Here is a 144,179-nt window from a genome sequence, read left to right on the forward strand (position 1 = left end):
TTGTATAAAGCACATCCATACATTCCCTGCCCCAATCATTCTCAAGGCATTTGCTCTCCACTTAAGCCCCTTGCATCAGGTCCTCTTTTTTTTCCCCCCTCCCTCCCCATTCCCCCCTCCCTCATATGCCCTTGGTAATTTATACATCGTTATTTTGTCATATCTTGTCCTATCCGGAGTCTCCCTTCCCCCCTTCTCTGCTGTCCCTCTCCCAGGGAAGAGGTCACATGTGGATCCTTGTAATCAGTTCCCCCTTTCCAACCCACTCACCCTCCACTCTCCCAGCATCGTCCCTCACACCCTTGGTCCTGAAGGTATCATCCACCCTGGATTCCCTGTACCTCCAACCCTCATATGTACCAGTGTACAGCCTCTGTCCTATCCAGCCCTGCAAGGTAGAATTCGGATCATGGTAGTTGGGGGGAGGAAGCATCCAGGATCTGGGGGAAAGCTGTGTTCTTCATCGATACTACCTCACACCCTAATTAACCCATCTCCTCTCCTAAACCCCTCTATGAGGGGATCTCCATTGGCCGACACTTGGGCCTTGGGTCTCCACTCTGCACTTCCCCCTTCATTTAATATGATATATATACATATATATACATACATATATACATATACACATATATACACATACATACACACACTTATATCTTTTTTGTTTTTTTTTGCATGATACCTTATACCTGGTCCCTTGGGCACCTCGTGATCGCACTGGCCGGTGTGCTTCTTCCATGTGGGCTTATTTGCTTCTGAGCTAGATGGCCGCTTGTTCACCTTCAAGCCTTTAAGACCCCAGACACTATCTCTTTTGATAGCCGGGCACCATCAGCTTTCTTCACCACATTTGCTTATGCACCCATTTGTCTTCAGCGATCCTATCATGGAGGTGTGCAGTCAATGATATGATTTTTTGTTCTTTGATGCCTGGTAACTGATCCCTTTGGGACCACTCGATCACACAGGCTGGTGTGTTCTTCCATGTGGACTTTGTTGCTTCTGAGCTAGATGGCTGCTTGTTTATCTTCAAGCCTTTAAGACCCCAGTCACTATCTCTTTGGATAGCCGGGCACCATCAGCTTTCTTCACCACATTTACTTGTTCACCCACTTTGGCTCCAGCCGTTGTGGGGAGGGCACATTTTTAAAGAAATACTGAGTATGGATTTTCACAATCAGAAAATAATAGACATGCTCAAAAATCATTAAGAACCAAAGAAAAGCAAAAACATGAAAACATCTTTGTACATCTCTACACAAGGAGATCTAGTTAACAGAATTATTATACAAATATATACATCAAACACTAAAGCTAGTGATGAATAAAATGAAGAATTTTATCAACTTCTTTACTCTGTAATTTATTGAACATGTAAATAAGATACATTGATAATTGTTAGCCATTAGAAAGAGAAAGTTGGAAAAAATGAGGAAGCGAGAGTAGTTAGAAAATGTGGCTGTGGTGATAAAGACAAACCTGGAGATCAGATGATGGCAATTTGCAAGGTTCATGATTTCTTCATCTCCAATATCTTTTGTCAACGACATAACCAGTGATCGTATGACCGGGCTTCTCCAGATGCAATGCACAGAAATAAATCTTACTACTCTGGATGCAGTACATGGGTACCAATGGACTCATCTGTGAGAAGAGAAAATGAAGAGCTCCAAAGCAGCACCCACAGCTAGGTCAAGGGCTGCTTGTGGAACTGACCGTCAACGTGCGAGTCCAGGTTGAAGCTGAAGAAGATTAAAGAATGAGAGCCAACATAAGGCTTTGAGTCTTTTCAACCTGAGATTGAGACCACCTGAAGAACTCATGTTACTCAGGGAACACTAATGGCAGGAGATCTGAACTGTGGTGTGGTAAACTGAGGGAACACATGAGTATGCAATGCAGATAAATCCTCCACACTCGTAATTACAGGTCTGGAAAGCCAACTCCAGTTTGCAAAGACCCTGACTGTTCTGAGATATAAATCATTCTTAATACACACGGTCATGGCTGAACACAGTCCCTCCAGTAACCCGCCATAATGGAATTGTCATGAAGAGCCTCCTGTAAAAGCTGAATTATTTCTGAGGCTGACTGATCACCATGCCTGGCGGTTATCTGCAGGTGACAGCAATCAGGTTCCATATGCCAACCGACCATAAAACATACCCATCGCTTTCCGGACACCTGTTGCTGATATAAATCATAGATTGCTCCCCTGGGGAATGCTCAGGGGCCCCTGAGGTCAACTAGCACTAGGACAAGACAATGGCTCATTTCATTGCCTGCTTATTATGTTATCCGCTTATGCTTACCCAATGGCTATATAATCTGATTTCTGTGGGCAGTGTACGCCTTTTGCTAGATCTGGAAGCCCCATTATACATACCCGTTGAAAAAAGGGTAATGTAACTAAGATGAATTGCTTACACCCTGGTGGGGACTGAGCATGACCGTAGGACAGGAGGGAAGTCAAGGGAAAAAGAGTAAAGAGCTTGGAGGCAAAGGGCATTTATAGAGGTCTAGATAAATACATGTACATATGCAAATATATTTATACATGAGGATGGGGAAATAGATTTATGTGCCTATATTTATAGGGTTAGTATTAAGGTAGCAGAAGGACATTGGGCCTCCACTCAAGTACTCCCTCAATGCAAGAATTCTTTCTTCTATTAAATTGGCATTCTATGATGCTCACCTTCGTGACACAACCGCTGAAGCCAAAGTGTGAACAAACAAATGTGATGAAGAAAGCTGATGGCGCCCGCCTATCAAAAGGGATAGTGCCTGGGGTCTTAAAGGCTTGAAGGTAAACAAGCAGTCATCTAGCTCAGAAGCAACAAAGCCCACATGGAAGAAGCACAGCAGCCTGTGCGATCACAAGGTGTCAAGGCATCAGGTATCATCAGAACAAAATATCTTACCACAGTCAATGAGCAGGGGAGTGCAGAGTGGAGATACAAAGCCCATTTGTAGTCCACTGGACAACCCCTTACAGAAGGGTCCTGGGGAGGCGACAATACAGTCAGGGTGTGATGTAGTAGTGATGAAAAATACCACTTTCCTTTAGTTCCTAAGTGCTTCCTCCCCCACTTCCCACTGTCATGATCCGAATCTTGTCTTGCAAGTCTGGCTAGACCAGAAGATGTACGCTGGTACAGATGGGAACTGGAAACACAGGGAAGCCAGGGTAGATGATCCCTTCAGGACTAGTGATGTGAGTGGCAATACTGGGAGGGTCGAGGGAGGGTGGGTTGGAAAGAGGGAACCAATTTCAAGGATCTACATGTGACCTCCTCCCTGGGATACATACAACAGGAAAGTGGGTGAAGGCGCACATGGGACAGAGAAAGACTTGACAAAATAATAATTTATAAATTATCAAGGGTTATGAGGGAGAGGGTGTGGGGAGGGAGGGTAAAAATGAGGAGCTGATGCCAGGGGCTTGGTGGAGAGCAAATGTTTTTAGAATGATGAGGGCAACGAATGTACAAATGTGCTTTACACAACTGATGTATATATGGATTGTGATAGGGGTTGTATGAGCCCCTAATAAAATGATTAAAAAAATAAAGTCCCTAAGCAAAATAAAAAATAATAAAGTCCCTAAGCAAAATAAAAAGAAAAGAAAAATACATTCATTCTCTTGGTCCCGACATAGAAACAAGGAGCCCTGCTATGTCTCTGTCTGGCTTTATTATTTTCCACCATCACAATGTTGCTTCAAGTGTTGGTGACCCTGTACCCTGACACGGTAGTTTGATACCAAGAACAATATATGTGAAGAAACAAAATGTTATTAAAAAGATAAGCATGCCTTTCACTGCATGTGAAGCTGGAGCACGAACATAGGTACAGATAAGAGCTCAGGACACATAGAATCCGGGACAGATAAACCCCTCAGGAACAAAAATGGGAGTAGTGATACCAGGAGGGGAGAGGGAAGGTGGGAAGAGGAGGAAGGAAGAAACTGTGTAAGAAGGGAGACAGCAGTCAGTGTAAGATAAGAAAATAATGATAACTTATAATTTATCGAGGGGATACGCGGGTAGGCGGGGAGGGGAAAAAAGGAGTTGATACCAAGGACTCAAATAGAAAGTAAATGTTTAGAAAATAATGATGGCAACATATGTAAAAATATGTTTGATACGATTGATGTATGGATTGTTATAAGATCTGTAAGAGCCCCAAATAAAATGATCTTTCAAAAAAAAAAGAACAGAAAAGAGAAGAACAAGGTGGATGTCAGAAGAGCTTTTATAACTTACTCTTAAACTTAATTTGATAAGGCAAAATGGAAGAAATGATGACGTAAAAAGCTGAACAGAAATTTTCAAAGGGCAACTTTAGAAGGAAAAGTCAAAAACTATAATAGAATGTGCAAACACCTAGAGATATGAAGAGCTCAGCATATACTCAGCATAGCTTAAACTGGGAAAATCGAAGAAAAAAATTCATCTAGAGCTGCAATATTAAAAAATTCTAAGGGAAAACGATGGAATGATGTCAGAAACACCAAAAGAAAATGAAAAGCACACACAGAGTGAATGCGCCCAAACTGGTGGCTATGGAAGCCTGTCGGGGGTAAGCGTATGACTGAGACCGGTGGTGCCAAAGGAAGAAGCCAGGCTGCACTGGAGGCACGAGCTCTGAAAGAAAACTCCGGGAACGATAGAACGCCAGCTGAAATGGTTCCACGGCTGAGGTAGCACTGGGCGCACGCACTCACCGGGGACAAGTCAACTGGGATATTTGTACCAACTCCAAAGAAAAGGAAGCAAGAGAATGCAGAAATCATTGAGCTTTATCATTCATATCACACGCAAGGAAGTATTTTCGGTCGATCAGTCAACAAGTCTTGCACAAACATATCCACTGGAAGCTGAGAAAACGTCAGGACCGTTTCAGAAGGGGCCATTGCGACAAGGGTTATCAGTGCTGAAGTCAGATGGAGCTTGGCAGCTGGTGGTTTTGAACTACTGATCTTTCTAGTATCATCGAAGCAATGAACCGCTCAGCTACCAGGGCTCTAATATAAGAATATAATACAACATTGCAGATATAGGCTTGATTTAGAGTGCAAAAAATATATACTGAGGCACAAAACAGGGTAAAGAAGAAATAGCATAGATCACATTTTATTTTATGAAATGTACTACTATTATCACACGTCAACCACCACCTTGCCTCACCCTCAGGAAAAGGAATGGAAGAAAGCAGCCCATCCCGTAAGCACTCTACACGCAGGCCCTTCTCATGGCTGTGGAGCCTTTGGTGACTCATAGCGACCCCTGTGGGTGTCCGAGATCGTTACTTTTCACAGGAGTAGAAAGCCCCGTCTTTTTTTCCTGCAGAACTGCTGGTGGTTTCGAACGGCAACCGTGCGGACTGCAAACCATCCACCCAACGGCTCACCACGGGGCTCTTAATAGGCCCTTCCTTGTCTAAAATGAGCGGGCATCAAATGACCTACCTTGTAGTCAAATAACAGATCTCTCTTGCATCAAGCTCAGGCACCATGCCCACTATTATTTCACACTGTGTCAAAGATCATGGACAGTGTGAGAACATGTGCTAGAACAATACAACGTAGAGACACTGGAGAGGAAGAAAAGGCTTGTCATTTTATTAATCTTAGTTTCAATGTAGAAAATCTAAAGGGAACTATTAAAATCAATATATTAATGCAGCAAGTTTTTAGATAGTAGAAGAAAAACATGTTATATTTCTACAAAATACCTACAAATGATATTCACTTGCCAATTCTCCTAAAATACTCTAAAAGCTCAAGGTAGTCTAAATCAAAACCCAAGCATATTTTTGACAGCATAAGCTGATGTTAAAATACATGTAGAAATTAAAAAAATTAAACAGGTGCAGTTGTAAAAGGAAAATATAGAGGGCTGAAATATTAGTAGTAATATGTATTGTGACTTTCCAAAGCTAAGGAAAATATCACATGAGTTATATAAAATGACTAAAACAGGCTATTGTATACAGACAAAGTTGATGAGAGCTTAGCACATTATGGAGGAAGCAGGACGAGAAGGTGAATGTTAATATTCTAACAAAGTTAACTGACAAAAAATGGAAAGGATACTAATGATACTTGGACAATACGATGAATGCAATAATTTCATTAGGTTGTATGTGAGAAGGCTGAAATGGAAAATATGTATCATACTATATAGATGTATACAACATATAATAAAAGTTACAATAAGTCATTCAGAATGATATTATAAATGACTTTTTTCTCAATAAATGGTGATGAAGCAACCTGGATAACTTAAACAATAATGTTGCCCCTTTACTTAATATCATATATACACATACATGCAAATTCCAGGTGTTTTATCAATCCAAATGCAAAGTAAAAATTATAACCATTCAGAAGACAAAAAGTTAGAAATATTTGTAACCTTGAGATATCACGAAGCAAAACTTTCCTGCCAACATACAAAAAGTGATAACATTTCCAAAAAAAGAGAGGAAATATTCTACATTAAAATTAAGCGATAAACAGCCAAGTAAGTAGAGATAGTAGTTAAATAGGTAGGCAAAGGATAATAATGTGTATGAAGAAATCTATTTACTTCTACATAACAAATATAACTAAAAAGAAGATGACCCAATAATTAAATTGTACCAAAGTCACTTATAAAAGTGACTACCGGAGTGAAAAATAAAAATGCAAATTCAGAAAAAAGTAAATTCTTGTAATGCTGCTATGGGTTTTGAGTTAGTTCTGAGTCACAGAAACCCGCTGCTCAATCTACTAAATGTTCTTCAGTTTTGCAGCCTGTTCACTATCGTTTGCTCTCTGTATGTGATCACATCGGTGCACCCGCTGTGTCCATCTATTTTATTCAGGGTTCTATTGTTGTTGTTGTTGTTGTTAACACTCCCTCTAGTTTATCGATCATGAGGTCCTTCTCCAGAGATTTACCTTCTTGGTACCAAGAAACAAACCAAGTCACTGTTGTGGAGTCAATTCTTACCCAATTGCTATCTCCTAATACCATCTCCAAAGTAATTGAGACAAAACTTCATCATCCTTGCTTCTAAGGAACATTCTTTCTCTAAGTCTCCAGCTAAGATTTTTTGTTCTTCTGGCAGTCCATGTTACATTCAGTATTGTTCACCAACCTTCCTATTTGAATTTAAGCTTCAGTAGTTACTCTTCATTCCTGGAATTCCCTATTGTTCATTTCCTACTGCTCAATTTTCAGCGAAACAAAAGACCGCTTCATAGGAACTCCGGTGACGCTGTCTGGTAGGCATTAGATTGTTAACTACACAGTGTGTAGTTCAAATCTACCATCCTGATCCACAGGAGAAAGATAAATCTATCTACTCGAGTAGAGATTTCAAACCTCAAAACCTATATAAGGTCAATATGAGTGAAAATCTTCTTGATAGCAATGAGTTTTAGGGATCCTTGCCATTGAATTAATAACAAATCTTGGCAGCCCCAGGACAGGGATCCTGTGTATTTCCAAGACTATAACTGCTTATGGGAATGAAAAAGAAAGAAAGAGATAAAGAGAGCCGTCTTTCTCCCAAGGAACTGTTGATGGTTTCCAACTGCTGACCTTCCTTATGGCAAGTCAATGAGCATATCCCAGGCCATAAGCACATCCCAATGAGCACATCCCATGCTCTAGACTACAGGCTGCATCTGACCTCCTCTGGCCAAACAAGGGAGACAGAGAATCCATCTCCACACCAGCCCAACACCAATTGCTACAAGGCAGAGTGGAGACATGCTTCCACCCTCTATCCTTCTTTCTCCATATTTTAATAGACCCAGTTCCTCTCATAACAATATGCTTCTCTGCTGGATTCAATTATCTATTGAAATGATCACACAAAACTCATAGATAAGATTCACTAGTATGGGAGTTAGTTGGGGAAATTAATGGTTTACTACAAGTCAGGATCAGAAAACATTAAGGGCGCTGTCATCGGTCCACAGCATCCCCTTTGCTTGCAGCCAAGTCTCTCTCTTTGACCTCCAGACTCTCAACTACCCAGTCCCTTGGCTTCTGCCTCCATGGGCCCCAAAACCTGCCCACTGCTCTGTCCTGCAGCCTGGGCCCTAGTCCTTAGCTCTGCCTTACAGTCTCCTTTTAGTCTGACATCTCAAGTCGCTCAACTGGTGGATCTTCTTTCTCGGGGATCCCGAGTATTTTTCTGATTCTGTTTGTACACAGGGGAATAGTAACTAAAATGGACAAGTCCCTGCGGTTCATGTTTCACCCCAGTAACAGGGCCCTATCCAATTACTTGGTGGCATTTACAGAGACATCCATTGCAGAGCATATTAATAAACTTCTCATCCAAGAGGGAGCAAAGGAAGTAGGAAAGTTCACAAATCTTAAGAGTAATACATCATTTGAAATCAAAGGGCAACCTTTACCAGAGAACAAAGTCTAGAGGTTTGGGCAATCAAGATTGGCAATAGGGAACACAGGGATGAAATAGTGCAACTGCTGTTGCATGAGGGAATTGTAATGAGTAAAATGAAAAAATATATTTATGAATTATGGAATGTACAACTGATGATGTAGTTAAAAAGGTGAGGAAGAAATCATCAATTCTTCTCAGGGCTTCATTCTTCATTGTGCAGCTCTGCACGCATGTGAGATGACGGAAAGAAACATGACTTCGACCAGGCACACTTTACCCTTCACAGTGTTCTCTGCTTCCTCAGACTTCAGGGAGCGTCTCTGTAGCAGCTTTGTCCAGTGAAATATATTATTGGATTACTGATTGCTGTTCCCATACATGTTGATTGTGGAGCCACATAAAATAAAATCTTCCAAAACTACATTTCCTATGCTTGTCACGAGGTTGCTTAGTGGTGAGGTTGTAAATTTTTGTCTTCTCATGTTGCACTGTCGTCCACAAAGGAAAAGTTTATTCACAGCGGGGAAACCATTAAAGTGAGGTCCTCCTCGGGTCACACCTGTTTGGCTAAACCATATTTCAGCAGAGAGCATCAAGCTTTGGCCAGAGGGGGAATGAACTGGAGCACGCACATCTACTTTTTAAATCCTTCATACAACTATTGGAAAATTTTTTATTAGAACTGAATAGAGAAAAAACATGTTACTCCTAATTATGCCATGTGAAAGTTATCAATTCAGGATAAATTTACATTTCACGTTCACAAGATGCAAACAATTGTTCAGGATAGAGTAATCATCACAAAATATAAAACACTCCAAATTCACTGAGATTAGAAAGGGTAGCTGGTTATGTAATTTTATGATAGACTATTACTCACCACAGATATTCACATGATTGTCGCTTTTGGAGACAAACAAAATTAATGAAAATACATAGAAGATGGATTTCTGGCATGTAGATATTTTTTCTTTATCACTTTGTGATTCAGAGGATGTTTACATCAGTGTAACTATTTAGAAAAATTTAACAAACTATGTTTCATAATTTTGACATGGATGTTACAAAAAGTGTTCAATTAACATGAGGTTAACTGTAAAAATGATTGTAAGATATGATAAAATAATAATAATTTATAAATTATCCAGCATTCAGAGGGGAAGGGGGAGTGAGGAGGGAGGTGGAAAATGAGGAGCTGATACCAAGGGCTCAATTAGAAAGTGGGTGTTTTTAGAATGATGACGGCAACATACTTACGAATGTGCTTGACACAATGGATGTATGTATGGATTGTAGTAAGAGTGGTATGAGCCCCAAATAAAATGATTTTTAAAATGGACTTCCTTGGGTCATACATTCAAAGCTCTAACCATTTAAATGCAGCATACATTTGCATTCACTAAAATTTCTATAAGTCCTTATATTGTCCAGATTTTATGAGCCTCTCTCTTTTTTTAATTAGAAGCTAATGGAACTGGGGGCTTTTACAGCTCTTATGACAATTCATGTATCAATTGTATCAAGCATATTTGTACATATGTTGCCATAATTTTCTAAGCATTTTCTTTCTATTTGAGCCCTTGGTATCACCTCCTATTTTTCTCCTCCCTTTACCCCCACCCTTGTGTCCCTTTGATAAATTATGACTTATTATTATTTTCATATTTTACACAAACTGCTGTCTTCCCCCATGGTTTTGGGTCAATCATTGCAATCGGTTCTGGTTCCCCGTCCTCCCCTCCTTTCCCCACATTCTCCTGGTATCACTACTCCCAGAGCCTCTCTTAAAAATGATTTTAGCGTGAATCTGAATAAATTTTTGGTATGACTGATATTAATTTAGGTATTTTTTGCTAAAGTGGTATTAGATTATATGAAAATGTTAGCTCTGAATTATATATATTTGAAAATGTATTAAATTTCATTTACCTATTTGGATAAGTACTTAATTAGTATATTAAAAGAAAATTACATTCTGGATTACAGATTGAGGAGGAAGAATATGTAATTTTCACTTTCATGTGTCTGCATGTATTCTGTTAGATTTTTTTATGCTGAAGCAGGGAAGTAATTTTCCATTCTAATGAAATAATAGTCCTTACACTCTATGAGAATTATATCAAAATATATGTGTAATTTCAAGTAAATTCAGAAATCTTAAGGTCATTTAGAAAGAAATCTACCTCATTGGTTGAAAAAAGGCTGATTGATAATTTTGAAAGTATTCAGAATACATGTATATATTTTAGCATGCTGGAAAAAAGAGTGATAGTCTCAGGTTTTATTCCATAAAGTTTAGAAGATATATTTTACAGTAAAAGAAAATTAAATCAGAAGAATCTGATCCTTTTAAATATGGAAAATGAAGATCAAGCTAAGAGGTTGGAGATAGACAGCCTGAAAGCAGAGTCAGAGAAAAGAGGCCCAGTGGGAAGCATTGGGAATGGCAAGATGTCTGACCTAGGACAATCTTCATCAGCGCAGGACAATTTCAATCTTAGACCTGCAGGCAACAGACCCCTAGGCTGGTTTTAAACTCCAAATCTGCAAAGCCAAGACTTCTTAGACCCGGTGCATGCTTCCCTGCTTTTGTCAGACCCGGCCTTGGGGAGAGCATGAACAAGTTTATTTATGACTGGACCTGAGAAACCGAAGGTGACCTGGAACTGGTCCATGCATGATTAGTAGGTATAGACAGGCCAAGTATCCCGCACCTACCAAGTCATTAGAGAGTTCACTCAGGGGCAACCCACTCACGTCTCCACTCGCTGTGTCAGTTGGCTTTTTTTTCTTTTGCAAATAAACTCTGCTTTCTTCTTGCCATTTGTGGTACCTACATCCGTTCTTTGGTTCATGAGACCAAGACCTTTCAGTTTTGCATGAAAATCTTACAGACAACTTGATCTCTGGATTTTTAAAGCGTGGATAAATTGCCGTTGCTGTGCCATCGAGGCAGTTCTAAGGCACGTCAACTTGGTCCAACACAGCAAACCACGGCCTGGTCCTGTACCCTCCTCGCAATTGCTCTTATGTCTGAGTACACCGCATAGTCACAGTGCCGCTCCATCTCACCAATGGGCTTCCTATATTTTGCTACTCCTCTGCTGTACTGCATATGATGTCCTTTTCCAGGGACTGGTCTCTTCTGACAACACTTCCAAAGTACAAGGGATGACGTTTTGGCATCCTTTCCTCAGAAGGATTCTGGCTATCCTTTATTGTCATTGTCGTTGTGGGAGTTTCTATTTCTTTGGAAATGCACGTTTACCGTCAATACAAAGGCCAAGAAACTACACAACATCATTCACAAGAATTTTTTCAACCGTTTTCCTTTTGAATGGTTCACAAATATTTCTTACATCATCCAACAAAGAAATGATATATATTTATTTCAATTTGCACACAATTTGGTATATGTATAAATATATACCAAATTTAACTAGCCGGCACCATATCCTGTTGACAGTCTAAGTCTATAAGGGAGAAATTATCTAATAAAAATAATTAGAATTAATTCACATCTCACTCCATCCCAAAGCACAGGATTATTTGGATTAATTATTCTATCAAATCAGACTTATGGGATACATGCTCTTCTTTCATCACTACTTAATTTGTTTTGCTGTTTTCTCACTTGGGTTCTTTGTCATTACTAAGAAAACTTTCCACAACAAATACTCCCCCCACCCCAAGACTTCTTATAAGCATGCATATATGTGGTGGAATTTCTTCCCAAACAATGGTTTTCAAACCATCAAGTCACCACCATTGAATTTGCCGAGATCTTTTGCCTATATCTTAGAAAAGATGCACTTATAGCCAATACAGGAGCTGAAAATGAAACCTAGCGTTTACTTTCTGGGTGAGTTGGGGATTAGCTATTTGATAAATGACTATTTAAAAATGATCACCAAAAGCAAGTTCACTACATTTATTTTAAAAAATAAAACCTTTCTTACAAAAACATTACAATGTGCACACAGCTCTGAATTGAATGTCAGCAGCATGTGAACTACAGTTAGTGTTATTTTTCTTCCCCGTTTCATTGCATGTGCGTGCACGCACACACACACACACACACACACACACACCCCACCTCCAAAGGTTATGGTCACTAAAAAAGCCAGGTAGTCACAATCATTAATGGGGGGATTTGTTTTAAACTACCAACAATGAACAAAACATAAAATTCACTTACTCCACAGCTGTTCTCAAAATGTCAATGTTCATTTTTATATCCCCTTCTCTCCCACCCTGCTTGTACTGCCAAAACTTTATATCTGGTGACAGCAAAGCTTTCTCTACTCCCTGAATGCAAAGCACCTGTATAGCAGGAAAAGAGTTAGTATTTTAAACGGAAGCAGATTTTTTTTAAAAGAAAAGTAAAGGTACTTTCCCAGTTCTTCACTAGTCTTAAAAACCTTTCCAGAATATCAATTCACACCATTCTGCAGCACATACTGTACATTCTGTCTCTGGTCAATTTTGAAATGAAATGTAATCAAAACTCCTGAGTCATGATGCTTTTGTTTAATCATTGACCAACTTTGCCAATAATAAAACCTCAGAAAAACAAACGCATTGTCATTGAATCACTTCTGACTTGTAAATCTTGGGAATAGTTAATGAATACCATAGGTTGAAAAAGAACACCAAATAATGTACAACCCTCTGCATAGAAATAATCATATCCTAGCTACCCTGTCATGGATACGCTGCCTGCCACTCTGATGGGCTTTATATATCTATCACAGATTCAAGTTTCTTCAACACAGAAGCCAACCATTCCATCATAACCGTCTCCAGGTTACCATCCTCAGTCATGAGCCATTAGACCTCCATCTCTAGGTGGTGAAGGAGGAGAAAGAGGGAGTTTCTAAACTTGGATACCAGCTCAGCCACCATACTCAGGAGGAGCTGGAGAAAGTCCCCCATGAGTGGAGGCACGGGAAGTCAACCCCGACTTGGAGGCATTCTGTCAAAACCACCGGTCCTCACTGTAAGGGAACCCCACATGGTGATCATCCAATATCATTGTCAAATGACCATCGTCCTAGGTTCCAGCACCCATTTTGAGATGATAGGACTGCATGTCCTTTGAAGAGTTACTAAGTTATAAGTTCCAGGATGATCTTTATGCATTCTACCAACCTCTCAGGATTTCCTCCAATGTGGATGAAATGCAGGTACAATGAGGGCAGCATTCCTGGGAAAGCTTTATAATTTTCTGATTGTTCTCACAAAGTTCTTTGACTGTAACATCTTTGACCCCCCCCATCAGTCCTCTTGAATCAACAGTCTCAACTTGCAAAGTCGCTTCCTTTATAGTGTTGGTAATTTAAACGAACCATGGCACCAGATGCAGCAGGAGCTGACTAACTGCAGTGGGGGATGCCAACTCCTAGCCCACTCCTAAAATATGGATGATTGTCTTCAGAATTTCTCCAATTGTCTCAATAGCAGCACTGAACAGACACTCCATATGCACTCAAGGCCACGGCTGCTTGGGACTGAAGCGCTGGCATTGTAATTGTACAAAAGCCTTAGCAGTCTCCCACCCTTTCCCCGGCACCATTCCAGGATCTGTGCTCTGAAGCAGAAGGCTCAGTTCAAACATCTCATCAGTGCTCCTCGATCTTTCTAACACATTTTCCTCTACCCTGCCCTCTTTGGGGCTCTTAACAAATTCACCAGGGGTTTCTGTGTTGGAGAAGGTTTCTTCGGGCTCTTCAGTTTCCGTTTTCTTGTATTAAAATGGGCATAGAAATCCGTCATCATAAATCTTTGCAGAGCAGAACTGAAGTGCTCTGGCCAGAACCAACAACTGACACCCCAGTGCTACAGCACCCACTGGAGGCCATCCTCTCTTCTCCATCTGTCGCCTCAGCCAGTCCTCTGTTGTACTTCTTCAAAGACAGAATTGTCCATGTTTCCCAGGTTTAAGAGAGTTATCACTGTTCTTTGTGGATGTACAAAATTCTATAGGATGAATGTACCAGAGATTGTTTATTGATTCCTCTACAGTTGAGGATATTGTTTTTTACCCCATGTTTTTTTTCTTTTATAGAAATTGCTGTATGTTTGTTCGTGTTATGCTCTTAATTTCTTTAGGGTCTATATTCAGTAGCGAGAGTACAGGATCATAAAGTAATTGGTTTTACTTTTGTTTAGGGAAGATCCATACTGATTTCCACAATAGTTGTAAAATTCTACAGTACCTTCAGCAATGTGAAAACTTTCCATTCTCTCCACATCCTCCCCAGTGTTTTTTATTTTCTGTTTTATTGAATTTTGCCAAAAATATTGGTGTGAGGTAATATCTCATCAACGTAGTTTGTGTTTCTCTTGTTGCTAAAGATTGCATATATATACTTGCCTGGCAGGGGAGACACCATGAACAGGAAGGTGGTTTCTCAGACAGAGGCTCATCCATTGCACTGAGGATGTACTGACCCCTGCGATTTCCCCAAATGCGGGAAACTCGACTGCATGATTTGTGGTAGTGGGGGACTGCGTTCGCGTTCTCCTCTGTCTATTAAAAAAGAAAAAGAAAAATTTCAAATATTTCTTAATGTGGTTTTGGCCTCCTTTTTAGCAAGCCTCCAGTAAATTCCCTATTAATGTCTTATGTCTATGTTTAGGTTTGATGATTTGTGTTTTTCTTGTTAAGATTTAGTAGTTCTCTATAGATTTTAGACATTAGCCCTTTATCAGTATTATTACTTTTTTTAATCTCTAAGTTTTGGTGAGAGGGGGATTAAGAGCACCTTCTTTAGTTTGGGAGAGTTTCCAAGACAGATTGGAGCAGAGAATGGGGCAATTGTTCTTAAGTCTGAGCCCATTTTTGCAGCCACTGTGAAAATCCATCTTATTGAAGGCCTTCCTCATTTTTGCTGCTTCTCCAATTTTCCGAGCGTGTTATCTTTCTCCCAGGACTGGTCTCTCCGAATACTATGTCCAAAATATATAATCATTGATTTACCCAGTAACACCACTAACTGTTCCCTTTGAGCAAGTTCCTAAACAAAATTATGGCCTTGCAATATGATAGAGATCCATGCATAAATGAAAAAATGAAAATCTCTCTGGCTTCTAACATAACAGAGAAGAATTACAACATTATAGCACTATGACTGATGTAGTTTTCTAATCTAATTTAACCCATATTTAAATTACATTAAAATCTATATTTTATTTTAAACTTGATAAATATTTTAAATATATATTTTCAGCACACACACACACACCAGGTTAGGCTTTGATAATGTTCATGGAAAAATTCCTTATAATCTTTTTCAGCCCTCTTCTGTGTGTGCGTGGATGTATGTATTGCAATATATATACATTACTATGTGTGCATGTGTATATAAAATCTAAATCCTAGAGGTGAATAAAATATATTAATTTATAAAATTATATCTCAACAAATAATTAATATTTATCAATTAAGTACAGTATTATTTTTCAAAATAAGAAAAGTATAAGGAAGTATTAAAGAATCCCAAGAGATTATTGATTACATATAAAAGAACTTTCTGTGCATATATAATCTTACTCTAAATTATATTACATAGCATAAAAATGTTAAATACACTGCCTCTTGATCCAAACCATGATTTCCAAAATGTAATTATGTTTTAAGTATATATATGTGATGTCATATATGCTGAAATAAGGAAAAATGTGTGAACACTTTAATGTAAGTTTTAAAACATACATATGATTTTACATTTTCAACAACAATGGCAAAGGATATTTTTCATGAGGTTTACAAATAAGGAGAAGATTGCTATGCAGGAATGCAGAAAGATGTTCTAGTACATTTGGTCTTTTGATTGAGGATAAAGAACCTGCATATACAGAGACTGTAATAATTAATCCACTAAACCCAAATCAGAAAAAAAAGTAAAAACAGAGTATTCATGTCATAGAGTTGATTCTGACTCATCTCAAGCCTAGAGCTACTACAACAGCTCCTTAGGGCCTTTGATAGCCTTCAGACCTTGAAATGTTAAGGGGGAATGCATTCTCCTTGTTCCCCTGAATCTCCTGGTGAGCGTTGTTCTTGACCTTGTAGGTAGCAATCCCACTTTTAACGCGCTGTGCCATGAGAGATGCTCTTAACTGTTGCTCTCCTGGACTGTCTAGGAGGTTCACACTCAGAAACCCGCTGTCCGACAGAGGGATTTACATCCTGGCTCTGTACTATCTTTAGAATTGTTATCTATTGGAACCAATTGTTGCAGTGGCTGGGCCGACTTCTTTTATTTTGTCTTAATTAGTTTACTTCCCCTCTATTTTACAAAGCACGATGTCCTTTCTGATAGCATGTCCAATGCAGTCCTCCATACCCTCACGACCATTGAGTAGGTCCTGATGCACACTGACCTTATAGGACACGGTAGAACTGCCCCTGTGAGTTGATGAGAAGGTAGCACCTCTTTATGGGAGTAGAAAGTCCCTTCTTTCTCCCATAGAACAGCTGATCATTTCTAACACTGACCTTGCAATTAGCAGCCCAATATGTAATCACTATGTCAGCAGGACTCTAATGCAATGTGACATTTGATTCCTCAACTGCTGATATGTATCTGCCACGTGTCTGTCCATAGTCATACTGTGGTGACGTGGGGTTGCTGCAATGTTGGAAAATATGTTACTGGTACTTGAAAAGCCAGCAGGGTCAACCAAAGTAAAGAGATTCCAGTAGAACTTCCAGATTTAGAAGACAATAAAGAAGGACTCAATTCCCCACTTTGGAGGAAAGAGTCTCTGAAAATCAGATGCATAGTTTCCAAACATGTCAGATGCTGATTGTGTAAAATATGGGGAAAAGTACATTGTCAGAGATAGTACCGGCGGATGAATCTCCCAGACTGAGGGAACTCAAAATATGACTGAAGAGGAGCTTATTTCTTTGAGGGCAGGTGGCATGGATCCAGTAAAGTTTGTGGGAGCGGTCATCAAGATCTTCATTTGCTGATAGGGTACGGCTTAAGGAAAAATAGCTGCAAAAGTGTTCCAACGATCAGAAATTGGAATATGTGAAGTATGAAGCTAAGAAAATTAGAAGTGCTCAAAAATGAAGTGGAACAAATATAGATTGATAGTACATGTCAAAAAGGACATTGCACAATTAATCATGAAGTACAATGTTGTCTGTTATAGAAATATATCTATCTGTCCTGAAATCTAATTAGTACAACTATTTTTTTCAGTTTATGCATCAATAACAAAGCTATTGTTCTTGTTGGGTGCCAAAAAACCAAGGACTTCCATGGGAAACATTGATCAAACAAGCTATCAAGATGCATTGGTTATTGGAATGTAAAAGTTGGAAACAACGAGGAAAGAATAGAAGTCAGAAAAACAGGTTTATTGATAGACACCAAGCTGGAGGTCAGATGACAAGATGCAGGTTTGCTACACCAATGCCTTCTTTTAGCAAATACCTTTTTTTGATGACACAAACAAGGACTATACACATGAAGTTCTCCAGCGAGAGTAAACAGAAATCCAAAAGCCTCCATCTCTGGGAAGAGAGGCCGGAGAAGGAAAAAATTAGCAGCTAAAATCAGACCAGTGGTTCAGTGTAGAACAGACCATCAAATGCTCACATGGAAGGTCAGGATTAATCTGAAGAAAATGAAAACTCATCCATGCTAGCCAAAATACGACAGAGTCTATTTTCCTGGAATGTCAAGAGTGTATCAAGAACATCTTTGACACATGAATCAAGAATCAAAACCAAAACCAGGAATCAAGAATCGATGGAATGTCAACTGGAATTCTACAACAAGTTAATGAAGCGTTGGCCCCACTTACTCATCTATGCCAAGAAATTTGGACTACAGCTATTTGTCCAAGTGACTGAAAGAATTCCATACTTGTACCCATTCCAAAGAAAGGTAAACTAACAGAATGCTCAAATGATTGTACAATATCACTAATATCACCTGCCAGTAAAATTTTGATGAATAACATCCAACAATGGTTGCAGCAGTATGTTGACAGGGAGCTGCCTGAAGTTCAGGCTGGATTCAAAAGAGCATGTGGAACAAGATAAATCGCTGCTGGTGTCAGATAGTTCAAAGCAGAGATTACCAGAACATGTTTCCTGTTGTTTTTTGTTTGTTTGTTTCTATACCAAGGCATTCAACTATGGCTAATATCAAACTATGGATAGCCTCGAGAAAATGGGAATTCCAGCAGACTTCATTGTGGCCATGAGGAGCTGGTACATAGATCAAGAGGCAGTTGGGTGAAATAAGCAAAGGGAATACTGTATGGGTTAGCACAGAAAAGGTGTGGGATACGGCTGTATCCTCCCACTATACTCCATCTTTATACTGAGAAAACAATTAGGGACGCTGGTTTACATGAAGAAGAATGTGGCCTCGGGCTTGGAGTGAGGTGATTTCCCACCGTCAACATGCAGGCATCATCATATTGCCTGCTGACAGCCAGGAGGTCTTGAAGCACTTCCTGATGAAGGGAGAATCCTGATCAATTGAGAATAGGTTGACGTTATCAAGGGTTTCCACAGTCAATGCTTACAGAAACAGCAATCAAAATATCAAAAGATGAGTTATGTTAGATAAATCTGTAACACAAGAACTCTTTAGAGACGTATAGCATGGATGTCACTCCGAGGACTAAGGTACACCCAGTCCAAGGCGTGATATTTTGACTTAGTTCATATGAATGTGAAAATTGGTCAATGAATAAAGATAGAGGAATCAATGCATTTTATTGTGGTCCTGGAGAAGGACGCATTGAAAGTAACCATGGACTGCTTAATGGACAAATCAATCTGTCCTGAAAAAAGTTCGACCATGGTGTAGTACATACTTCAGACATATCTTCAAGAGAGACTCGACCCTGCAGAAATACATACTTTTAGGTAGAGTAAAGGTAGAGAGAAGCCGAGGAAGGCCCTCGAGGAGAGAGATTGACATCCTTCAGGGTTGCAACAATGTGCCCAGTCAGAGGAACAATGGTGAGGGTGGTGTTGGAGCTGGCAGTGTGTCACTTCGTTATGCATATGGTTATAACCTACCTATGGGGCTTGGGGGAGGGGGCACCTGACAGCAACAACAGCAACAACACCTGCATATTAATTGTTGATCCAAGTACAATGAAATACTTGACAACTTCAATCTATTCTCTGCTTAGCAGATATTATCTATTGGCACACATGGGAGGGTTTCCTTTCCTTTACATTGATTTGTGATTCCTACTGAAAGCTGAAGTCTTTCATCTTTATCAGAAAGTGCTTCACGTCTTCCTCAGTTTGAACACGCAAGATTGTGCTAGCTGAGCATCAGAGGCTTTTAATGAGACTTCTTCTCATCCTAAGATTTCATTCTTCCAATCCTGACCTGGTATTCTTTTTGCTCAAGATACAGATTGAATAAATATGGTAGAGGATATAACCACCCACTTCAGCCCAATGCTTAGTATATCAATCTGCATGAGTTCTATTTCATTTTTGATGTCTTAAATTTTTTTCCTAGGACTATATTCATACATTCTACATTTCAGACACTAGTGATTATTTGTAGCTTTATCTTTTCATTTTGTGTCATGCCCCATCAACAAAGGCACGTCACATTGATTCTATTCTGAGGAGACAGTGCTTCCTGAATCTTATTTTGGGTGCTTTGACACCGTGGGAACTCATCCTTCAGTACTATACTCAACACTGTTTCCCTGCTCTAGAAGAGGTTTACAGTGGCAAATACTTCAAAATCGAAGAGCCCGTTCCTTCTTCTTTGTCTGTTCTTAATCTACAAGTTCTGTTGAAACCTCTGCACCTGGGTGATTCTGTGAGTATTTGAACTTCTGGGTAGTCCACTTCCAGCGTCAGAAACCACAGTGAGGGCAATTAAAAAAAAAAAAAAAGCCAAAACTGACAGACAAAGGTGGGAAAGGGCATTGGGTCTTATCAAAGTTAGAAGATGATGAAAATTGAGAATTTGGAGTTAAAGATTAAGGAATAATAAAATTGATTTTATGGAGATAGAAATAGATAATAGTATTCAATGATGAGTAGAATCATTGTCATTGAATTGTACAATAAAATTATGAAAATGGCAATTTAATCTTATATATACATTGAAAAATTAAATTAATTTTTCTAAGTGCCTTCTATTCAAATGAAGATAAATACCTGGCGATTTCATGTACTAGGTCCAATTTAAGAATTCGAAATTATTAAAAGTAGCACAATTTACAGGTACAATACATGCAGAAATAATATTAATGCAACATCTTCATAAATGAAACTGATATGTAGCTGTCAAACCTAAATTTCAGATTCCTTCTGAATTTCGTGAAGAGTTACAGATGAGTAAATGTCCTATACAATATAATTATTTACATGTGCTAATCTGAACAAAATTCAGGCTGCGATCATTAAAAATACAATTAATGGAAGGGATTTTCTCTGAAACTTATATTTCACACTCTCTTTGTATTCTCCACTGAATTTCAAGAATTGAGTCCAGATTTTAGTACCAATAAAGTAACTAACAATAAGGATTTTAGGAACTCCGTTTTAGAGGACTACTCTAAAATGTTGTGGTTCAATTCTAATTATACAAAGTATACTCTAAAATGATGTGGCTTAATTGTAATTAAGTTGTAAATATATATATGGCTGTTTATCCTATTAGAAAAGAAGTGAGAGGAAGAAGAAAATCTGAAAAGCGACCTCACTGACTTCCGGAAAGATGGCACTGATGTAGGGTTGACCGCATCAAGAGCTCACTGTGCGATAAGCAGATTCATGGGTGAGAAAATCAAGTTGGGGAACTGGGACGTGAAATGGAACTTTGTAGCGCCAGAGGGCTCCCTTTGGAGTCTCCCCACACAGAGGGCAATCTTGCTCCTCAAACCCTTTCTCACATCACCTGCCGGCAACTTGCCTCCCTTGTCCACAGGGAGGCAACTCCCTGTCTCTTCCTACCCCCCAGCCCCTTTGCCCCGTTCAGTAGATTAATCAATCAAGTTGCAGCTTGAGGATCTCTTTTGGAGGTGCTATGGAGATAAATAGCTCACTGGAGAAGGGACACACAGAGACTTTTTGTGAGACATTCCTGTTGACAAGCAACATGGAGCTTCCGTGATAGATCCAGAGTCCTGGAGCTGGAGGAGCTAGGTGGAGACCCGCACCAGCAGAGAGAAGCTTCCTCATCACTGGATCCACAAGACTCTCACCTACTGGCCTGTGATCTTCGTGCATTCAGCTTCATTGCATGGCTGCATGAGTCTAAAGAGAAATTTATGGACTCATGCCGACATATGGGGTAATATCGGACTTATGGACTTGAGCTAGACTGGGCTGGAATATTTTCTTAATGTATATTTCTTCTTTGATATAACGTTATCTCTTACACACATATCAGTGTCTGTGGATTTGTTTCTCTAGTCTTTCTGGACGAACACAGAAACATTTAGACAATTCACAAAAACAAAGTCAGCATTGCAAACAATACTTTCCAGTTCTTTATGGACACAAACCCAACAACTGCAGCACACAGACATAAGACCACCACAGGGTGTGACACCACCCAGGAACCAACACACTGAAAACAGGACCCAAAGCAATACAGATCCAACAGAGATACAAAGACAAGAATGCATGCCTAACACACACAAACCACACTATAAGTGAGGAAGAAAAGAAAATATCAAGCACAAATAGCATGAGATGACAGAAACAAAATGACATTTAATTGCACTGATTGTTAGCAGTTTATATGCACATATTAAAAGACAATGATAGCTGACTGAACCAGACAACAGAATCCATCAACCTGCTGCCTTCAGAAAACATATCTCAAACTCACAATCAAAAATAGACTGAGAGTCAAAAGATGGTCAATAATGTATCAAGCTAATGGCTACCAAATAAAAAATAAAAACAAAACAAAAACAGCAGGGGTTGCAATACTAATCTCTGACAAAACAGATATCAAGGTACATCACCTAATGAGAGATAAGAATGGGCACTCCATTATGCTCAAGGAGTCAGCAGACCAAATACCCATAAACATAATAAAACTGTGTCCAGCAAAAGACCCTCAAAATATATCAACCCAAACCTCAAAGATATGAAGAAATAAATCACTGGATCAACGCTTGTACTACATGATTTCAATGCATCACTCACAAAGAAACTCAGAAAAAGAAATTGAAGAGCTGAGCAACCCAATTGAACAACTCGACTGAATAGACATTTTCAGAGCTCGGGAGCCAACAAAAAAATGCACATTATTCTCCAATGCACACAGTTCATAATAAAAAATAGACCACATGCTGGAACACAAGACAAGCTTGAGAAAATTCAAACACAAAGAAGTTATTCAAACAACTTTCTCTGACCACAGAGCCATAAAGCTGGAAATCAAGAATAGAAAGAACAGAAATGCAACAAATACAAACACTTTGAGACTCCATAACTCTGTCAAAAAGGAATAATGGTGTTAGCCGAAATTATAGAGGAAATTAAGAAGTTCCTAGAAACCAATGAAAATAATGCAGCATACCAAAACCTAAGGGATGTGGCATAGGCGGTTAGCAGAGATCACTTTGTTGCAATAAATGGACACAAGAAACAAAAGAAAAACATATGGTCCGCACCTTAACTCAACACCTCCATCAGCTAGAGCAGACTCAACAGCATAATCCTTCAAACGAAGTACTAGGAAGACTGTATTCTAACAAATTCAATAATTTTGACAGCATGGACAAATACCTGGAAAATCACTCTCTCCCCAAGTTAACACACATTGACACGAAGAAATTGAACAGACCCATAGTAAAGGGAGAAACAGACAAGGCCACCAGGAAGTTTCCAACAAAAAACAGGCCAGAGTTCAGATGACTTCAGAGGGGAATTCTACCAAACATTCACAGAACTGAACACCAATCCTACACATACTCTTCCAGATCACTGAAAGGAATAGCACACTCCCAAACGCATTCTATGAAGCCAGCATAATCCTGAGACAAAATTAAGACAAAGATCCACAAGGATAGAGAATTATGGACCAATAGCTCTCAGGAACATAGATGCAAAAATTCTCAAGACTATTTAGACCAATAGACTCCAACAACAGATCAATAATAATAATAAGATGCCATGGCCAAGTGGGATTCATACCAGGGATGCAGAGATGGTTCAACATTCAAAGAACACTTGATGTCATATGCCCAGTCTACAAGAAAAAGGACAAAAACCATGTGATCATATTAACTGATGCTGAAAAGCATCCAACACCCTTTCCTAGTAGAGACTCTCAAGAAGATGACATTAGAAGGGGATAACCTAAATACAATAAAAGTCACATGTGAAAAACCAATAGCCAATATTACACTTACTGGAGAAAAGTTGAAATTATTTTCACTGAATAAGGGAAGCAACAAGGATGCCACTTTTCCCTACTTATATCAACGTTGTGCTGGAAATCCACTCAACATCATAAGACAATGGAGAGATATCAAAGGTGTACAACTGGGTAAAGAAGAAGTGAACCTTGCACTATTTGCAGATGATATGTGTACACCTAGGAATAACCCTAACTAAAAAAACCAAAAAACCTGTACAAAGAAAACTACAGAATATTACTAAAAGAAATCAAAAGGGATCCACACAAGTGGATGACTATTCCATGTCCGTTGATCAGAAGACTCGATATTGTGAAAATGTTAATACTACAACAAGAAATCTACAAATTCCATGCAATCCCGATCCAACTTCCAGCATCATTCTTCAAAGAAATAAAAAACCTGATTACCAGCTTCATATGGAAGAGGAATAATCCCAGGGTAGGCAAAGAACTCCTCAAGAAGAAGATAAAGTAGGTGGTCTTGCACTACCTGTCCTCAAAACCTGTTATACAGCCACGGTTGTCAAAACAACCTGGTGTTGGTGTAATGGTAGACTCTTGGAAAAATAGATCAGGACAGAAATCCCAGAAATCAAAAAACCTGCATACAGACAATTGATTTTTGACAAAAACCAAACCAAACAAACAAAACACCATTAATTGGGAAGCAGATGCCCTCTTCAATAAACAGTGCTGGAAAAATTGAATCTCCCCCTGCAGAAGAATGAATACTTCACCCCATGGTCAAAAACAAACACAAGTGGATGAAAGACTTCACTGCAAAACCCAAAGCTATCTGAACCCTCAATGAGAAAATTGGAACAAAGTGAGGAGTTATAGTGCAGGGAATACACCCTTCAGAAGCAGTATCAACAGGAAGGGTTCCCTAAAGGGGTGGGAATAGAGGTGGGAAGGGGGAATGGGAACGGATAGCATTGATCACTGCATCACTCCACTCAATGGGAGCTAGCAACAGAATTGTATGTGAATGGATATATTGGATGTGTAAGACATGGCAGACTGAAAAAAAGGGGGTCTTAGGGGGTATGGTAGAAGAGGGAGGTGATAAAAGGGAGCAGATATCAAGGAGTTCAAGAAGAAAGAATATATTTTGTAACTTATTGTGGTAGCAATTGTATAACACTGCTTGATGTAATTGAACTATGGAGTGTTATGATATCTATAAGAGAACCCAATAAAACAATTAAAATATAAATAAGAAAATAAATAACAAAGGAAACATTCTGTGGAAGATAAAATAAGGACCTATTATAAATAAAACAGTTGTGTACATCAAATACTTTATTAAACAAGTAAAAAGAGAGCCTACTGACTCAGAAAACATATTTAGTAATGACATAACAGAAAAAGAACTAATATCTAAAATCTACAGTATTTTACAAGCTTACAGCAACAACACAAAATCTAATAGCCCTCTTAGATCGTGGGCAAAAGGCCTGAACAAGATGCTTCACAGAGGATGACATTTGAAGGGCTTACAAGCACATGAGGAAATGCTCCAGGTCATGAGCCATGGGAAAGGCAAGTCAAAACAGCCACCTAACACCCATAACTGTAGCCCAATTTAAAAAGCAAAACAACCAAATGAAATGGAGGACAGCAAATATTGAAGAAAGTATAGTGGGAGAGGAACCCTTATCCCCAGACTTTTAATGACCTACAGCCACTGTAGAAGGCAGTATGGAGATACCTAACACATGACAATTTAACCCCCATATGGACCCAGCAATACCATTACTGGCCATATACCCAAAGAAATAAGAGACAAATCACAAACAGGCATTTGCTCCCCCATGTACATCCCAGCACAATTCACAGTAGCTATAAGCTGGAAACAGCCTACATTCCCATCAATAGAAAAGCTGATTTAAAAAAACTCTAGTACATACACACAGTGGAATACTACACATCCCTACAAAAACAGCAATGAAGCCATCAAACACCTTCAGCCATGAAGGGACCCGGAAGACATTATTTTGACTGAAGTTAGTCAAGCTCAACAGGACAAATACTGAATGAATCCACTGCACTAGCAGCAAGCAAAAGAAGATGTACAAGCTCAGGCTTGTGGGTCATCCAGTCTTCTGACCAGGGATGAGACAGCCCGGTGAAGAGCTAGACCGGTGCCAGTGAACCATGCATCATCCGCTCCTGGTCAGCATATTACTGGGATGGAAGGCGCCTCAGGACAGCTGGGATCTAATGGTCAGGGGAGGGAAGGGCAAAGATGCTGAGTGGTAGGGGTGCTGAGTGGTAGCTATGTGGATCAGGGGGGAGGGCCTTGGAGAGGGTGACTGCCCTGTGAGAGGGTTTAGGCCTACTGATTGGAGGGGAGAGGGAAATGTCTTCTTTGGGGGAAAGCTGCTGCATAGCTGTTGAGGGGAAGGGAGAGAGATTTGTCCTCCAAGTGGGAGAGAGATTTGTCTTCCAAGTGGTAGAATATGAAGAGGCTCTTGGGAACATTAGGTGGGGAGGGTCTTCATTGGCATGCATAGGGTGGCAAATGGTGGGCATAATTGACCTAGGATGTCTAGGGGCGCACCTGGAACCCAGTCCAGGTTCTGTGTCACATTGGGACCCTGAATCCTGCATCCGCAGGGTGCATTGTATGCCCCCAAAGTTACAACAGGGAGACCCATATGGGAACTCCACTAGGTGAAGTGGACTCTACTTCACTCACTTGTAACATGAGGACTTAAACCAGGAAATACATGACGTCCGAGGAAGCAGAAGACAGCTGTATCACAAGCAGTGTACTGTTCTCTGGCGGACAAACAAGGTCTTTCTACATCAATGCGCTGGAGGCTGTATTAAGATATGTATAGCTCTGGAAATCCTGTGACAGTCATTCTGTTATATGTTGCCTGGGCTTTTTCATACTCACTGCTCTCAGAGGTGCGTTGACCTTAGACGTCACCCTCTTGAAGTTGTGTTATTTGTTTCTCTCTTTATCGTAAGTAAACCCGGGGATGTTGAGTCTACAGGGAAAGAAAATATGACAACAGTTTCAGGGCAAGGGGGGATGGAGAGGGTGGGGGGAGATAACAGGAAGAAAAGCATGCTTGAGACTGATTATGGAAGCAATTGTACAATTTTTGACATGATTGAACTATGGAATGATACAACATATGTACTAACTCTCTAGTTGCAAAAAATAATAATAATAAAAGCATCGATCCAGGAATGGGTTTGGAGTTTTCACTACATCCTAGCTCCAACTTCTGAAGAACTAGTTCTTATATTATGGCCTTAGTTGCTATTCACCCTCAGGAAGGGAACACCGAAGATACGGGTGTTGTCTCAAAATGTGGCACATAATTTAGATGGTGCCCCTCAATCAAATAAAATATCATTCGGGGTCTTAAAGGCCTGTCTCCAAAGAAGCTGCCCTCTAAGTGAGATGTCAACTATGTGCACGTGGAAGAAGCACACCAACATCAGGAATCAAAGGAGTGGAATTCATATCATCTGAAGTTGAAAGCGAGACCAGTAGGAGGATCTAAATCGTGAGCATCTGGTTTGCAAAAGGCGGTGGATGACAATCGGAGCCCAAGATGCATTTGTGGAACTCCATGGGGGATACGCCTCTGGAGAACTCCCCCTATCTAAAACTGAGGGAGGGAGGACAGTGGTCACTAAACAGCGTGCTTGGGAGAGAGCAGGATAGAAGGTCAAAGGCACAAATCTGACCTGAGCAGTTAAACCTTTGTCAGTACATCCCCCTATGATGTGCCTGGACCTGATCTGGATCCCACAGTGTCCTGTATGCTTGGTTTTTATGGCTTTCTTCGTTTGTGGCTTGTTCACAGCAGAGCATATCTAGAGGTGTTGCGTCAGTAGAGGTCACCCTCATTTCGCTGTGTTATATGATTTTCTGGATTTCCATATATGAATCCTAGCATGGACGAACCTAGAGGCACAGCGAGCAGAGTAAGAGATTGGTGCGGGGAGCGGTACCATGGTGGAGTTGGGGTAAAAAGTGGACGATGTCAAGGAGTGCTTGGAGAAAACTGATATTTAGAAACTGTGGTAGTAATTTTAGATTCTACTTGACATGATTAAAATATGGAATGATATGTCATATGTATTAATTGCCATCTAAGAATTATACAAACAATATCTTTCTAACAATCCCCCCAAAAGTGTACCCGACTATTGAAATTTTGATAAATATGTATGCACAGATCAGCAATAATTACTCAAAGATAAAACATGTCCTTGCCAGAACCTAGCCCTATAATATATATATATTTTAAAAGTCAAAAGAATGTATCTAAGCAGAGAAACTTTAAAAACTTAGTTTTGAATAAGCAAGCTTTTAATTATTTAAATAAGTATCAATTGAAATAGCCTAAATAATGGCTCTTAATGTTTTCTGAAATTAGTTATGCATTAGAAGATTTAATCAATTACTCCATGATAAATTGCAAAGGTAAATAATTTTTGTATAGACATCTTTGAAATATTTCATTTTCTGACTGCAACCTACAGAATGACTTTTCCTATATTGCTTTGTTTTGTCTTTGGCTACCAGACAAAATTTCTAATTTCCTACGGACATTTTGAAGTAGTGATTTAAGAATGAAAATAGCATAATTTCTATTAAGAGATTTTCCCCAAATTATAATTCCTGCTCAGTAACATTTTCTTCAAGGTTGCGGGAATACTATAATTGCTTATTTTGGAATGGAATTATTATACACTAATCACAGTGCATGGACTTTTACCATGGGGCGATTCCTGCTGCTTTGCCATTAGCTCTGTGTGTGATTTGGACAAGTGGCTGCAAAGCTCACAGACCATTCACCAGGGAGAATATAACAGCTCCTTGGGAGCCAATTAGCTGAGCTCTCACGGCCAATTTCAGCAATTTTTAGTTTGTGGATTACAACTTAGAAAGCTGTAATTGTGACAAACACAGGCAAGTTGACATGCTAAAAAATACTGCCTGCTTTGCTAATACAAATTACTTCCCATTCATGTTTGTTCATCATTGTACTAAAAATAATTGCTTAGAATGGTCTATGATTCTCACATTGCTGGAGTATGGGTTCTAAAACAAATAATAACTGACATTTTTTACTTTAAGAAAGATTATTAATTTCGATGGAAAATAAGAGAGAAAAGAAAGATACTACATGTTTTTTTTACAAATTAATATTGAAAAGGATCTTTAAGAACTGAAATCAGAGCAAAACATCATCACCCAACATACGTTATAATCCGTTTTATGTCTTTTGCTCTATTTTGTGGCTTTAGTATAGAATGGCTATATTGCACAACTTGATGGTAATTCAGTGTAAATGTAGAACCATATTTTACATAGTCAGATAGCTTGGCTGTTTTGACAAAGTAATAAATATATAATTCATCATGTATAATAATGAATATATATTGTATGTATACTTATATAGATGTATATGATATTTTTCTTAAAGAAATGAGCAAAATAGACCTCAGATTTTAGAAACTTTATTATGACTATTTCATTTTCTTTTGATTATGAGTGCAATACAAATGTCAAAACTTACTTAAAAATTATTATTAAAAATTCCACATGTTCATTCAATAAAAATAAAACAGTTCTAATTACAACAAATGTTAAATTTATAATAGTTATGAATCAATATTATATGTGTTATTGTATTTATAAAATTCTATTTGAAGTAATAAATAAATAAATGATTTGATATTTTGCCTAAATATACATCACAGGGTAGCTGACACTGTAGAATCTGTGGACTCTTCTTCTTAGATAATTAACAAAAGCCTCTATTGACTCCTCTTATTGTTGGTGAACAATTCTGATTCTTGGCAACTCCATTTATATCAGAACAGTGTTATGCTCCATAAGGCTTAGAATGGCTGACTTTTGGGAGGAAATCAAAAGACCTTTCTTCTGAAGTGCATCCAGGTGGGCTCAAATCTCCAATCTTTGATGAAGCAGCTTGTCTGTCAACAATTAGTACCAGGGGAATTCACTCTACTCCCAAACCAAATTCACTGCCATAGAGTCAATTTGTACTCCTTGCTGAGTAAAATATTTCATTTATGGCTCATAAACGTCACAGCTGAGTGAAGAATAATCAAATATGTGTTTCCCATGTACTCAAACAATTGCTACAGGTAATCAAGGATGTCAATGTGTTTAGGTAAGGATACAAATGTGAGATATATTAAAATGTGTATGTATTGTCATGATTATTTTAAATAATAAATAAGTCAAAAAATATATATTTATAGGTAAGGTCTAGTATATTGATTTATGTGTGCTTGCATGTGTGTGTTTGTGTGTAGAATTCTTTTGAAAATCAATGTATAGTTTTAATATGGTTTCATCTTATGGGTTATGATAATAATTTTTTAAAGAAAATTTAAGAAAATGAATACCAGAATAATGACAAGTAGATGGAATTTAAAGATGTTCCCCGTGTCAAACCTTTGCAAGATGCCATACTTCTCCATTTTTCCTGATGTAACTACCACTTCGGATGGGTTCTGAAATCTCTAGGAACAGCTCATAAAATTCTTGAAGCTCTACAGGAGTCCTCAAACTACGGCCCGTGCCCACTCGTGGCAAGCTTAGGACATTTATCTGGCCCGCCAGGTGTTTTTGCCCCATTTGTTTTTTTACTTCAAAATAAGATGTGTGCAGTGTGCATAGGAATTTGTTCATAGTTGTTTTTGTTTTGTTTTTTTAAAAAACTATAGTCCAGTCCTCCAATGGGTCTGAGGGACAGTGAACTGGTCCCCTGTTGAAAAAGTTTGAGAGTCTCAGGTGATCAAAGCTGTTGTTCAGCCAGGTCTCTGGAGGAGTCTTCTTATTCCCAATGCTGCAGATGCTTTCGAAACCTGGGTAGACAATAGAGCACAACTCAAGTCTGAGTACCGGAAGTCAGGTCGAGATAGATCAAAGGGAAGGTGCAGAACCTGAGACCAAATGTGCGAAAGCCAAAGCATGCTTTCTTCTACCATGGCTCAGTAGGGACAAAAAGGTCATAACGGAGAACACTTTATATCAAGAAAAGTACTTTTAAACAAAAGGATGAAACAAAGAAAGAAACTAAAGTTGACCGATGGCTACCATGGGTGAAGGAAGGGTTTTTGCTTAGGAAGCATTGAGTTTATGTTAATAGTCATGGCATATTTTGGAAAATGATATGAGTAATGGTTATATAATCAATTGCCCTGTAACATACATTTAGAAGATGTTGAACTGGAGGATGTTTTGTTGAGTACACTTTCCCACAGGTAAGAACAAATAGTAATATGTACACCGAGAATGAGCACAAGGAAGAAGAAAATATGCTAAAATTGACTGTGATAATGACTGTACAACTCTCCTCGATAGGACTGAACTATTGAACAGTATGATATGTGCCGGAAGTGTGACTGAAACTGTTAACAGAGAGAGAGAGAGAGATGGCAGTGAAGGTGGAGTGTTTGTTTTGTATTTTCAGTAGATAATGTTGCTATGGCTGTTAGGTGCTATCCGGTTGCTATGGTTGTTAGGCGCCATCCGTAGCAACCTTAGTTACAACAAAATGATACACTGGGCAGTCCTGGGCCACCCTCACAATTGTCCCTGTGCTTGAGCCCATTGCTGCAGCCACTCTGTCAATCCATCTCATTGAGGGCCTTCATCTTATTCTCTGCCCATCCACGTTACTAACTATAATATACATCTCTGAGAACTGGCCTCTCCCGACGACATGTGCAAAGGATGTAAGACATAGTCCTGCAGTCCTTGCCTCTATGAAGCACTCTGGCCATGCTTCTTCCCAGACATATAGATTTGTCCATCTAGCAGCTCATGGCACTGTGAATATTCTTTTGCAGCATTACAATTCAAATATATAATTTCTTCTTGGGTCTTGTGGTATTTACACAATCTCATGTTTCTCTCTCTCTCTCTCTTCTCTCTCTCTCTCTCTCTCTCTCTCTCTCTCTCTCTCTCTCTCTCTCTCTCTCTCTCTCTCTCTCTCTCTCTCTCTGTCTCTGCCAGAGCCCTAAATATGCTTTCAATGCCATTGAATCCACAAGACTTGCACCCACCAGTGTATGATCTTTCTGCATTTTGCATCATTGCATGTGGCTGTGTGAGTCTAAAGAAGGATTTATGAGCTAGTATTGGACTTATTGGCTAACATCAGACTTAAAGACTTTATCTGGATTGGGCTGGAATGTTTTGTCAATATACTCTTTGAAATAAAGCTTTCTCTTACACACATACATGTTACTGGATTTGTTTCTCTAGTCAACCCGGCCTAACACAGGCCTTATTTATTCAATGTCCACCTTTCACATGCATGTAGGGTTATTGAAAATACCATGGCTGTGTTCATATGCAACCTAGTCCTCAAAGTAACATACTGCTTTTCAATACTCTAAAGGGGTCTTGTGCAGCAGATCAACTTAATGTAAATCAATTTTGATACCTTGATTGCTGCTTCCATGATCTTTGCTTGTAGGCCCAAGCAAGACAAAACTGGTAAAAATTTCAACCTTTTATCTATTTAGCATGAAGCTACCTACTGGTTCTATTGTGGGAATTTTAATATTGTTTAAACCCATACCGAAGGTTTCAATCCTGGAACTTCATCACCAAGTGCTTCAAGACTCTCCACTTTCAGCAAGAAAGATTGCATCATCTGCCTGTCGCAGCTTAATACTCCTTCCTCAAATCCTGATGCCATAGTCTTCTTCTTATAAGCTAGTATCTCTGATGGTTTGCTCACCATAAAGATCAAATGAGTACAGTGAGAGGATACAACCACGTCCCACACCATTCCTGGTTTGAACATTGTTCATGATTTTAAACCCGCTTTCCTTTCCCACCGCTGCCTCTTGCTCTACGCATAAGATCATGAGGAGCACAGTGAAGGGTTCTGGAATTCCATTTACTCTCAAGGGTATCCATCATTTATAATGATCCACACAGTTGAATGCTTTGGAATAGTGATTAAAACACAAGTAAAAATGTTTTTTTCTGACATTCTCTGCCAAAATCTATCTGATACAATTATATCCCTTGTGCCATGTCATCTTCTGAATTTGGCCTGTAATGGGTATAATATGAATCTCTGCCAGTTTGGGCCAAGTAGCTGTCTTCCAAATTTCTTGGCATAGATGAATGAGTGCTTTACAGTGCGTTATCATCTGGTTGGGGCATTTCCGTTGGCATTCTATTGATTCCTGCATCCTTGTTTTCAGTCCAAGGCTTTCAGTACAGCTTGGATTTCCTTCTTCAGCACCGTTGGTTCTTGCTCACATGCTACCTCCTGAAATGGTGGAATGTCAGCTAGTTTTTGTTTTTTGTGTTTTTTTGAGAGTGAGTCTATGTATTCTTTCCATCATCTTTTGGTGCTGCCTGCATCATTCTTTTTCTTGTTTTTGTTTTGCCCGTAGAATGAGCACCACAGCAACACACAAACTACCACAGCCAGACAAACAGCCAGACAAGCGGTGGTCAGTGTACCCCCGAGGAAACAGGTGGTGACTTGAGGAATACAGGAGGCAAACCCTCTGCTAACGAAGGTGGTGAGGCAAGGCAAACCTCTCCCACCGTAATGCTGCCATGGAAAACACCCACCACAATTGAGTTATGACTGCAAACATAAAGGCTAGAATTTATAATACACCACAAAATGGATTGTGGTTAGAAGGGTCATATTAAGTAATTAACTACATCTCAGGTACAACTGGAGAGAAAATATCTTTGCCTATCAATTTTTAAATTATACATTTGAAAGTGATGACAAAATGTTAGTATATGGCATTAAGTGAGATTTATATTCAATAATCAAAATATCAAAAAAGTGTTTAATATTATTTTGCTATTAAATATTAGTGCTTTATCAGTCAAACCAATCCTGTGACTTTTGATTCATTTGTTTTCCATTGCTCAAGCAAAAGAGCAATGTTCTCATGTTTCTTATCATACAGAGAAGAATAATGATGAAACAGCAGTTACTGAAGTCTGACCGGAGTTATTAGGCTCAGCAAAAATATGAAAAATATTCTTCTCCTCTCCAGATATCTCATTATTTTTTAACATGTCATAGCTAGAGGGAAAAATGGCAGGGTGTCTATAAATCTTATGATGAAAAATAGAAAATAGAAACTACAAAGCCCTTAACTTCATCTGTGCTTGTAGTTTTAAATGATCCCCAAGTGTTATCCCCGGGTCAGGGGAGAAGTCAAGTCATTTGAATACCTTATGTAAGACTTAATAGAGTTAACTTAAAGGTCACACATTTCCCACAAACAATCCTACAAATCCGGTGATTCATGTCATCCTCACATATTTGTATTTCTTTAGTGAGAGGCCATCTCCTTACTCTCCTTTCTCTGTTGCAACTGTTCCCACTAAGAAAGGAAAGGAAAGGCAACGCCATTGATAAGAAATAGTAGCTTTTATCCTAGGAATGCACCTGTGGTGTCTTCCCTAGAGGATTTCAGAGGAACAGTAAGGGAAAATATCTCATGTTTCAAAAATTGTTGTGGCAATCCTGTAACCTTTTTTTTAAAAAAATCTTTCTGCTAATAGTCTTGTGGCAGTTACACAATTTCATGTCAACTTGATAAATAGAGTGAAGGGGTGGAATCCAGGCTGTCAATCAGGTCACAGTAAGATGATGCTTCTTTGTAAGTGGGGCCTTCTCATGAGGATTCTAGGAACATCCTCTTTCTCCTAGGAGGCAGGACGGCAGGACTCTCTCTCTCTCTAACCTTACTGTTCAGGAGACACACTCGGGAAACTGGAGGAGCCAGGTGGAGACCGGCCCCAGGGCTAACATGTTTCCACTGCCACTGAATCCACGGTTTTCACCCACCAGCCTGTGATTTTCTGCATGCGGCACGGAGTGGCAAAGGGAGTCCAAAGAGTGGCATTCTGAGTGGCAACGGGAGTCCAAAGAGGAATTTATGGTCCAGTATCGGATAGATGTGCTAACTTCAGATTTATCGACTTGATCTAGCTGGGCTAGGATGTTTTCTCAATATACAATTGCTCTTTGATATAAGGTTCTCTCTCTTACACATATATGAATGTCTCTAGTTGTTTCTCTAGTCAACCTGGTCTAACACAAGTCTTCATTCTTAAAATATTCAAAAGTAAATAAGGTACTGCAAATATTACAGCTATTATAAATGATTTATAAACACACAAATGGATAGTATCATATGACTCTCCAAATTCAGTAACTATACATAATTTAAGGAGCCCTGTCACTGCAGCAGTTAAGGCCTGGACTGTTCCCTGGAAGCTTGGAAGCTCCCAGGCACCAGTGGCTGCTCAGAAGGAAGAAGAGACAGTCTGCTTTCATAAAGACTTCCGACCTGGGAAATCTGTGGGACCGTTTTCCTCTACCATCTAGGGACCCTGGGACCCAAATTCAACCACAACCCTGGGAGTCACAGCTGAATCCATCCTATTGTTGATTATAGAATTACAATGGATTCATCGAAGGGCACTTTTATTGATGTAAGTTGTATAGTGTATGAAAGTATGTTTTTTTATAAAAAAGTTTAGCTCTATTGCAGAAGACTCCTTAGTGTGAGTACTACCCAAGTTGAGGTCTAAAGATCTATGAAAGGGCATTGTTTATGTACAGTGCATACAATTTGTGTTCAAAAGGAACTTAATGCATCCACGATAGTTAGATTTCATGTCAGCCTGGCTTGGCGGAGATTTCTCTATGATGTGAAATTCAGTGTGGTCCACTCCTTGACTGAATCTTCTGTTATGCAGCCAAGCAGTTGTGGAAAGAATAGGATGCAGTACCACCTCTTTAATTGGGTCACAGTCTGGGTACAAGGGAAGGTTTCATTTTAGGGTGTTACCAATGCTTAATATAGATTGACACTGTGGGGGCGTTAGCTCATTTATTCTCCTGGGTCTGGGTACAGCGTGGTTCCTTGACCTCCTGTCACATCACCTGTCAATCTCAGGAGTCATCATACACCAGACTGTATTTGCCTACTTCCTTTTCCTGCTTGTTGGTTTGTGGGCCTCTGTAGGTAAAATATTCTGAAGAGGACTTCATTTTACCACATGATCCTTGGACCTGAACCAATGACTTAAACCAGACTGGACTTAGTTACTTCTATAACTGTGTGTACCGTATATTTAAAAAAATCATTTTATTAGGGGCTCATGCAACTCCTATCATAATGCATACATACATCAATTGTGTAAATCACATTTTTACATTCATTGCCCTCATCGTTCTCAAAATATCCACTCTCTACCCAAGCCCCTGGCATCAGTTCCTCATTTTCCCCTCCTTCCCTGCTCCCCCTCCCTCATGAACCCTTGATAATTTACAAATTATTATTGATATAATTATGTGTGTTTGTTCCTCTACAGAATCCAACCAAAATCATTTCATAGCATGACATTTTACAGAGAAATCAAAGAGTAAAAATGAGTTTTCTAAATTAGTTCTCAAGTCTGATTAGGTTAAAAGGCACTGAGAACTCAGCTTTGCCTCTGTTAGTAGAGATAAGTCTGTTACTACTAGTAAGGTGAATTATCTGTCAGTTTTTTGTACTGTGGTGCATTGTGTTTTTCTGTGATGCTGATAGATATATCACTGGTATTTCACATTTAGGTCATCCAAAGTAGAGATTCTAAACTAAGAAAATCAATGAAGAAGGACTTAGCTCCTCATTAGGAAGGAGCCACTGAAATCCTCATTAGTAAAGTGGGTTTTGTTAATCCAGGGCTAGAGGTGAGATAGTTAATATCCTTAAGAGTGCCACCAATAGATGGAGGTGAGAAGTGAGGCCTTGATTCATTGTGTGTTTGATATCTTTCTGCATTTGTTTGTTTGTTTCATGATGAGAAGTACTGGGAATATGGTTGGTTGGTACCACTTACAATTGACAAAATGTACAAGAAAGGGTTGAGTTTAGAAATTTGGAAGTACTGCTAAAGTGTCACATTAAAGATCTACCTTCCATCTCTGTCATGAAAGAAAGCCTCATTTCTTCAAATAAAAGGACTGTTATTGCTGAGAACCAAACTAAACTCAAGGTCTTATACAAATATCTGAATCATAATACCACTTAATTTCTCACACTGCATTAGGGTCTAATGCTGATAGTGAATCATGAATTGTGAAGAAATGGGACCCTACACTGTGGAATGGGGACACATGGTCTCATAAACTGGAATATAGGGATATTGAGCCCCTACATTGGCTAGAGAGACTCAAGCCAACAGCACCACCCTTCCCATCCGAAGAGAACAAAACCACTGACACTTGAGGAAATGACTCAATGGTGCATATAGAAATGGTACCCGAGGCTGTACCTGGGGCATAACCAGAGGCAGCTCTCATTCAAGGTGATGTTGCAAGTTCCCAGGAAACACTCTCAAAACCCACTGTTTGTTCTAGGCACACGACTGTACTTAAGTCACAGTGAGTTACCAACAATGAAGTCCAGATTATAATGAAGGAAACAGTGTGCTCTACTCCTAAAAAACTACTAAGTTTTCTAATAAGTACAGATAGAATCCTGGAGAGGATGCTGTGCTTGTTCATGATTATTAAGGGTGGGGAATGATGGTGCGAGGAAAAGAAGGTTGAATACGTTTCAGCTTGATATCGGCCAACTACGCACAAATTCTTCAATCAAAGTGTCTGCTCACCAGGCTAAGGGGGGATCTAATGCTTTATGTGATTAATTGCTAAAGACCTACAGTAAGGAAAGCTGAAGTACCAGACCTACTACGTTTACTGTGGAAGGAGGTATCAAACGTGGAGGAAATAATGGTGATGATTTAACAACATTTCCAAATATATTTAAAACATTTATTTGTATGGTATGTGAGTTATATGCCAATAGAAGTATTAAAATCAATACAAAATAAAAGGATTAAGGAAATTGGCTTGTCAGAGTGGATTATCAGGATAGATTTACAGACTCACAAGTCAAGTGCCCTGAGGACAAACCTTTACCAAGAGAGTGAGGGAGGTAGTTTATTGTGTCAACCTGGCTAATAAACACATGTGTAGTTAATTGAAGGGCAGAGGGATAAATGGCTCGGTGAGCCTCGGGTATCTTGCTTTCTGATGGTCAGACCAGGGTTCAGCTGCCTTCGCCAGTTCCCTGCTTCAGCTGGCAAGGCTCACTTCCTGCAAGACATCTCTAAAGAGAAGCCCCATAGACCTACGCCAATGTAACCCTGGTTGCTGGAGCACCCATTAGGAGACCCCTGCCAGCCCTGAGATGCTTACACGTTCACTGATTCTGCTTTCCTCCTGCGGTTGGCTTTGTTGTGTGTGTTTTGTGAGATGGAGGAGGACTTTGTGGATTGGTCTTGGACATATGGGCTAATGTTGGACTTGTGGACTTGGGCAGCACTGGGTTGGGATGTTTTCTTGATGTACACTTAACCTTTATATAAAACTCTCTCTTATACATGAGTTTCTATAGATTCGTTTCTCTAAAGTACCCAGACTAACATAGTGAGAAAACTACTTTTTGAAGGGAGCCCTAGCATCTTTGAAGACTCCTGTGATTGCTGTTTTAGATCAGCTAGGTTTAACAGTCTGTTGTGGGGCTGCTTGGGTCCCATGTGGGTAGAACCCAAGTGACAAAAATTATATCAACAGAGATGAATGACAGCACTTAATCGACAGAGACAAGGTAAGATATAGTTACTGTTACGAACAGCAGAGAGGAGTCCAAACAGTAATTAGAATAGCCTAACTTATATGTTGGCTACTTAAGCAGGGTTTCCCTAGGAGTGGAAAATATGGCAATGCTACAAAATATTGACTTTATATACATATTTAAATGAAGGAATTCGATATCAGGTGAACAACAGTTTAACTTGAATCACCAATATGTAGTCACTAACCCTCAACCAATTCCCAGACTTAAGCTAGAATGGGGCATCATATCCTCTTGAAAAAAGACCTTACTTACCACCAAAGATTTGTACTATTAGTCTTTCTTAAAGCTTTACCCAAACAGATCTGTAGCCTCTCACAAACATTACTATTCATTGGGTAAAGGGAAATATTCAGACTTTGGTGAGATTGGAGAACACTGGCTCAAAATTGAAACCGACTCTAGGAGCCAAAGTGCTTTTGAAGACCCACCGTTCAGAGTGGGAGCATGTGGAGGTCAAGTTATTAATGGAATCTTAGCTCCGGATCATCTCAAAGTGAGTCCAGTGGGGCCCTCAACTGATCCCTTAGTAATTTTTCAAGTTCCAGATTGCATTATGGGAATAGACATACTCAGCAACTCAGGTACTTTTGACATGTTTTCAGGAGAGACTAGTCCTTCGAGAAGACTATCATGGAAGGATATCATATCAGTAGAAAGAAGCAGCCAAAAACGGAGAGTCCTTGACTAAATGGATTGACCCAGTGGCTGCAACAATGAGATTACATATAAGAACAATTATGATGGTGTAGGTCTTGGGCAGGGTTTTGTCCTGTTGTTCATAAGATTGCCGAGTTAGAACAGGTTCAATGTTACCGAACAGCAGCAACAACATATGCATGTGAAAGTTGAATAAGGAAGAGGGAAAAAATTAATGCATTTGAATTATGTTGCTGATGAAGAATATTGAAAGGACCACGGACTCTCAAAAGAACAAAAAAGGTCTGACATGTAAGAACTATAGCCATGATGTGCCTTGTAAGCAAGGATGGCAAGACTTCATCTCACGTACTTTGCACATGTTATCAGGAGAGACCAGTCCCTGGAAAAGGACATCATGCGTGGTAAAACAAAAGGGCAATGGGGAGTAAAAATAAAACCCTTGATGAAGTGACTTGATGCTTTGTCTATGACAATGAAACAATTAGCTTGAAGTTAGTAAGATGTGAGGATGGCCAGGCATCCTTCTTTTGCACATAGGTTGACTGTGAGTTGAAACCTATTCAGGGCAACAACGGAAAGGTTAGTGGTTTTAATTTACCCAAGAGATCCACAAAAGAAAGCCCAACAAGTCTGCCACCAAGATTTTTAGCAACATCTATCCAAAAATTTTAGGACAAAACTATCAGTGAATCATGGTGCAACAACCCTGAATTCTGCTGCTATCTCCAGGCAACTACTTTCCTTCAGTAAATCAATGCGCTGTTTCTACGTCACGATAGACACAGAATCCATAAACTTCAGGGACATGTTGGCTCACATTTTCCTCGGGACAAGAAAAGGGGCAGCTGACAGTAAGACATTTTTTCAGTATTAGGCTATTAAGGACAACAATAACATCAGATGAAAACAATTATCATGAAAGGTGACTTCGTCTCAGAACCTCAAATTTCAAGGCATCTGATTTAAAGTCAGTCACTAACTCACAGGGACTGCTCACGGTCTAAAATAAACACAGGGATATGCTTATTTCCAAACTTCTTTTTATCTAAGCATGTTTTCACCAATTTGGATACTTCTCTGCATCATTAATTTAGAAATAAAATCTTACTCTTTTCCGGTTTGGTATGCATTATCTTGTGAAGAAATGAGCCAAGAAAGCCTGGCAAAATCGGCACATTTCCTTACTTTCATTTTGATTGCCAGCATTTCCCAGTCTATCATTCTTTCACCAGCAGCAATTATCTGTATGCTAGCAAGCCCCACTGTTAAGCTGGCATGGAAATCCTTACCTACAGTGCTCCTAATTATTGATGCATTTTTCCCATTTTCAAGATGCCAGGCACTTTCCTTCATGTGCAATCATCTGGTTTGCCACCTGCTGTTGCTCTAACAACCAGTGCAAATAGGGGAGAGTCACAACTCCATCGCATTGTTCCATTTGCGGCTCGGCGTCCTAAGCATTTTAGAATAAAATAGTCCTGCTCTATAATATTTAAATTGCTTTTCCTGACGGTCTCAACGAATGAATTATGCATCTGGTTGTGATTACTAAGCCTGGAATGATGCTGCCTGATTGGTGATTATATCGCAATCTTACATTTGGTCATTGATTATGCTAATTTCCTTAATAATACATTTGAATATTGTGTCGAGTAAATAATTGCTAGCACCTGCCTCTTAAATCAGGAAAGATATTTGAAAAATATAATTGACCCAGACAGATTGTTCTAATGGTAGATTTTATGTGGTATAAATATGTTTCAATGGTACATTTTTTTACAACGAAATCATTTTTCTTTCACATTCTTCCTCTACAAATACATGTATATTTTTATGAAACGATATTCATGCAGAAGGAAAATAATGTGTGAAGGATATTTTTTTTAATTGTTGTTGTTGTTGTAGTTAGGTGTTATAGGGTTGTCTTTGACCCCTAGCGTCCCGACACACAAGAGAAGGAAACATTGCAAGTTGGTACAAGGGTGCTCTCTTTTGGAGCATCAACTTTGTATTGAGTAGTTGAAATTCTTAATCCACATTCCCCAAAGATCCCCCTTCCTCCACTCCTTGATTACTCTTCTCCTTCCTTGGGGCATTATCTTCGAGTACACCTATGTTAACGCCCACCCTCTGCTGCATCCATTACGTTCTCTCCTCCTTGGCAGTCTCCACAGTCTGTTTGTTTTGCTATAAATATATTTATCTTCTATACATATTGTGCACATGTAACAGTGGTCTCACCTAATAGTTGTCCTTTCATGATCCAGTAATTTCACCCAGTCTGCGTTCTCCAGACCCATCTATGTCACACGGTGTTTCAAGATTCCCTCACTGATTTTTAGCAGTGTGCAGTATTCCATTGTGTGCATGTACAAGAGAGTCCTGATCTATTCTTCTACTGATGGGCATTTAGATTGTTCCCATGATCTTGCCATTGTGAACAGTGCTGAACTGAACGTGCTTGTGTATGTCTGTTGTATGTATTACTCATTGCTTCATGCACCCAACAGAGGGATTGCTCAATTGTATGGGATTCCTAGTCTCACTTGTTGGAAGCAGTGCCGTATTACCTTCACAGTAGTTTTGCTTATTGACAGTCTCACGAGAAGGGATGAGGGATCCAATCTCTTCATAAAGTCTCCAGCACTTAGTGTTTTCTGTTTTATTGAATTTGGCTTTCAATGTTAGTGCAAGAAAATATCTCATTATTGCTTTGATCTGCTGTTCCTGGATGGCTATTGATCTTCAGCATTTCTTCATGTTTGTTGGCTATCCTTCTTGCTATCCTGTATCTAAATTCTAATTAATTATTTACATTACTTTATATTATTTTTCTCAACAATTTTTTAATTCAGTAATCAGAGTGTTATTCTTAAGAGGCAGTACTGTATCTACTTACACATAACAAGTAGTTTTCACTTGTGAGTTAATTTATCCACTTGTTATTTGTTCCATTTATCCAATACAAAATTGCCATGAAATTATTTCTATCTTCTTATAGCCACCACTCTCTACATTTTTTTGTGTAGAATAAAAGCTATGTCCTAGACACATGCTGTCTACATATAAATCCAGTATTATCATTTACAAATTTTGGAACTTTGACAAAAATACTTCGAAACACTGCCTGGCTTTATTCATTTTCTTAATGTGGATGATAATAATAGCAACCACTTAATAATACTAATGCAAAAATTAAAGGATATATATTTAGTATCTTTATGTAACATCATATATGTAGTCATTACATCATTTATGAAGATTTAGCTTTCTCAGTTTAAAAAAATAAAATAGCATTAGTTATTTTGTCTGCCATTTAGCATAAGTGGAATTTAAGTTTGAGTTTGTATATTTGGGAAAAAACACAGAAGATATTCCTTAGGAAAGTCAATGTAAATACTTAAAAGATTTAGTAGAAGAGTTGATTTCGAGTATGTGTGAATAAATCAGCTGTATCATGAAACAAACAATGGTTAACTAAAATATTTATTTGCAAATGTATTTTCAGATAGAAATGCCTTAAATATGACCATCATCTATAAAATATTCAGTGATAAAATGTAAACATTCAGCTTCACAAAACTAACTATTACCACTTGGTCTTCAAATAAGGTCCTCTAATATTAAATATCATTAACAAAGAGTGATTATAGAAAACATTTCATTTTCTTATGATATCTGATTTCTCTCACTGTCTTTATAGATAAGATCCACGTGTCTACCCAGATTACAAACAACTAAATTCTATTTAATATTCAATAATATTATGGATTACTTGTATAAAAACCCCTGGTACTGTTAATTTGTGATAAATTTCCAATTTGAGTAGACTTATTGAATGAGAAATTCAATAGAGGATGTTCAGATAGCTGCATCTTAAAAGATAAATGAGAAGTGCTTCTCGGGCACAAGGTATTTTGAAAATAACTGTTCTATTCCAAAAATATTTGTGACAAAAAACTATGAAATGACTAAGCCTGTTTTTCAATTCTGTCCTATGAAAAGGCTATATTGCTGTGCTGCCCACTTTTAGAGGGTTGCTGCCTGTTGTGCACCATCATATTTCTACTTGGCTTCATTTGTCTCTTCCCTGATCAATTTACCATAGGGATATCCCCTTGAAGAGCTGAACTCAGTATGGACAAGAGGGGGGAATGCAGTGAGAGTGTAGAACACAGACATTTGGACCTTAGAAACACGCCACCTACTGGTACAGTCAGTCAGGGTCTTATCAAATCAGTCACCCATATCACACTTTCATTTTATGGAGACGTGCTGCTGTGAACACATAGCATAGTGCTAGATCATGTTATTGGGGCTCGTACAGGTCTTATAACACCCCATACATCAAAGGTATCAAGCATATGTGTACAAATGTTGGCATCATCAGTTCAAAAACCTTTTCTACTTGAGCCCTTGGAATAAACTGCTCTTTTTGTACCCTCCCCTTCTCCCAGACTTGTGAATCCTTGATCAACTATATATTGTTATTATAATTTCATATATTGCATTGTACATTGTTTTCCTTCACCCACATTTCTGTTATCCACCCCCCTTGGGTGGGGAGGCTATATATCCAAACTTATTTGGGTTCTCCTTTCTCCCTCTTCTCCATCCCCGACCATCTCTCTGCCCTGATGATATCACTACTCCCACTGCTGTTCCTGGGGGGTTCATCAGTCCTGAATTCCATGTGTCAAGAGCGCTCATCTGTACCAATGTGTGTTCTCCGGTCTAGCCAGATTTGTAAGGTAGATCTGGGTCAGGGTAGTGGGGTGAGGAAGCATTCAGGAACTAGAGGAATGATGTGCATTCCATTGGTGCTACATTGCACCTCAGTTGAATTATAACTTCTTTATCCCCCACCTTTATTTATATATATATATATATATATATATATATATATATATATATATATATATATATATATATATATATATATATATATATTAACAATTTATTGGGGCTGATACAATTCTTTTCACAGTTCATACATATACATACATCAATTGTATAAAGCACATCTGTACAGTCTTTGCCCTAATCATTTTTTTCTCCTCTTTTCTTCTTTTACATTTTATTAGGGACTCCAACAACTCTTACCACAATCCATACATATACATACATCAATTGTATAAAGCACACCCATACATTCCCTGTCCCAATCATTCTCAAGGCATTTGCTCTTCACTTAAGCCCCTTGCATCAGGTCCTCTTTCCCCCCCCCCCTCCCTCCCTTTTCCCCCCTCTCATATGCCCTTGGTAGTTTATACCTCGTTATTTTGTCATATCTTGCCCTATTCGGGGTCTCCCTTCCCCCCTTCTCTGCTGTCCCTCTCCCAGGGAAGAGGTCACATGTGGCTCCTTGTAATCAGTTCCCCCTTTCCAACCCACTCACCCTCCACTCTCCCAGCATCGTCCCTCACGCCCTTGGTCCTGGAGGTATCATCCACCCTGGATTCCCTGTATCTCCAACCCTCATATGTACCAGTGCACAGCCTCTGTCCTATCCAGCCCTGCAAGGTAGAATTCGGATCATGGTAGTTGGGGGGAGGAAGCATCCAGGATCTGGGGGAAAGCTGTGTTCTTCATCGATACTACCTCACACCCTAATTAACCCATCTCCTCTCCTAAGCCCCTCTATGAGGGGATCTCCATTGGCCGACACTTGGGCCTTGGGTCTCCACTCTGCACTTCCCCCTTCATTTAATATAATATATATATACACATACATATATACATATACACATAAATACACATACATACACACACTTATATCTTTTTTTTTTTTGCATGATGCCTTATATCTGGTCCCTTGGGCACCTCGTGATCGCACTGGCCGGTGTGCTTCTTCCATGTGGGCTTATTTGTTTCTGAGCGAGATGGCCGCTTGTTCACCTTCAAGCCTTTAAGACCCCAGACATTATCTCTTTTGATAGCTGGGCACCATCAGCTTTCTTCACCACATTTGCTTGTGCACCCATTTGTCTTCAGCGATCCTACCATGGAGGTGTGCAGTCAATGATATGATTTTTTGTTCTTTGATGCCTGGTAACTGATCCCTTTGGGACCACTCGATCACACAGGCTGGTGTGTTCTTCCATGTGGACTTTGTTGCTTCTGAGCTAGATGGCCGCTTGTTTATCTTCAAGCCTTTAAGACCCCAGTCACTATCTCTTTTGATAGCCAGGCACCATCAGCTTTCTTCACCACATTTACTTGTTCACCCATTTTGGCTCCACCTGTTGTGTCGGGAGAGTGAGCATCATAGAGTTCCAATTTAATAAAAGAAGGTATTCATGCATAGAGGGAGTGTTTGAGTAGAAGCCCAAGGTCCTTCCGCCACCTTAATACTTGACCTATAAATATAGACACAAAGATCTATTTCCCCAACCTCCTATATATATTTGCATGTACATGTCTTTGTCTAGACCTCCATGAATGCCCTTTGACTCCTAGCTCTTTCCTCCATCTCCCTTGACCTTCCTCCTGCCCTACTACCATGCTTCATTGCCACCTGGGCTAGAGTATACCTCTTCTCTAAGCAACCTTACCCTTGATCATTTCCCACCAGGCCTGCCACTCCCCCTTCTCTACCCTTTGGGATCCCATGTTTTTCCCTTGTCCCTGGGTTTGTTAACACCACTTCCTTACCCCCCCTACCCCCCCCCAAGTCCCCCCGGAACTGTCGGTCCCGTTGTTTTTCATCCAGATAGTTCATCCAGCCTGTCCTATTCAGACAGACCTGTGGAGTCACTAACATGCACGAAAACTAGACAGAGGAACACAAAGCAACAGTATACAACCAGACAACAAAACAACCAAAACAAACCACTGAAAAAGAACAGAACAAGACAGTTCACAAGAGAAAAGCTTGTAGTTAGTTCAGGGATCTTTGCTGGCCCTTAGGAGCGTTTTCCAGTCCAGTCTGTTGGGGCACCACGCCCTGGCCCCAAAGTCCACTTTCAGCATTCCCTGGGGACCTTGCCACTCCATTCCCTTGCTGTTCCGCTGCACTCCCCCAGTGCATTGCCTCGGTGTGGTGGGATCAGGTCAGGTGCAATTCCCACACTGTGTCTCAGGTGCTGTCCCCTGTATCGCCCTTAGTCACTGAGGGGCATCATGTCTCATAGTAGGGCCAGCCATGTTGTTCTCTCTGTGGACTGGCTGCTCTACTCAGGAACATCATCATCACGGCCTGGTGGGCCAGGCTGTGCTCCACTCTCTCCTCCTGCCCCTTCATCTGCTCCCGTGTGCTCTGATCAAATATGTCCATCTCCCATAGCTGCAGGGTCAATGTCGTCCTTTGGAACAAGTTCTTTTCAGGGGATGGGCAGGAATCCACTTAATTTATGGTGCTGGGGCCTGCCTCCCAGACCTCTCCACCGGTTCCGTCCTCCACGCCGGGATATTGCATTCACACCTTGCGACACTGGGTTGAAGTCTGGTCCCACTTTCCCTGTGGAGATATAAACCATACCCTCCCCTTGGGTGGATTAATGCCCCATTTCTGTCATGCTGATTGTACTTACCTCAGAGGACTCATGTTGTACCTGTCCCTTTGGGACTGGCTTACCTCGCTTAGCATAATTCCTTCCAGCTCTTCCCATGAAATAACGTGTTTCATGTTCTCATCGGTGCTTTTTAGTGCTGCATAATACTCCATTGTGTGTATGTGCCAAAGTTTGCTAATCCACTCGTCTATCGATGGAAACTTAGGCTGTTTCCAAGTCTTTGCTATTGTGAATTGTGCCGCAATAAACATTGGAGCGCATATGACTGGTCGTGTTTTATTTGCTGCTTCAACAGGGTATATGCCCAGTAGAGGGATGGCTGGGTCGTAAGGTAGATCAATTTCCATTTTCTTTAGGTATCGCCAGATTGCTTTCCACAGTGTCTGTACAAATCTGCACGACCACCAGCAGTGGAGGAGGGTTCCTATTTCACCACAGCCCCTCCAACACTTGTTGCTCTCTGATTTACTGATCTGGGCTAGCCTCAGGGGTGTTAGGTGGTATCTCATGGTTGTTTTGATTTGCATTTCTCTTATGGCAAGGGACTTCGAGCACTTTCTCATATATTTATTGGCCATATTGATCTCCTCTCTAGTGAAAGTTCTTCTCATTTCTTTTGCCCACTTCCTTAGGGGGTTAACTGTTTTCCTCTTTTTGCAGGTCATGATGGTGTTGTAGATTTTAGTGATGAGCCCTTTGTCTGACGTGTCATTACTAAAAATCTTCTCCCAGTCTGTGGGTTGACTTGTCACCCTCTTGGCAAAGTCTTTCGAGGTGCACAGGTGTTTTATTCTTATTAGATCCCATTTGTCGATTTCCAGATCACCTGTGTGTGTCCCCTTCCCTGTTGCAGTGAGCCTATGTGCTCCCTGGGCCAGTGCTCTGAGATTAGTCCCGATTCCCTCCTTAATGGTCCTGATGGTTTGGGGTTTGACTTCTAGATCTGTGATCCACCTTGAGTGTATTCATGTGCATGGGGTGAGGTAGGCGTCTTGTTTCAACTTTCTACATGTGGATATCCATTGTTTCCAGCACCACTTATTAAAGAGGGCATCTGCTTCCCACTTGACGTTTTTGGGACCCTTGTCGAAGATCAGTTGTCTATATGCTGATGATTTTACTCCTGGGCTTTCTATTCTTTTCCACTGGTCTGAGTGTCTATCATTGTGCCAGTACCATGCTGTTTTGACCACTGTAGCTGTGTAGTAGGCATTAAAATCAGGCAGGGCGAGTCCTCCAATTGTGTCCTTCTTCTTGAGGAGTTCTCTGCTAATTCTGGGTTTCTTCCCTCTCCATATGAAGTTGGTGGTCAGTTTTTCCAATTCTTTGAAGAAGGTTGATGGTAATTGGATTGGTATAGCATTGAACTTGTAGAGTGCTTTAGGAAGAACTGTCATCTTTACTATGTTCAGCCTACCTAACCATGAGCAGGGGAGCTTCATCCATTTGTGAAGGTCACTTTTGGTTTCCTGTAATAGGGTTTTATAATTATGCTTATATAGGTCTTTAGTATTTTTTGTTAAGTATATTCCTAGGTATTTCAGTTTGTTCTTGGCTACTGTGAAGGGTACTTCCCTCTTAATCGCCTCTTCCATGGCCCTGTCCGATGTGTATAGAAACCCTACCGACTTCTGTTTATTGATCTTGTATCCTGCTACCCTTCCGTATTCCTCTATTGCTGTAAGTATTCCAACTGTGGAGTTTTGGGGGTCTTCAATGTATAGGATCATGTCATCTGCAAATAACGATAGTTTCACCTCCTCCTCTCCCAACTGGATCCCTTTGATGTCCTTCCGCTGTCTTATGTTATTAGCCAGGACCTCCAAAACGATATTGAATAGAAGAGGGGACAGGGGGCATCCTTGTCTTGTACCCTTTTTCAGTGGTATTGTTCTTGTCTTTTCTCCATTGACTATGATGTTGGCTGTTGGTCTTTCATAGATAGCTTGTATGAGCTTGAGGAACTTACCTTCCAATCCTATCTTCATGAGTGTTTTGATTAGGAATGGATGCTGGATGTTGTCAAATGCTTTTTCTGCATCTATGGATATTATCATATGGTTTTTATCCTTTTTCTTCTCGATGTGGTGTATGATATTGATGGATTTTCGGATGTTAAACCATCCCTGCATCGCTGGGATGAATCCTACTTGGTCGTGGTGAATGATATGTTTGATGTTCCTTTGTATTCTATTGGCCAATATTTTGTTAAGGATTTTTGCATCTATGTTCATTAGAGATATTGGTCTATAATTCTCTACACTTGTGGGGTCTTTTCCCTGTTTGGGTATCAAAGTAATGCTGGCTTCGTAAAATGAGTTTGGGAGCTTGCCGTTCTTTTCTATGTTCTGGAATACTTTGTGGAGGATCGGTGTCAGCTCTTCCCTGAATGTTTGGTAAAATTCTGCTGTGTAGCCATCTGGCCCTGGGGCCTTTTTCCTTGGTAGGTTTTTGATGACACTCTCTATTTCTTCCTTCGCTATGGGTTTGTTGAGGTTCTTGATCTCTGTCTCAGATAATCTAGGGATAGATTGTTTTTCTAAATATTTATCCATGTCTTCCAGGTTTCTGAATTCATTAGAATACAAACCTTCATAGTACTTTGTGATTATCCTTTTTATCTCATTGGGGTCTGTTGTTATTGCCCCCGACTCATCCCTCATCCTGGCTATTGATGATTGTTCCTTTCTATCTTTGGTAAGCTTTGCCAGGGGAGTGTCAATTTTATTAATTCGTTCATAAAACCAGCTTCTAGTTGCGTTAATCCTTTGCATTGTTCTTTTGTCTTCCCACTGGTTTAACTCCGCCCTGATTTTTATTATTTCTTTTCTCTTGCTATTGGAGGGGTAGTTCTGTTGACTCTGTTCTAGTTGTTGGAGGTTTTGTGTTAACATATCTGTCATACGCCTTTCTTCTTTTTTCATGTATGCATTCAGTGATATCAAGCTACCTCTGATAACTGCCTTTGCAGTGTCCCATAAGTTTTGATATGTTGTATGCTCGTTCTCATTAGTTTCTAGAAATTTCCTGATATCCTCTCTGATCTGGACCTTAACCCATTCATGTCGCAGGAGATCGTTGTTTATTCTCCAATTGGTGGCCCTTGCTTTTCTGGGTGCCCTTCTATTAATCTCCAGCTTTATGGCATGGTGGTCTGAGAAAGACGTCTGGATAATATCTATGTGTTTGAATTTACTCAGGCTGGCCTTGTGCCCCAGCATGTGATCTATTCTTGAGAAAGATCCGTGTGGATTGGAGAAGAATGTGAAACCTTTTGCTTTTGGATGAAAGGCTCTATAGATGTCTATCAGGCCCTGTTGCCTAATTACATTGTTTAGCTCTCTGGCCTCTTTGCTGAGCTTCTTTCCCTGTGACCTGTCTTTCTCTGATAGTGGAGTGTTGAAGTCCCCCACTATTATTGTTGTTTCCGTGATTTCTTCTGTCATTTTTTTAATAGTTTGTTTGACGAAATTTGCCGCACCATTATTAGGTGCGTAAATATTCAGTATGCTTATTGCTTCCTGGTTTACTGAGCCTTTGAGCATTATGTAATGTCCCTCTTTGTCTCTTTTTATGTTTTGGATCTTGAGATCCATTTTGTCGGAGATTAAGATAGCCACTCCTGCCTTCTTGGAGTTACCATTTGCTTGGTAAAATTTCTGCCAGCCCTTTATTATCAGCATATGCTTGTCTGCTTGCTTAAGGTGTGTCTCTTGCAGGCAGCAGATTGATGGGTTATGTTTTCTAATCCAATCCTCCAGCCTCTTTCTTTTAACATATGAATTGAGCCCATTTGTATTCAAAGTGATTATTACAATCTCTGGCTTCATGGTTGCCATATTCTGTTTTGTGTTTTGGGTCTTTGCCTATCTTCCTTCATATCAGTGTACTGCGTTTGAGTGGAGGGTTTCTATCCTGTCCTCTTTTCCATCTGAGACCGTGTTGTCCTGGTACGTGTTGCTGGCATGTTGGCTTCTAGATGGAGATGGGCTATATGGTGGTCTCCTGGTGGTTCTAGTTGGAGCTTGATCTTCTGGCCATAGTGAGTCAGCCAGTATGTTCTGCCGGGTCGGGTGACTTGCAGTATATTTTTTGAGTTCTTCCTTGTCCTGGAAGACCCTTATCTTACCCTCTATCTTAATGGATAACTTGGCAGGGTATAGGATTCTGGGGGAGGCATTTTCATCTTTCAGTTTTTGGAAGATGCTGCTCCATTCTCTCCTCCTCTTCATGGTTTCAGCTGATAAGTCTGAGCATACCCTTACCTGCGCTCCTTTGTATGTGACTGTCTTCCTTTCTCTTGATGCTCGTAGAATTTTCTCTTTTTCCTCTAAGTTGGATAATTTTACAATTATATGCCTTGGCGTGTTCTTGGTGTTTAGCTTAGCCGGCGTCCTCTCTGCTTCCTGTATGAGAGTCGGATTCTCCTTTGTTAGGTTGGGGAAATTTTCTTCCAGGAATTCCTTTGCTATCTTGGCGGTCGATTTGTGTGTTATGTTGTGTTCCGGTAGACCGATTATTCGAATATTATTCCTCTTCATAGCATCTGTCATTGATCTCAGGCTGTCTTCTGTTTCTTTAATTTTCCTATCTGATTGTTTTTCTCGCTTGCTTCGTTTGGTTTGAGCGTCCTCGAGCTCACTGATACGGTTCTCAGCCTCCTCAAGCCTAGATATAGCTTCTGTGACCTTTTGTGTGGCCTCTGCTACCTCCTCTGTTAGTTTCTGCAGTTCCTTTTGGTGGATAGTATTCATCCCCTCTATTGTGGACTTCATCCCCTCTATTGTGCATTTCATCCCTTCTATCGTTGCATCCTTATTTTGGTTTGCTTCTCTTAGCTCCTGTATTACTGCAAGCAAAGTTCTGAAGATTTCCTTTTGTGGCTGATCTATATCTGTTTCTTCTATGAGTGACGTTAGGTCTGTTAAAGTGCCTCGTTTTTCTGATTTTTTTGTTGGGAGTGATGTGGTCTGTTGATTTTTCCTTGATCCTTTAATAGGCCCCATGCTTCTGGGAGACAGGAGTAACCTTATTGTGTGGAGGCTCAGGCCACTGTGCCGTCTCCTGGGGTGGCTGGGGCGGGCTGCGGCAGACTTAGGGCTGGCACTGGGGACCCAACAGGGCCCCAGGTGGTGAGAGCTGGCTGGAGCTCACTGACGGCTCCTCAGGGACTGCAAAGCCGAGACCCAGGCTCCACTGCAGGTGCAGTGTTTGATCTGCCCGGGCTGTGAGCGGGCGCGGGGAGGCCCCTTGGATAGCTGCGCAGGCAGCTGCGGGACACTGCAGGGAACAATGGTGTTCGCTCTCCGCCCTTTTGGCGCGAAACCGCAGGGGGTAATGGCGCCGGCAAAGGAGGCTTGGCGCGAAACCGCAGGGGGCAATGGCGCCCTTCCTCTGCTCAGGCTCAGAGTCGCGGCCGCCGGGGTCCCCGCAGCACCCTGGGGAGGGCACCTACTCTTGTGCCTTGCGCAGGGGGGGGCCCTTGGTGGGCAGACTCAGCAGCGCGGGGCGCGGCGCTCCGCGGAAGCTCAGGGTCTGGGACAGGCGCCGGTTGGGCTATGGCTCCTGTTGGCGGGAAGTGCTCAGCGCAGGGTCCCCGCCAGGAGTGGAGCTGGCGCTAGGCTGCCAGGGGCTGGCGGGGGCGGGCGGGGGTGGGAGGCCGGCGCACGGAGGGCAGGTGGAGAGGTCCGCGGCAGCGGTGCGGGTGGCTGGTCCTCCGTGGGGGTCGCCAGACAATCCGCGGGTCCGCTCCCCTGAGCTTGGATGAATGGAGGGAGGGACATGGGCCCTAGGGCAGATCGCTGCCCTGTGGGGAGAGGGGAACTGCGGGAGAGGAAAGCTTCTCTCCCAGTGGAGATCTGCGAGTGGGGAGTGGGGAGTGGGCCGCTGGAGTAGGCAGGGCAGGCAAGCGGCTCTGGGCTGGCGTCCGGTTTGGGGATGGAGCCTAAGCCGGTCGCCAGTGAGCTCACGGCAGCTTAGTGGCCAGAGACGTCCCACGAGTCCGGTCCTCTTTCACCTAGACCCCTGCTAGGACTGGGGTGCTGTCCCAGGGGGATATTTCACTCACCAGACTCTTACTATTCAGCTACCTGGTCGCCAATCCCGCTTTGTTTGGAGGAGCTCTCAGAGTATGCGGGTGTCCCTGTCGGCCATCTTCCCCCTCCGAGAAGTCTTTATATATTTTTTTCATCTAAAATCTGCTCATCGTATATAAATCAGGCTACATAGCAATTTATTTCACATTTTAAAATTCAGCCTTTACTCTTTAGTCCCAATAACCAGCCAAAGTTGTTAAGAGGTCTACACAAGATGATGGGCATTTACTCAGAAATCCTAAGAGTCTGTGATTTTGACGTTTCAGTTAGCTTGTTTTCGATTTTTGAAGTCCTATTAAAAGCTCAAGGTGGTGTCTCTGTCTTCCACGGTCACTTGGAGCACCGCCGGCTCAACTGCGCCGCCGGCCCAAGCGACAGAGTGCGCTGCACCTCCTATGGAACCTGCTGCAGAGCCTTCCTTTGTGCTAGGTACGAGGCAGTTAAGCAGTTTTGGACCACTCAATATATGGCCTGGGGTTTCCCTAAAATAAGGCATGTGTTCTCTCTGAGACCTGAAATAAACCATAAGGTATTGTGGATCTTTGTTGTTGTTGTTGTGTTTGGACCAGATACACTACCTTTCACCTTTTAAGATCTATTTCAATTGACCCTGAACAAACAAACACCACAAACGCCCTGCCAACAAGTAGATTCTGATTCAAAGTGACGCTCGATGGGATTGCGAGACTGTACGTCTATGCAGGAGAAGATCGCCTCATCTTCCGTTTGAGCCATCTTTGCTTCACCCTCCTCCAGGACGACAGGAATGACAAACCTTACCGCTATCAGCCTGACACCCAGCGTCACCACCAGCGCTCCTGCGAACAGGCCCAACCTCGCTCCGGTAGAGGGCTCCTGGGTTATTTTCTACCCAGTGCCCCAAATGTCTTACCAATAACCCTAGAATAGTTACTGCTTCTGGCTCATTATGTCTAAACAGCATGATATCAACAATGTAATTTAATCAGTGTGGTATCATATGGAAAAGAAAGGCCATTGGTGCCCATAGAGAATAAATTATGGTTTAGGGCTGGGGAATTGATATCCTCTTGAGGTAAAACAGTGAATGAGTTCTGATCACATTGCTGGTTGAAAGCGAGCTACTTACAGGGTAAACCAAACTCCCTGCCATTTGTGTCAATGCTGACTCATAGCGACTCTCTGTGGGTTTCAGAAACTATAACTGCTTACAGAGCAGAAAGTCCAGCTTTTCTCCCAAAGAGTGCGAGGTGGTTTCAAACTGCTGACCATGTGGATTACAGCCAAGCACGTAACCACTGTACCAGGAGGGCGCCTTGGACTCCATACTTATACAGTTTCTACTAAAAGGACTCTAGAAACAAAGCATTTCCCAGATAAATAAATGCTCACCATCTCAAAAGCAAAATCCACTGCTATCCAAAAGTCACACCTTCTTCCAACTAGTGGAAACCTTTGAGGAGACAGTGGAACTATGCAGTTGGGTTTCGGAGGCTCCACGTTTATAAAGGCGAGAGTCACATGCGTTTCTTGGGAAGCAACTGGTAGCTTCTCACTGTGGTGCTTGTGATCATCACTCACTGCCAGCAGCACTCCTGTCCGTAGGAGTTAGTTCATGGAAGCCATTCGAGCAATAGCTGCAACTGGAGTCACCACATGGTTACATTGACCATAATCCAATGTCACTCTCCAAGTTCAATCAATGGACTCATTCAATCACAGGACCAATAGCTGACTTCAATGAGGTTGAAGTAGCAATCACTGCCCTGGTATTCTTCAAGTATTGGCTGATTGTCCTACTATCTGTGAATCTTCTAGGTAGCTGGTATCCTTTGGGCTTCTATGTTCCTGGGTAAAGGCAGGGCTAGTGGGGCTTCTTCGTCTTACTCACCCTTTCACACGCCAGGAAGCCAATACAGGTACACTGCAGAGAATGGCTGTCTTCATTATGCATTCGGTGATTTTGTTGTTCCCTTGTGTACTATGAAACTATTCAGATGCACTGCAACGATATGTGGCAAAAGAGACGGGCTTAGCAGGGTTTCCTTGTCTATATCTTACCTGAGCCGATCACCAGGGCATTTCTCCTGCGGAAAGGCTCTGCGTTTGAATCACCAACCTTTCAGCTAGCAACTGGTCTCTGAATCCTTCCTGACCAGGGCCCCTCAATAGACTTGCTGTCTGATAAATTGGGATAATTGATAAAATGTATAACACTTTCAACACTAAGCAACAAAACACAGCTAACAAATTATAGCACACAGGCTGACTTGATATACCAGTCAAATTTGATATGGGAATGATGTTAGTTTTAAATATTGCTTTCTGTCACACATACATTAATATTAGATGTAAGCAAATTAAATCCCTGAATTCAAGTTCTTATGCTTTACTGGTCATGACGATCATGGTTCAAATTACAGTATGAAGGTCACACAAATCTACTGCTGTCTTATGAATTTCCAATCACAGCAACCCGATAGGATGGAGCAAAATTGTCCCCTTAAGGTTTCTAAGGTTGTATATTTTATGGGATTGCGTGCTTATATCTTTCTCTCATGGAGCAGCTGCTGGGTTTGAATTGCTAAATGTTAGGTTAGCAGCTGTATGCTTCACCACCGTGGTACCACATCCCCTATAATACACAGTGGGCCCCTATATTTGCATTTTTATTACTAACGCATTAAAATAGATTTTAAAAATTTAAGTCACTGCATTGGCTCACACTTGTATGCAATACTAACAAAAATATTCCAGAGCATATTTAAATGTTAAACATTAGGTAAAACTTTTCCCTTAGTATGTGGTATCACTTCTAACAAACATTTTGAAACAATGACTTTGGTTTATTTTCTTAATTTTTTACAATGTTTTTGTTTTAAACACAAAACAGACAACATTTAATTCAGCATTGTAATAATTTAGCAAGAATCAAGTATTATATACTTCTACTAGATTTAATTCAAGTATAAAAAGCCATAGCTACAAACAAATTCTTAAAGATTCTCCACTTGTCTTAAGTGAATAACAATATCAGCTATCTCTCAAACTAAGTTCAAATGCAAAAGTAAAGTGAGATGCATTATCTACATTTTTTCACTGCTAAATTAAATTGCATTTTTATATTAATAAATCTTTTTTTGGGGGTATTAAAGGTCTTATAACAAACCATACATCAATTGTAAGAACATATCTCAACATTTGGGTTCATATTTCTTTTGATGGCATTTGTATTATTTCCAGTGTTTTGTCTTATAAATATTGATACATTAAGTATTTTATCTACCTAGGGCTTTTTTTCTGAGACGCGGGTTTCCAAGAGAACTTACTCAAGTGAGAATAGTTTTCAGCCATAGCAAATGTTGCTGTTTCTCTAGGAATTGATTGTACTTAATCTATATCCCAATCTGTCCAAACCTTTCACAACGTTCCTAGTAGCTGGTGGTGGAGTTTTTAGGTGTCGTCTGATCACTTCTGACCAACAGTGCTATGTCTGCCAATTACTGCTCAGTAGCTCTTACTTCTTGAAATAAAGTCAGATCTTTATGCTCTACGTATGTAACCCGTTACAATACAGTTAATCATTTTTTGATAATTGCGTGCTGTTAGCTAATTCACGAAGCCACGTGACATATTCACATTCGTTTGCTTTGTCACTAGAATTGTATGACTTCTTAATATTAGTAAAACACTATCACCGATTGCTGAGATATTTATTTGATGCTAACACTCAAGCACCTTCCTTACAATAAGTGTGATTGCATCACTTGTTAGAAATATACACGCCTGTGTCAAACCCAGATGCTACTGGTTTTTAGCAACATCGTTTTGTAGCTACATAATGAAGTATAGAAATGAGTAAATAATAAGTCAGGCTGGAAGGCTAAAAGAAATTATTTTGTCGAATATATATTTCATATTATTTTACCTTATGGAAAAAAATTTCTGTGACACCACTGCACAAAGTAGTGAAGAAGACACCTGTATGTACATTGATGAATTATACCATTTGCTTTAAAGTGTGTTTGTATGTATTTGAATTATTAGCAATAATGTAATTGTACTTATCCTAGAATTTACTTCCGTTCCACAGAATATAAGTGGAATGGCAGCCAAGCCAACAATCAACAAAGTACCAATATTTCCAGGAATTTTAATTGGCATGAAAAGAAAATATAGAATTTTAAAATGAATAAATATTACACTAACATTTTATATTCACACTAGTATTTTAGAGCCAATTTGACATTTCTCAAAAATGATCACAGGACTATGTTAAAAATTACCTTGTTCAAGTGCATTTGGAATTAGTGGAAGAATGTGTTAGTCTGGGTAGGGTAGAGAAATAAATTCCAAGACACTTACGTGTATAAGAAAGATCTCTATATACAAGAGTAATTGAATATTCAGAAAACAGTCCAGTCCAGATCAAGTTCATAAGTCTGATATTAGCCCATATGTCTGATACCAGTCTATAAATTCCTCTTCAGACTCACGAAATGCACGCAATGATGTCGAATGCAGGAAGATCACTGGCCAGTGGGAGGATGGTTTTGTGGATCAAGTGGCGGTAGAAGCATCTCAGCACTGGTGTGGGTCTCCTTATGGCTCCTCTAGCTCCAGGACTCTAGCACAGATCCATATGTTTTGTCATCAGGAATAGCAAGCAAAATGAGTGTGTCCCGTGTCCAGTGAGCTATTTATCTCCTTAGTGCCTCCAAATGAGGTCAGCAAGCAGTGTCCTGATTGACATATTAAATCCAACCCCTTCACTCTTAATAGTCTCAAGTTCCCACCAGATTATGTAACTACCAAAAATTATTTGGAAGATTGGCTTTTAAATAGTTAATAAGCTTTTAAGTGAAACATTCGAACAATAAAATTGGAGGTCACTCTCCTTGATAATAAAATGCTTTGTTTCTGAGAGGCACGCTTAATGGTCAACCCCTGAAAGCAAACTATGACATTTTAACTCCATCAACTCACCATGCTTAATGACTGAGTAAAATACACTATGTGTGACAAGCTAATTATAAATAAGCTCTCAAATGAGATGATGACTATAAAGAGATTTTGAATTATATCAAACTAAAAATAACAAAAGGATCCGTAACTTTCTATATATGTTTCTGTTTTACATATGAAAAACTCAGCCAGAAATCTAGAGTGAAATAAATGAGAGTGGAGAAAACTGTTATGTCCCAGTTTCCTGAGGTGTGATCTGAATCATAACCAAGGATGAATGTGAAGTTTTGTTTTTTAACTTATAAATCATTTCATTGGGGGAACTTACAACTATTATAACAATTCATACATCAATTGTATCAAGCACATTTGTACATATGTTGCCATTATCATTTTCAAAACAATTTCTTTCTACTTGAGCCCTTGGTATTAGCTCCTCTTTTTCTCTTCCCCGCTCCCACCCTCGTGACCCATTGATACATTTTAAATTATTCATATTTTCATATCTTACACAATCTGCTGTCTCCTTTCAGTCACATTTCTGTTGTTTGTCCTCCTGGGGATAGGATGGGGAGCTTATACATCAATCATTATGATTGGTTCCCCAACTCTCCCCCCACCTTTCCCCTTCCCCCATGATAGTGCTAGTCCCATTATTGTTCCTGAGGGGTTTATCTGCCCTGGACTATATGTGTTGAAAACTCTTATCTGTACCAGTGTACATACTGTAGTCTAGCCAGATCTTCCAGGTAGAACAGGGGTCATGATATTGGGAGCAAGGAAGCATTAAAGAACTAGAGGAATGTTGCGTCCCATCAGTGCTATAATGCACACTGCCTAGCTCTTACGTTCCTTGTACTCTTCTATGAGGGCATGTCCAAGTGACTACAGAAGGGTTTGGGTTCTCCATTCCAACCCCCTCATTTGCATCGAAATGGTTGTTGTTTTGGGTCTTCTGAGGGCTGATATCTGATCCTGATGACACACAGGCTGGTGTGCTTCTTCCATGTGGCGTTTGTTGCTTCCATACTAGATCGATGCTTATTTAACTTCAAGCCTTTAGGACCCCAGATGTCATATCTTGTAATTACTGGGCACCATCAATCTTCTGCACCACGTTTGCTTATGCACCCATTTTGGCTTCAATGCGCATCTGCTACCTTGATACTTAACATATACATAGACCTATATGCCTATCTCTCTATATTAATATATTTACATATATACATGCCTATATTTGTACTTCTAGCAATACCCTTTGTCTACTAGTTCTGTCCTCTATTTCCTTGTACTTCCCTCTGGTTCCACTATAATATTTAAACTTCATTTGTCTATCCATAATTCCTCTCAGCTACATTTCACTTGAACCCCACCAGGTGTTCTACACTCTCCTCCCCATCAATTTAAGATCTCTTGTTGTTCCCTTCTCCCTGGGTTTTATTGACTCTCCAATCATTTTTCCCCACACCCCCCTCTCCACTGTCCCCCCAGAGCCATCCTGTTGTTTTTCACTCAGGATTGTTTATCTTGTCTATATTATATAGACAGACATGAAGGTTAAAAAAAAAGAAAAGGAATAATAATAAGAAGAAAAATGGACAACAAAGGGGGGGGTTATAAATAGTTCCAGGTTGTCTGCTGATCTTGATGAATATCTTCTGATGGAGTCTGATGGGGTAACAAGCCCTTCCCTCTGAGTCTGAAGTCCATTTACAGGATTCCTCAGGGATGTTGTTGTTTTTCTCCTCTTACTACTCTGTTGTGCTCCCTTTGTGCTTCACCCAGCATGTGGTTTGGTGTGTGTGTGGCGGGGGGTAGGGTGTGGGGGGGGTGGATCAGACCGTGCACAATTCTGCCAAAGTAGTCTGGGAGCCAAATCTAATCAAAGTAATAGTTTTCAAGGGGGGCTGCTAAAAGATCAAATGAGAAGTTCATGATTTTTGTTTTTGAGGGATTCTGACGTGATCATCTCGATAAGTTTCCTCCAAGGACATAGAGAAATCAAAGGAGTGACCTTGAAAAGGTTTTAAGAAAGTGGGAGACTTCATGGGTGAAGAAAAGAACAGGAAACGTTCACCAAGGCATTTCTTTCCATCCCCGAAATGTACTGATCCTTCTTCAAGTGTAGGAAGACCTGCCTTGAAAGACTTTTATCGACAAACCCTGCCTCACCCACTCTACAGCCCTGATTTTAACCCACCAGATTTCTTTTTATTCCCAAACTCAGGATGTTTTCAAAATAATCATTATTTGAGTCTCTCTGGAAAGCCCAAACTGTCATTTTGATGTAATGCAAACAGAAGTGTGCATAATTCTTTATAAAGGGACTAGAGATATGGACTCATGGGCTTCAGGATTTTGTAGACCTAGGTGAAGGATGTGTTTAGAAACAATAGCTTCACATTTTGATACTTGGCTTTAATAAATGAAATAATTATTTATTTTTGCTAAGAAATAAGGAAGAGAATTACCTAGCCAACCAACAGGAAGAGATTCATATTTGTGCCCATTCCAAAAGAAATGATAACTCAACTGAATATGGAAATTATTGACCTAGTTCATTATTATCACATGACAAAGATAAATCCAAAACAGGTGCAGCAGTACATAGACAGGGAGCTGCCTGGAATTCAAGTTGAATTCAGAAGAGAAATGGCATGTATTCATGTTTACCACAGCACTGTTCACAATAGCACCACCAGCCGCTCCGTGAGCGAGAGACAAGTCATTCTTCTATGAAGCACGACAGTACAGGAAGTTCACAGGGACACTTCTACTCTGCCCCAAGGGTTGCTATGAGCTAGCAATGGAGGGGTGACAGAGAGAGTTGATCCACCATATCAAAGAAATGGAAGCCACCAAAATGTTAGTCTGTGAAAGAATTGATAAATATATTCTGGCACACAGATACCATGGCATACAATGCATTTCTAAAAAAAAACAATGATGAAACTGTCAAATACCTCATATCATAAGATGGACAAATCTGGGAGACACTATGCTGAGCAAAAGTAGTACATACCATAAAGACAGACAATGTATGAGACCGCCATTATAAAAGGGAAAAAAATCAAGAGAATAGTCTTCACACAAAAGAAGGGAACTGTATTGGAGTTAGAAGAGATCAAAGAGAATGAGGAGAGAAAATAAATTAACTAATTAATTGAAAAAAAATAAGCAAATATACCAGCACTGGTTAACAAAACAAGTACATGGCACAAGAGATAACTGTGCCCATGTCATATGACACTTGCCTGAAGGCACAGAGCACAATAACCAGATTAACTTGTGTTTTAATTACTATTCAAAAGCATTTGACTGTGAGGATCATAAAAACAACTGTGGAAACCATTTTGAAGAATGGGAATTCTAGAACACTTCACTGTGTTCATTTTGAGCCTGTGCATGGATCCAGCAGTAGTGATTAGGGAAAAAATAGAAATACTGTTTGATTTTGAAACAGGAAAACTGTGATTCATGGTAGTATCATTTCACTATACTTTTTTGATCTGGATGTTGAGCAAATAATCTAAGAAGCAGAAATATATGAAGAAGAATGATGCATTAGAATTGGAGGAAGATTTTCATTACTTCTAATTTGCAGACCAAAATAACCCTGCTTGCTCAAAATGAGGAACACTCGAAGCACTTGCTGATGAAAATCAGATGCAGCCTTCAGTAGGGATTGTATATGTGTTGCCCAAAAGAGCAGTTCAGTATGGATTATAACTAATATAAAATAAAAACTGGGCCACTGGGGATAAAAACTAGAGTTAAAAAAAGAAAGAAAAAAAAAGAGAGAGATGATTGAAGTTTCCAAGAGATATTTTGTTTGGATGCACAATCATTGCTCATAGAAACCACAGTCATGCAAATCTTCTGCATAAGAATTCTTTAAAGTGTTAAATTCTTTAAAGTGTTGTTTTGGGGTGCCTGACCTTAGATGTATCCAAAACATTGTACCTAATGCACATGTAAACCTGGAAATTGAGTAAGACCACAAAATAGTTAAAGTCTTTGAATTATGGTGCTGGCCAGAATATTCAAAGTACTCTGAACTGTCAGAAAAACAACAAGTCTGTCTTGGAAGAGGTACAGCCAGAATACTTCTTAAAAATGAAGACAACAAAGCTTCATCATATGTACTTTGTTCCTGGAAATGGACATAAAGTAAAGATTCAAAAAAAATAGAAGAAGAAGAAGGTCCTAAGCTGACTGATTGACACAGTGGCTTCGACAACAGGCTCCAGGCTCCAACATAACAATAAATATGAGAATTCTACTTAACCAGGCAGTGTTTCATTCTATTGTACATTAGGTCCCAATAAGTTGGAACCAACTCAAAAGCACGTACCATAACCATACAATTATGTAGCAGTACATTTAGACATATCCTATTAATAATTGTAGCAATTAACTATCAATTTTTAAATTGATATAAAAATCATGCCTTAAAATGTATGAAGAGATAGGATTACAAAGGAAGAATTATACTATAATATAGTTATATGTGTGTCAAATGCATTTATGCTTTAGTATATATTCTTCTTTATTAATAAATTAAATAACAAGATCATGTAGCTACTCTAATTGTTAAAGTTTCAAAAGACTAATTACTATAAATATTTTTTTAACAATTTATTGGGGCTCATACAATTCTTTTCACAGTTCATACATATACATACATCAATTGTATAAAGCACATCTGTACAGTCTTTGCCCTAATCATTTTTTTCTCTTTTCTTCTTTTACATTTTATTAGGGACTCATACAACTCTTACCACAATCCATACATATACATACATCAATTGTATAAAGCACATCCATACATTCCCTGCCCCAATCATTCTCAAGGCATTTGCTCTCCACTTAAGCCCCTTGCATCAGGTCCTCCTTTTTTTCCCCCTCCCTCCCCCTTCCCCCCTCCCTCATATGCCCTTGGTAATTTATACATCGTTATTTTGTCATATCTGGCCCTATCCGGAGTCTCCCTTCCCCCCTTCTCTGCTGTCCCTCTCCCAGGGAAGAGGTCACATGTGGATCCTTGTAATCAGTTCCCCCTTTCCAACCCACTCACCCTCCACTCTCCCAGCATCGTCCCTCACACCCTTGGTCCTGAAGGTATCATCCACCCTGGATTCCCTGTACCTCCAACCCTCATATGCACCAGTGTACAGCCTCTGTCCTATCCAGCCCTGCAAGGTAGAATTCGGATCATGATAGTTGGGGGGAGGAAGTATCCAGGATCTGGGGGAAAGCTGTGTTCTTCATCGATACTACCTCACACCCTAATTAACCCATCTCCTCTCCTAAACCCCTCTATGAGGGGATCTCCATTGGTCGACATTTGGGCCTTGGGTCTCCACTTTGCACTTCCCCCTTCATTTAATATGATATATATATATACATATATACACATACATATATACATATACACATATATACACATACATACACACACTTATATCTTTTTTTTTTTTTGCATGATGCCTTATATCTGGTCCCTTGGGCACCTCGTGATCGCACTGGCCGGTGTGCTTCTTCCATGTGGGCTTATTTGCTTCTGAGCTAGATGGCCGCTTGTTCACCTTCAAGCCTTTAAGACACCAGACACTATCTCTTTTAATAGCCGGGCACCATCAGCTTTCTTCACCACATTTGCTTATGCACCCACTTGTCTTCAGCGATCCTATCATGGAGGTGTGCAGTCAATGATATGATTTTTTGTTCTTTGATGCCTGGTAACTGATCCCTTTGGGACCACTCGATCACACAGGCTGGTGTGTTCTTCCATGTGGACTTTGTTGCTTCTGAGCTAGATGGCCGCTTGTTTATCTTCAAGCCTTTAAGACCCCAGTCACTATCTCTTTTGATAGCCGGGCACCATCAGCTTTCTTCACCACATTTACTTGTTCACCCACTTTGGCTCCAGCCGTTGTGTCGGGAGAGTGAGCATCATGGAGTTCCAATTTAATAAAAGAAGGTATTCATGCATTGAGGGAGTGTTTGAGTAGAGGCCCAAGGTCCTTCCGCCACCTTAATACTTGACCTATAAATATAGACACATAGATCTATTTCTCCATCCTCCTATATATATTTGCATGTACATGTCTTTGTCTAGACCTACATGAATGCCCTTTGACTCCTAGCTCTTTCCTCCATCTCCCTTGACTTTCCTCCTGCCCTACTACCATGCTTCATCGCCACCTGGGCTAGAGTATACCTCTTCTCTAAGCAACCTTACCCTTGATCATTTCCCACCAGGCCTGTGGTGTTAACAAACCCAGGGACAAGGGAAAAACATGGGACCCCAAATGGTAGAGAAGGGGGAGTGACAGGCCTGGTGGGAAACTATAAATATTTTGATGAAATAATTGTCCTCTTTCGATATGAAAATGTAATAAAAGAGCACTAATACCACACTATCACTAATAGTAATAACACTTGAAGCAACTTGCTGATGAAAATCAGATACAAAAATCTCTTCTCTAGTGTGGTAGCTACATAATCTGGTGTCAATTTGGGACTTGAGAGGATTAAGCGTGAAGGGGCAGAATGTAGTCTGTCAACCGGGTCATAGCCAATGAACTCTCTGTGTAGGCATGGCTTTCTCTCTGCTCACTCCCTTGGAGATGCTCTACTGACAAGACACATAGCACTATGCTGATAGACTCCATGTCCTGGGAACTGGAAGAGCCACGTGGAGATCCCTGCCAGCACTGAGATGCTTCTACCGCCACTGGATCCACAAGACTTTGCACCCAATTGCCTGTGATCTTTCTGCATTCGACATCATTGCATGTGTTTCCTGAGACTGAAGAGGACTTTATAGACTGATAATCAGACTTAGTCCAATATCGGACGTGGGCTAATTGGACTTATGCACTTGTTCTGAACTGGCCTGGGTGCTTTATCAATATTCAACTGCTCTTTATATAAACCTCTTCCTTACACACATATGAGTGTATTTGGATTTGTTTCTCTAGTCAGCCCAGATTAATACAACTAGTCATTCAAGAAACCCTATTTTACCTAAACATTTTGAGATTGTCTTTGACAAGTACTTTGATTGAAATGATATGGATTACCAATATTTCAAAAATTCACAAAATGAAACTTATTCTTATTTATTCCCTTTGCTATTTAATTATGTACTCTCTCGTGCTGATCATTGCCATCTGAATCACTTGCTGTAACAGAAAACAAAAACATTTTCATTGCAGGGACAGCTTATTTATTCTGGTACCTCTATCATAGAACATCTAGGCAGTGCCTTGATTAAAATCAGGTTTCATTTATAAATGTCTATGTTGGTGAATTTTTTTAAGTGACGTGAATAGTTAAATGTCGTTCTCAAGTGTTTGTCTTGGTGTACTTAATGTACGCTTCTAAGGATAAATAATTTTCCTTTATATGCATAAAAACTTAGGATGATATGCAGACATAAGAAAAAGTCTTTAACATTACAAGACAATAATAATAGTTTAATATGCATTATGAAGAAACATCTATTTGTCATTGGAAAATGCTCAACCTCACACCACCTCTAGGGCATAGAGATACAAGGGTGAGGTAAGTACAGACTTGGGCTGGAGAAAGACAGAATTCTGATTAGAGACCTGGGTCCCAATGCAATGCTAGGTGTGAGTAATGCCAATCCACAGTTACATTCTCCTGCTGGGACTGGTTCTTCAGTCTCAGAAAGGGCTCTGATGACGCTGCTATTCTTCAAGGCCCTGCACCAATAGTCATTGTCTCCCAGGATCTGTTTCAGCCAAATGCTACAGGGCCTGGGCCTGGTGAGTATGGGAAATATGAAACAGCAGTGTTGGGAAGAGTTGTGAGTGAAATTGGGATATAGGAGGAGAGTCTACAGGAGGAGTGACGGAAGGAGGCCTGACAGGAGGCATTGGGAGAAGCCAGGGTGATTGCAACAACCTAGGACAATTGAAATATGAAGCCACCAGACAACAAATCTGTAGATTGATTTTTAAACCCCAAAGTAAACAAATTTGACTTTTTGCTGACTCATTGTGTGATTACTTCCTTGTGCATGTCTATACCCAACCATGACAAAATATGACCGGTTTTATGATTGGACCTGGGAACTCTGACCTCACCCAGTGGTCCACTCATAGCCAGGAGTCACAGACAGGCCAGGCTTCATACATCTGATAAAAGCCGCTAGACACAGTTCATTCAATGGCATCTCATCAGAGTCCACAAATGCTGTGTTAGGTTCTTTTCTTTCCATTCCAGATAAAGTTTGCTTTCTGCTTGCTGTTTTGTGGTCCATGAGTCCATTCTTTGGTTCATTAGACCAAGAGTCCCAGAACATATTGGAGAAATTGCAACACAGTAGTCACTGCTGGCCCCTTCCCATGCTAGGTCTATGGGTTTGTGCCTAAGAAAAAGCATGAATTGGTTCCTAGCTCTAAGCTGTACATACATTTCAAGTGTATAAACAAGAGACCGGTTGTACAGTAGAACCAACTAGACCCAGAACCTTAGTACAGTAGAAATCTGTCAGGGATGGAATGCTTTTCAATAATAAATAAATTAGGAAAAGTGGTAAAGTACAGTTTTTCAAAGGCAGAAAATTTGCAATCAGTCAAAAATAAGCCAATTCAGTAGAGTCCCAACTCTAAGAGGTATCGCTGTTCTTGAGTTAGAGTGCGTGAGTAGGACAGATATGGACAGAAGCTGGCTGATGAATAGTCCTATGGGAGGCACTGTAAGTCAGCTGGCAGGCCCTTTGGATGAATGAATGCAACAAGAGCCATATCCCTGCCCTGTTGACTTTTACATGGTCTCAGAAATGTGAATTAGAAATGTGATTGTCATATGGCAGCATTATTTGGGAAAGTCAAAACTAACAACTCTGCTCATTTCATTTAAAGCTATATCTCAGAATGAGAGAGAACATAAAATTCTACCTTGCAGGAGGTTTTTTGGCATAGTCCCTGTTGCTCTGGTCTTCATCTGATGGGTGAAATAAACTTCATCATTGCTTCCACAAGTGCAGGCTCCATGAATTCTGTGTGTTCAATTTGACAAGGTGTCTGTAGATTAGTTCACCATCCATGTTGGTGGAAAAGGGGTGTTTGCAAAAAATAAATTCTTGCTCTTATAAAATTCCATGCAGTGTAATTTCTATCACTAACATCGCATTATCTTTCTCTTTCTTTTTGTTTTCCTACACTTTCATTCCAATCGCCAGGAAAGAGCTAAGTGTTTTGACTGCATGTTAGCTCAAATTTAGATAACAATCACTGGCAGGAATCTTAAATGTATTCATTGTATGTTTTAGTGCTTGGTCCATAAATTTGAATCATAGTCATATTAGCTCATCTTCCTTGTAGGCATATAGATAGTTTTCTATTACTGACAGCATTGAACTTTACGATAGGCTTGAAATGTTCCTTTCAAAAATGAATGAGTCAGCATGAGTCTTCAATTGGTCATTCACAGTATAATAAACTATAGGACAGTCCCTTTCAAAATGATCAACACTAGCTCATTGCACCTAATGCCTAGGATATTTTTATATGTTCCATTTTGCTTTTTACTACTTTCAATTTTCCTAAATTCATAACTCGTATATTTGATGTTCTGATTATTATTGAATGTTTTCAGATTCTCATTTAAAGATGTGCCATGCCAGCAAATGTATATCATGAAACATTGTTCCATGCAGATCAATTTTCTATTTCGAGGAGGCAACTGTTCTTCAGTTGAGTGCTTTCCTATCTGAGTTTACGTCTGGTGCTAAATCATACGATGTTCCATTGTCATGCAGTAGGTAATTGTTCAGAAGTGGACCACATCCTTACCATCATACTAAGGCCAGGAAGTGATCATCAATTTGCATCAAAGTTCAAGTCGAAGCCAAAAAAATTGAAACAATTCTACAGGCATCAAAATATATTCTCATCTGAAATTATCAACCATCTCAAGAACAGATTTGATGCACTAAACAGTAACGATAAAAGACTAGAAGAATCGCAGGATGCCATCAACAAGATCACACACGAGGAAAGTAAAGGGTAATTTAAAAGGCAGAAAAGAAAGAAACGACAAAAATGGATGTCAGAAGAGACTTTGGCATTTGCTCTTTAACATGGGATAGCTAAAGGATTGAAACGAAATTATGAAGTAAAAAGGCTCAACACAAAATCCCAAAGGGTAGCTCACGGAGAAAAAAAAAAAAGTAGTGTTAAGTGCAAAGACCTGGAGCTGGAAGACCAAAAGGGAAGAACATATTCATCATTTTCCAACTAAAAGACCTTAAGAGAAATTTAAGCCTTCACTTGTGATATTTAATACGAGAAAAATGGAGGAGGTCTGGTGGCGTAGTGGTTATATGTTGGGCTGCTTATCTCAAAGTCAACACTTTAAAGCCACCAGCCACTCCATGGGAGAAAGTTGGGACTTTCTACCCCCATTCAGAGTTGCAGCCTCAGAAACGCACAGGGGAGCTTCTCCCCTGCACCATAAGGTGTATAGGAGTCACAGTCCACCCAGTGGCAGTGTGTTCTGAGACATAGAAAATATTGTATGGTTCAAGAAGCATAAAAAGAAGATAGAACTGATATACAGAGTCACTGGACTGAACGTAATTGGTCCAACCATTTCAGGAAGTATAATATGACGAATAACATGATTTTGAAGAAAAATGTCCAACTACACTGAAGGAACTGGTGAAAGGGAGATTTTAAGAATTCCACAATACCAATTGAAATATCCCAGTAACACTTTAGGTTATGTAGCACTTTAGGTACTCCTCTATGCAAAGATATTTTATAGAAAGCTGCCTGGTAAGAGCTGGGAAAAGACTGTTACTTGTGCTTATTACAGATAAAAATAGTTCAATAGAATGTGGAAATTATCTAGCAATACCATTACTATTACATGAAAAGAAACATTAGTGAAGGTTATTCAAAACAATTGCAGTATCACATTGATATGTCATTTCCAAAAATCCAATCCCAATTTACCAGAGAACAAGGAACTTATGACATTATTGCTAGCATCAGATAAATTTTGGCTAAAAGCAAATATAGGAAATATGTTTCTGGTATTTTATTGACTGCACAAAGGCATGAAACTATGTGGGTCAAAATATCCCACATATATCATGGATAATGGAGAATGGTCATCACAGAACACTTCCTTGTGCTCATGTGAAATATGTACATAGGAAAAGAGGTGGGCATTTGAACAAAATTAGAGGACACCAAATGATTGAAAATTAAGAAATGTGTTTAAAAGGGTTGGAAGGCCATACCTAACCTCAGCTGGCTACAGAAAGGAGGCGAATCCTTCTCCACACATGCCCAAGGGCTAATGTTCTGAGGCAGAGTTGAGACATGCCTCCACCGTCCATCCTGCCTTATCCTGTACTGACACCAACCTTTCCTCCCAAGATCCCTCACTCTTCTGCTGGGTTACATATTCCATTACAGAAATTACAGACACCATTAGCAATTAAGAGAAACTTCTTATGGGAAATTAACAAGTTACCACTAGCCTAAATCAAAGTATATTAATAATATTATCATTGGTCCAAAGCAACATCTCTCCTGAATTAGCAGGTTCTAAGCCTATCAGCTGCATGGTCCCTTAATGAATTATACCTTCATAATAGACCAATAGATGACAAAATGAATACAAGATAGATATTGTTAGTAATTTCATTTTATTTGGGTTAATAACCAATGTCTATGGAAGTTAGCAGTCAAGAATTTGAATGACATATTTCACTGAGCAAAATCTGCTGCAAAACACCCTTCAAAAGTGTTAAAGAGAAAAAATATTATTTGGAAACTAAGATGCATCTAATGTAAGTCATAGTAATTTTATTCATCTCATGTGCATAGCAAACCTGGAAATTAATAAGGAAGACCAGAAACAATCTGATGCATTTGAATTATGGCATTGGTGAAGAATAATGAAAATGTCATACAATTCTGAAAGATAAAATAAAATCAGTGTTGGAAGAAATACAGCAGAATTTCTCCTTAGACATAATAATACGCTGAGCATGGTGTAAAGAGGGTTCACCACTTGAGAAGGGCATCATGGCTGGTTGACCAAAATGTTAGCCAAAAATAGGAAGACTCTCAAACTCGACTTCACAGTGCTTGTAACAATATACTTCAACATAACAATGATTTGTGAGTGTGGCACAAGATGAGCAGGGTTTCGTTTTGTTGTACATACAGTCACCAAGAGTTATAACTGACTCAGAGAACTAATAATAACAGCCAAAACAACCTTGATTTATTTGAATTAAATATTGCTGTGTATTGAATCATCCTGTACCCTAACAACAAGGAATTGATTATGTGCTGGGAATCCTAACCCTGTATGTATAGATGCAATTACATTTGGAAATTGGGTTTTCTATATTATTTTAATGAGGCCATATCAATGTAGGTGAAAATTGAAAACCTTCTCAATTCTGAGATAAGAGCAGGTTGTCAAACGTCTCCAAGCTCAACATTTCCATTATTCAAATGGAAAAGTTGGGGGGCGGGAAATCTGCTCAGTGTTCACAAGTTTGCTCAATAGACAAACTGAAAATCAGACTTGAAAAACCTCTACAGGCCAAGGGTGGGTCACAATAGGTGCCAACCAGTGGGTTCTAAAACATAGCTATAAATTTCCCTGTGAGTATTGCTTTGAAATTTTCCCAAAGATTTTGATATGTTATGTTTAAATTATCATGTATTTGAAGGAATTGTACCATTTTAACTCTTATTTAATCAATTAACCAGTTGTTTTTAAGCAGTGAATTATTCAGTTTTCTTGTGTTTGACTTTTCTGCCCTTGCTCTTTCTATTGTTGATTTCTAATTTGATACTCGTGTGGTCTTAGAAAATGGAGGGTAAAGTTTCATTATTAAATATATATATTAAGCTGTGTTTGTGTCCTTATATATGGTCCATTCTAGAGAATGTCCCTTGGGCACTAGAAAAGAACACATACTCTGGTGGAGTATTCGGTATATATCTAAGACACCAAGTCGGTTAATTGTGTAGTTTAATTCTATGTCTTTGTTGAGTTTTTTCCTGATGACAGTGATGTTTGCATGTCTCCTATTATTGTTGTTGTATTTTTATATTCCTCTTTTCAGTTCTAAAATTGTTTGGTTAACAGATTTCAATGGTTTTCCATTGGGTACCTATATGCTTATTTATTTCTTCTAATTAACTTGTCCCTTTAATTATTACATTGCCATGTTTTGCCTCTAAAACTAGATTTTGCTTGGATATCTGTTTTATCAAAAATTAATATTGCCATTCCTGTTTGGGGGTTCAGAGTAGGGAGGTGCCATTAGTTTAATATTTTTTCTCCATCATTTGATTTTTAGTCTATTTCATTTGGCACCCAAGAGTCTCTCTGGTCCCTGGACCATGAAGCTGCCTGCTGCTCTTTCTCACACTACCACAGTCTAGACACTTCTTCTTTGGCTTTGTCCTAGAGTTTTCTTGAAACAGACCCTGAGGCCCTTGGTCTCAGCCTACACCACTTCAGGCAGAGATCTAAAATGTAAACTTCCAATAGTTTGGGCCTTTCTCTGTGTGTCCAATATTAACATGGGAGTGTTTGTTGACAATAAATGGGACTCTAGCACTTAATAGGGAACATATGGAAAGATAATGAGGAATACACAGACAGTGACCCCTCCCCAAGCTCCATTGAATCACTCGAGAAACAGGCACTACCTCTCTATTATAAAGGCATTAATTCACTTGCAATGAAACTATTGTCCTCTCGACTCACACTTGATTCTATTATCCAACCCGTCGTAGTAGGTGCAAAATGGCAGTCAAGACATTATCGCAACTTAGCTCAGGTTTATCTCACCGTAGATCAAGCAAGATGTCAAATTCATCCTGTAGTAATTTACCAAGTTCAAAAATGGCAAAGCACAGACATGTGGATGAAGGGAGACAGCAGACAGTGTAATATATAAAAATAATAATAATTTATAATTTATCAAAGGGTCCTGGGGAGCAGGGGGAGAGGAAGGAGCTGATAGCAAGGGCTTACATAGAATGAAAATGTCTAGAAAATGATGATGGCAACATATTTGCAAATGGTAGAATTGATTATGGATTGTTATAAGAGCTGTGAGATCCTCAAATAAAATAATTTATGTTTTAAAAAGTGCGTGATTGGAATGGTCCTACCCAGCAACTGGCAGACAATACCCTGCCCCATATTGGATCCCTGAAATGTGGAATAAGGGATAATATAGTAGGAAAAGTCAATTAAACTGACCAGCAAACTGATTCTGCCCAGCAAAATAGTAAACCAAAACCAATACCCCATTCCTGGAGGGACTGCAAAGGTTAGTACCCCCATCAAGGACTTTGAGGATGCAGGAGGGGTGATTCCCATCATATCCCCATTGAACTTTCTTATTTGGCCTGGGTTAAAGACAGATAAGAAACAAATCAAAAACAGACACCTGCTTCCCATGCTCATTGCAACACATTCACAAGAGCAAGAAGCTAGAAACATCAAATTAAAGTCATGAAATGAGTGCATAGAAACGGGTATGTACACACAATGGAATATTACACATTCCCCTCAAAATGCAATGAAGCACCTCTTGACCTGGAGGGATCTAGACAATGTTATGCTGCATGAAGTTAGTCAAGCACAAAAGGACAAATACCATATGAGTTCACTGTGGTAGAGCAAGCAGCATAACAGGCACCAGCTCAAGCTTGCAGGGCATCCAGCCTTCTCTCCAAGGACCACACAACTTGCTCGAGATCTGGACCAGTGCCAATTAATCAGACATCATCTGCTCCAGGTAAGCATGGTGTAGGTCACTCCATGGGAGGGTGCCTCATGACAGCTGGAATCAAATGGTTGGGGAAGAGGGGTAATCCTGTCTGCTGAGTGGTGGCCAGGTGGATCAGGGGTGAGGTTCACTGAGAGGGAGGCAGCCCTTCCAGAGGGATGCAGTCTGATGGTGGAGGAAGAGCAGGAGAGGAGAGAGAGAAATGTCTTGTTTGGGGTAACATAGGTGCATTTCTGCTTGGGGGATGGGAGGAAAGACTAACTTCCAAGTGGGGGGAGGCGTTATTGAGGATACTTTGGGGGATATTAGTGGGGAGTATGGCTTTAGTGACATGCAGTATATGGGCAACATTGAACTAGGGTGTCAGCGGGTATCCCAGAAACCAAGTGGGACACTGAATCCTGGATCTTTGGGTGCATGGCATTCCCCAGAGGCTGCACACCCATTCAGGAAGTCCACGAGGTGTTCTGACTCTGCATCAGACACACTTGTATCCTTTAGACTTAAATTGTAAACTACATGGATCTGCAGAAGCAGAAAACAACTATCCCAAAAGTGGTGCACTGTTGGTTGGCCGACAAACAGGTTCTTGTTACATCAATGGCCGATATGGTGTATTAAGATATGTATTACTCGGGCCATCCTGTGACAGACATTCTTTTTTATTTTGCTTATGCAAATTTTAGCGTGTATCTCCAAGGTGCGTTACCATTGGGGGTCACCCTCTTGAAGATGTGTTATTTTTCTGGTTTTTGGATAATGAAACCCAGAGACGTTGAGCCTATGGTGAAAGCAAATAGAGCAAAGGTCTTATGTGGAGGCGGGATATGGAGGGGTGAGGTATATCAAAGGGAAATTATTCAAGGAGTCCAGGAAGGAAAAGTTTGCTTGGAGAATGATTGTGGAAGCAATTGGACAATTCTGTTTGATATGATTGAACTATTGGATGATAACATATATGTATTAACTCCCAATGTACACAAATAAAACAAAAAGTATAAAACCAGGAATGGATTTGGGACTTGCACTAAAAGCTAGTTCCAATATAAGAACAAATATTTCTTACACCATGGTGGCAGGTGATTGTGGGGAAGTAATGTCACACCCACATCGGAAAGGATGCTAAACAATGATTTTAGGAATCTATAGAGACAATGGGCCAAAATTTATGTTCCTGATTAGACAATACTAATACGTTTCTACCCAATCTTTCCACCCTCCTTCAGTCTAGAAGAGAATTATCAATAAAAAATGGAGATTTGGGTACTATATTAAATTTCACACTATTTTGAAGTTAGTAAATATTTACCAAATCAAATAGCAAATATAAGGTTAGGAAATGCATATTCTGAACTGAAATCGTGGTATCATTATTTTATACTCCCTCCTCAAATATCCTTCAAACTGAAGGAATCTTCTCATGATCATTTATTCATATGTTATAGTGCTATAACTAGTTAAGGCTCACAATAAATCTGTTTTGGAAGAATACAGCCAGAATTTTACATATAAGCAGGGGTAGGAAGATGTTGCCTCACTTACTTTGGACAAGCTACTGGAACCAATTCCTGAAGAAGCACTTCAGAGCTGACAGTGTATAGATAGGGTCATAAACAAAGGGGAGAGACCTTCAAGAAGATGGTGGCCACAATGGTGGGTTCAAACAGAGTAATGATTTTCAGGGGGAAGCATAAAAAAAGAAAGAAAATCTTACAAAATATTTTCATAGCATAAATATACATATATACATGAATATACATGTGAGTGTGCTTCCATAGAAATGTCTATTAATATCCCTACCTATTCTTTTATCTCTCATCATCACTTCTATCCCTTACATCAGCTTATCTATACTTTGTGGAATTAAAATGAAAACTAATAATTCAGAGGTAAAAGAATAAAACAACAACCAAATCTAAATATACATATTCAATAGAATCAGTATTTCTTTATCTTAAGTTCCTGAGAACTTAAGTGCTTATTTTAGATTAACCCTGTCAAAGATTAACCAATAAAAGATAAATACATCTGTAAAAATTATAGCTCATAAAGTAACATTAGTCATCTGCTTCAGGAATTACCCACTGAAAACCTCATGGATAGCAGCAGAATATTGTCCAAAGGCACTCAAAGTATGACCAAGGAAGAGCTGTCTTCTCTTAGGAGATTTGATCACAATAGCTTGGATGGAGTAAAGCCTGTGGGAATACATCCTTCAGGTCCTTCATTGGCTACTGTGGGACAATTCAAAATAAGAAGAAATAGTTGCAAATATCAATTATTTCTCGGAGTTTGGAATATGATGTATGACTCTAGAAAAACTAGAAGTTATCAAAAATGAAGTGAAACACATACATATTGATATTCTTAGCATTAGTGAGCTGAAATGGACTGGCATTGAACACTTTAAATCAGAAAATCATGTGGTTTGCAATGCTGAGAATTTTATATATATATATATATATATATATATATATATATATATATATATATATATATATATATATATATATATAATGCTATTGCATTCACAATCAAAAAGGACAGGTAAAGGTCTATCTAGAAATACAATGTGACAGGATAATACCTATCTGCAGAAAATTAAATCCAGTTAATACAAATATAATTCAAATTCATATACCAATGACTAAAGTTAGTGAAGAAAAAATTGAAGAATCGATAGAAAACAAATTATACATTTCAACAAATCAATGAAGCATTGGAAGCATTCACTCAGCTATGCAACAACCACCACAGCAAAAATGAAGACAGCTATCTTGCTAACCGACTGGAAGATCTCCACATTTGTAGGTATTCAAAAAAAGGGTGAAGTAACATGATGCACAAATCCTAGAACATTATCATTGATATCACATGCAAGTAAAATATTGCTGAAGATCATTCAACAATGGTTTCAATCCAGCCATATTGACCACGGTTATCACTGCTGACATCACATAGATTTTAGCAGAAAGCAGAGAAAACAAGAAGTATGTCTCCTTGTTTTTTTTTTTATAGACTATGAAAAAGCATTCAATTGTGTGGATCATAACTAACTAGAGATATCCTTAAGAAGAATTGGAATACTTAATCAGGCTCATGAGGTATCTGTATGTGGATCAGTAAGTAATTATGCAAGAAGAACAGGGGAGATCACGCGGTTCAAATTTTTAAAAAGGTGTGTGGCAGGTTGTAATCCTCTCACCATATTGATTTAATCTGTATGCTGAGTAAATCATCAGAGAAGCTGAATTAGTATATGAAGAATGAACCATCAGGACTGGAGGAAGGCTTATTTACAATGTTCAATATGCAGATGACATAGCTTTGCTGGCTGGCCCTGAGGAGGGACTGACGTACTTGCTGATGAAGATCGATCAAGTAGTGCAGCCTTCTGTGGATTACTTCTGGATGTAAAGAAAACAATAATCATCACAACTTGACACGCAGTTAATGTTCTGGTCAATGAGGGAAAGGTTGAAGTTGTTGCTGATTTTGTCTTGGATCCACATCTGCGTTCGTGGAAGCAGCAGTCAAGTGGTCAAATGACACATTGGATTAGGGGTAAATCTGCTGCACAAGACCCCTTTACAGCTTTGAAAAGCAAGGTTGTTACTTTGAGGACTAAGGACCACTTGACCCAAGCCACGGTATATTCAATCATCCCTATGATGGGGAAGTTTGACACTGAATAAGGAAGACTGAAGAAGAATGGGTGCGTTAGAATTATGGTGCTGGGGAAGAATATTGAAAGTACCAAGGACTACCTGAGGAACAAACTACTCTATCATGGAAGAAGTACAGCCAGAATGATCCTTAGAACTAAGGATGGTGAGACTCTGTCTTACTTACTTTGGACATGTTATCAGGAGAGACCAGTCTCTGGAAAAACCATCATGGACTGAAGGAAGAAGAAAAATGCCCTTGATGAGATGCATCGACACAGTAGCTGCAACAATGGACTCCAACAGAAGAACACTTGTGAGAATGGGACAGGGCTGGGCAGGGTTTCATGCTGCTGGACTCAGTGTCCCTGTGAGTGGAAAAGAGCTTGTCCTCACTTAACAACCACACTTCCCCAGGGGGTCGTAAATCCTCAAACTACTCAGGTCTAGAGTTTTCTTATTATACATTTGTAATTGGAATAAAGCTCAAATTTTACAAATACATTAATATGGGAACTTGACTTTTTCTTAACGACATTAAATTAGTATGTGTCATATATAGCCAGTGAGTAAAAAATATTCCACATTTTACTGTCAAGATTACGGTCTATATTAATTCAATATGTCAATGTATGAATATCAGTGAGCTGTGGTGTAGTGGTTACGTGTTGGGGTACTAATCACAAGGTTAGCAGTCTAAAACTACCAAATGAGGCATTTGATTGCTGAAAGGAGCTAGTTTTGGAAACAGACTGGCAGTTTTAGCCTGTTTTATAAGATCTCTAAGTCTGAATGAACTTGATGTCAACAAGTTCGACTTGAGTTTGGGGATACAGGAACTCTGCTTTGTTTTCTTGGTATAACAAGTGGTTCTACTGGCTTTCTTTAAACTTAAGACTCATGCTGGGCAGTCTCTAACTCCCAGGAAATGACCTTTCTCTGAATGGGTTTGATAAGAAGATAAGGGAAGATACTGATAGAATTCTCCTTTGAGTAAGTGTTAATAGGATTCCCTGGGAAGTCATCCTGCCGTGTATAAAATGAGTCCAGTAAGAAGCAGGAGAAGGGAGGCCATTATCAGCCAGAGCTAGGAGTGGAGTTTGTCCTTTGAACTCTGCGGTGAAATTCCTGGGTCCAAATGACAGTCACATCATCAGAGGATCAGCAGGACAACCAGAAACCAGTGAATGGAATGGAGTGATTGAGAACGAGTAGAGATGAGTGCTTTTGTGCAGTCATCTGGCTTGCACAGTCTGGCTTACACCTCTGGGCACTTAATTCGGAAGCTGGGTAGCTGACCTAAGGATGTGGAACTCAGAGTGTCTTCAGGGTGAGCTTACTGCAGTGAGGTGCCTCTGGACACCTAATTCAGGGAGCTAAATTTGCTAACCCAAGGAGCTTGAGCTGAAAGTCTTCAGGTGGGGTTTACTGTAGAGTGTTATGCCCCTTTGGTCCTTTATTATCAGACCTGAAAAAAATTCTAACATGTCCTGATAAGCAACTCAAGCCCAAGCATTTTTCACTGGATTACAACTTGGTAACATCCTCAATAAATTCTTTAGCAATCGATTTTGTCTGAGTTCTGTGAAGCCATTGCAATGTAGAGAACACTAATGAAGACAACACCTGTATTACAAGTTGGCACAGCAATCATCTAAGATTGGGTTTTTAAATGACAGTGAATACATGACAGTAGTGTGTGTGGTATGTAATCGGCATCAACTGTCCCAACCGTTAGAAACAAAAAGTTTAACTGAAACTTATTCTAGAACTGTTTAGTAAAGTGTATTGTTAGACTATCTGCCATAGCTCTTCTTTTGAGTTTAAGCAACAACCTAATAAAAGTTCCGTATGAATTTTTTAGCACATGGCTCTTGAATTGTACCAGGGAATACCATTAGTACTTGATATTATTATTAATGATATTAATATTTTCAAAATAACAAAGATTTAAAAATTGACTTACAAGAACAAATCTCACTTCGATCACTTTGAATTCTTCTCTATCAAAGATGAACAAAATTGCCAGACTTATTTGTAAAGTTTCAAAAATTAGATAGAATTTTTTCAGTTCTGCCTAATGTAAAAAAACTATGGTACATCTTAGTTGTCTTATCTAAGGGAAGGGACCTCTTCTACTGAACATTCGCATTTTTTCCGTTCTCTGGATCATTGCATTAAAGTTAACAATTTCAAAATTCCCCAGAAAACCACACAGATTTACTTTTCCTCTTAAGACCCTGTTGTAAAATAAAGCAATTCATAGGTAATCATATTTCTATTACAGTCTGTTCTGATTTAAATTACTATAGTAGGTTCTATTTCATATAGTAATTCTTTGATTTTAAAAAGATTAAGCATTTCATGTCTTTTCAACTCTCCAAAGCATATGGAAATTTTTACTCTCTGGTCTTTGAATAATTCTATAATTTTTCTATAGCAAAACCCCTATTATATCTATCTTCACCAATAAGTGGTTTGTAGTCAGTGCTTAGGTTATAAAATTTCAGTAAAAATAGAAATAAATTACATTAACTAGGAAATGAAATAAAACCCATTATACCAAATCAATTAGATGTATATGTAACGATTATTGGCCCTGAAATTATTTGTACATTTCTGGCATAATACAGCTGCAGGTGGGAGTCACTGAATATTATGTGGCTATCAATGTAATCTCATCATTAAAAAACATTTCAAAATTAATGTGTGTACACAGTGTACTTGAAATTTCTATAACTATATCAATTCCTTTACTATTTATGATTGCAAAAATACCAGAATTCCATAAATCAGAAGTTATATTAAACCAGCATTTACTTATTCCCAGGGACCCTGTTAATGTAGATGTAACAAATGAGTGTACCTAGGTTCATGTATTATTTCTGCACTTTATTCCCTTATATTTCTAGAAATTATAAGCTACTAAATCTACTCAAATGTCTACACTATAGCCTCAAAAGCACCTTTACACTTGAATGTCATGGTTGATATTTTCCTTAAAACCTAGGGATTTATTTGTTTGTTTATAGAAGGGCTCAATTTTAACTACACTTGTCCAATCTCGTTTTTGTGTTTCCTTTTCCAGTATTAGATTAGATAAAATTAATATTACATAAGATTAGTATTAGATTTAGATAAAATACTCATAACTATGCTGGATTATGCTTAGGAAACTTTTGCTCCACAGTAGGAGTGCTGGAAGAAGCAAGAGAGCAATAAGATAGAGTGGGTGTAGAAAGTATAGCACCAATGAAACATATAGCATCCCTCTAGTTCTTTAATGCTTCTTCCTCCCCAGGATCATAACCCCAGTTCTACCTTCCAAATCCTACTAGACCAGAGTATGTGCACTGGGGTAGATAAGTGCTCTCGACCTATGCAATCCAGGACAGATAAACCCCTCAGGAACAATAATGGGAGTAACAATACCATGAGGGAATGATGGGAGGAGCTAAGGTGGGGGAGGGAAGGGGGATGAAGGGGAAACCGATTGCATTGATCAATGTATACCCTCCACCCTCACCCAGGGTGACAAACAGCAGAAACATGGATGAATGGAGACAGTGGATAGTGTCAGATATGAAAATAATAATTTTATAATTTATCAAGGGTTCATGAGGATGGGAGAGAGAGGGGAGAAAATGAGGTGCTGAAAACAAAGACTCGTAGAAAGAAAACATTTTTAAAAGGATGATGGTAACATATATAAAAAATGTGCTCAACCCAATGGATGTATGAATTGTTATAAGAGCTGTAAGACCCCCCAATAATATTATTTTCTTTTTAAACAGTGTTTAGACCTGTATAGAGATTATTTTATGAAACAAGAGTTTAATATTCTATCATTTTATCTTAATAAAAGTTTCTATGACTTTGTGAAAAAGAGAAAGAGAGAGGGAGACAGATTAGTATAAGAATATGTCGGTGGCCCAAAATGAAATGTATGCATAGTTTGTTCTTTTTTAATATACATTTTCTATAAAAATTTTTTAACTCCCTTCACTTAAGTTTCTCCAAGAACTATGATATGTGCATAATAGATTGATCAAGACCATGATAAATTTGATAGATTACAGGAAGGAAAAATGGACTCAAATATAGCAAAGCTTTTATGGATGGAACAGTGCCAGGAAATATACATACATAATTTTGTATTGAAAACTACTCAATATCACATAATAACAACAACAACAAGGAGGAGAAATAGTTAATTGTTTGGAAGTAGCAGAATCAAGTCAATTATAATAGAAAATATATATCTGGCTGATCACAAAGTTCTTCACAGACAGCTAAAACAAGGTCTAAAAAGTCCAGGGAGGCCAAATATATTCAACATTTTATATTATTTTAAAATTCATCCAACTATTGGATTAATAGAGAAGATGTCAGAAAACTAAATAAATAAATACATCATAAATAAATACATAGATAAATAAATAAAATAATTACTTTCAAAGAGAACACATTCTCCATTAGGAACAAATCTACATCTTATGTAGAGATTACATTTTTTACTTTAGTAATTCAATATTACTATTTGGATTTCATATAAAGAAAAACAAAACAAAAAAGAAAAAACACTAAAATTCAACAACAAAAAACCCCAGTAAAACCCCATTAAAAAGAAAACAGTAAATATTAAAACTAGAACAAATTCAAATTGGGTCAAAAGGGAGAACAAATGATAATGTGTACAAATTTAACCTAACTACATCTCTCTCAATCCATTTTCCAATACACTCTGTCCCATAGCAAGGCTATGAAATCATTGGTCAATGATCAGAGTGGATTCATTGTAGATTTAATCCACAAAAGATTCCTGCACATGGAGTTTAGGCTTTCACTGGTCATCCACAGCTTTCTGAAAACTGAGGGCTCACATTTTTTATTTATTAATAAATCACTTTATTAAGGGCTCTTACATATTACAGTCCAAACATTCATTAAATTAAGATGATATGTAAAAATATTGCCATCAACAATTTCAAAACATTATCTTTTTCCTTGAGCCCTTTGATATCAGTTCCTCTTTTTTCCCTCCTTCCCTTGCCCTGCCACACTCACAAACCCTTAATACATCATGTATGATTATTTATACATACCTTGCGCTGCCCCTTCTATCCCTTTACCTACAATCTTGGTATTCATCCCCTCAATGGGGGTTATTTCACCATCATTGTGTTCACTTCCCCTTCCCCTCCTTTCACCCCTTCCCTTCCTCTACCTTCCTGAAATAGTTAATCCCATTACTCCTGTATCTGAGGGTTTTGTCTATCTTGAACTCTGAAAATTGAAAGCTCTCGTCTATTCTGATGTATGTACACCATACTATCTGGATTTGTGAGTTAAGGACTGCGATCATAGTAGTGGGGGGAGGAAGGATTAAGGACCAGAAGTGTTGTGTGTTTCATTGGTGCTATACTGCCCCCTGGCTGTAGCTTCTCTTCCATGTGGTCCCTCTGTGCTGGAATGTCCAATTGTCCCTGGATGTCTACTTCTACTCCCCTCCTTTATCTCTATATAGCTGTTTATTTTTGAACTCCTGATGCCTGTTCCCATGGATATCTCATAACCACACAGGGTGGTGTGATTTTTCCATGTGAGCTTTGTTGATTCCCTGCTAGATGGCTGCTTGTTTGGCTTCAAGCTTTTAAGATCCCAGATGCTCTATCTTTTAATAGCTGGCTACCATCAGCTTTCTCCGCTGCATTTGCTTATATACCTCAGCAATTTTGTCGGGAAAGTGGGCACCCCCCATTTCCAGATTGTTAGAACTAAGTATTCTTATATTGAAGGAAAATTTGAATAGAGGCCCAAAGTCCATCCACTACCTCAATGTATTGATTTATAAATATACGTACATAGGCCAATACTCCAGTTTTTATGTATGAATATATTTACATATATGCATATCTATGTTTGTACTCTATAAATAGTTTTGCTTCCTAGTTCCCTTACCTTCTTCCTGTCCCACTATCAGACTCATCCTTGTTTGCCTCTCTGTAGGTCCTCTCAGCTAGATTATGTTTGCTCCAACCCCTCCAGGGACTCTACATCCCCTCATCCTGGAGTGGAGATCCCTAGTTGGTCTCCTGTCCATGTCTTTATTTGCGCACCACTCTCTTTACCCCCACCTCTTCTATAAATTATTACCCTATATGAACTAATAAAATAAATGTTCAAAATTAAATTACTAAAAAAATTATAAACCCATTTGGCAGGCTCATAAGTATGTTTTACAGTGTTGGAGAACATATCTGATACAAAGGTGATTGAAAAAAATATATATGAATATTCCTTCTTCAACAAGTCATCAATCCCTCCTCACATTCTGTAAGCAAAGTTGTATCATCTGCATATCATAGGTTGTTAGTAAACCTTCCTCCAATCCTGATACAACCTTCTCCTTTATATAATCCAGCTTCTCTGATTATTTGCTGAGAACACACACTGAATAAGTAGGGCAATAAGATTTGTGGAATATAAAAATAATTTTCCCCAGCTTTGTCTTCCCCTAAGAGATGCCAAACATGAAGGACTGTTTGTCAGCACATGGTGGGAAATCAGATGCTTAAGAGATATCCTTCCTGAAGGCATTCAGCCATCAGACTGCTGTCTGGTCCCACCACAGGTGGGGCTCACTCCCTGCTGCTAGGGAAAATTGATGGCTTCTGAGGAAAGCTTGGGGTCTCCAGCTCTAGATGGGTATACGGTAATCTATGGTCCACCCATCTTGTCATATGTGTACCCCCAGTACCTCCCCTTCCTATTGAGTGTATACCTCCTCTCATTAATGTATTACCTATAGTACAACTCCTTCCTGTGATGTATGTCTTTACCTGTAATTAGGGGGCTTGCACACCCCCAAAGGTATATAATCCTTGGCTAGAGATAAAGAGCTCTGTCTCCCCCATCCTCCCTCCCCCAGTGGCTCTCTCTCCCATGGTCCCTTGTCCCCTCTTCCCTCATCCTCCTTTTCTTCCCTCTCTCTCATGCCTCACATCTTCACGTGGACCACAAAGCAGGGCTCAGGTGAGCATGCACTATGAAATTTGTCTGACTGCATGATTTCAATCTCTTTTATCTCTCTTATTCTCTATGACTGTACTATAATCTTTACTTATTATCGCTGTACAATAGCGCCTACTGGACCCGTGATGACGTGTTAGGGGCTGGCTCCCCTGAAAAGGATTCAACTCTGGAATCCTTTCCTGCTTTCATACCACACGGTATTCCCTTGTTCTAGTCATGTAACTGTCCCTTGATCCATGAATAATTCCCACATGAGCACAGTGATGTGCTCTGGAATTTCCATGCTACTCAAAGTTATCCATAACTTGTTGTTATCCAAACAGTTGAATGCTTGTGCATAGTCAATAAAATACACATAACCATCTTTCTTATTCACTGCTGTCCAGCACCTGACATCAGCAATGATATTGCTTCTTCCACGTTCTCCTCTGGATCTGCCTTGAACTTCTGGCAGCTAACTTTCAATGTACTGCTGCAATCATGGGTGAATAATGCTCGGAACAATGTTACTTTCATGTAAAATTGTTCTAGGGTTTGAGCATTCTGCTTGGTCACCTTTCTTTCGAATGGGTAAAAATAATGACCTCCTCTAGTCAGTTGGCTAATAGCTGTCTCCCAAATTTCCTGGCAGAGAAGAGTAAGTGTTTGCAGTACTTCACCAGCTTGTTGAAAACATTGCAATCGGTATTCCATCAATACTTGGAACCTTGCTTTTGGCTAATGCTTTCAGTGCAGCTTGAACTACTTTCCTCGCCACCGTTGGTTCTTGTTCTGGTGTTACATCCTGAAACGGTGTCGTGTCAATTGGCTCTTTTGTGTCAATTGACTCCATGTATTTTTCACGTCGCCTCTTGATGTTTCCTGGGTCATTAAATATATGCCCCGTAGAATCTTTCAATATTGCAACTCCAGGCTTGATTTTTTTTTAGTTCCTTCAGTTTAAGATATGCTGAGCATTTTCTGTTGATTTAATAACTCTAGATTTTTACATATTTCTTTATAATCACTTATTTGCTTCTCAGGCTATCCTTTGAAATTTTTTATTCATTTCTTTGACTTCATGAGGTCTTTCATTCGTGGTAGCTGCTCTATTATCGAGAGCTAGTTTCAGAGTCTCTTCTGACATCCACGTGTATCTTTTATCCCCCCCTGTCTTTTTAATGACCTTTTGTATTTTTCATGAATGATATTCTTGATATCCTTCCATAACTCATCAGGTCTTCTGTCATTAGTGTTCAAATCTCTTCTTGAGATGTTCTCAAACTTGCAGTAAGAGAGACAGACTCAAGGTCATAATTAGGCTCTCATCCACTTGTGTTCATTTTCCTCAGCTTTAACCTGAATTGAAATATGAGCAATTGATGGTCTGTTCCACAGTCAGCCCCTGGCCTGCTCTTAGCTGCTGACATTGAATTCTATTGCCTATTCCACAATTGTAGTCACTTTGAATTGGTGTACTCTATCTGGAGAAGTGCATGAATATATGCATGTTTATGAAAAGGCATTTGTTATGACACACCATTGGTCTGGAAAAATTTGTCATTTACTCTCCAGCTTTGTTTCTATCACCAAGTCCCTATTTTCCAAATACTGTTCCCTCCTTTTGTTTCCAACTTTTGTATTCCAATTGCCAATAATCTTCAGTACACGGTGATTGTACATTTGAAAAATTTATAACTGAAGATGTTAGTAGAATTCTTCATCTTCGTCACTAGATTTTGTGGTTATTGCAGACATTGAAGCATAGTTGTATTGATTGGATTTTTTCGAAGAAGCGTAGATATAGTGCTATCAGAGACAGCATTGCACTTTAAATTGACGTTGCGATGTCTTTTTTGACAACGAATGCAATGCATGCCTCTTCATTCCCGGCAAAATAAACCATATGATTTTCTGATTCAAAATGGCTCATATCAGTCTTTTTCAGCATTCCAATGCCTAGGATATTGATCGTTATGGTTTTCATCTCGTCTTTGACAAGGTCTAGTACTCTAGATTCATGTTTCTCTCATTCCACGTTCAGATCATCAGCAGGTTTTTGCAGCAGGCTCTCCTTCCCTGCGTCATGCCCATGGATCGCCACCCAATGTATAAACACTGTGCTACTAGGGCTCCAATATAGTATACAGCATAAGCAATAGTGCATTACAATATAGTATAGCTCAGTTATGATTATATAATGTATTACATTGTCTATATTATAATATATTATCTAACAGTTAATAGTCTCTACAATATTCCCTCTATCTCTTTCTCTCTTTATAAACACACACACAAACTACTGAAGAAAGCAGAAAGAAAGGAAAATCTTATGTTTAGTTAAAAAAAAGTCATTACTTACAGAAGAAAATGGATAGGAATAACAGTAGATTTCTCTCAAGAAAACTAATAACTTAGAGGTATCGTCTACGGCTGCGTCGACTAACCCCACAAGCACATACCAGAAAAGTCTGGGTGGCTGTATGGAAGTTCCCTCCGTCAGGCCTTCTGTTTTGCTTCTATGGCCTTTAAAAGTCCTAGTCTCAAAACCTTAATGCTAACTGGCACTACAAACCTAGCCCCTAGGGCGGCCTTCAGTGGGAGGATGCTTTCTGTTTTGCTACCACACCACTTCCTTTCCGGATTCAGAGTTCAGTGTGATATTTGAGGATGCTCCCTAAGTCTGTTAAATATCTCAGGTCCTCAATTTTAACTCACCCTCTTACCATGGGGTGTACCGGTCTAAACCGCCTCAATATTTTCCTTTGAGTTGTGGAGTTACAAACCTTAAACAGCTGGGTCTCAAATCAATTATTGAGCAAAAGTGTCTGATATTCTTAGGCAACAAATCTGGCCCCAGTACAAACTGGACAATAACTCAAAGTGGCCACACGATGTCATGCTCGATTTAAAAATCTTCTGAAATCATAATTATGTCTGCCAATGTAACAGCAGATATTTAGAAATCCTCTATTTGCACGCTTGCTTTCTTCCTCGCTCTCATCCCCACCTTACGCCAAAACTGCACCCAGACCGTGACTCCACCTGCGCCCTCCTGCGCCCTTGCCCATCACCTCCTGCTCTTGCAGTCCTATCTGTGGTCCCTCTCCCACCCCAGCTCTGCCCGCCTTCTCTCCTCCCCTTATTAAATACACTCTTCCTGCCTGGCCCAACTCCTCTAGCTCCTCCAACTGCCGCAAAGCTGGCACTCTGTCACCCAATGTCACTCCACCCTGCTCTGACTCGAAATGTTCCGATTGGCCATCTTCTTTATCGTCTACTCCCACTTCATCTTTGTCACCTCCTCCCACTGCCACCATATTCCGTGCGGACACTCCGCCTCCACCAGCTTTGTCAATATTCATGTTCAGTCATTCCCAGTTTTCTATAAAACCACCTTTAGACCCTGCTACCGTTTTGCTTCCCTGAGAGGTGGCTGGGCTGAAGGACTGATTAAAGTGCATATAACATTCTCTCTTTATGACGTATCCGCTCTTGGAAACCATCTGGGATTTTTTGTGGGTTATTTTTGATCTGGATACTCATATTAAAGAGTTTGAATATCTCAGTCATTCATAGTACCTTATCTGGCACGATATCTATATAATTCGTACATCCACTTTACCCCTGAAGGCAGGGAGAGAGGCTGGGCAGCGGCTCCTCAGACGGGCAGTGAAGGGGCACACCCAGCACCAGCGGTTGGCTCCAGAGCAGACCCGGCTGGTCCCTAACTGAACTATCAGTTTGGTCATGGGCACCAAACTCCCAGAGATGACATGGTTATCTGCCTCACTGAAGGTTTAGAAAAAACCAATAGGCCAATGAGCCAATAGGTAATCAGTTATGACCAAATTAGAGAAATCCTTCAGGACCCCCAAAAACTCTTGCCCAAGTTTTTTTCACACCTCTCAGAAGCTTTAATTAAGTTCAGCAGAGTTGACCCTTCAACACCAATTGGGACTACTTTACTTCATTCACACTTCATTTCAGTCAGCTGCTGACACAAAGAAAAAAAACAACTTAAAATTGGAGGATGGTCCTCAGACTCCATAGAGAGAGACCTCAGCACAGCATTCAAAGTTTTCAATAATAAGGAGAAACGGGAAAATTGAGACAAATTAGAAAGACACAAAGCTATCGATCCGATGCTGGCTAGAGCCCTTCAGGACATTATGAGTGAATCCAAAGCAATTAACACAGGGTCACATGTGGGTAAGCCACCCCGGACCCTGCTTTAAATGCTCTCACATGGGACATTTGGCGAGAGAATACCCCAGCCTCATCTGCAGCCAAAGTCCAGCCCACAGTGCAGGCAAGAGCGCTGGGTCATTGCCTGCTCTTTCTGAAAGAAGGCGGGAAGGATCGTCTCCTCCACAACACCTCCAGAGCAACCTGCTCCAGACATCCCCTGGTCAGGGCTGCTAGGAACAGCGATAGAGGACCGACAGTGCCCAGGGTCGGCGGCAGCACAGAGAACGCCCATCCTGAGTCCGGGGTAGTCACAGTTGTCTCAGGTAGTCTGTTTCTTTCCTTGTAGACATGAAGGCCAATCACTTATTCAGTGCTACCTGAACTCTCAAGACAGACTGCTTTAGCACCCGCTACTGTTGTACTGAGTCCCAGCTACAATTTCACTCCTCATCACACAACCGCTCCTATGCAGTCATCAGAGGGTACAATGCTCACAAGGGTTTCCAGCCATCCCCAAGTGCCCCACACCCTTAAATTCAGACCAGTGATAAATGCATTCCCTGGAAGTCCCCCAGCTTCCAAACGTGTTGCTCCTCTTACAAGTCACTCCAGACTCTCATCCTGCCTCCATCTTCCCTGAAGATAAATTTAGTGTTTGACACCCCCCACCAATCCCGTTCGTCTAGCACCTGCTCTAGTTAACCTACGGGTGCTCTGTTGCTTAGCATCACCAACCTGTTTGCATCAGATTGAAAGACCCCTTGAAGCGTCCCAGTTTTCCTAAATACTCTATATCGCTCCAGTATCTACCGGGCCTTAAAGTCCTAATGCAGGTAAGACTCCTGAAGCACAGGGCACATCGGCAGTGCTAGGAAGCACTGGAAAACTGAGAGCCCGTAAAAGCGTGTTTCTAGCAATGACTGCAGCTGCATCTGTCACCACTGGGGGGGGGGGGGTTGCTAATTATGCTGAATGGGTCTATGTTCCTCATCCGCCCCTACTGGAAATTGGAGAGTGGGCTCAAGCTGGTCCTGTCATATTTTGAATGATTCTGCGTGAACTCCAGGTCCTTGGGAGATGGGATAGCCATGCACAGTAAGGAAGAAGGCAAACGAATCAAGTTTCCCCTGGGGTCTGAGGTATTCCCTTTGTGCGTAGGTGCCAGTCCTAGCTGTCTATTAAACCACAAGCTTGGAATGGCTCACTCGTGTTTAACAAAAGTGAACCGGCTTATATATGACAGTAGGAGACCCAATGACAGGATATGAGACCTTCACTGACATGGAGGGCAGAGCAGATGTGGAAACCTGTAAAATCATGAGCTACTGGCATTTGGAAGACACTAGATAGACTCAAATGGCTCAAGTGTCAGGGACCACATGAGAAAGCATTAAAGAGTGACACTGTTACAATCATTGATTGGGACCTTCACTGTACATTTCTAACAAATTTCTCTAAGGAATCTGGTTTTACATCATATGTTTATGTCAGTCATTGCAAATGGTGTGAAACCTCTCATGGTATTGTCACCACCAGGTCACCATTGATGGCATGTCATGAGGGAGGCCCTGCACCTCCTTGTCCTCAGCTAAGAAAGTACCGGAACAGCAGGGAACATTCCTCTCACCACCAAACCTTTAATAGGATATAATTCTGATCGGTCTGGTTCTGCATACACTTAAAAATGAAACCGAGTGCGTAGTTTTTGTGTAAAGATGCTCCACATAACCACTGTTGGAAATCCCACCACAGATGAGGCTATGCTCAGTGTCACAAGCGCTAATGGTAAATTGTGCACTTGCCTTAGCCATGCTCTGCTTATACACCTCGCTCGGGACAGGGTCCTCCTCTTAAATAGCCCATTGGGAGTGTGGGTCCCAGTGCAGATGAGTCACAGGTGGGAAAGCAGTGCAGAGACACCCTCAGTGTTGCAGATAATGCCTGCGATAGTAAAGAGACCTTGTCGACTCACGATGTGATCATCGCAGCCACCATGGAACTCATGGCCACTCCACCACTGCTGCTGTTGTGGGAGCAGCATGGCAGAAATCTATTAAAACTGAACATTTTGTTCAAAAGTGGCAAGCAGACACAAACCAACTATGGGCCACACAGGCCAAGGTAGCTGACGAGCTAGAAGGAAAAGTGGCTGGTTTGCAGCAAACTGGTCAGTGGCTAGGAGATCAAATCATGGACTCGCAGCACCAATGAATGCTAAAAGGTAATTGGAATATTACATATTTCTGTGTAACTCCTTATCTATATAAGATAACCTTACATGATCGGGTTTTAATTGGGAATTCTGTGCAGGGATTTGTGGGAAAATGTTCTTTAGTGTTATTTAGCTGAACAAAGAAAATATCAATACATTTAAGGCTGGGCTAGAGGTTCTGAGGCGATTATACTATCGGTAGATGATTTGGGGGGGACGCGACCCACAGGCATGGGTTCAAAGCATGTTACATAGTATAGGTCCTAGCCTAACTGTGCTACTCTTGGTCATAATTTTTGTTCTGATAACTCCGTGCTGTTTCTATAGAAAGTTTAGGTGGATAAAAAAGGGTCCTTCAGCCTCAGCAGCTCTTTAACACAGAATGCTGGCTGCGGAAAAGGGAAAGGTGAGAAACTGAGGGGTGGATCCAACACCGACTAAAGAGTGAAGGGACATGGCAGCCACATTGGAACTCTTGGGCCAATGGCTGCTGCCACCTTGGGGACCTCTCTGCTTACCGTGTACATTGCTGGGGTTTTGGGCCTTGTCTGTTTGGCTGTTTTCAAAGTTTTTTGCAGGAACTTTATGTGTGCTTGCACCAGTCAAATGCATATTTGTGTGTGGCTGTGTGTGGCTGGCTCCAAAGAGTGAGGCCCTCACTGGACCATGCGGAGACAAAACAGGTACACGTTTTCGCCACCCCTGTCCAGCAGGAGGCGAGGAGCCCTTGGACCCTATGACCTCTTATCAAAAGGTACCATTCAGAGATTCGGCTGAGCATGAAATAGCACCAGACCACTTTGAATTTCTCCTTCCCATGATTCTCCCCACCCGCACATCTTCCTGCACACACCAAAGAGTTCCCATGTGTGTCAGAGTTTACATCACCCCACCACACTCACACGCGCCCATCAGGAAGATGTGTAGCACCCTCCGAAACCTAACTATTAACCACAGCCCTAGGGTACATTAGTGCATGCTTTCTTTGTTTCAAGTTCACTCCTGCTGGCTCTTACCTTGAGCTACTCTGATGCATCGTTTCTCTGCTCTCCCCTCCCTCTGTTCTTTGCTCTCCCTTCTAGTCTGGAAAATCTCTAAGGGTCACATTTCCCAATAAAGCGTAATCAATACTCACTGTCCATTCCAGTCTATAATTTCTGTCACCAAGATCCTTACAGCATTCACATATTTCATATCTTAGAAATGGCATCTTTTGTCTGCTGTGATTTCTAAATATGGTATGATGCAGTGTTACAGGTTTTTTGTTTCACATAAATATCTGTTTTGCAACAATATTTATATTTTATGTTACCTTTGTCATACATATGTACACATCACGTATATAACTTGTATTTTTGTCTTGCCTTGCTGTTCCATTTCATTTTTGGTGTCTCATCCTCAGGCCTTTTACTAAGTACTGTTTTACTTACTATACTGATAAAGTACTGTGACATTTATCTTCTATGTTTTTTCATGACTTTATCTCTTCCAATATGTTTGATGTCTTGGCTCATGCATATAATACTTAACTTCTATGACTATAGGTACAGTCATCTTTAACGCCCATAACTGTTGTTGTTATATAACTAGCCGGGTCATCTGAGACAACATTCTCCTTTTATTCTCTGAATGGTTTATATTTTGTGATTTGTTTCTATTTTCTGAGTTTCTTATATAGCGAATATTACAGTTAGAAAATTGTACCTAATCTAAATGATGTTATTTATTAAAAAGGATTTTAATCAGTGTCTGTATATAGGGTGTTCTCTTAATTATTATGACTTATAGTCATGTTTTTCCGTGTTGTATCTTTACTGCACTTTAGAGTTCATTCTCTTTGTCTGTTTATCCTTACACTTGGAAAGAGTCATTCATATGTAGGGATTATTTTTAGGTTTGCATTTTTTTTTAGAATGCACCTGTCTTTTAGAGCACCAGACTCCCATATCTGCTTTGCTCACACTGCGAACTTGCCAACATTGCTGTGTTTTGTTAAGGATCGTAAAATGTGGTTTGTGCTTGATTTACACATCTATACTTCGAATAGGAATGGGAATAGGAAGCTCCCTTGGAGCCAATTGCGGTTTTCTTGTGAGATCATTTCTTCATTAAAAAAAAAAATTAGACTAACTGCCTTCAAGCCACTTCTGACTCCGAGTGAGTAGGTCCTGTTGCCCAGGACACTAGCTCTTCTTAGAGAGGAGAGTAACTCACCAGGAGTTTCAAGGATATGAATTTACAGATCACTAAAGCCTGTTTTCTAATGCACCCTTTGGTGGGTTTGAACTGCCACCCTTTCAGCTAATAGTTAACTAATTAACTATTTGTACCACCCTTGTTGGTTTTCATGGAGGAATTTTACTATTCAGTAATAACTTTATGTATAGTGTAGTTTATTTTATACATGAATGTATTGGATATATCACAGATTATTAGACAAGGTTTCCATAGTGATAGCTTCTTTGGTTAATCTAAATTATATTTTTGAGGATGATATTCCTAAAATGAAAATATTCTGAGCTGACATCTTTCAGAAAGATAACAGTGCAATATTTATTTAAAATGCATTTCACAGTCAAAAAGGATATCCGTTGGCAGAGGCTCTCCAGCTGAAAACCAAACTCACCACCATAGAGTCAGTGCTGTCTCAGTGTGACCCCCCACCTCTGGGAGTTTCCGAGACTGGACCTGTGGACGGGGGCAGAAAGTCTGGTATTCCTCGCCTACAAATGCAGGTAGTTTACATCCCTACTGGTACCAACTCCGCCAGCAAGGCTCCCTCCCCTATGCGATGAATCTTCATTGTAAACTCAGTTGGATTTTCATTTTAAAAAGAAAGAGAGAAAACAAAAATTTCAGTTTAATTGAAATGGCTTCAAACACTATTATATTATTAATTAATTCACACTTTTATTTATGTTGGCTACCTTAAGTAAGACATGTCTTTAAATGCCTAATATTCATTTTCTTTTACTTAGATGCTTTCTAAGTTTCTTTGTAAGTCCCAGAAAAAATAAGCATCATCAAATATCTGTGTACAAAATTAATAGAGTAGGATTTATAAATAGCCAATTTACACACTACTCACTATATCAATCATTCTATTTGGATATTTTAAAAAGTTGCTTTGGATACTTGTGCAATTAACTGGGAAATAAACCAGTAATATCCCTCTTGGCTTGGGAATATTTTTCATGTATCAATAAAAATCTTTTCAGCAAAATTATAGAATGAAACATAATTAGAAAATAGTAGTCTATTACTCTTGGAAGTACTTCTGTTTATCACCATTGAAATAGTGCTAAACCCAAAGACAACGGCCTTTAAATGAGCATATGTGAGATAAAAATTCTGAATAATTAGTATTCTTAATAGCACAAATAACCTGAGGAAATATCATTGCAAAAACAGAAAGAGTAAAACAGAAAAGGGGGAGTAAAATAATAGCATCGGGCTAACACAAAGTCATTTAGAATACTTTAATACATTTTTAAGGCAAGAATAAAGTTGTTCATTTTTTCTAACACCAAACCAGAAAACCAAACCCATAGCCATTAAGTAATTTCTGATTCATAGTGACCTCATAGGACAAAGTAGAATGCCTCTTTGTGTATCTGAGGCCATAAATCTTCTCAGGAGCTGAAAGCCTTCTCTTTCTTCTGAAGAGCAGCTGGTAGGTTCTCACCACACACCTTGAGGATAGCAGTCAAATGCCTGACCCATTACAGGGCCTATCCTTAATTCAGTCTGTCCTAAATCTGCAAAATGAGTTAACACAACTTAATGAAGTTAGTGCATCTTCACATATTCAATTACAGTATATTTTACATCACGTGGTGTTATTTCCACCCCAAATTAGCATTTTAAATGACCTATATTCCACCACTCATACCATTGCTGTACATCCTATTGTTTGATGCTTTCCATTTGATTCAGAACTATTCCTCAGTGTTTTCAAGACTGACCTTTCAGAAACAAATGTCCACCTTCTCTTCCAAGGTCCATCTAGGCAAATGGGAAGCACCCTTTCCAAGCGTCATTAAGATTTTAGCCTTTTGTATAACAGTATTTCAAAGATGTATGGATTTAATAACTGATACAAGTATCTAACATTGATTGAGGATCATCCTCCTAGACTCATTCCCTACAATAAGATGGGCAGAATGAAATATTATTCTTTGTGGTTAGGGTTTTGAGTTGTCTCTTACTCCTAGTAACCCTGTGTATCAGAGAAGGAACCCCTGCCTAACCCTATGCCACCTTAACTATTGTTATTTTGTTACATTTGAACCCATTGTTTCAACCACTGTATCATTCTATCTTGGTGGGGGTTTTCCTCTTTCCTTTTGTTGACCCTCTACTTTACTAAACACAGTATCCCATGTCTTGCCTGATAACATGCCCAAAATATGTGAGAGAGAGTCTCACCTTCCTGGCCCTAGCTATGCTTCAGATTCATTTGTTCTGGCAGTACATGGTACTTTCCAGAGTCTTCTACCAGGTAGACTATGTGTAAAGACTCAGAAATTAATCATATTTTCAAATAAAGTAGGTTGGCACTAGGAAAGGAAAGCTAGAAAGAACTACCAAGAAAAGAAAGAGACTTGTGGAAGTGTGATCACCTTTAATTGGAGCTAATTCTGTTAGAATCTGGAAATAAAACGAACAATGGAACATTCACCCTTCCCCCTCTTCTTTTTGTGGTGCTCCAGTAGTAGACTGTGGTACCCTTCTATGCCTATGATCCTAATTGCTATGAGATGTATTTGTTTAGACTATATACTACTGTGACATAAACTGCCAGGTGTATCAAATGCACTAACATCATTATATCCCATCTTTATTCAGCCAGAGAAATTGTGGGAAAATTTTGACACCAGATGCCTTTGGTACCTTTTCATATAAACGAGCGTGTGAGGCTTTGTCATTTTGTAGATACCACACTGGTATATAAAGCAGACACTTTCTATTATTTTTCCATGTTATTAAAGAAAGGAAGGTTTATTGAAATATGTTTTGGGTCAATCTATTAAATGATACTCCTAGACAACGAGATAAGAAAGCATATTCTTTGCTGAGGCCTTTCAGATGGATGATTAAAACACAAACGTGACACATCACAAAACTCTTCTGTATTACTAACTTGGAGTCGGCCATGAAGACATTTGAAAGGGTTTTTGACTTTCACATCCAGTGTAACCATGCCTCACTTCTACAAGTCTTTCTTTGTTAATATTCTTTCCTCAGTGTAAACAAACAATGGCCCAAACAAGGCTGTTCCTTTGTCTTCTAGAACTGCATGGCTAGGAGAGCTTTTCTCCAAAAAAAAGAGTGATCAGCATCCCTTTGTACACCTTTCAAAGAGCCCTGGCAGCATAATGGTTAAGCACGGAGCTGTGATCTTCAAGGTCTGCGGTTTGAAACCACTAGCAGCTCTTCAGAAGAAAGACAGGACGTTCTACACCTGTAAACAGTTAAGGCCTCAGAAACTCACCGGGGCAGTTCTACCCTGGCCCCAAAAGCAGTGTGCGTCGGCATCCACTCCATGACAGTGAGCTTGGTTGGTTTTAAACCTTTCAGAGGGTTGATATTAAAAATATTTCTAGTACAACAAAATAAGTTTTTAGCTTTGTTTCCTTTGGTTTCCAGTAGCATTTGCAGACATAATTATTTTTTTATATTTATATATTTTAATTTTACACAAATTTCTCAAAATATGTATTTATGTTGTTATGACTACAATTATCTTAAGTGCCACTTCCATTTATTTATTCCTAAACAATCTGTTCGTACATTTGGTCCTTTCTATTTCAATTCCTACAGATATTATTTTTAGTGATACTAATAAGAATATTTTTCAATTTTTTTTCTTTTGTACTTTCATTATGCTTAAAGTGTTATTTTGCCATATAAATAAATTTAATTTTTATGTGAACAAATTAGAAGACTCTTTTACTGCATTGGGTTATATTCCATATCACATTATTGTCTGTGTAAACTAGAGAAACAAATCCAGGGAAACTCATATGTGTATAGGAAAGAGTTTTATAAACAAGAGCAATTGAGTATTGAGAAAACATCCCAGCCCAGTCCAGATCAAGTCCATACATATGCCATACAGTATTAGCCCATATGTCTGATACCAATCTATAAAGTCCTCTTCAGACTCACAAAAGATATGTAATGGGGCCGAATGCAGGACAATCACAGGCCAGTGGGTGGAAAATCCTGTGGATCCAGTGGCGGTGTAAGCATCCCCATGCTGGCAGCGCTCTGCACATGGCTTCTCCAGCACTGAAGCCCTGGCTGCAATAAGCCTGTCTCCATGTGACTTATCAACAAGAACGTCTCACAGGAACTGAACTTGTGTCCAGGCTCCAATGAGCTACTTATCTCCTTATTACCTCCAAATAAGGTCATCAAACCGTGACCTGATTGACAGGCCAAACTCCACCCCTTCACTCATAAGTCTCAAATTGACAATAGATTATGTAACTACCACATTGTCATTATTGAATTATTTAAATTTGATGTCTGCTCTGGTTGAAGATTATTTCATGTGATTTTTCCTTCCCTTTAAGGGACAGCATATCTTTCAAAATTCTGTTTGAAATATTTTCTTTTTATTGATTTAAGAGATTTAGTTTCTTAAACTTAAAAATTACGTGTCTAATTGGATTTATTGATATATTTATTTCCTAGTTAAGTTGTGATTCTATACGATGTATGTATGTACACGTTCAGATTGACGAATAGAAACATACTTATAAACTAATAGCTCATTGTCTTTGACTCGATTCTCTAGATCAGCCATTCTCAACCTGTGTGTCATGACCCCTTTGGGGTCGAATGACCCTCTCACAGGAGTCGTTTAAGACCTTCAGAAAACACATAGCAATATTTCCGATGGTCTTATGAACCGAGACACTACTCCTCGATCTGTCTCCAGGTGGGTCCGCCCACATGCAGATACGCCCACATACCAATACCCTTCAGAGTTTTTTTATTCCCCAAACTTAAAGAACATTTAAAGGGAACACAATTTAAGTTCCTCTCAGATGCACACACTTCCATTTTTGATGTGGTATCCATTAAAGAGCAAAGAATTATTCAGGGAAGGTGTAATAATTAACTTCTGAATCAACTTGACATGGCCAGGATTCACTGTAGTTTGATAGTTAAAGGCTCCCTGTGAGATGACCTAACGTAGTAATCAACTCTATAATTTGGAATAGGGTGTGAGCAGCCAAGCAATTTTAAGATTAGAGTGGAGTGCAACTGAAGAGGAAGTTTCCTTGGGTCTGTGGGCTACTCCTTTATAAGTAGATGCTGTAGAGAACTTATTTGATTCTTGCTGATTTGGCTCATTGACTTCTGGCTATTTGGCCTACAGCCAAGGACACAGCATACTGCCTAACACCCCTGGGAGTCATCAGACTCTAACACCTGCCTACGCACTTGAAATTCATCTGTCTTTGCCTCCAACAGCCACAATATATTATAGTTTTAGCATGTGTTTATACACTGAAATTTTATATTGTTTATATACATAATTTCTACATAGAAATTCTACATAGAGATTAATTGCCTTATAAAATCAAGGATTCACTTTTTAAATATTCAATACTTTATCTTCTTTTTTGGATATTATATCTTATTTTCAAATATAAATAATTGTATCTTCTTTTCAATTTTCATGCTTCCAATAAACCCAATACAGCAAACCCCTTGCCATTGAGTTTATTCTGAAATATAGTGAATATATAGGTCCTGTTAGAATGGACCTATGAGTTTTCCAAAGCAGTCATATTCACAAAAGTAGGATGCCACCTAATTTTCCATGTAACAGCTATTTGGCTCCAAGCAGTGACTATTTAATTACCACCTCAATGTTTCAACCATTGTGTCTCCAGGTCTCCTTCCAGTGCTGTTGTCATAATGTTCCAACACTTGGTGATCCTGGGTCGAACAGAATAAAACACTGCCTGTTGCTGCACTATCCACACCATCTTGGCTATGTTTGAGGAAATTGTTTAATTCATTATGTCAATCTACCTTGGAATTTACTGAACATAACGTCCTTCTCCAGGGACTGATCCATTCTGATAACATGACCAAATTACATAAGACACAGTTACCACGTGCTCACTTTTTAGGAGAGTTTTGGCTATACATTTCCCAAGAATAATTCATTGCTTAAGGTTTTCTTTCTTCAGTTCTTTCAGCCTTAGAAATGCTTACTTTGTCTAGATTTTCTAATGATTGATCTTTGTACATATCATTAAAAGTTACTACTTTGTGTTCTCAAGATTCCCATTAAAAATCATCTGCTGAGCTCTTTTGCTTAATCATTTCTTCAATTTTTTCTAGTTTCTCAAGGGTGACGATGGCACAGATTTGGGCAGTGGTTCCTTGTTTTGTCTATGGGATCACAGTGAACAGGAGCTTCATTGATTGCCTTTAACAACAACATATTCGAGAACAAGTTTTAGAATGTCTTTTGATTTCCAGTATGGTCTTTTAATCCATTCTAGTTGTTTTAAAACATAGTGGATTTTTTTTTCATGTGTGAGGTCCTTGATATGATTCCAAAAGTCATTTGGTCTTTACTAATTAGGGCTGGATGTGCCAAATATTTTTCTTGATAGGGCGTCTACTTCAGGTGTGGGATATTCAAGATTATGGTAGTAACCTGTGGGTTGCAATCACTGGCAGGCCAGATCTGCTGTTTGGTTGGAACAACTGACTTTATAAAGTTAGAAGGCCAACACACAGCCCACTGTATTAGCCCTTTTTCTTGCAAAATTCTGTCAGGTAATCTTTGAAGTCGTTTCTATCTCCAAGGACATATTTTGCAATTCCCAATCCTTCTTTATTTCCAACTTTCATATTCCATTCAATAGTAATTGTCAATGTGTCGTGATCTAATGTTCAATAAAGTTCAAATAAGAAATTGGTAGAAATCTTTAGTTTCTTTATATTTGGCATTACAGATTGGTATACATTTGGAAAATAGCCTTATTAATTAGCCTTCTTTATAAGCTATATGTAACCTTTCACCAACAGCATTGAGCATCAGGATACATCTTGAAATGTTTTTATAGTGTGATATTATGTCTTCTTCTTCAATTTGTCATCATGAAAAAAGTAAACTATATATTGATTGCCCAATTTGGATTAGCAAATTCCAGTCCATTTCAGTTCACTAAGGCCTAATATATCAGTAAATACATGCTCCATTTTAATTTTGGCATCTTTTAATATTCCTAGATTCAGATTTTGTGTAAGTGTTACCAGAAGTAGGTTCTTGTGTTAACTAAAGAAAGGTATACCTTTGGAAGCATTTGGTTGAGAAGCTCCTAGGAGGAGGATGGGAGAGAAATGGGGCTTTCTCCTTCTGTAAAGAGTTACTCTCAGAAACCCAACAGAGGAGCTCTTTTCTGTGCTTTAGGGTCAGCCTCGAGTAGATGGCCGTAGGGGAGGGAGGAGGAAGAAAACTTTACCAGGCAGCATGGCCAGCCTTGGTGTTTCCATCATGCCCCGACCCCCTCTGCCTCTGAACTGTTTCAAAGATTCCTGTCTGCATGAAATTCTAGAGAATGTTCATCAAAGTTGCAAGGGATGATGGGAAAATATGACCCTGAGATATTGTCTTGGACTCTGTGCTTACTCTGTCCAAATCTCCACCTTCACTCCCTTGCCCCATCTCATTTCCCACCTTCAGAGATTTCATACACCTATTTATTTATTTAGGTGTTTTAAATGGAATCTGGGTGGAACTGTTTTCTCTGTAGACACTTCCTACTTATATATGGCTTTGAGTGTATAATCACCCTGCCTATGGTAGAAAGCTCACTAAAATAACTACATTAAGGGTAACAAGCTCTTTCAGAAGAAGATGCTGAACTTGAGGCTGTGAGTCATTCAGAGGCCTGGCCTGTTTGTGATCTCCAGTTTAGGTTTCCTCAGAATTACTGGGTTTGTTGTTTTAGGATATTTTGAGACAGTCACACGGAAAGTTGACCTAGAGAAAATTGTCGGTCATAATGACTTAAAAGAAAAGAGGAGTGCGTGATGGAGTGACAGCCTATCAAGGTTATGTTTGCCTAAGAACAATATAAGACTAACAGCGCATATCACTAACTCTGCCTTTCCAACTTTACACTTAAAGTTTCTTCATGTAAATCTTGTTGTAAGAATAGCCAGGAAAGGGTTGATTAGTTCAACAGGTTGAAATGAAAGGAGAAAGAGAACATGTTATAGCTCTGAGGATACTTTTAGACTATATTTCCTAATTATTCTTTGTATGTCTTTGTGTTTTCATCTATTTCTGCAAGCACTCTATCTCTCTCTCTGGTTTTTCTAGTATATTTCCTTGGCCACTTGTGTAGTATAGTGGTTAGAGAGATTGTGATATTTGGGTTTATTGTGCCAATCTGACACATAGGGACATATGGGATTAATCAGGTCACAGATTGATTGGAGGGCAAAAAGATAAATGACTCTGTAAGGCTCACACCTGTCCCTATTGTTCTTTAGTGATCAGACCAGCGTGCTATTGCTTTAGTTAGTTCTTTGTCTCAATCTGTGTGCTACACTACCTGTGGGCCCAGCCCCCATGGATCATGTCGCTAGAGCTTGAGGGTCTTTCAAGATGTGCTGCGTCACATTGCTGGTGCAAGCATTGCTGGAACTTGAAGCTAGTGGATCCTGTAGCCTGGCATTGCTTGAGTCCCTTATCCCGCCTGGGCCTGCTTCATTAAGTTCCCAAGATACTGACTACTTTTGACCCACCCTGCTGTTTGCTGCCTGTGGGGAGACTCTGCCTGCCTTGCCCAAGGGAGGACTCTGCTGTCTGCTTCCTTGACCTGGCGGCCCATCTGAGTTGAAGGACTTCCAGTATGTACTAGTCTGTGTTGATTAGAGAAACAAATTGATAGACAGTCATATGTGTATAAGAAAGAGCTTTATGTACAAAATAATTTGAATATTTAGAAAGCATACAAGCCCAGTCCAGATCAAGTCTATAAGTCTGTTATTAGCTCATATGTCTGCTACCAATCTATTAATTCATTTTCAGACTCACAAAACACATGAAACAATGCCAAATTCAGGAAGATCACAGGCAAGCGGGTGGAAAGTCTTGTGGATCCAGTGGCAGTGTATGCATCTCAGTGCTGACAGGGGTCTCCACGTGGCTCCTCCAGCTCCAGGGCCCTGGCTGCCATCAGGGTGTCTCCAGGTGACTTGTCAACAGGAATGTTTTGCAGGGAATCAAGCAGAGAGGGTTTTTTTTTTTTTGTCTTCTCCAAGAGCTATTTATCTCCCTAGTACCTCCAAATGAGATCATCAAGCTGCAACATGATTGACAGGCTAAACTCCACCCGTTGGCTCTTAAGCCTTAACAGATTATGTAACTACTTACTGCACAGTGTATTAACTATTTCACAAAGGTGACTTGAACTGAGCCTTCTGTACTGCTGTGTGGACTAATTAGTTGTTATATTCCTTCTTGATGTATAAATCTTTCCTCTTAAATATATAGAATGATAAATGCCCAGTTTTATTTCTCTAAACAACCTGGCCTAGCACAGAGAACATTTAAGATAGCATTTGGACTGATTTAAATCATAGAATGAAGCAGGCTCTGTCTTAAGGCTGCAGCTTTCTGCAAAACAAGCATCTCCTGGATTCTGACATTGAAGCATCACCTCCTCTTGCTTAGAAATTCAAGGCAGCGTGCTGTTGATACAACTGGGCTTTAGCTGGGCTCAAGCTTTATCGTGCTCTGTGAACCCATTGCACTGGTTTTGGCTGGGAGCCATCCCATCTGACTTCCACATCGACTTCTAGTTGACCACAGCCCATGTTCTTCACGGTACTCCGGGCAGTGCTTTCTTTGGGCTGCTTGTGCAGCAGACGTTGAGGCTGGGTTGATCCTCAGTGGGCTGCAGATTGAAATCGTCACTCTCTCTTGTAGCGTTGACCCAGGCCTTGGGCCGAGTCTGGGTGATAGCCTTTGAAATCCATTTGCTGCTTGTAGAGGTGTTATGATGTGTGGTTTGTGGCCTATTTTCTAATTTGTGTACATATTATTGGGCTTTTCCTGGATTACTTAGCTATACACTACAAGAAGTATTGATTACTACTCAGCCACTACTATGCTGAGATCGTTTAAACAGTCCAAAGTAGGTGTTGTTCAGGCTGAAGAATTTAGGAATTGCTACCGTGTTCCCAGCCCTTCAGTAGCTTTGCCTGCAATTTTCCCATGGTTGTTGATAAATTTCTCAATGATTGTTCTAATTCAACCATAATTATGGATCAAAACTTTAAAAAATGACCAACCCCAACCTAAGTAACCTTCTTACTCTCAGGTTTTACAACAGGTGATGTAGCCTCAACTATTTTGTTATATTTTTTCCTGTAGTATCCACTTAAATACCATATATATATATATATATATATATATATATATATATATATATATATATTTATACACACACTATACATTGCTAAAACACATCTACTTTCTCTGTGGCAAGTGGGGATTTTATTTTAGTAATTTGGTGTCAAAATAATAATTTAATTAGACTCTAAGTGAGATTAAAACATGGTGCTTGAGGAAGTCAGCTAACTGAAAGAGTGTCTACAATGTAACCTTAATTGGATGAGACAAAAGCTTGCAAATTTAAAGTGTGGGGGGGGGGCAGAATTCATTAATGGTTTTAAATGGAGGCTTCCGTGGCAAACCACACCTTGCATTAGATCACCAGTACCTGCTGTGGGTGGTCACAGGCCGACCGCAGCATCTTTAATCCAAATATCTTCCCTAAAAGGTAATTAGACAGATAATTCACATAATTTTAGATTAAAAGAGATTAAATGTAGCACATATGGGGATATAAAACTGTACTTGAAGGTGAGTCATCTATCAGTGGGGAGGTTGATGGATGGTTGATTCACAAGGTGCCTAAATTCCAGGTTCAGTCTTTTGTTAGGTTTGTCCATGACATCAGGAAATTGATGGTTTTAAGCTGAGAAAATTGTACTTGGATTTTTTGCCTAGTAGCAGTATTTTAAACTTTCCACACTAATTCATTAAGGCAAACATAAGGATGAGGGCAGATGATTACAGGCAAATATTACATCAATAGGTTGCAAACTTATTACAGACCTAAGTTGCCTGAGTCTGATTATTGTAGAATACTGTTGTTTCTGACTGAAGTAGGTGTTTCCATTTTAAAAATTTAAACAAGCATTTTGTTTCCCTGGACAAATAAGGAGTGGTTTCAGTAATAAACAGGCAACCTTCTATTAGCTTCTTTCTTGTGGACAGACTAATTCCACCTGCTTTCTCAAAAATTATTAGAGAACGGTCCATAGGGCAGCTGAACCTATCCTCAACTCTTACAACAGATTATTGGTATTTGGGAACACATCTATAAATGGGGCAGAGTTATAAACATATATCTCAAAGCTCCCCCCACACCCACCCTTTGATTTTTAGGATCCACATCAGTAGGTGTGAGTGTAGTCTCCCATAAGTTTTCAAAGTAAAGGCCACCAAGTTCTCTCGAGGGTCTTGTCTAGCTTACTATACCAATGTAGACTATCTTTTTCAGGCCAGATTTTCTCACTGTCTAAACTATTCAAAAGAATATCAGTTTGTTTTTCAGAAACTGAGAATTAGACTTGTTCCAATTCTATGGATGGATCCCAGAAGAGTGCCTGGAGGTAGCAAGCAGCAAAGGAAGCGGACAGCTGTTCATTCTGGCTCACTGCTAAATTCGCTGAAGGCGTAGGGATCCGTGGAGTGGGAAGGTGGGTTCAAAAGACTTCCTGCACTTGTTAGATGGCTTAGACATTCTATAAAAATGCCAAGCCAGGGAAGATGATCGTTTGAAGCTTGAAAACGTCTCATAAGAACCACCAAGTAAAACTAACTGCGTTGGCTCCATCTGCCCCTATGTTGATGGAGCAAATAGGTGAGATACGATCCCACATCTCCGTCACTAATACCTTCTGACGACTGCCACCAAGTCCACTCCAACTGGAAGCAACACCACATAGCAAGGCAGACCTTCAAATCCACTTGAAGCCCTCAAGCCCCATCCTTTTCCCACGGAAAAACTGCTGCTCCAAATTGCTTACCCCACAGTGAGCCACCCAGTTCAGCCAGCCGGGCCCCATGCTGATGTTTCAGAGGACAAGCACTTCAACAGAGAGACTGCTGACGCTTCCTCAGGATAAGAGTTTTGCATTAGACTTCAACATGGATCCAATTCTAGTGACCGTTTTCTATGCAGTTACTTATATCCATAGGCTACGCTTAAAATGCTAGTAATGTTTTCACATAAATAATTTAGAGACATATTTATTAAAGTTACTGACTAAGGCTTGTTTGACAATTTGGATCACAAACCTCCCTGCCATTCAGAGTTCTATCAGTATTGATTGAGTCTGGTGAGGTCCTCCTAAAGAGCAAATACAGGAACGTGGGGCAGGCGAAGCACAAAGAGACAGATTAGACTTAGGAACTTGGCCCTAGAGGTCACAGCCATACAACAAATCCAGTAAAAATCGAGCTGGTGAGCAGAAAATATAGAGGGCCTCTAGTACTGGCAATTTCTCTAAAGCTTCACCTAGAGTGTATCTTCATAGCAATAGAGCTCTATCAGGAATGAAAGCAAGGGAAATTATAACTAAAACCTGGAGTTCCATTTCAAAAGGAGAGTTAAATGAAAAAATGCAAGTGCATATATTAGCGTTAGGTACAGTAGAAACACATATTGAATATAACTTCTTACTCGAGTATGCAGAATACTAAAAACACTGTAAACACTCAAAAAATCACAAAATCTCTGTAATCAAGCCCAACTCCCAGCGGCCCTCTAGGGCCCTGTAAAACTGCCCCCTGGGAAGCTTACAGCGCTGTAACTGTTTACCGGTGTAAGCAGCCCACCTTTCTCCTGCTGAGGTTTGAAAAGTCCCACCAGAGGGACTTGAGCCCTTTTCTTCACCGCTGCACCCCAGGGCTCCTCCGATGAAGGGTAGGGACCTACACAGAAGCTGAGCAGAAAAAGCACAAGAAGCAGTAATGTGACTGTATTCTCTCTTGAACATGTGCTTTTATTTGTGTGATTATCATTTAGAGGTTGAAGCAAGTTTAGGACATCATCTAATTACTTAATAGCAACCAAGCAAAGGCTGGCCCACGGTTTATCTGATAATTCCTTCATGGAAGAGAATGTGACATAAGCACAAAGTCGAGCTGAGGCGTTCAATAGGCCACAAAAGGGAGTAAGCCAGTATGTCCATCTGCCAACTGTAATCACCTTCTGAGCCAAGACGGGGCTCTTCTGATGGCCATCGACATGCCGTCCTCTGATGGGCCCTTTTAATGCCCATAGTGTTTCCGTAGGTCCTCACCTCCCACAGGTGTTTCTTTAGTAGTCCAGTTTAAATCGCTCATTTGTCTGATCACATAACCAGGCCATAAATCAGTGAAAGTCCACACATACGGGCTCTAAACACTGCTCAGTTCTTCTACTGCAGCTGGGAAAAGAGCAGGCACTTTGATCTGTTTAGCTGACATGCCCTGGCCTTCTTCAAAGAAGGTCTCTCTACATGCTCAGCTTAATGCTGCAGCTTTCCACGTTGGCGGCGTCCACGTCCCCCGAACTGCTCTCTGTGAACCAAGCGACCTCCTGGCCGGCAGAAAGTTGTTCATTGGGCCCTTCCTATGTCACAATTGACTCTGGTGTCTTCTCGGGTGACTCCAGGGCCATGCCTATGGGAAGGAGACTACCTGTGAGTGGGTACAGTGGGTGCTACTCTGAATTCCCTCTTCACTTGCTCCTAGGTGAACCATTTCAAGTTTATTAGGGGACATTTCTGTGCACTGCCTTCCCAAATCGAGTGTTTCTCTGACATCAATCATGGCATTGTGAATACCTTGGTCTCATAATAATTTTATGTACCATCTGAGGCAGTCTCCATCAATGCTCAGTAACAAGCACATAACTGTCCTTCAAATAGCGTGTATTTAGTTGCAGCTTCTAGAAACCTCATATTCCGGAGTCCTTGTTGTTTTTGTAGGACAGAATTCTCAGGTTTTTGCTATTAGCTTCAGACCACAAAAGCACTTGTGGCAGACACCTCCAAAATCATACCTGAATGTGGATCGTAAAACCCTAAAGACAAGGAGAGGGACACTAATTGCTGCAATTCATACGTGGCCTGCTACTGCTCAGGCTCCCATTCAAGCTAGTCTCACGGCTGGGAGTTAGGAATATTACCAGGTGTGGAATATGCATTCTCTAAAATCCCAATACACCAAACCAATGCTGGACCTCCTGCTCACTCTCAGAGTAGCTAGTAATAGTAATGTGTTCTTGGTTTCCTGCAGAATCTCAAGTTATCCCCCCAAACCCCAGCTTTGGGGCAGGTTCCCGGATAATTTGCAGGTTTTAGTAACTAGCTTCTATTGGTCAGGTGAGCCAGCACTGTTTTCAAATATGCCCTAGCTTGTTATTTCATGTTTTCTATTAATACAATATCTATCACCAATATAATATGTCACTGCACTTGAGATCTGCACTAAATCCAAGTTTCTTCTAACATTGCTGACAGAAAAGATTTAAAAGAACCCCGAATGGATGCGGTTAAAGTATATTGCTATCTTTGCCATGTGAAAGAAAATGTGGCTGGCTCTTTTCTGAGACGGGGATGGAGAGAAAGGCATTAGCTAGTTCAATTATGAGCGCCGATTTCCTTTAGCCTACTGTATTTACTGCACTGTCAATACCACGTCGGGGGCAGGTGAAGCCCCAAGGGGCACCACTTTATTTAGGCCTCAATACTCTGCTCTCAATCTCTGTGAGTTCACTGCCTTCTTCCTATGCTGTATAGAGCTGTTTTGCAGATAAATTTTGGCACCAACCCTCCAGGCTTTTGTGTCTTTACTCAAAGCAGTAATCTTCCTTTGTCTACAAGTATGTTATACTCTTTCAGATTAGCAACCTGAATGGGTTCAGACAATTGTAATGAGTTCCATTCGCATGTACAATCTCCCTAAGGGTAGACTTACAAACCTTCAGTTTTACCATATCAGTTAAAGGACATGTTCATCAGTTAGACATACTATCCAGACCAATCATACTTCCACGTCAGGGAAAGGGAACTACTTCACACCAAATCTGTTTAAGTCTCCCAATTGTTATGTGGATTTCACCTTTCTCCCATCAACTGATGCACCTCCATATCCTCAGAGTATTACTGTAAGCTCCTTCAATATTTTATTGGCCGATTTGGGGATTACTGTACACTGGGGGTGCCAAGAAGGTCTCTTCTTCACTCCCATGCCATTTGATCAATATGTCTTCAGGTTCCTTGTTTGAGGTTGTACGAGAAGACTCTGATTACCTGGCAAACTTTATCTTCACCAACTATCTGAGTTCACTTGGTTCTAGGAAGAAATTTCCATCATTAAATACTTTCCATCTTGGACCCATAGAATGGACCTGTTTAGGTGCCCCTTACATTGGAGAACCAGCAAAAGTTTCAGTTGTTCCACCCAACTATCTATAGTTCTGTATGAGAACTTTTGCTTCAGTTCCACTAATGTTGACTGTATTTCTCCCATTTCTTCGTAGCTATCTTTCCTACTGGGAGACCTTCTTGCACAGTTGCCCCACTCCACTCTCTGATCAATTACCCTTATGTTTCTTGCATCTATACAAACCATGTGGGGAGTCTGTGCTAACCAATCTGACACTGCTTCCAGGAACGTTGGTTTGTTTTGCTATAGTAAAGTTAGATGGATTGCCCATGCAGAATGGGCTCCCTTGATGACCCTATTGGTCATAATCTGTGTAAGGGGCACACCCATTGGGTGAATAACTTGATAGCCACAAAGCCATAGGAGCATTGGGTCTAGTGCGTTTCCGTCCTCAAATAATACCTTTGTTTGTCAACACATTAAAAAGTTCTGTGCAGTCGATTTGCCCATTGTTATTTGCTTTCTTTTTTTTTGGGGGGGGGTGTTGCACACTCTTTTATTTAGGTCACTCGGAGTCGGAATGGACCTGACAGCAAAGGGTTACAAAAGTCACAAAGAAAATGGATCCTTTTTGACATGTTCCCAGTTTCAAACATCATTTCCTCCCCTTCACTATGAAATCATTTTTAAAAATGAATCGTTGCTGTTGTGAGTTTCTGTCGAGTGGGTTGGAACTCGGAGACCCTGTGCTCCACAGAAGGAAACACACCTGGTCCTGTGCCATCCTCATGAGGGTCCTTGTGCCCGAGCCCAGGGCTGCAGCCACTGTGTTGTCCCATCTGCTCCAGGGGCTCCCCCTCTTTTGCTGCCCCTCCAACTTTACCAAACGCGATGTCCTTCTCCAGGGACTGCTCTCTCCTGCTCTCCCAGGAGCATGTCCAAAATAGGAAAGGTGAAGTCTTGCCTTCCTTGCTTTTAAGGAGCGCTCTGGCCTTACTTCACTCAAGACAGATTGGCTTGTCCTTTTAGCAGTCCTGGGTACTTTCAACATTCTTCTCCAGGGCCACCCTTCACACGTATCAATTCTTTGGGGTGCCTTAGTGCATGGCCAAAGATCACAGCATGCAGTGCAATTGAAAATGCTATGGCTTGGGTCTGGAACAACTCAGCCCTCACAATAACATCCTTACTTTTCTTTTTTTTTAAAATTTTTTTAAATTTTATTTTAACAATTTATTGGGGCTGATACAATTCTTTTCACAGTTCATACATATACATACATCAATTGTATAAAGCACATCTGTACAGTCTTTGCCCTAATCATTTTTTTCTCTTTTCTTCTTTTACATTTTATTAGGGACTCAAACAACTCTTACCACAATCCATACATATACATACATCAACTGTATAAATCACATCCATACATTCCCTGCCCCAAACATTCTCAAAGCATTTGCTCTCCACTTAAGCCCCTTGCATCAGGTCCTCTTTTTCCCCCCCGTTATTTGCTTTCTTGTCGAAGTCTTTGACAAGCCTTGACTGTGGGCTCAAATGCAATAAATGGCATGGAGGAAGAGCCCCTCCAGAGGGGCAGCATACAGTTGATAACAAATGCAAAGAGCTGATATCCTCTGGATTCCCTTTAGCCACAACGCCGGAGTCAGACAAAGCTCCAAGTTTCATCCTATTTTACTTATTCTGCATCAACTACTCCTCTCTTGCCCGCTATATCTAGGCTCAGTTCCATAATTCATTGCCAAGTCACACAGAAGTCACAGAAATAATCACAATTAATAGACTTATTAGGGAAATCAGTGTTACCCCAAGTCCAGATCAGCAAACAGTAAGATACAGCCATTGGTTTCCTCTGACAGCATCCAAGTCTCTCTCTAGTTCCCAGAATCTCAGCCACATTGTAGCCAAGTATTTTGCTGGTTCTCAGTCATGTGATCTCTGGGACTTGCCTCCATGGACCAGGAAGCCAGCCCACTTGTCACTGTCCTAGGGTGGACAGTCTCGGGTAGATAAGGGGAAGATATCCTTTAGCCTCAGCTGCTCCTCTGAGTCTCCAAGTCACAGTCTGAGATCAATGACCTCTGCCACTTCAGACAGAGATACTGCAGTTACTCTTCTAAGGTCTTCAGTGTTTCTCTATTCTTCTACTGCTTCAAAAATGACTTACCATTATAGCCAGGGCTTGGTAACCCAAACTGAACAATCCCTTTCTTAGTGTTACACACACCCTATTTTCATAGACCCACTCAATGGTGACACAATGGTTACATGTTGGGCCATGAGCTGCCAGGTCAAAAGTTCAAAACCACGAGGAAAAGTGTTCCTCATTACTCTGCTACTCAAAGGAAAAATGGAGTTTTCCAATCCTCTTAAGGATTAGCATCTTAGAAACCCACAGGGGCATTTCTACCTTGTCCTACAGGGTCACTGTGAATCATTGACTAAATGGCAGTGACTCAGTGGTTTAGTAGAAGTTACAGATATTTGGGTAGAAGAGCCACATTAAGAAATTTATAATTTATCAAGGTTTCATGAGGAAGGGAGGGGAGGGAGGGGAAAATACGGAGCTGATACCAAGGGCTCAAGTACAAAGAAAATATTTTCAAAATGATGATAGCAACATATGTACAAAATTTCTTGACATAATGTATGTATAGATTGCAATAATGTATGTATAAATTAACCAAGAAAATGTTTTTAAAATCTCATTCTATTATACTAAGCAAGATGCAACCTCTGACAACTTCAATCTTTTCTCCATTTATCATACTGTCGATTATTGGTTCTGCTGTGAGAATTGTGGTCTCTTTTACTTCAAGTCATATTCCATATTGAAGGCTGAAGCTCTGCATCTTCTTCAGCAAGCACCCCGAGTACTCCTCACTGTCATGAGCAAGATTGGGTCCCTGGCATATTGAAGTTTGGTAAAATGCCTTCCTCTGAGTCTGATGCCGCATTCTTCTTCCCATGGTCCACATGTGTCTATGTAGCATGCTCCAGCATCAGAGAAGTTGTTGGTTAAGCATCGGACGTCTGCACAGTTAAAATGCATCAGCTCCTTGGTGGGAGGAAGAGGAGGCTGGCTGTTTCTGAGAAGATCCGCAACCTCAGAAACTCTATATGGGTTTGCTATGGTTTGGAGTTGCCTCCCTACCAGCCCCAAACTGAGCTCCCTGCCAGAGAGTCAATTCCATAGGCTCACAGCTAATCTGTAGGATAATGTAGAACTGCCTCTGTGGGTTTTTAAGACTTTAAATCATTTTTATATGCATTTTCATTTTAGTTTATTTATTTATATTTTAATCATGTTTGGGGGACTCATCCTACTCCTATCATAATCCGTACATACATCAATCATGTAAAGCACATTTGTACATTCGTTGCCCTCATCGTTCTCAAAACATTTGCTCTCCACTTAAGTTCCTGGCATCAACTCCTCATTTTTCCCTCCCTCCCCGCTCCCTCATGAACGCTTGATAATTTATAACTTATTATTTTGTCATATCTTACACTGTCCGATGTCTCTCTTCACCCACTTATCTGATGTCCATAACCCAGGGAGGAGGTTATATGTATATCCCTGTAAACGGTTCCTCCCTTCTACCCCACCCTCAATCCACCCTCCTGTTATTGCCACTCTCACCACTGGTCCTGACGGGATCATCCGTCCTGGATTCCCTGTGTTTCCAATTCCTATCTGTACAAAGGACTAAATCTTTACCATAGTAGAAAGCTTCATTTTTATGTCCAACTCACTATATATACACAAACACCTATATAGGTATTCCCTAACTTGCAATGGAGTTCCATTCTTAAGATTATGTTATCAGTTAGTCCTTGTATAATTCTAACAGCTTTAGAAGACAATTAGACATTCTAATTCCCTTTCATTATCCATATCTTTTAAAAACTGCTCTTTGAGTGAACATCTGAGATGATAATAGCAGCCAATTATATGCTGCAACATTTTGTGCAATATATAATACTAACAACCAGATGTTCATAAAATGGAATACCTGTACAAACTAGACAGGTGCATGCAATATGAATATATTGTAAGTCAGTACCTGTGTGTGCATGTACATGTGTTCACGGGTCCAGAAAAGCTGATTAGTATTAGTGAGCAAATTATAAGGGTAAAAATTTGAAAATAAATCTTGTATTACTAAGATTATCAGCACCACAGTAACTTAAGGATAGTTTGGACAATTTTGAATAACAGAACCAACAATTACAACTATTTTCAAATTAGCTACTTCTGGTATCAAAACACATAAGCACATCCATTATTTTTCTGTTTATTTTGAGCATGCTTTTAGCTTCAAGAAAAACTTAACTTGAACTGTGAAGCATTATTCATATCAGCTGATATGTTCACTTTCATAAATGTAGAAAATTTCTTAATTTGAACTGAAATTTTAAAAAATTTCATCGTATAATTTTGGTATCCTATTCATGAGAATGTTGACTATTTTTCAGCCATGCAACTTTTAAAAAATAATTATTTTATGCCTTTGAATTTATAAGATTATCATTGTGGACGGTGAAATAAGTTGATATTTCTATCCAAATGAGGTAGCATTATTTTTGAAAAATTCAATTTTTACCCCAGATTGGTATAATATAATTATTATAAATATATGCAAGTTTATGATTTTCTGTTCTAACAAATTAGCACACATATTTATTTCTACGTACACATATTGCCTTAATTACTATGACACCATAACTGCTAACTGGGGGCAAATGTCCATAACACTCATGAGTAGATGCCAACTAAATTCAGCAATATATTCACAGAATAGTACATGATAGCCATATATGATTTATTTAAAAAATCAAAAACTTTTATAATACTTTTATTGACATACCTTACACATTCTAATATATTCATTCACATTCAATTCTGTGGTTCAATCCCATTGGGTGGGATTATACAATCATCAGTGCGATCCTATCATTTTAAGATGTAGAAAACAATAACCTTTCTATGTCTCTACCATTGTAGAGTTTTCAATTTCATAATCAAATCTGATATAAAATATTCATATTTGGTGTCCCCTCACATGTGTGAATACCTAAGTGTCTGTATCTAATATTCACAGGTGAGTCAAGTGCTTGGTCACAGCATAGGAATCCACATTCATTCTCCTCTCAATATTTTCATACAAAGTGTTTGACAAGGACGCTATGTTAGGCCAGGTTGATTAGAGAAACAAATCCAGTGACATTCATATATGTGTAAGAAAGGGTTTTATATAAAGAAGTAATCATATATCAAGAAAATATTCCAATAACAATCTAATTCAACTCCATAAGTCCAGTACTAATACATAAGTCCCTCTACAGACTCATGCTGCCACATGCAATGATCCAGAATACAGAGAGATCACAGGCCGATGGGTTCAAAGTCCTATGGATCCAAGGCCAATGGAAAACATGGAAGTGCTCCAGCAGCTCTCGTGGGTATCCGCAAGCAGGAAGGTCAGGGCAGAGAGAGAAGAGAGGAAGAATTCTAGAGAGCTCTATAGCTCGGTCACACTTCCAAAGTAGGTCATCTGACTGCCACCTGATTGACAGTCTAAACTCTACCCAGATCTGCTTACAAATAAAGCCTATCACAGATACTGTAGGAAAAACCATTATTTGGCATTGTTTTCTCTTTTCACTATCTTTCAGTTTCACTCTTGAATAAATGCATATGTTGTCTACTTTTTAACTTTCTGGGTTTAATCCATAGTGTGGGACTTCAACCACCTAAATTGTATGCTCGGTCAATTATATATATGTATATGTGTATATTCGTGTAGGATATATATATGTGTATATATATGTGCATATATATATGTATACATGTAGGATGTTGAAAGACATAACAAACTGTAGATATCAAACCTCAAAATTATTTTGGATGCCTATTGTGTTCATTACATTTTTCTCATTGCTTTTCATTTTTCTATAATGCACACAAAAGCTTGAAGAGAAAAATAATTATTTTTAAAACTTGTATGGAATCTCCATTGCCTGTAGCATATTTATGTGGAAAATATTTATGAAATTTGAGACTGATTTATAAGAGCTTACTATGCACTTCCGGGAAGATGGTGACAGAGTGACACATACTAAAGGGACTCTGCAGAATCCAGCCCAGGAGAGTTGTTTAGAGGGAAATTCAACCCTGCTGGAACTCAGGAGGAGCATCATAAAGATACGTAGGAGCATACCATGGGGTTTTGAAGGGCTGGGAGCTTTTGGCTTACCTCAGTGGAAGCTGACTAGAGATTGACCTTGGCCCCGATACAGTCTCTGCTGGAGCCGGGACCATTTAGAGCCCATAGGAGGCTTGGTCTCAACACAGCCACAGTCCCATCTGCCTCAGGACAGGGACAGGAACCTTGCAAGTCCACCGGCGGAGATTGGGGTTCAGCTACATTGTTGCTTCTGTTTACATCTCTGTAACCTCACAGTCCTGGATGTCTGCATAGGGGCTTTTACTTGGCACAGCCACAGCTTGCCACCACCACCTCAGGGTGGGGACTAAACCCTTGCAGCTCCATGGGTGGGAAGTCAGACTCAGCTACATAAATGCTTTGGTTTCCCTCTCTTCCCTATAGTCCCGCACAGTGTAAACGGTCTTACTTTTTAATTTTCTGTTCTACTCTTTGTCTCTTTCCTGTTCTCTCACACCCCACTGCTGACCTCCCGATCACTCCCCTTAACCTAGGGCATTTACACCTGCACCAGACCCAGCTAGGTTAGCTCCACCCTGTGACTCTAGGCCGAGGTTGGAGAAAGCCCTGCTTTCCCTACAGGGGATACTCTGTCCAACTTCTTACCGGGGAATTCCTACCTGTGTACCTTGGGGGAGAAGGCAGCTCGGCCAACACTCATCAACATTCCAAGTGGTTGCAGGAACATCTGCCCAAACTCCACAACACCAAAGCAGACAACCCACCAGCCTTCTTGGGCACTCCCCTGATAGGGAAGCCACAGGCAGATGAAGTGGTAAGTTAAACCCATAGTAAAATTAGCTGTAGACAGTTCAAAAAGCATTCCTACAAGTCTCCCAGAGAGAGCAAGGGCTCTTCGGCTCCCTGGAAAATGGCACCTGGCTCCTCTAAAACAATGCAAGGCAAACAGCCATCAGCCCCAATAAACTTAATGAAAAAACAGGAGAAACAAAAGTCAATGGCAGAAGATGTCCCGAGTATGACAACATACATAGAAGAAGCAGACATTGAGGTGCGACAGTAATTTTCAGAATGATGCTTTGTGTCATACAGGATACGAGGGAAACAATACTGAAAAAGGATGAAAAGATAGAGGAGATAAATGTCATACACCAAAGGGAAATACAGAAGCTTAGGGAGGAGATACCAAAAACCAGTAGCAGAAGCACGGACCTCAAGAATCGACTGCAGGAATCAGAGAACTGCATCAATGACTTGGAGGACAGTCAAAAAAACTTTAACAAACGTGAACAAAAATTTAATAAGATCATCAGAGAGACTGAAGAAAAACCTAAGAGCTATGCCTGATGCTATAAAGCAGAACAACATTAGAATTATTGATTTACCAGAGGAAGAAACAACAAAGAAGTCATCTGCAAAAATAGTGAGAGAATTCTTAGAGGAAACTTCCCCAGCTTAATGAATGAAAACCAGGCAACCATTCAGGAGGCTGAAATAACACCAACTAGACTGAATCCCTAGAAGTCACCAAGACACATAATAGTTAAATTATCCAACTTTGAGGAAAAGGAGAGAATCATAAGAGCTGCTAGGGAAAAGCAAGCAATCACATATAAAGGTTCCCAAATAAGAATATGCTCAGACCTATCAGTAGAAACTATGAAGGGGAGAGAGTAGAGTAACATATTCCAAACACTGAAAGAAAACAACGCAAACCCAAGAATACTCTACCCAGCCAAATTATCGATCAAGCTAGATGGAGAAGTAAGAGTCTTCTCAGACAGGGAAACACTCAAAGAAATGCATTAAAAGAAACCCAGCCCTATAAAAGATCCTTGCAAGCTGAGTATGGGCAGACGAACAACACTCAGGAAGCACAAATAAGAGACTGCCACATAGAACAACCTCACCCAGAGGGCAACAAAGAGAAAACAGACCCAAAGATAGCATTGGCTTAAGGATGGAAAGAAGTTAAGAATGATACACACACACATGCACAACACACGGATGAGAAAGAAAAGTAGGAAAACTGCCAACACAAAAGATATAAGATGACATCACAGAGTCTGCAGATGTAGATAATAACCCTGAATATCAATTGCCTGAACTCAGGGATTAAAAGACTGAGACTAGCAGACTGGCTTAGAAAACACAACCCATCAATCTACTGCCTATAGGAGACACATCTCAAGGCTACAGACCAAAATAGGCTGAGAATCAAAGGCTGGAGAAGGACCTACCAAACAAACAGCAATACAAAAAAAAGCAGAGGTTGCAATCCTGATATCGGATAAAATTGACCTCAAAGTGCAAACCATAAAAGGAGACAAGGAGGGACTATATATAATGCTCAGGGGAATGGTAGACAAAGAACCACAAATCATTGTAAAGATATATTACCCGAATGAGAGACCTTCTAAATATGTTAACCAAACACTCCAAATCATGAAAAAAGAAATGACAGCCTGAACAATTATAGTGGGTGACTTCAAAACACCACTCTCTGAGAAAGATAGATCACAGGGGAAAAACCTCAACAAGGAGGCTAGAGATCTAAACACCACAATTAGACAACTTGACCTGATAGATATTAACAGAGCTTTTCATCGAAAGACCAAAAATAAATTAACATTCTTTTCACTTCCACATGGCACATATTCAAAGATAGATCACATGCTGGGGCATAAGGCGAATCTACATAAATTTAAACACATTGAAATCATACAGACCTCTGACCACTGTGCCAAAAGGCTGGAAATCAACAAAGGGAAGACAAAGAAAACAAGAGCAAATAAATGGAGGATGAATACTCTCTACTGCAAAAGGAGTGCATACTGGCACAGATCAGAGATGAAATTAGGACATTTCTAGAAACCAACGAGAATGAGCACACAACGTACCAAAATTTATGGGACACAGCAAAGGCAGTCATTAGAGGAAGTTTCATAGCAATGCATGTACACCTGAGAAAGAAAGAGAGACTCATGTTTGATATGCTGGCAAAAATAAATTTACAACTAGAGTAGAGTCAACAGGACATTCCTACTAATAGCAAAAGAAAAGAAATTATTTAAAAAACAGGGCTGAGTTTCAGGAAAGGGAAAATAGGAACTCTATGGAAAACATTAACACTGCTAAAAGTTGGTCTTTGAAAGGATAAACAGAATCGATAGAATACTGGCAAACGTAACCAAAGAAAGGAGGGAATAAAAGGGGATATTAAAACAGACCCGAATGAAATCAAAAGGACAGTTACACAGTACTACGAAGGATTGTACTCCAATGAATTCAACAATTTGGAAGACATGGACAAACTCTTGGAAAAACAATCCCTCCCTGGGCTATCCTCAGTGGACGTCAGTAATCTCAACAGACCCATAGCAATAGAAGAAATAGACAAGGTTATCAATGGATTACAAACAAAAAAATGGCCTGAACCAGATGGATTCGCTGGGGAATTCTTCCAAGCATTTAGGGAAGAACTAACACCAATCCTACACAAACTCTTCCAGAACATAGAAAAAAATGGCAAACTCCTGAACTCCTTCTATGAAGCTAGTATAACTATGATACCAAAATAGGACAAGAATCCCACAAGAATCGAGAACTACAGAACAATATCCCTAATGAACATCAGCGCAAAAATCTTTAACAAAATACTAGTCAACAGAATGCAAAAGTATATAAAACAAATAATTCACCATGACCAAGTGGGATTCATACCAGGGATGCAGGGATGGTTCAAAATATGAAAGACCATTAGTTTTATTCATCACATTAACATGATAAACTATAAGAACCACATGATACTATGGATAGATGCAGAAAAAACATTCGACAACATCCAACACCAATTCCTGTTTAAGACACTTGAGAAGATGGGAATAGAAGGAAATTTTCTCAAGACAAGACAGCTATATATGAACAACCAACAGCCAACGTGGTAGTCAATGGAGAAAAGATTAACACAATACCACTGAAAAGGTGGACCAGACAAGGATGCCCCTTATCCCCACTTTTATTTAATATCATGCTGGAGGTTTTAGCTAAACAGCATAAGGCAAAGAAGAAACATCAAAGGTATCCGTCTGGGGAAGGAAGAGGTGAAACTATCGTTATTTGCAGATGATATGATTTTATATATGGAAAATCCTAAAAGTTCCACAATAGGAGTACTGGAAGCAATAGAGGAGTTTGGCAGAGTGGCAGGATACAAGATCAACAAACAGAAGTCCATTGGATTGTTGTACACATCGGATAAGACCACAGAAGAAGAGATCAAAAAGGTGGTACCCTTCACAATAGCCAAATACAAATAGAAATATCTAGGGGTATACCTGACTAAAAAAACCAAAGATCTATATGGGCAAAAATATAGAACACTATTAAAAGAAACCAAGAACGACCTCAATAAATGGAAGAATATACGATGCTCATGGTTGGAAGAGTCAATATAGTAAATATGTCAGTTCTGCCAAAGACACTATATGAGTTTACTGCAATCCTGATACAATTACCCTCATCTTCAGAGAAATGGAAAAACTGATTGCCAACTTCCTATGGAGAGGGAAGAAGCCCAGAATTAGCAGAAAACTCCTCAAGAAGGACACAGTGGGAGGGTTTGCTTTACCTGACTTTAGCACATACTATACAGCCACAGTTGTCAAAACCACATGGTACTGGTACAATGACAGATTCTCAGACCAATGGAAAAGAACTGAAAACCCAGAAATAAAATCATCAGCATACAGACAACTGATCTTTGATAAGGGCCCCCAAAATATCAAATGGGAAGTAGATGCCCTCTTTAACAAGTGGTGCTGGAAAACATGGATATTTACCTGCAGAAAAATGAAGCAAGACCCTTACCTCACTCCATGCACAAGAATAAACTCAAGGTGGATCACAGACCTTGAAGTTAAACCACTAACTATTAGGGCCATCAATGAGGGAGTTGGGACCAACTTGAGAACTTTGGCACAGGGAATACACAGGCTATCAGAAATAGGGAAGGACACAACACAGAGGAGGCACAAATTGACACATGGGATATACAGAAGGTAAAACACCTGTGTACATCAAAATAATTCACCAAGAGAGTAATAAGAGAGTCCATGGACTGGGAAAACATCTTTAGCAATGCCACATCAGACAAAGGACTTATTACTAAAATCTACAGTACTCTGCTAGCTTCCAAAAAGAAAAAAAAAAACTAATTGCCTACTTGAGAGGTGGGCAAAGGACCTGAACTGAAGTTTCAAAGGGGCAGAAATCCGAATGGCCAACAAACATATGAGAAAATGTTCCCGATCTTTAGCCATAAGAGAAATGCAAATCAAAACTACAATGAGGCACCACCTAACACCCTCAAAGGTAGCCCAATTAAAAACATCAGACAGCAACAAGTGTTGGAGGGGCTGTAGGGAGACTGGAACTCTCAACCACTGCTGGTGGACTTGAAAGTATGTCCGACCACTATGGAAATCGATCTGGAGATATCTAAAACAAATGGAAATTGAGTTAACATACAAGCCAGAAATCCCCCTACTGGGCATATACCCAGAAGAGGCAAAAAACAAGCCAAGGGCAGACATCTGTGCTCCAATGTTCATTGCAGCACAGTTCACTATTGCAAGGAGTTGGAAGCAACCCAAATTTCCATCAACTGATGACTGGATTAAAGAACTGTAGTATATACATACAATGAAGTACTACGCATCGCTAAAAAGCAGTGATGAACGTATGAAGTACATAGCGGCATGGGAAGAACTGGAGGAAACCATGCTAAGCAAAGTAAGTCGAGCACAAAAGTACAAGTACAACATGAGTCCGCTGAGGTAAGCGTTAAAAAAAAAAGGCAAAGTGGACATAGGGGAAAAGCTACAGTATACAAACATTCTTGGAGGGAGGACTGTGTAGTATGACCAGATCAAATCCAGGGATGCATGTGGTAGACAACTGGGTGGGGGGGGGAGGTGAGGGAAGGTGGAAAAATGATGAAAATAAGGAATCAGTGGGAAGCAGGGGCACGGGCCGCTAACCCACCCAAGGGGAGGGTATTGTTTATATCTCCACATGGAAAGAGGGACCAGACTTCAACCCAGTGCCCCAAGGTGTGACTGCAACATTCCAGCGTGGAGTAGGGAACCAGTGGAGAGGTCTGAGGGACTGGCCCCAAACCCAATCACTAAGTGGATTCCTGCCCCTCCCCCCAGAAGAATTTATTTCAAAGGACATCACTGAATCTGCAGCTCCGGTAGAGGGACATATCTTACCAGAACACTAGGGATCAGATGAAGGGAGAGTAGGAGAGAGTGGAGCACATCCTGGCCCACCAGGCCTTGAGGATGATGACCCCATTTAGAGCAGCCAGTCCACAGAGAGGACCACATGGCTGGCCCCAATATGAGACATGACGCCCCTCACGGACCCACGGCCCTGCAGGGAACAGCACCGGAGACACAGTGTGGGAATTGCACCCGATCTGATCCCACCACACTGAGGCAAAGCACTGGGGGAGTGCAGCAGAAAAACAAGGGAATGGATGTCCCCAGGGAATGCTGAAGGTGGACTTTGGGGCCGGGGTGTGGTGCCCCAACAGACTACACTGTAAAACACTCACTCCTAAAGGCAAACAAAGGATCCTTGAATTAACTACAAGCTTTTCTTTCTTGTGTTTTGTTTTGTTCTTTGTCGGTGGTATGTTATTGTTTTGTTGTATATTGTGGCTTGGTTTTGCTCTGTCTTGTTTTTGTGCATGTTGTTATCTCCACAGGTCTATCTAAATAAAATAGGCTGGATGAACAATCTGGAGGAGAGAACAACGGGACATGGGATAGGGGGAGGTGGATGGGAAGCATAGGATGTTAACAAAGCCAGGACAAGGGAACAACAAGTCATCCAATTTGGTGGTGAGGTGGGTCTGGGAGACCTGGTAGGGCATGATCAAAGGTAATGTAACCAAGAGGAATTGTTCAAACCCAGGTGGGAACTGAGCATGACAGGAGGAAAGTCAAGGGAAATAGAGGAAAGAGCTTGGAGGCAAAGGGCATTTATAGAGGTCTAAATAAAGACATGTACATTTGCAAATATATTTACATATGATGATGGGGAAATAGATCTATGGGCCTATATTTATAGGTTTAGTATTAAGTTAGCAGAAGGACATTGGGCTTCCACTCAAGTACTCCCTCAATGCAAGCATACTTTCTTCTATTAAATTGGCATTCTATGATGTTCACCTTCCTGAAACAACCGCTGAAGACAAAGCGGGTGAATAATCAAATGTGGTGAAGAAAATTGATGGTGCCCAGAGTCTGGGGTCTTAAAGCTTGAGGGTAAGCAAGTGCCCATCTAGCTCAGAAGCAACAAAGCCCACATGGAAGAACACATCAGCCTGTGTGATCACGAAGTGCTGAAGGGGTTAGTTATCAGGCATCAAAGAACAAAAAATCATATCATTGGGAGCATACCTCCATGGTACAATCACTGAAGACAAATGGGTGCATAAGCAAATGTGGAGAAGTAGGCTGATGTTGCCTGGCTACCAAAAGGTATAACGTCTGGGGTCTTAAAGGCTTGAAGGTAAACAAGCAGCCATCTAGCTCAGAAGCAACAAAGCCCACATAGAAGAAGCACACCAGCCTATGCATTCATGAGGTGTTGAAGTGATTAGGTATAAGGCATCATCAAAACAAAAAAAATCTTACCATAGTGAATGAGTGGGGGAGTGCAGAGTGGAGACCCAAAGCCCATTTGACGGCCACTGGAGATTCCCTTGCAGACGGGCCTGATGGAGATGAGCCGTCGAGGTGCAATATAGCAATGATGAACAATACAACTTTCCTCTAGTTTCTAAATGTTTCCTCTCCCCCCATTATCATGATCTGAATTCTACCTTGCAAGGCTGGCTAGACCAGAGGATGTATACTGGTAAAGATAGGAACTGAAAACACAGAGAATCCAAGGCGGTTGATCCCTTTAGGAGAGTGGTGATACTGGGAGGGTAGAGGGAGACTACGCTGGAAAGAGGGAACTGATTACAAGGATCTACATGTGACCTCCTCCCTGGGGGATGGAAAACGGAAAAGTAGGTGAAGGTAGACATCAGACAGGGCAAAATATGACAAAATAATAATTTATAAATTATTGAGGGCTCATGAGGGAGGGGGTAGCGGGGAGGGAGGGGTAACAATGAGGACCTGATGCCAGGGGCTTAAGTGGAGAGCCAATGTTTTGAGAATGATAAGGGCAATGAATGTACAGATGTGCTTTACACAAATGATGTATGTATGGATTGTGATAAGAGTTGTATGAGCCCCTAATAAAATGATTTTTTTAAAAGAGCTTACTACCCTTAATTTTATAAATAATCTCAACATAAGAATTCCATTATAAAAAATGGGGGCTGTTGAAAAAAATTGTGAGATGAAAAATTACTACAAGACTTATTTTTCCATCCAAATTTACTAGAGGTGGTAGACAAGGACTGAAGGGCTCAAAGCAATACAAATTTAGCCTAAGTAATTAAACAATGTTTAGAAACATGACATATCATAATTGTGTAATGTTGCACATTGTGATTATGATTTATAGTATGATTAGATAATATGAAAATCTACCAAGTCATCAGAATTTGTAAATGACATGGAAATATTACAGTAGACACGGGCATAATGAAACCAAATTGAATGTCTCAATATCAATTACCACCATGTGAAATGTCAATAAGAATATAAAGAATATGTTAATTAACATCTCTTGAAATCACGTCTGGCAATAATTGATAATATTTGGACCCATTTGTAGGCATCCTTGTTCCACTTCTCATATCACATTTGCACACTGACAAGCTCACATTACAAACACACACAACACTCTTTTCTGCTTTCCTGTCACCGGGCTTTTAAAAAACTCTAAGAACCATTAAATTATTATCTAGTGCCAGCCCTGGAGTATGAAGTGTTGATAAACACTTAAAAAAAGGCTGCACAAATGAGCGACTATTTCTAGAACATGCATGTCCTAGAATCCCACCCATGGCAGGTTTCCATGTGCCGTCTGTCAGTGGGAAGAACCTGGGTGACACAGTCGTTAAGAGGGTAGCAGCTAACTGAAATGTCAGTGCTTACATCAACCAACTCTAGCAGGGTGAAAATCTATAATCTATTTTCATTAAGATTACAGATGGAGGAATTTAAAGGACAGAACTACTCTGAACCATAGGGCCACTATGACTTTGAATTGATATGAGAGAAGCAGTTTTGTTTTTTGTTTTATCTAAAATAACAATTTCTCCAGTTATTTCCACGTATGTTTTGTTCTTTTCCCTTGAATTGTCTCACATTATTCAGTCCTTTGCTTCGCCTTCCTCGGACCATATTCTAAATATACTTCTTTCATATGTATTTATTTACTTTACTTTAGTGAAACATAATAAACTCATTCTAAAATTTAAGTGGTGTTATGAGGAGACAAGTGTAGCCTCTAGAAATGGAAGACGAAGACGTATGTTTCATTACACTTTATACCATGGAGTAATTTTCCTTGGGAAAGTACTTGCAGGGTTTCCATGTTTTAAAGAACAACAACTTCTTGGAGAACAATGATGTTTATTATGTGAGATATCTGGGACTAATGCTACCTTGGGAACAGCTGCAAGCGCAGTTCTCATATTAAGATTTCTTAGAACATATTAAATGGGCACTGGCCGTACAGTGGTTAAAGACGTGGTAGTATACAGAAAGATCAGTGGTTGGGACCCACCAGTAATTTGATTCTGTGAAGATTACAATCTTGGGAATCTATAAAGTAGCTGTGTTCTGGCCTAAAGAATCGCTGTGTCAATCCATTCATAGCCGATGAAGGAATCAAGTTACAAATCTGTGTAGGGAAGTCCTTGGATCACAACTTCTCACAGACAGCATTTTGTTTGCCTGTTTCCCTTTCAGCAACAATGTATTTTTCTCTGCTATCTTCTCTGGAAAGACAGGGCAGGGAGAGCTATTTAGGTTAAATTATATTCTGAGCTAAGTACAGCCTGGAATATTACTTTATGTGGGGATTTTCCTATTAAAATTCCAGTCCATATGATCCATTAAACTGACTTCAACAGGATTCCCTTATCTTAGATCATTACTGCGTTAGGCGGGGTTCTCTAAAGAAACAAATCCACAGTGCTAATAATTTTATATGTATTTATACAGATGGATAGATCTATAACATAGGAAATAAACAGTTAATTAAATTATAAAGGAGTACAAATGGCTTAGTGCAACTCATTCCTGTAAGACAGTTGTGAGACACTGGCAGTCCTTCCAGTCTTGAGGGATGCTGGGTAGTCCTCTGTAGAGCAATTCAGACTATCCGGGCACAGGGAGCAAACATCAAGGCAGGTCACCAACAGTCAGTCAGATGACAGAGTCTGACAGTTCCCAGCTCAAGTGATGGAAATTCCAATGGTTTGGCGAAACAGGTCTTGAAGGAACTTGAAATTACAACGACATAGTCCATGGGTTAGGTGTCCCACAGGTAGTGTAGCTTGCAAATTGAGGCACAGAACAAGCAAGTCCGATGATCAAAGAGCAAGAGACAAAAAAGACAAGGTTCGCCAAGCCATTTATCTCTCCACCCCTCAATTAATCTCACATGTGTTTTCGGCCAGGTTGGCACAATAAACTATCTCAATTACAGAAAGAAAATCTCACAACAATATATTAGCACATCACATAGCAAAAGAAAATGCAACTTTGTATATCACAATTTTTCTGTGTTTGTTAGTCACACTTAAATTTCGTACCAGCTGGTAACTAATACTGGTACACAGTTTGGGCTTTAAAAAAATACAGAATTTAAATTTTATAGTAATTTTTATGAATAATCTAGCCTTCCATGAAAGGATTCCTAGTTTTCTATGTGTTTGTTTCTGAGAGTGGTGTTTTTACTTTTTATTTCTCTTCAGCTCCATTTTCCATCCTTTCTAGGCTCTCCTCTGGAGCACAGGGGCTGATCCTCATGAGCCATCGTTTGAAGGTTCTTGCTATACTGAGCTGAGAATGCAAAGGAAAGTAAGTTGTCCAAAGCTTGATCTCTCAATAAAATAAGCAAACAAGTAACTGATGCTTATCCAGTGGCATTTTCATAAACACTATTACTTAGAAGGTAACTGGGAGTAAAAGGAATGGGTAAACTTGCATCCGGGACCAATTCCTTCTGAAACATTCTTGTTCCAGATGAAACTGTCAGTAAGACACTAGGCTGCTAACTACAAGGCCAATGGTTCAAATGCACTGGCATTCTTTGTGACAAAAACATGAAGCTATATGCTCCTGTGGGTTCTCTAGAGAAATGAAAGCAGTTAATCTTATGTAACCACATAGTGACATTCCTATCAGGAAAATGGTTCACAGAGTGGTAGAAGCAGGCAAGTTCCAAGTCCCCAGGTCAGGTGATAGTAATGCGTTACATGGATCTGCATAAAGGGTTAGAATTAGAAAACCTAAAAAGAAGAACACACAGCATTTCTCCAGCTGTAAGAACAAAAGCAAATGTTCAAGCCTCAAGTTGCAATACTGAAAATTCTATGTGTAAAATATTAAACTATCCAGGAAATTTCAAAGAAAGAAAGGACACACAAAGTACAAAAATTTCAAGAAATAAAAAGAATGTGAATAAAAACATGGTATCAGGATTGGCAGGGGCTCATTTACATCCTGCAACGAATGACACTTATTAATCTTGCCTGATGAAAGTAGAGATTTGAAGTAATTACTAATGAAAATCAAAGGCTATCAACTTCCTTATGGATGGGAACAAACAAAAATCCTCACAACTGGACCAACTCACATTTTAATAAATAGAGAAAAGACAGACATTGTCAAGTATTTCATTTCACTTGAATCCACAGTCAAAACACATGGAAGCAGCAATCAAGAAGACAGATGACTTATTGGATTGGAAACCTTGACCCACAAGACCTCTTTAATGTTAACTCACGAAAATGTCAGATGGAGGACGAAGGTGCACCTGTGATAAACCACGGGATATTCAAATGCCTCATATGCATGAGAATTCTGGACAATGCATAAGAAGGACTTGAGAATTGATTCATTTAACCCATTTAATGATTTTATTGGTGATGAACATTGATTGAGATTACCATGGGCTTCCAGAAAAAGAAATTTGTCCTGGAATAAGTAAAGACATCATGTTCCTTAGAAGCGATAATAGTGAAATTTTCTCTGAAGTACTTTCGACACACTAACTGGAGAGACCAGTCCCAGGAAATGGCATCAGGAAAAAAGAGAAAGACCCTCGAGGAGATGGGCTGAGACTTGGGCTGCAATAATGGACTCAAACGTAACAATGGTTGTGGAGATGGCCCAGCATCTAGCAGTGTTTCCTTTACAGTCTATAGGCACTAAACAATAGCAGCAACAAATAATACATCTAAGACCCATATGGTAAAGGGAGAACTGAAGGAAGGGGTCCTTGGGAGTATAGAAATCTAGACATATGTTAGTACAATCCCAAAAAATCAAATAAATAATTTACTTATAAAAATACATCACAGATAACCACTTATTAATTACTTAATCAGACAATTGAATTAAATGATTTATTTCCTTATTTAGACTTCATTCCCTCAGCTCAAAGCATGGTAAATGAAAGTGATAGTTTGGTTTGCCTACCACTCCACCCCTTTGCTACCCCATGCAGATGATTTAAAAACACTATTACACATAGCACAATTGTAGGAAGCCTTCACATGACCTCTATCAGATAAAAGATTCTCTCAAATATTCCCCTAGACCCAACATCACGTGAGCCAATCTCTGCCTATTTCCAAGTTAGAGTAAAACTTTCCTATATTTCATCCTGTTTGCCAAGGACACGAAAGAAGAACATTGAAGATGGCACCACAGATGAAGCTTCTGAACTGGTTGTATGAGAATAATGTGAAAATAAGATTGTTTTAAATTAGAATTCGATTTTATTTCTTATCATTCTCACTTTTTCTATGGAAAGAAATTAGTGGTTGAACTAGGATAAATAAAGTAGATTAATCTGTCATTTGTATGTCTTAAATATTATGGAATAATATAGGTAGCTTTACTTAAGAATGTATGATTTAAAAAGAAACATCAGATCTATATATTCCAGCATGAAAAGATAAAAAGTAAATAAACTCCAGACAAGGTGTTAGGTTTAAGGTGTCGGGTCAAAGGTATTACATGGAGTTCAGAGGGCAGCTCCAACGATAGAATTTGAGACTCAGTGCACGGCCGTAAGGGAAGGACGTGGAGCTTTGTGGGTAACCTTGTGAACTAATCTCACCACAGAGATGGAGGAGTCAGAGCACTCTGCAGTTGGAGCTCCAGCTTTTGTTCCCTGCTGTAGTTTCAGGTTGCCTTCCCGCATCATCAGAAGGTTCCATTGCCTTCTCTTTCGCCAAAAGTGTAGGCAAGAACTGTAGCCCACTGGAGAGGGAAAAAAGGGGGGGTGGGGGAATTCAATGAGCGAGAACTCATTGCAGAGACTGGAACTGAGAAAGCCATAGATGAGTTTGAGAGCTTGGACAACTAGTGTCACATGGCAAAGACATTTGTGTCTGAAGGTGCCAGATTTGGTCCAGTTGGAACAGTCATCCATATTAGAGTTGAAATGTATGCAGATACTGAGGGTTTAAAAATGTTGCTTTGGAGACCTCGGCAGCCCTCATGCCAGGAGAATCCCTAGAAACTGCCCCCCCACCCCTGCTTCTTCATTACTGTGTTAGTCTGCGTAGATTAAAGAAACAAGCTTTATAGACACACATATGTGTATAAGAAAGAGTTTTCTATAAAGAGTAATTGTACAGTAAGAAAGCATCCCAGTCCAGATAAAGTCCATAAGTCTGATATTAGCCCATATGTCTGATACCAATCTATAAAGTCTTCTTCAGACTCTCGAAACACATGCAATGATGCGGAATTCAGGAAGATCTCAGGCCAGTGGCTAGAAAGTTGTGTGGATCCAGTAGCGTTGTAAGCATCTCAGCGCTGGCAGAGGTCTCCATATGGCTTTTTTGGTTCAGAACACTAGCACAGTTCCATGTATTTTGTCGGCTGCAATGTCTCCCAGGGAGTGAGCAGAGAGAGATTGTCTCCCACCTCCAAAGAGGAATATCAGGGTTCCCAAAAGCATCAGGAGAAGCTTGGGCTGTTGAAGAGGCTTCATTGGCTACGACCTGATTGACAGACTAGAGTCCCCCCACCCCCTTCACTCTTAATCCTCTCACATTGACAACAGATTATGCAACTACCACAGCTATCTACACCTTCTGCGGAGGCTCCTGGTGGTTCATGTCCCACTAACATGCCGGTGCTTCTGCCTGCCCTCGCTCCCACCATGACACTGGGGACAGGTACGCGATGGGATGGTAAACAGTAGGTGAGAAACAAAATGAAGGAGACTTGTTGGACGAGATAGAGATGGGCGAGTTCACTCTAGATTTATGAGTACAGGAAGAATGTTGTTTGGCAAAAATCCTGAATCCTCAAGGCACAAAACATCTCCTTCTAAGAACCCCGTTCTGTATCATGGTACAAAAGAGTCAGATATCCCAGCATTAGTTCACTACAGGCCAACTGAAGGAGCCTATTTACAACCTCAAGCTTTAGCATCAACACCACCCCCGGGAGCCAATGTACTTCCAACAGCCCAAGCTGTAGTCTCTATACCTTCAGCAGCATGCTCAGCTATTCCTGTGTGTGTGTGTGTGTGTGTGTGTGTGTAGGGGTGTTTGTTAGTCCTCTTGCAACCAAATTGGCAGCAGAAAAGGCAATTACCCCTACACAAGTAAAAGGGGAGGGAGCAGGTGACAGGATCACCAAGAACACAGATTCCTTAATACCTAGCAAACCTGCTCTGCCCCAGCAGCTGCTGTGACGTCTCCAAGCCCATTTCCTCCTGGGACCTAGACCTCCCGGACAGCAACACTTGCCAAGATATCACAGAGCGCTTAATGCAATGGAAGCAAACCACAAATCATTATGAAGGTAAGCTTTGACAGTGAGGAAACAACTTAATAAGACACCAGAGGCTGTGGAAAAACACCTGTCAATGATTTCATCGTAAACACTTCAGCTTCGGTATGCTGAAAAGATTCTGAAGCAAATTCCTACTGGTTGGACACAGTTTTAAGACAAAACCACGTTGTTGACATCAGTGTGGCTGTCAGTAGCCTTGGCAGCAATCATCACACCCACTGTATTTAAAGCATATATGAAAGGACTGGAAATCCTTCCTAACGATGGTTCCTTAGCAACCACAGCTCAAGAGGATAAACGACAGCCACACAAGTTCTTGGGACATACTTTAAAAAAAATAATTTTATTGGGGACTCGTGCAATTCTCATCACAATCCATAAATCTATCCATTGTGTCAAGCACATGTGTACATTTGTCACCATCACCATTCTCAAAACATTTACCTTCTACTTGAGCCCTTAATATCAGCTCTTCATTTCCCCCCTCCCTTCCCACTCCCCCCTCCTTTATGAACCTTCCATATTTCATAAATTACTATTATTTTGTCCTATTTTACACTGTCTGATGTCTCCCCTCACCCACTTCTCTGTTGTCCATCCCTCAGGGAGGAGGTTATACCTAGATTCTTATAATCAGTTCCCTGTTTCCACCCCACATTCCCTCCACCCTCCAGGCATCACCACTCTCACCACTGGGCCTAAAGGGGTCATCTGTTCTATATTCCCTGTGTTTCCAGTTCCTATCTGTACCAATGTACATCCTTTGGCCTAGCCAGATTTGTAAGGTAGAATTAGGATCATGATAGTGGGGGAGGGGAAGTAGGAAACATTTAAGAACTAGAGGAAATTTATATGTTTCATCATTGCTACCCTGAAAACTGACTGGCTCATCTCCTCCCCACAACCCTACAATAAGGGTGTGTCCAGTTACCTACCGATGGACTTTGACATGATTTTTTGTTCTTTGATGCCTGATACCTGATCCCTTCGACACCTCATGCTCACACAGGCTGGTGTGCTTCTTCCATGTGGGCTTTGTTGCTGCTGAGCTAGATGGCCGCTTGTTTATCTTCAAGCCTTTAAGACCCCAGATGCTATACAATCTGAAATTTAGGAATGTTCAGAATTAAGAATTTCTGTGCTATTCTTAACCCACCTCAAGCATGTCTTCTGAAAAATGGTGCTTCCAAAGATATGTTGGTTCCAGCAGATATGCAGAGAGGATTTGATGTAGCTGGCATGATGTTTGTTCCACTCACTTGTGATCGTCTGGTTGCGGGTGGAGCAGTAGAAGCTCAGTGGCTTGCTGCATTTAGAAAGAACCTTGACATCACCATGTTGTTATGATTGACCTGGGCATTTCTAGACTCCCCAAGGTCACATTGATTCATTCCTTGCAAGATATTTATATTATGCAGCAGGAAATTCATCTTATACTAATGTTAACTGATTATGTTTATTATTGACCCTGTTCAGAATAGTTATTTTCATGAGTGCTACTGAAATTTTTCTTTTGTGACTGAACTTTTGCCATGCCAATTAAATTCAAATATTGTACACATTTAAAAATTAAATGTCGATTTTAAGCTGTGTGCACTAAGCCAAGACACATATGGCCTAGGTCACTGATGATAAGCACATCCATTATGAAATGTAGTAAAGGCAGAATTCCAGTTCCCTTATGAGATTGGTACATAAAAATAATATAATTAAAATATTAATTAAGTTCCAACTTTTGATTTCCTAAAATGTTGTGCTTGAAATTCAGAGAGAGAAAACGATTTCAGGATTTGTGTTTGTGTGTTGGAGAAAGTGTTTAATTTCATGAAGAACTTAAAATTTTCAGCTCCATCATCTGGATTTAACATTGTGTACAGCCAGGTTGAGTAGAGAAACAAGTCCAGTGACACTCATATATTTGGAAGAAAGGACTTTATATCAAGAAGTGATTATATATCAAGAAACCTCCCAGCCCAGTTCAATGCAGTTCATAAATCCAATACTAGCTCATAATCTGATACCTGTCCATCACTCCCTATTCAGCCTCACACAGTCACAAACAATGATGCAGAATGCAAGAATGTCACAGATTGGTGGGCGCAAAGTTGAGTGGATCCCATGGCAGTGGCCTCATCCCAGGTTTCTGGCAGTAATCAGGGACAGGAAGCAGTGAGGTGAAGGCAGAGAGAGAGAACAGGGAGGGTCCCAGGACCCTCCTTAAGGGAAGGCCACACCCGTAAGCTGGCACCATCAGGCTCTGACCAGATTGCCAGGCTGAACACCACCCTACACTTTTATACATCTTCATGTTGACTTGAAATTATGTAACCATCACAAGTACAAATGGGGAAGGGTAGAGAATGTCAAGGAAAAATAAGCAAAATTTCCAAAATCAAGATTTTCTTAGATATCTCTAAATAGCTGTTCTTTGCTCATTTTCCTGTGAATCCTTAAAGGATTACTTTCCCATCTTGACATGAAGGTATAAAGAAATACAAAAGAGTTACATAGTATCAGTGGATATTAGTATGGATATTTATTTAAACAACTATATAAATCTAAGAGAAAATTCTGCACTCCCAGATTTAATAATACGCCGACAGAATGGAGCATAAAGAGGCTGTGAAGGTGGAATCCTTACTCCAAGACTGACTGGCAGTTACTTGCGAATGAACCTAATTGTCAGAAGTCTCCATTCAAAGACGAGAAGCTGTGTCAAGTAAATATGGAGTAACTAAGCACGTGTAAGATCGAGGTACTAGAGTTGGATATGTGCCAAAATCCATTTGTCACCGAGTCGTATCTGAAAACAAACAAGAAAGGGAGAATTGCATTAGTAAACGTGACAGGGCCTAAGGAATGATGCCCTGAGAGAGGTAATTTCTGCTTGGATAAAGTCAAAAATGCTAAAATTTATACATAGAGCAGTCTGTATCTTTTCAGCACAGGGACATCACATTTAAAATAAGAAAGCGCTAGATTCTATTGTAGAGAAAGAAAAGTACTTAGAGAGCTGCCTTATCTTAATGATGTCCTTGTGGCGCAGTCGATAAGCACTCATCTGCTAGCCAAAAGGAAGGTGGTTCAAACCCATCAATTGCCTGATGGCTTTGGTTTCCTTAGCAGCTTATGTTTTTCTATTTTTTATGATTTACCTTTCCTTTGTGGGGAAGAATTAGATGATATTTGAGATAGTGAACACTAACTGGTCACAGTATCATCATTCCAGACTTTCTATTGAATTGATACATTTTGGTAGATGTTTGCCTACCTTTATTTAAAGGTAGACCTGACCAGTGCTTCCTTGCATATGTAATATGTGGAGGTAGCCCTGAAATCTATTCTGAGCCCTTCTGTGTTCGCTCTTTTAAAAAACGGTTATTATTATTATTATGTGGTGCACAAGAACAAACAGCACTCCACATATTCCACAACTATTCATTTACCTTGTATTATTATGAAAACAGTATGTTAACTTTGGGGTTAATTTGCAATTAATTTTGACTTGAAAATAAGATCAGAGCTATCATCCTTAAATCTAGTTTAGACATATAAAACTTCAAGAATAATTGATTATTTGTCTATATTTATGGCTCTACTGTTCCTTGAAAGAAAATGAAACAATTAATTATGTTTTAAATATTGTTGGTAGTTAAATATTTGTGCCAACTTCTAAACCTAGGTAGTTTCTTTATCAGGACTGAACAATGAAAGATTAGAAAATAATGTTTTGGATTCAAATTAGATTGTTAAAAAATAAAGTATTTGTTATTTTAAGTAAATAAAAATAAATTTCTTTAAGCTTAATGTCAATTTAGAGGTTCATTAATAAATATGATTGAAGGAATATTATGCCATTTTGGTATTTTATTATACTGGATGTTAAAATGATAATGATGATTATGAAACATAACTGTGTCATATAGACTTTATGTCCTTTTGGACAATGTAACAAGAAAGATGACAAAGATAACCCAAATAACTCTCACCAGGATTTTAGCACTGTTTGTATCTAAAGTAGGTTTAATATTTAATGGTTCCATTTTAAGACCTAATCAAGATTTTTAGTGTATTTTCCTCCGAAACTTGAGTAAAATTAACGTATTAAGAGATATGTGCATTTTTCCTAATACACATTATTTAGGTAGATAAAGGATAAATTAATGCATGTAACTTTCATCTATACCAAACCCACTGTCATCAACTTACTGCTGACTCAGGAAGCCTGAAAGACCGAGTAGAAAGGTGCATGGAGTCATAGAGACCCTGTAAGACAGCCAGTCTCCTATGTAGCTCTCCAAAGCTGCAGCTCTTTACAGGAGTAGAAAACCTCGTCTTTGTTCCGAGGAATGGCTGGTGATTGTGGACTGCTGACCTTGAGATCAGCAACCCAACGTGTAACGCACCAAAATCTATACATAGATGTTCTTTCACAAACATCTGCTGTACTTTTAAAATTAGAGTTCAATAATTCATCGCAATAGTTACGCAAAATCACAGGCAATGTTTATGATGAAAGGTTGATTAAGCACAATAACAGGTTACAATGCAGGTGAGAAATGCTCAGGATATAGTTGTTCAGTTAGGACATGCTACAGAGTACTTTCAGGGTTGCTAATGAATGCCCCCCAAAGCTTTTCACTGTACTGTAAGCCTCAATATAAATGGAATCAGCTCCAGGGCTGTGGGTTAGTGAGCTCAGCTCCCCGAAGTAAATTCCCAGAAGCACCCCACTCCAGGAAGCCTCAACCAGAAAGTTCTAGCTCCATGGATCAGTACACAGCCCCCAATTAAGTTCCCAGAGGCACCCCACTCCACAAGCCAGCCTCCTGCCCCAGAGGAGTCAGCATTCCTTGTTCTCTGGACTGGTGAATCCCGCACTGTGTCTCATGCTATAGCTACCTGCCCTGCTGTTCTCCTCTGCCGCCCATTTGATGTCACAGCTGTCTTCTGGATCCAGGAGGTTCACTGTACAGGGACGTACTACACCCCTGACCTTGCTGGAGAGAAGATTTCACTCTCCCCTGCTTCTCAGAGGGATCCTTTAATAGCAAGCACGATGGCAATCACAATGAAACGTGTTCAAATCACTCACAGGTGAATCCTATCAGTGTCTTCCTTTATCTTCTTCACCAGACCCATGCAGGAGATTTATATTATATTATATTATATTATGTTATGTTATGTTATGTTATGTTATGTTATGTTATATTATATTATATTATATTAATTATATTAATTATATTATATTATATTATATTATATTAATTATATTAATTATATTAATTATATTATATCATATTATATCATATTATATTATATTATATTATATTATATTAATTATATTATATTATATTATATTATATTATATTATATTATATTATATTATATTATATTATATTATATTATATTATATTATATTATATTAATTATATTATATTATATTATATTATATTATATTATATTATATTATATTATATTATATTATATTATATTATATTATATTATATTATATTATATTAATTATATTATATTATATTATATTATATTATATTATATTATATTATTATATTATATTATATTATATTATATTATATTATATTATATTATATTATATTATATTAATTATATTAATTATATTAATTATATTATATTATATTATATTATATTATATTAATTATATTATATTATATTATATTATATTATATTATATTAATTATATTATATTATATTATATTATATTAATTATATTATATTATATTATATTATATTATATTATATTATATTATATTATATTATATTATATTATATTATATTATATTATATTATATTATATTATATTATATTATATTATATTATATTATATTATATTATATTATATTATATTATATTATATTATATTATATTATATTATATTATATTATATTATATTATATTATATTATATTATATTATATCATATCATATCATATCATATCATATATCATATCATATCATATCATATAGATATTGGATAGAAGAAGCACATTAAATACTTATTTGTCCCTGCCGACCACCTCAGGACTCTTCTAGTCACTATTCCTCTCAAACATAGAAGATTAACATACCCTTTTTTTACTGTGAACACATTCATTACAACTTGAAAGAAAGGTACTTCGTGCCTTTATATCTTGTCATTGTAAATATCCGATTTCTAAATTCTCCAGGACTCTGAAGAGAGAAAAAATTTTCTGATGTGAGAGATCCTCATTTCTAGTGAAAACTTTGGCCATCAACATCCATAAGCAAAATCCCATCCAGAGCACACCATCAACTTGTCAAACATCTTGCTGTTCATTTAGTTAAGTTCTAATCATCTCAGCCCTAGCCACTTACCGTAGAACTACCTGTGAACACACTTTCCTATCCTCTGACTGACCCCTTGATTTAACTGATGCACTAATCTTCACAACTCTTTGAACCTCAAACTAGCCATTCCACTCTCTCTCATCAGCTATTATAAATAACAATTGAAGTAACCATCTAAGAATCAACACCCCCTATCCCCCCACCAAATTCCCTCCTTTTTTTTTTCAATTGCAAAACTCTATGCTCCTAGGAGTTTGGGGTCATTGTAATGAATCTCACTGCTGCCACCAACATGAGAAATTTAGAAAAAGGGCTATTTAACAAGAATTATAACATAGCTATTTAAAATGTATTTCAGCAAAAAATTAAGAACATATTTTAATTCTGGTGTATCAGCTGGAATATTTTGTTTTTATCTTCAGTTTATAGAGCAACAGGGAAAACAGTATTTTAAAATTTGATTATAAATAACACTGCACACACAATAATTATGTATATTTAATGAAGTTATATTTTCATATATAATGAATTTGAACAAATAAGACAAGTACCTATACTTATGTATACATATGGGGCTTCTAAAACACTACTGAATAATTTCTAAGGGTTATTATTTTCATATGTTCTAATATAACTTACTTTGGCAGTTAATAAGGCACAGGAAATTTTAGAAAAGGGAAATATTTCTGATATTTGGGAACAAAATTACAAGGAAAATAATGTAACCTGCAGAATACAACTCAAAAGAAACCTCAAACTTGGAAGGAAAAAAAACTAAGTAGAGTATTTCTACATTTTTGTGTTGGGAGTCTTACATATGAAATAACAATCAAAATATCATGTCACATAACCATTGTCAAACAACTACAAAATAATTACTTAAAATATTATGTAGTAAAGTGTATGATACTGACAAATACAGACAAAACACATTATCTTTAATGAAATAAACTTAGAAGTGTAACTCTCAATTTTTCTTGTTTATGCTATACACCCTCCACAAGCCTGAGAGGAGTTTTGGTGAATCTGTTTTACTCATTTACACAATGGCTCAGGATCATATAAAGTTGGCATTAAATTTCTAGTCATTGAACAAGAGAGCACTTCTTGTCCAGTGCTTGTTCGTAAAGGCGTTTATGACTTTGCGCTCACAGGTGTTTGACTAGAATTACTCGTATGGTTCCATAGATGTACAGAATTGCTATGGAAAATGGGAGAATGAGTGAATAATCAGAGACAAGTATATATATATATATATATATATATATATATATATATATATATATATATATATATATATATAGTGTTTCCTATTCATTGTTGATACTGGAAGTCAGAAGATCCATTTCATAGGTGAGAATTAAATCATACAGATTTTCTGATATTAATAATGCTTGTGATTTAGTAAGTAAATAAGGTTTTATGTTTCTTCTAAAATGTAATGGTTACTAACCTTCGAAGTGTCTGTTTTTCCTAATTCTAAACATAAGGTATTTGCAATAACAAGGATCAACCTATACCCACCTCCCAGGGGTGTCGAACAACAGAAAAGTGGGTGAGGAGTGACAGAGGACGATGTAAGATATGAAAACAATAATATATAACTTATCAAGGGTTCCTGAGGGAGGGTGGGTGGGATACGGGGGCGGGGGGAACAAAGGGGGAGCTGATATCAAGGGCTCAAGTGGAAAGAGAATTCTTTCAAAATGATGGTGGCAACATATGTGTAAATGTGCTTGACACACTAGAGGAATGTATGGGTTGTGATAAGAGATGTAAGAGCCCCGAATAAAAAATTTTTTTTAAGAAAGAACAAAAAGAAAGGGGTGTGAGTAAAAGAATAATGCAGAAGAGAGACAACAGCCTGTACCCATGTAAAATGTCCTTTAAGATGTAAATACTGACATATTGTGTGTGTGTGTATATTGTGATTACAGCTGCATGAGCCCCCAGTAAAATTATTAAAAAAACATAAAACAGGGATATGGAATTTGAATGTGCCATTTTCACTCTCACAAATACATATTTGTTTTAAAATATGATTAAACAAGTTTTTCCAATTAATTTAAAGATATATTTTAATGTGATCAATTAAATAATTAGTCTTGTGCAACATCATAACAGATATTAATGCCTTTAGAAATTGATATCTGATTAATTTTTGAGACTGTTCAGCTATGTGCATGCAGCATAAGATTTACTTATAAAATTTATAATAAACTTGACAATAAATCATTAAACTTATCCAATTAAATCTGATCCTCAATAAATAACAAAATCAAAGTTTCCAGACTTTAAAATGTCTAGTCTGCATCTTGTGGTTGGGCCAATTGAATAGTTTAGAAGTGTTTCCACTTATCGGATGACATTTTATTTATAACCAGCCTTTAAGGCAGTCACAGCACATGACGCGGCCATTAATAAGCCATGTCTTGAAGCAATGTATTTGTTTTCACAGGCTGAAAGGACTCACCTTGAAAGTAGTGTTCATGTAGGATGAATAACTGGAGATAAGATCTGTTCTATTAGCAATTGAAAAATAGCCGCAGAGTGCTATAAATTTGAAAGCAAATATGTCTGTTGGTATTCCATCCCTCTCTAGATCTGAAACGGGTTTGGCTATTAGGAGGGTACAGGGAGAGGGACATTCTGGCACTGCTGGCCACCAGGACAAGAAAGGAGAAGTTAAATCACCCGGACCTGTCAGCACATTGAAGGAAGAGGAGAATTGATGAAATTCTATTCATAGGAACCCAAACATGCAAGACATAGCTTGACATGTATAAATAACAAAATAATCACAAATCAGGTTGAGTAAAATATATTTTCTACAAAAGGGAATGAGGGTAGATGCTGCTTTTAGAACATTAACATTTTTTTTATTCCTTAAAATGATCTAACTAGATCCATGAAGCAATGATCAACGATTTCAAGAAACATTGTCTTCAGTATTTCTGCTGAAAAATTGCAGCATGTGTATGTAGCCGAGGAGGTATAGTGATGATGCATTGGGCTGCCAGCTTCAAGGTCGGTAGTTCAAACCCATCAGTTAGTTCTTTGGGAGAAAGGCTGGGCTTTCTACTCCTGTAAGCAATTACAGTTTCAGAAACCCCCAGGGGTCACTGTGAGTTAGCGCTGATTCAATGGCTGTGGTTGATAGATGTATAAGTGGGTTCAAAAGTTCATCAGGAAATTCTATTACTTTTTGATAACAATTTTCCTTGAACTTTTTGAAGCTCTTTCACTACCAGTGATCGTTCAAAGTAGCACAGGGAAGAAGACTTGTCAGGACCCTTAAACAATCCCTGGAAGACTGCAAACTACTGATCATATATTGCTTTCATTAGTTGTCATCAAAGAGTCAGACTGGTGACCCATGTACACCACAGCAATTCTCTTCCTAGATGCGCGCGATATCTACATTCCATATGCAAATAAGCTAGCTGTACCTCAAACTGTGGTCCAGGTCAGATGTTGTCTTCATATTCAGGCCACCCCCGCCTTCTGCTACAACCAACAGGGATGTGTGTGCCCCTCCTGAAGCTTCTGCTCTGCCATTGGGCCTCATCTTTTCAGAAGGAAGACACTCTCTGCCCAGGATCTCCCTCAACTCTGTGGTTGGATAATTCTGGGTTCCTGCTTGTCCTTGGTGTTTCTCTCCTGTGTCACTTTACGGGATCCCCCATTTCCTGAGAACTCCCATAATGTCAACCAAGCTGAAAATGTGGGAGTGCCTTCTATGCATACACAGGTAAATGGCATAAGTCTTTAAAGCGGGCAACCTTCTTGCATGAAGATGTTCAGATGTTTCTTTCTGAGCCAGCAAGGCCACCTCTCTGTCTTCTGCACTGCAGTTCTCTTTCCTAGGTCTGGGAGAATCTCAGTGTGAGCATGTTGCCCAGCTCCGCTATAGGTGTTTTTGGAGGGATACTAATTAATGCTCTAAAATGATGGCATTTCAGCTCATCATACCTTTCCCGTTTCCTTCATGTCACCTGGACCCCTTCCAAAAACAGGCAGAGCGGAGCATAGTCAGAGGCATTGTGAATGTACCCTCTTCCCCTCTTATCACAAAGGTAACTCAATAGGGTTTCAAAGTTTCAGCAGCACACCTTGCTCAAACTTGTTTAATCAGCATAAAAACAGTCTACACAGTTACTTTCTTAACTGATCCATTCTTGTTGAATCAGCCATCATCGGAAGCAGTATTGCCCTTCTGGTCTGTCAAATTAGCTCCAGGTCAATTTTTGTGTGTGTCTCTTGGTCTTTAAGTATAGGGAATATTGTCCAAGTTTCTTAATGGTAGAGTTCTTCCTGTGGGATTGGCTCTTACATAATCTTTGACAGATGTCAAAACAAAACAATCATAAGGGATCTCAAGGGATCAAATTCTATTGAATGGATTTTCATGCCATGATACATATAATGATTGACTAATTCCTTGCAAGATTGTGCCCAGAAAATCATTTTATAAGTAACAAAAGCATGGCTAGAAAGGCAATATGAAAGCAACTTGTTCCTAGTGCTGTACCATCTTCAAAAACATGTGCATGTTCCAGTTCATGGTTGTTCTCACTATATATGAGTGCCTTGATCTAGAGGTTTCCACCTCCAGCAGTACACTTAAGAATGCCTTTTTGTGATTAGTGGGATTCGTGAACTGGCTATATTTTAGCAGTAGATCAATGGGTTTTCTTCCTGAAATTCATCTGAAACTTCTAGTGAAACATATTCACTGTGTGTGGCCTTGCTTGTGTTACAAATACCAGTGACACGGGATTTGTCCTCATGGCAACACATCACAATTATATTACAACAAACTGATTGACGATCAAGTCTAATCTTATGTCTTTATATTAAAATAATAGGGACGGGAACGCTGTTTGCTCTTTAGGCAAACGGGACTGAACCATCATCTTCCACGGTTCATGGTCAGTGGAAGGGTGCTGATGGCTCAGTTATGGGAGCTGATAAAGCAATGGCTGGCGTGCCTCTCCACCTGAGATAAATGGACACCTGCCTCTGGTCCCTGACTTAAGCGGCAGAAGGCAGCAGTCTGAAAACTTACCAGTTCATGTTGCCAACCTTATCCTCTCCTCTTGTCTGTGAATAACTTGGCTGATGTGTTCATGTTTTCTTTGTCAATCTTAAAAGGATTATGAACTGCCCCAATGTGTAATCCTGTCACAAGTTTCAGACTACATTCGGGCCAGGTATTTAAGCCTGCCTCTAATAAAGTGAGGGACCCTGGAATGTCTATACTGCAGTGACCCCTGTACGCCAACCTTTGCATATGTTTTGTCCTTTTGCATATCTTTTGCATATGTTTTGTCCTTGCAGATCGTACCTCTCAAACTCTTTTGATGTCTAAGATAAGAGCCAGTCTCTATATTATCTTACAAATAATAATGGTAGGTTTGCAATAATTTCCTTCCCTAAATCTCATCTGAACATAAGCAATTATCTACAGATAATACAATAACTAAATGTTTTAATAAACTATAAAGTCCACAGTCATTGAATTGATACCAACTCAGAGGAAACCTATATGTTAATGAAAGAAAGCAACAGCAAAAACCACTCACTGCCAGAGTTCATGCGACTCATGCTGCCTCCATAGGACCAAGGACAAGCCAGTGAGATTCTGAGACTGTACCTCTACCAGAGTAGAACTCTGTCTTTCTTCTGTGGGGAGCTGGTGGTTTCAGACTGTGGCTCTTGCAGTCAGCAGCCCACCACATAACTCCCAGACCACCGGAGCTTCTTAGTGTTTCTTACAAACACTGGTGAGAATAGCTTGTGATAAATTAGATAGCTAAAGAAGCTATGCGGTTTAAATTAAGTTTTGCCTTTAAATATAGGTTTGTTTTATTTATTTTACTTTTGTAATGAATCATAATTTTTGAACTAATGTGGATTGAGATACATTTTTTTGTTGCAAATAAGTTGACACTTTTTATTTACTGAGAAAAAAGAATGAAGAAGGATTTGGCTGCCCGCTTCAGAGGCAGCTGCTGGAAATCGTATGCGTACCATGGAAACATTGTCAGATAAAGAAGGCCTCATGAAAATAAAAAGAACTTTATTTTAAATAGTGCTGGAGGATGGACTCCTTTGGTCAGAAGGTACTGGAAATGCAGCGGATCAAAGAGATGCTTTCTCTAAGTAGATTTGGCCGTCATAATATGAGTGGAGTCAAGCCTGTGGGTTTCTAGAATTTGGTGTCTTCATTTTCTGATGAGGTGCTACTCAAGGTAGGAAGAAACAGTTGCAAAAGTCTACTAAGAATTAGACCTTGAAATGTGCATAGTATGAATCTAGGAATATCGGAAGTTGTCAAAAATGAATGGAAGGCATAAATATCAATATCTCAGGAAATTTATGCTTACATGGACTAGCATTAACTAATTTGATTTATTATGCTAGGAATACAACAATCGAAAGGAATGGCATTGCATTTATTCACAGAAAGGACATCTCAAGGTCTACCTTGAAGTACATTGCTGTGTGATAGGATTCTATCTACCTTCAAGGAAATCAAATGAATGCAACTATTATTCAATACATTGACAATGAGCTGCCAGATATTCAGGCTAAGTTCAGAACAGGTATGGTACAAAAGATGTCATTGCTGATGTTATATGGCTTGAATGAAATCAAAGAATTACAGAAGTATGGTTATTTGTGTTTTTATTGACTATGCCAATGTATTCAATTCTGTGAATCATAACAAATGATGAATATAATTGAGAAAAATTGAAATTCTGGAACATTCAACCCTGCTCATGTATAACTTCATGTATAACCCTGCTCATGTATGCATCAAAAAGATGTTGTGCAAACAGAGCAAAGGAATACGACGTGGTTTAAAATCATGCAAGGTGTACATCAGGGCCAGGCTCTCTCACCGTACTTATTCCATCTGTTGGCTGAGCAAATAATCAGAGAAGCTGCCTTGTATGAACACTGCAGTATCGGATTGAAGGGAGGCATACTGACAGCCTTTAACATACAGGTAACAAACCTTGATTTCTGAAACAGAGAGGACTTGAAGTACTTGCTGATGTAGTTCAAGTATGAATTATAACTTAATGTAAAGAAGATGAAAATCCTCTCAATGGTATCAGCAGGTAACTTTATGGTACATGGAGAAACATTTGAAGTTGTCCTGGATTTTGTCCTCCTCAGACCCATTCTCAGTACTGTAGAGATCAAAAGAAGTGTTGTAGTGGGTAAAATCTGGGGCACAAAACCTCTTAAGGGTATTGAAAAGCAAGGTAGCTACTTTGAGGACTAAAATGGGGCTGACCCAAGTCACAGTATTTTCAGCTCAGGTGCATGGGAGAGTTGACATTGAATAAGGATGAGTAACGAACAAACCATGTGTTTGGATTTGGGTACATAGAAAAATATTAAAAGTACCATGAACTTCTTAAAGGACATACAATCTGCTTGGAAGAAGTATGGGCAGAGCACTCCTTAGAGGTAAGGATGGGGAGACTTTGTCTTAATTAATTTTACATGTTGTTCGGAGAGACCAGTCCCTGGAAAAGGACATCATGCTTGGTAAAATGGAGCGGCAACAAAAAACAGAAAACCCTCAAAGAGATGGAATGAATGACACAGAGGCTGCAACAAAGGACTCAAAGTATAGGAACAATTGTGAGGATGGTGCAGTAATGTGCAATGTTGATTTCCTTTGTGCACAGGGTTGCTATTGGACAGAATGCATTGGATGACAGCTAACAATAATAACAACAGACAGACATATGGAATTTTGTGAAGTCATGGAATTTTAAAAAATTGGAGAATATATATGTGCATAACCTAAGTAAATTTTTATTCAGTATCACAAGACTGAATTTATATTCACATGACTATAACCAGTAAATACTGTGAACTATTAGTAAAATGGACACTATCGATGTAGAAATGGTTAATGAAAAATAGAAAATTATCATTCTATGCTTCCGGAAATCAAGGTAATATATATTAAGGTAAAATAAGATGTCACTGTATGTATTTCATTAAACTGGCATATATGTTTTTGTTTAAATATGGCAATTCCAAATGTTAATGGATATGGGGTAAATGGAAATAAATTTGCACAGACTCCTAAGCAACCCAAAATAGTGGCAAACATTTTGGAAAATCATCTGACAAAATCTTTTAAAACATGATTCAATAACCTTGCTTTGGATTCTTTTTCATAGTTATAAAAGAATGTTATTAGAAATATATTATAACATTTATCACATAATCCATTGAGCACAATTTTATTATTATTAGTTATTCAACTACTGGCAACACATGGAGGGTTCATAAAGACAACATGCTTTGTAATTCTTCACTTTCTCTGTATTAAATGAAAAGGATTATTGCTATTGTTTCCACATCAAGATGTCATGAGAATAAAAATTAAAGTCACATTAATAAATTACCCATAACACAGGCATAATCAGATGATTAGTGTACTAATATAATGAGATAATATTGATAAAAAGAATCTACCACAAACATGATTTATCTTTGATAGCTAAGGTTAACATCTAAAACAATATGTGTTATTTAATAAGATAAACCCTTATTCATGTATCATGAAGTAGCTATCTTATGTTAGGTTCACTTGAGAAACAAAATCAGTGATGTTTATATATAGAAAGATACTGATATCTAAAAAACAGTCATGCAATTGTAGAAGTGGGCAAGTTCAAGTTCAGGAAGGATCCAAGTCCATGGGTCAGATGTTATGCTGGCTCTCTCTCTCAACTCAAGTAATTGCAGTGGCGAATGACTGCAGAAGCAGATGTGTCCAGGGTCAGCACGACTGGCTTGTGACTCCAAAGACAAATGAATCCAAGAATAGCAGGTCAGATATCTGTCAGGTCAGATGACAAACCACTGACAATTCCCAGGATTGGCAAATGATACTGAAGGCCATTGAGTCAACCCAAAGAGATGGAGTTTGATTGGCCAGAAACAGGATCCTGTGTTAGGAAAAAGCAAGCAAGCTTTCTGACAGAATTCACTTATAACAGAAGCAGGTCACACCCATAAGGAAAATTCTCATAAGGGCTTTGAACTGAGTAAGGGGATTACATACCCTCCTAATTTTACAACAGACTTGTTTCTCATAGAAGATTCCATTATGGAGTTGATCTCATCACATGAGGTCACATTTTAGGGCATTATTAGGTTTGAACTGCCAAACCATTCTGAGTTGACAAAAAGGCTAATTACAATAATATACATATATATAGAGAGAAATTGTTTTCTAAAAATATACCTATCTTATACTGTGGTGCATAAAATGAATAGGGACATTAATATATCACCACTTCTAAATAACATCAGATACTTGAAGATATTGAAAATTGAAGTTTTCTACCACGGTGGATGAAATAATGCTTTCAAATATTAATATTTACTGTTTATTAATTGTTTACAACATTTAACGCTGCATAA

General features: G+C 39.4%; 1 non-coding gene and 2 pseudogenes across 1 annotated transcript; 2 read left to right on the forward strand and 1 right to left on the reverse strand.

The window, feature by feature from the left end:
- Window positions 1-13,520: 13,520 nt before the first annotated feature.
- LOC142461066 (heterogeneous nuclear ribonucleoprotein K-like) lies at window positions 13,521-86,594 on the reverse strand (annotated as a pseudogene).
- LOC142461805 (U1 spliceosomal RNA) lies at window positions 14,781-14,943 on the forward strand. Its single transcript, XR_012787000.1, has one exon. It is a non-coding gene; the product is annotated as a U1 spliceosomal RNA (small nuclear RNA).
- Window positions 86,595-127,630: 41,036 nt separating the features above from the next.
- LOC142461068 (dihydrolipoyllysine-residue acetyltransferase component of pyruvate dehydrogenase complex, mitochondrial pseudogene) lies at window positions 127,631-129,714 on the forward strand (annotated as a pseudogene).
- The last annotated feature ends 14,465 nt before the right edge of the window (window positions 129,715-144,179 follow it).

The sequence above is a fragment of the Tenrec ecaudatus genome, chromosome 11, assembly GCF_050624435.1.
Source record: "Tenrec ecaudatus isolate mTenEca1 chromosome 11, mTenEca1.hap1, whole genome shotgun sequence".
Taxonomy (NCBI): domain Eukaryota; kingdom Metazoa; phylum Chordata; class Mammalia; order Afrosoricida; family Tenrecidae; genus Tenrec; species Tenrec ecaudatus.